General features: G+C 41.2%; 5 protein-coding genes across 5 annotated transcripts; 2 read left to right on the top strand and 3 right to left on the bottom strand.

Annotated features, from left to right (window-relative positions):
• Positions 1-26657: 26657 nt before the first annotated feature.
• On the top strand, positions 26658-54576 carry LOC139459822 (uncharacterized). Its single transcript, XM_071241518.1, has 6 exons — positions 26658-26747; positions 31466-31569; positions 34689-34803; positions 50777-50874; positions 52502-52610; positions 53555-54576. Exons 2-6 carry the CDS (start codon positions 31473-31475, stop codon positions 53781-53783), a joined length of 648 nt encoding a protein of 215 aa, XP_071097619.1. The 5' UTR covers positions 26658-26747; positions 31466-31472; the 3' UTR covers positions 53784-54576.
• Positions 54577-57726: 3150 nt separating this feature from the next.
• On the bottom strand, positions 57727-58404 carry LOC139458587 (SUMO-specific isopeptidase USPL1-like). Its single transcript, XM_071240015.1, has one exon. It carries the CDS (start codon positions 58402-58404, stop codon positions 57727-57729), a length of 678 nt encoding a protein of 225 aa, XP_071096116.1.
• A 12360-nt stretch (positions 58405-70764) lies between these two features.
• LOC139458586 (antho-RFamide neuropeptides type 2-like) lies at positions 70765-71211 on the bottom strand. The gene has a single exon (XM_071240014.1). The coding sequence runs from the start codon at positions 71209-71211 to the stop codon at positions 70765-70767; it is 447 nt and encodes a 148-aa protein (XP_071096115.1).
• Positions 71212-71287: 76 nt separating this feature from the next.
• On the bottom strand, positions 71288-71959 carry LOC139458585 (spidroin-1-like). Its single transcript, XM_071240013.1, has one exon. It carries the CDS (start codon positions 71957-71959, stop codon positions 71288-71290), a length of 672 nt encoding a protein of 223 aa, XP_071096114.1.
• Positions 71960-76169: 4210 nt separating this feature from the next.
• On the top strand, positions 76170-78885 carry LOC139458584 (homeobox protein prophet of Pit-1-like). The gene is made up of 4 exons (XM_071240012.1): positions 76170-76259; positions 76840-76941; positions 77667-77854; positions 78528-78885. Exons 1-4 carry the CDS (start codon positions 76170-76172, stop codon positions 78883-78885), a joined length of 738 nt encoding a protein of 245 aa, XP_071096113.1.
• The last annotated feature ends 23856 nt before the right edge of the window (positions 78886-102741 follow it).

Here is a 102741-nt window from a genome sequence, read left to right as displayed (position 1 = left end):
CATAAAAGATTTACAAAAGGTTCCTGAAGGCCATAATAAATACATTATTTCCGTTTCATACCCTCCGCCTCGGATCATTATATTGTACCTACTGCGAGAAACATCGCTAAATGGGTTGCCATCCTTCCTCACAAAATGAAAATATAATACGTCAACGCCAGAGAAAAACCAGTCTCGACTATCCGCCGAAACATTCCATTTGGCGTAAAAGTCAAAATAGTGATCAAAACGATGTCAACGGATCACTGAAATTCACAAACGAAGTCCTACCAAACATATTCGCTTCAGTTGAATTACATCCGTCAACTAGTTAATGTATACAGATGCCATGACTTTTTGTTTGTTTACTGTTTATTCCGCATACAGCATTATTCCGGCATTATGATGGCGGTCTGTAAATAATACATTTCAGACAATCCAGTGATTGACATCATGAGCATCAACCCACGCATTTGGAATATGATCAAAGGCACGTCAACGAGCCTTCACCTGATTTATTTAGTCGCCTCTCACGACAACATAGTTTGCCGCCGACCATTTCTCATCCGGAATGCTCACGGGACTTATTTACCAAATTAATTGATTTGTTAACCAAACATTCATTACATTTAATTGATTTGGTAATGTGTTGGTAAGAGATAAGATGGACATGAACTTCTTTGTTGTCTAGAATCAGTATTACAACTCACAAGTTGACCTTTGCCGGCATTATAACAGCACAACGCCATGCTAGTGCAACTTCTTATTTCTCTTAAAGGGGCATCTGCGTTAGGAACTACCGCACTCTAGTGGGCGGAGCTTATACGAGTGATCTGACAGGTCAATATGAGGTACTGATAACACACGCATTTCATTGGTTTATGCGTAAATGGGTGACGTCATATAAACACCCACTACGTCGTTTGACAACAAGTTTTAATGGTAATAAATATCCATCAAATGATTCCAAGGCTTTTCAACAAACACGTAGGTCTTTGGTTTCAACACCTACCTGCCATGTCGTCTTCAAATCTTCATAAAATGATACCATGGAATGTCTACGATTTATGCAACACAATCCCAAAAGCAAATTATAGTTCTGAGCTATTCTCTTGACAAGAAGGAAATACGTTAGTCATGATGAATAAGAGCAGTTTTATTGAACAAAAAACATAATATGTGTCACGGCACCAATCGTTATCCTGTGGTGTACGGTATATCTGCAGTTTATGAATGGCATTTCTCACAATATATACGGCAATCGGTGATTTCAACAGTGTTTTTCTTCGTTGTATTCGTCTTGCCTTCATCTGGAATCTTGATGACAACGATCGTGTAAAAAAAACAGGTAATGGTCAAGAATATTTTCAAGTGATGAAAGTAGTTTTTTTTGTTTTTTCCTTGACATGTTTTCATTGCCCAGTAGCTATGTGTTTTGGCAAAGTCACACTTTTCCGAAAGCTCCTCATGCCAACTCAATCCGTGAAACTTGGCGGGTCCCAGTGACCCAAAATCCCTGTTGACTGGCATGCCAAGTGTCATTTGCATAAGGCCATCCTCAACTAAGTAGAGAGCGAGCGGACGAAATAAAATATATTACTTATCAAAAAATATCTTTCAATAATTGTGTACGTTATTTTATGACATTAAAAAAAGGGTTTAAATACTTGGTACTAAAATCTAGTCTATGAATTAATTTATGATGTAGATCGATTCGCTTTGCTTCGGAAACGAATTTTTAATAAACAACCGAAGAAAAATAAAGTTGACCTGGTTCTTTAATGACGGTGCAATGGGAGTATTTCTTTTATTAGATCGGTGCGCAATTTCCTACAGCGGCAGCAAAATTGAGACACGAAAACTTTATATTATTTCACGTCGGGATGGAGATAGAAATATTAAAATACAGACGGCCTCACACACTTCGAAACGATGTTAAGATAAATATTTGTTCCCATTAATTCTGTCATTTGTGTGAAAATGGATTTCAACATTATTTTAATCAAGCTTATTCAGGTCACTGGCTACACAGATCATCCACTCTTGTAAAATAGTTCGGCATGACCACATGTTTTGTCTCGAATCTCTAAGCAACAATGTTTCTCTCAGATGCATTTTTTTCTCCATCCATGACGAGCATCTGTCATAATGTCAATGACTCGACAATCTTCCTGGTCAGTTGAATTCAACAATGTAATACACACGGCCTTATTCACGGCGTCATTGCAAAGATTCCTTCCAAATACCCACCATGTGATCAGGGTTACGACCTTGGGATGAATAATTAAATCAATTTGCATTTTAAGAAAAGTAATGTTATCGTGAAAACAATTATTAAAAAACATCCTGTACATGGTTCTTTTTGATTGCACTGCGAATTTCTTTTATTACTTTCTAAACCACGGCACATGAGCGCGCTTACAACTGTCAAGAACTTTGCAAGTTCGCTTGTCTTCAATATGAGCAACAAACATTTTCATGTGACGCTTAATTTGACGGAAAGTTGTTCAAAATGATCAGGGAGCATTTGGTCATTTAGATTATGACATTTGTGACTTTGTCGTGGAGAAATTCCAATTCAAGATGATGACATTCCGACCATAAACTCGAATCGACAAGATGGCGCCTCTCTTCCCGCCCTTGCTAGTGCAACAGAAACTTTGACAAATTCAGTGCCGATTCTTGGGATTAGTGAATCAGAGTAACAGCCAGATTTCATTGTGGAACCAGATGAAGCCGAATATGTATGTTCACACTTTTTTTGTCAACCATGCGTAACCAGCACAGGCAATTGCAGGGAATGGTGCGGCCGCCATGTTACAGTTTCAGTTTCAGTTTATTATTCGTTAAATTCGTTAAATTCAAAACAGTGCTACCAATACTTCTGGACTGAGCTAATTAGACGATGATTTGGGAGAGATCGTAGATACTTGGACTTGAAGAAACGGATTTAAACATTGCATCAGATGAAGGATTGGCGTGGACAAAACGGGAAAGGGATCCCTGATTGAATTTTGAAACTTATGCGCGAAGTGTATCCAAATCCCCCGAACAAAAAATTCATTGGACAAGGTGGATCTAATGATCAAACTCAGTCTTGTGTGTGAAACTTACGTGGAAGGAAAGGCAATCCATAATTAAAGTTGTCTTGGAATATGTGTATTGGTGTAACATAAGTAAAATATTATCTAGATAGGCCTAATGTAGGTAAAAACATCAAGTATGTTTCGTTACTTATTTATTAATTGCTAATGTGCATTGTTATGTTGATACACGTGACATATTCATATATTGTAGTCAAGCTAAGAAATATTGGCGCAACTTCTGGTGCTTCAAATTAGGCCCCCTTCCTTAACACTAGTTGAAAAATCTCTGTAATAATTTACGTTTTATGAATATAAACTGATTATTGTGTGGCACAAATCTAACTGTTGAATGCAAATGACCAAAACTAAACAAATATCTGTAATTTTCGGATTGAACTGAAAGAATCTTGTCGTCGATTTCGTATTTATGTATCGTTACTGTTACATTAACTGAAACTGTTCTTCTGCTGCTGTTCTGCCGTAAAAATATACAACACAATACAGTTTGACCACAAATGCATTGATTGTGTCACGCGTACACACGACCATGTGCTTTGTTATTTATAGCGTAACCGTAAATAAGCTCCGCCCACTGTGATTGATGCAGACGCCAAACACGATCGATTCGTTTTTTTATGATAAAACTACAGACAATATATTGACTTTGTCTCCATATGGAGCCATTTGGTGTATCCAGGGTTTGTCATTCAAATTGATACGAAGACTGACGGTCAATGGTGATCTTGTTTGCGTACGGTTTTCAAAAAAGCTTCTCCCGACACTCTGTTGTTTTTACATTGTCATTGTTCGAAACTGAAACACCGCCACCTTGCAGGCTATTTATAGTCAGGGTTGGGCTTTAACTTTAAATTCTATATAAGCAACCCCTAAAGCCCCCTCTTGGGTTGCACACACCACTTTTCGCCCCTTTCGGAAACACATTAAATGGCTTGGCCGGGCCCGTGTGCGAAATACGCATCAGTCGGAAAGCGCGCGTTAAATCTCCAAAGTAAGTAAGTAAGTTTAACTGGCTTTGTCCTTTTGTTTTGCGGGAACAGGAGCTAGGTGAGTCATTTGAGATGACATGCTATTTTGGGGCATTTGTGCTTCATTGGGCATGTGTCATAAACGTGATGACAAATGGTGAAAAATGAAAGGAAGTATACTGAGAAAATAATGTGCGAGATACTGGTAATATTTTCAACCAGCAATGTTCCGCAGACCATAAATGAAAAAATTGCATGTATTATGCATAATTTAAAAAGAACTTAATAAATGTTATCATAAACTACGGAGAAGTAGTTGCCTTTATTTTGAAAGGACGTTACACTATGTAATTTGACCAAGCTATACTTTTACGTGGACTAGCATCCTCCGTCATCGCATCTTTCACGAATTTCATCTTTTCCCAAACATCTGGTATCATAACTATTTGATAGTGATTCATAAACACAATGCAGTTACCAGGGATTGCTTGTGAATATGGAAAGTAAATTTTTGCATTTACGTCAGATGTAAAACCGTCTGGTTGAAGGTATGACTGCTTGAAGATGTGTGACGAATCAGGATTCTCAGTATGTTTTGTTATGGGAATGGGCCTGGTCACCGATTCCCTGATCCTGGTAGCAGAGATGGTTTGGCATAAGCGGAAACCCAATTACCTTATCCTGGTAGCAGAGATGGTTTGGCATAAGCGGAAACCCAAATCCCTGATCCTGGTAGCAGAGATTGTATGGCTTAGGCGGAAACCCAATTCCCTTATCCTGGTAGCAGAGATGGTTTGGCATAAGCGGACACCCAATTCCCTTATCCTGGTAGCAGAGATGGTTTGGCATAAGCGGAAACCCAATTTCCTGATCCTGGTAGCAGAGATGGTTTGGCATAAGCGGAAACCCAAATCGCTGATCCTGGTAGCAGAGATGGTTTGGCTTAGGCGGAAACCCAATTCCCTTATCCTGGTAGCAGAGATGGTTTGGCATAAGCGGACACCCAATTCCCTGATCCTGGTAGCAGAGATGGTTTGGCATAAGCGGAAACCCAAATCCTTGATCCTGGTAGCAGAGATGGTTTGGCATAAGCGGAAACCCAATTCCCTTATCCTGGTAGCAGAGATGGTTTGGCACAAGGGGAAATAGAAATAGATTCCCTGAATCCGGGAGGCAGAGGTGGTTTTGCAGAAAGTGAAACAGAAACTTATGACTTCCTTAAAGGTGTGTGACTAATCAGGATTCTCTGTATCTTCTTTGTTATGGGAATGGGCCTGGTCACCGATTCCCTGGTCCTAGTAGCAGAGATGGTTTGGCATAACCGGAAACCCAATTCCCTTATCCTGATAGCAGAGATGGTTTGATAGAAATAGATTGCCTCAGCCGTGTGGCAGAGATTGCGTCACACAAGGGGAAACAGAAATAGATCGCCTGAGCCGTGTGGCAGAGATTGTTTGACATACAAGGAAACAGAAATATATTTTCTGATCCTGGTAGCAGTGATTGTTTGACACCAGGGAAACAGAATTTATCTTGAATACTTTTTTTGTAAGCAGACATCTCCTTATCAACATTCACTGATGGTAGCGGGATACACAGTAACACCTATATTTCACAGTAATTCTTAGCAACACGAATAAATATGAATATGTGAAATGTTATAGATAGACTCACAATATCACCTTTCATATACGTGAAACAACAATCGATTATGTTCAAGGTTAGGCAAATATCAAGTTTAATATTCATTATTGATGAGGTAAATATGGCAATTCCAAATATGTGCCATTACACAACATTAATTGAAATCAATGCAAATTTCGGATTAGTAAATTGGTCATCAGTTTAGATTTAAGCAATTGAAATTGCACATGCAACTGGAATTGTTTATCTCCTTCTACAAAAGTGGCATCAAATTACACAGTTGACTTCATAAACATCTTAAGAGAGAACCGATATTGCACCATTACACTATCTCATTCCCTAGAATACTCATTAGCATCTTAATTTCATTATCAGTTATGTTAAACATTCTAAATGGATGATTTGACATACAGAATCCCACATGACACACAGGAACACCCACGTATGTACTGGTGAGTTAGGAACGTCCCTTCCCAAAGAATGTCAGTTGGTGCTTTGTGGGAACAATGTTAGGATGACGAGCGTCTACATGTGGACAGTTTGGGGTGTATATATCCTCGCATCGTGGTGGGTAATAGATGCTCAACATGCATGTGTGCTTACCAAGCCTGACTTGGCGGAGAACAGTACATGTAGATGTAACATTGAGGGTACACTTCTCGCACAGACATCTATCCTACACTGGACTGCGTCGTGTGTAGCTATGGCAAGACGGGACTGTATGGACCCAGAACGAATAATATGTCACATCAAGATCAAAGAAAATACTACCTCTGAAATCAGACTTAAACAGGTAAGGAGAGTTCTCAAAAACACGAAGGATTTGCTTGACTTTTTGCAATCTCAGAAAAGTTCCATTCTGTCAAAATATTTGATTTTTTAACTTCATACACCACTATCCCTCATGACAAACTTCAGGAAAAACTGCATTCCTTGATTACATGGGAATTTTGTTACAAAACGTGGTGACAACAGATACATTTACGTATCAATATTTAGAGGTTCAAGACAATTTGTAAAAATGAAAGCAAATGCCATCTGACTTTAGCTGAGAAAACATTATGTGAAATGCTGCACTTCCTCATTGATAACATCTACGTAAAATGTGGGAATAGACATTTAGGTGAGAAGTAGGCATCCCCATGGACGCCAATTGTCCTCCCCTTCTTGCGGATCTTTTTCTTTATGCATATGAATCGGAATCTCTGTTCGGATTGGCAAAGTCAAAACAAGGTAATTTGGCCAAGAAGTTTAACTTACGCTTCAGGTACATCGATAATCTGATATCGTTCAGTAACAATCAAATAGCCAATTCCCCTCCACTGATTTAGCCACCTGAACCAGTGAGACTGCCTCATATTTAAAGCTGTGCATAAAGATTCAGAGTGACAAAACACTCTCCGTAAGACTGTATGAGAAGGGGGGGGGGGGGGGGGGATGGGATGACTTCAACTTTCCCTTCATGTCGAGCAATATTCTAGCAGCTCCAACCTTTGATTTACATTTCACAACTGTTGAGATACAATCGAGCATGCTCTTTCTACCAAGATTACAATGAACGCCAAACGACTCTTGCTCAGAAGTTGTTTGATCAAGATTACAACATTCAAGTCCTCAGTAAAGCTTTCCAAAGGTAGACATGTAGAGGACAGTTCCTAATTTGACGCATCAGTGACAAAAATGATGTCCGATGCAATTACCTTTTTTGACTTGTACCATTTGTTCCCGTGTTTTTTTTTCAGGTGAACACCTTACTTGCCTTTGCATGTGTTTGTGACGGGTGCCACAAGTGGGTCAGGATACGCTCACCTTTTCACGAACACCTGGTTTCATTACTATTTGATATTGATTAATAAACACATGCTCATGATATAGTCGGAATCGTACAATCGACTCTTCTTTATGCGGAGATTTCTATTTGATATGGAAAGGGTTTTGTCGCTTTATATACAGTGCTTAGGTGATGAATTGCAATGAATTGATCTAAAAACGATGTTGTCACCAAGATATCAGATTAGGTTTTTTAAAATAGTTAGTCTTAAATTTAGCAATTCTCGGATTTATGTTAATATACCATTTGCATATTGTATGTTTCTAAGATCCCCTTCATATAACCGATGTAACACCTTAGACGATGTTACACTGAGCATTTTTAGTCGAAAACATTCCTTTGTTATTGTTTCCAAATAGACTGTGTTGACTTGCGTTGACTTGCCCCATTGGTATTGAATAGTGTTGTCTTGAGTTCGTACATGTTTATACTCAAATACAAAAGTAACTTCTTTGATAGGCATTTAGAAGTTTGAGTACTAAGTAAGGATAAGAATTTATGGATGAACAACTTCTTTATTACAATTAAGAGCGACGTTTCGGTGTAGGTTCTAACACCGTTATCAAGCAAGTTGTTCATCCATAAATTCTTATCCTTACTTACACAAGTAACTGCCATATGCATTTACTGAGGACTAAACCTAGAAATAAATCAATCATGACGATAGAGCATGACGTATAAAGAACAGGGCCTGCATGCACAAAGCAATCTTAGCGCAACGACTATTGTAAGCCTATGTTAAAGTATGGGAGTTATGATCATCTTAGCGCTAAGATCGCTTTGTGCAAGTGGACCCATGGAAACTCCACATCCCCTTTCACGTTTTAATTGCTGTACATCTTTCATTTGGGAATACTAATTTCACAGCAATGTAAAATAAATAAATAATTTTTATCTATTTGTTTAAACGCGCTGTGTGTACTCACGTGATGTCTGTCATGGACCGAGAGGTTGTGCGGCGTTGTCTTTGTAGACTGGCGTCTGCAATGAGCCGCAGTGATGGTATGTGTTGATGTGTAGGGGTGTTGATATGGTGATGTGTGTTATCATGACGTGTGGGTGTTCTGTGTGGTAGATTGGCGTCTGCAATGAGCCGCAGTGATGGTATGTGTTGATGTGTAGGGGTGTTGATATGGTGATGTGTGTTATCATGACGTGTCGGTGTTCTGTGTGGTAGACTGGCGTCTGCAATGAGCCGCAGTGATGGTATGTGTTGATGTGTTGGGGTGTTGATATGGTGATGTGTGTTATCATGACGTGTCGGTGTTCTGTGTGGTAGACTGGCGTCTGCAATGAGCCGCAGTGATGGTATGTGTTGATGTGTAGGGGTGTTGATATGGTGATGTGTGTTATCATGACAAGTCGGTGTTCTGTGTGGTAGACTGGCGTCTGCAATGAGCCGCAGTGATGGTATGTGTTGATGTCTTGGGGTGTTCATATGGTGATGTCTGTTATCATGACGTGTCGGTGTTCTGTGTGGTAGATTGGCGTCTGCAATGAGCCGCAGTGATGGTATGTGTTGATGTCTTGGGGTGTTCATATGGTGATGTCTGTTATCATGACGTGTCGGTGTTCTGTATGGTAGACTGGCGTCTGCAATGAGCCGCAGTGATGGTATGTGTTGATGTGTAGGGGTGTTGATATGGTGATGTGTGTTATCATGACGTGTGGGTGTTCTGTGTGGTAGACTGGCGTCTGCAATGAGCCGCAGTGATGGTATGTGTTGATGTGTAGGGGTGTTGATATGGTGATGTGTGTTATCATGACGTGTCGGTGTTCTGTGTGGTAGATTGGCGTCTGCAATGAGCCGCAGTGATGGTATGTGTTGATGTCTTGGGGTGTTCATATGGTGATGTCTGTTATCATGACGAGTCGGTGTTCTGTGTGGTAGACTGGCGTCTGCAATGAGCCGCAGTGATGGTATGTGTTGATGTGTAGGGGTGTTGATATGGTATTGTGTGTTATCATGACGTGTGGGTGTTCTGTGTGGTAGACTGGCGTCTGCAATGAGCCGCAGTGATGGTATGTGTTGATGTGTAGGGGTGTTGATATGGTGATGTGTGTTATCATGACAAGTCGGTGTTCTGTGTGGTAGACTGGCGTCTGCAATGAGCCGCAGTGATGGTATGTGTTGATGTGTAGGGGTGTTGATATGGTGATGTGTGTTATCATGACGTGTGCGTGTTCTGTGTGGTAGACTGGCGTCTGCAATGAGCCGCAGTGATGGTATGTGTTGATGTGTAGGGGTGTTGATATGGTGATGTGTGTTATCATGACGTGTGGGTGTTCTGTGTGGTAGACTGGCGTCTGCAATGAGCCGCAGTGATGGTATGTGTTGATGTGTAGGGGTGTTGATATGGTGATGTGTGTTATCATGACGTGTGGGTGTTCTGTGTGGTAGACTGGCGTCTGCAATGAGCCGCAGTGATGGTATGTGTTGATGTGTAGGGGTGTTGATATGGTGATGTGTGTTATCATGACGTGTGGGTGTTCTGTGTGGTAGACTGGCGTCTGCAATGAGCCGCAGTGATGGTATGTGTTGATGTGTAGGGGTGTTGATATGGTGATGTGTGTTATCATGACGTGTCGGTGTTCTGTATGGTAGACTGGCGTCTGCAATGAGCCGCAGTGATGGTATGGGTTGATGTGTTGGGGTGTTGATATGGTGATGTCTGTTATCATGACGTGTCGGTGTTCTGTGTGGTAGACTGGCGTCTGCAATGAGCCGCAGTGATGGTATGTGTTGATGTGTAGGGGTGTTGATATGGTGATGTCTGTTATCATGACGTGTCGGTGTTCTGTGTGGTAGATTGGCGTCTGTAATGAGCCACAGTGATGGTATGTGTTGATGTGTAGGGGTGTTCATATGGTGATGTGTGTTATCATGACGTGTCGGTGTTCTGTGTGGTAGACTGGCGTCTGCAATGAGCCGCAGTGATGGTATGTGTTGATGTGTAGGGGTGTTGATATGGTGATGTGTGTTATCATGACGTGTGGGTGTTCTGTGTGGTAGACTGGCGTCTGCAATGAGCCGCAGTGATGGTATGTGTTGATGTGTAGGGGTGTTGATATGGTGATGTGTGTTATCATGACGTGTCGGTGTTCTGTGTGGTAGATTGGCGTCTGCAATGAGCCGCAGTGATGGTATGTGTTGATGTGTTGGGGTGTTGATATGGTGATGTGTGTTATCATGACGAGTCGGTGTTCTGTGTGGTAGACTGGCGTCTGCAATGAGCCGCAGTGATGGTATGTGTTGATGTGTAGGGGTGTTGATATGGTGATGTGTGTTATCATGACGTGTCGGTGTTCTGTGTGGTAGATTGGCGTCTGCAATGAGCCGCAGTGATGGTATGTGTTGATGTCTTGGGGTGTTCATATGGTGATGTCTGTTATCATGACGTGTCGGTGTTCTGTGTGGTAGACTGGCGTCTGCAATGAGCCGCAGTGATGGTATGTGTTGATGTGTAGGGGTGTTGATATGGTGATGTGTGTTATCATGACGTGTCGGTGTTCTGTGTGGTAGACTGGCGTCTGCAATGAGCCGCAGTGATGGTATGTGTTGATGTGTAGGGGTGTTGATATGGTGATGTGTGTTATCATGACGTGTGGGTGTTCTGTGTGGTAGACTGGCGTCTGCAGTATGTAGTGGCAGTGATAGATGACTTATTTTTGCGGTGTTGATATGGTGATGTGTGTTATCATGACGTGTGGGTGTTCTGTGTGGTAGACTGGCGTCTGCAGAATGTAGTGGCAGTGATAGATGACTTATTTTTGCGGTGTTGATATGGTGATGTGTGTTATCATGACGTGTCGGTGTTCTGTGTGGTAGACTGGCGTCTGCAATGAGCCGCAGTGATGGTATGTGTTGATGTGTAGGGGTGTTGATATGGTGATGTGTGTTATCATGACGTGTGGGTGTTCTGTGTGGTAGACTGGCGTCTGCAGTATGTAGTGGCAGTGATAGATGACTTATTTTTGCGGTGTTGATATGGTGATGTGTGTTATCATGACGTGTGGGTGTTCTGTGTGGTAGACTGGCGTCTGCAGAATGTAGTGGCAGTGATAGATGACTTATTTTTGCGGTGTTGATATGGTGATGTGTGTTATCATGACGTGTCGGTGTTCTGTGTGGTAGACTGGCGTCTGCAATGAGCCGCAGTGATGGTATGTGTTGATGTGTAGGGGTGTTGATATGGTGATGTGTGTTATCATGACGTGTGGGTGTTCTGTGTGGTAGACTGGCGTCTGCAGTATGTAGTGGCAGTGATAGATGACTTATTTTTGCGGTGTTGATTCTACCGTAGTTGCCGAAAGATAGGGCCCATAAAAACAGAAAATAGGATCATTTTGAAAAAGGTGATTCAGTTCCCAACGCACGATGATATGCGTTGTATAATTAAAATATACACGGTGATGCAGCGATTTCATGATCACGCCATGAGATAATCTCTTTTTGTTGTGTCTTGCGCTTGTGTGTTGTGTGGCGTAGTGTGGTGTCTGTGTGTTGTGTGTTGTGTGTGTTGTCTGTGTGTTGTGTGTGGTAGTGTGTTGTCTGTGTATTGTGTGTGGTGGTGTGGCACCTGCGTCTTGTTTAGCAGTATGACACATGTTTGTTGTGTGTGGTAGTGCGGCATCTGTGTGATGTGTGTGGTGTTCGGCATCTGTATGTGGTGTGTAGTAGTCAGGTGTCTGTGTGTTATGTGTGGTAGTGTGGCCTCTATGTGTTGTGTGTGTCAGTGGGGCGTCTATGTGTAGTTGTGTGGCATGTGTGTGACACCTGGGATAATGTGGCGTCTGTGTGTTGTGTGTGTAGTGATGGCATGTGTTTATGTGGAGATGGTGTTGATGTGCTGTGTGTGAAGGCGCGGCATTTGTGTGTTGTGAGTGGCAGTGTTTTGTGTCGTCGATGATAGTGTGTCGTCTGAGTGTGGCCGTGTTGAGTATGTGTGTGATAGTGTGTCGTTTGTGTGTTGTGTAAGGTAGTGTGGTGTGTGATAGTGTGTCTTATATGTGTGTAAGGTAGTGTGTCGTCTGTGTATGGTAGTGTGGTGTGTGATAGTATGTCGTCAGTGTGTGATAGTTTGGTATTGTGTGTGGTGTACATGTATGTTTGTGGTGTGTGATTATGTGTTGTGTGTGGTGTATGTTTGTGGTGTGTGATTGTGTGTCGTCCATGTGTTGTGAGTGGCAGTGTTTTGTGTGGTCGATGATAGTGTGTCGTCTGAGTGTGGCCGTGTCGAGTATGTGTGTGATAGTGTGTCGTATGTGTGCTGTGTAAGGTAGTGTGGTGTGTGATACTGTGTCTTATATGTACGTAAGGTAGTGTGTCGTCTGTGTATGGTAGTGTGGTGTACGTGTGTGGTGTGTGATAGTATGTCGTCAGTGTGTGATAGTGTGGTATTGTGTGTGGTGTACATGTATGTTTGTGGTGTGTGATTATGTGATGTGTGTGGTGTATGTTTGTGGTGTGTGATTGTGTGTCGTCCATGTGTTGTGTGTGGTAGTGTGGTGTCGTGTGGGATATGTGTGTTGTGTGGGTTAGGGTGGTGTCAACATGTCTTTTTGTTTTGTTTAGTGGTGTGGCGTTTGCGTTGTATGTAGTTGTGTGGTGTATGTGTGTACTGATGGAATATTTTTAGATGGTGATGGCGTGGTCGTGTTGTGTGTGGTAGTGTGGTGTCTGTCTAGTGACGGCATGTGTTCTGTTTGCCTTGATACATGTATATTTAGTCTGGTTGTGTGGCGTAGGTGTATAGTGACATTTGTTTTATTAATGGGATATGTTATGTTGGTGGGATGTCTTCTGTGTGTAGTAATGGTAGTGTTGTGTGTAGAGGTGTATCGTCTGTGTGTGGTGATGGCATATGTTTTATTAATTGTGTGTGGTGGTGTGTCGTGTGTGTTGTGATGGCATGTTTTATTTACGGTATGTGTTGTGTGTGGTTGTGTGTCGTCTGTGTGTAATAATGAGATTTGTTTTATTATTGGTATGTGTGTGTGGTGGTGTGTCGTCTGTGTGTAATACTGACATGTGGTTTTTTAATGGTATGTGTTGGGTGTGGCGGTGTGTCGTTTGTGTGTGGTAATGTCATGTGTTTTATTAATGGTATATGTTGTGTGTAGTGGGTTTATTAATATGTTGAGGTGATGGTACATACAGGGGTGGCATGTGGTAGTGTGCAAGGTATGTGGAAGTGATGGTATATAGAGGGAAAGACATGTTGTGGACTATAACATGTAATGGTCTAGTGTAGATACGCCTTTAAAAGGCCTCAGGAAGAAACTGCATTCACGGGGATCGGCCAGGACATTGTCCTGATGAATGCAGGTTATTATTTCACTTTTATAAACTTTCTCTGTTTTCCTTTCAGGACCAACATGCCTGCCCAATATGTGTTCAAGCCTACGTGTGCGTATCTCCGGAAACCAGAAGAGGAAAGTGTGTAGCTCCGGGTAGGATTCACTATGACATCGTCGTAAATATTACATTGCTGTAGGCGTCTAAACAATAACCACATGTTTTTATAATCAAATTCAAAATACATTATTAAATTAAAGACTTAGATTAAAGAATTAAAGTTCAATAATATGCGCATGGCTTTGACTGATGAAGATGATGCCCATCAATGTGTTTCAACATGACAACTGTGATCAAACAGGAATTGTTCTATAATCGAATCGAGTTTTTGCTATAGTCTAGCCATCCACTTTCATAGTTGTTCAAAAGACATCAGCTGTGGGTATCAACCTCAACACAGATGTGGATCTCCAAAAGATCAAGACTGCACGTGAAGGTATTGCAATATTTTCGTCCGTAATAATGCAGCTGGCGAATGGTTAGCAAGTATTAATTAAGGATTGTTATGGGCGTATTTACATTGATATCAAGAGGTGAGGTGAAATGGGGTATAATATTGCGTCCAAGATGTGTGTGTGTGTGTGTGTGTGTGTGTGTGTGTGTGTGTGTAGGAACGGGGGGGGGGGGGGGGGGGGGGTTGCTGCTTGTACTAGTCCGGACTAACGCCGATTTATAGTGCTAGTCCACTGCGATACCATGCCGCAGTTTGACATAAATACCATATTTTAACGTGAACTCGGACATTCCGGGCGTTCTACCACTAGACGACGGAGGTGGTCTAAATGCCGAAAGGCAGTGAGAGTGGTATCATTATGACTACAGGGGACACACCTAACAGTATTTGGCATACAGGAGAACACTTGATCTATCATATTAACAGTTACATCTTGGTATCTACCACCCATTCTAGTGCTGAAAGATTGCTAAATATAGTCCCACATTCTTGTATCAGCAGAGGATGCCCCAGAGAAAATGGATCCTGCCGACCTAACAAAGAGCACTATCAATGAACAGAAACTGCTTAAAGGTATTGTGTTACTTGTCCTACATAGAGAAAAAGGTCCCTTAGCGTGCCGGAAAGCTATGGTTACGCATTCAAATGCCAGATTCGTCCTGATTATATTTCTATATTTATAAGGTCAAAATAGCGATAAAATGATATGCATTATTTACAGAAAATCAGTGATAACACCACGCGTTCGCGGAAAAATGTAAGCATGTCCTGTCCAACCGCTAGCTACCACAATAATTGACTTTAAAACATGTTTGTTTGTTGCCTGACGCGGCAGCGGCCTGTAAAAGATAGCCGTGATATCGTCTTTACTTTGTTGAAATTGAAAAGGATATGTTCATTTTGAATAATCGTACAAGTGCAGGAATTCGGCTGCTTATAAGTAAAGAAAAAGGTTTAAGAAATATGTTCGTTTTGAAACACAGTGGTAGGTGAGTTTGCTATCTGGGCCCAAACATTTCTTTAGTGATAACTCAGCATTATTAGTAACTTCTTCTGAGCATATGATGACACTCGGGGACATCAGCACAGTTCCAATAGATATAAAACGTCAACGTCAAAGAATAACAAGTCTCGATTTTGCACCGAAACTAATTCCATTGGAAAAGGCGCAATAGCGGTGATGACATCCGGTGTTCGCGAAAAGGTTAAGCATGTCCTGCTCTGACAGTACCAAAAAAATGTTTGTATGTTGCCTGAAGCTGCACAGCAATACCCTTCAGTTGTCATGCTACGTATACTGCGGTCTGTCGGGCGGTCGGGTAGCCTATTGGTTAAAGCGTTCACTCGTCACACCGAAGTCTCAGGTTCGATTCCCGCCATGGGTACAATGTATAAAGCCCATTTGTTGTAGGAATATTGCTAAAAGCGGCGTAAAACCATACACACTCACTACAGCGGTCTGTACACAAACCAGAAAATACAGTGCCACGATTTACTGATTTTGTTGAAACTAAAAGCTTTTGCTTTTGCAGTTGCCCCTGGATACTTGGCTAGCTGAATCGTGCATAATTTATTTTTTCAGCCTTCAAAACAGAATGGAAATCATTCGAGGTTCCTGTACGGTTCTTGAAATTCAAGTCGTTGACGTGGAGTCCATCAAATAAAAGCATCGTGCTGCTACTCGTGGACGCATATGATTCCTGGACTAGCAAAATTACCTATTTCGATCTGAAGCAAGCCGGTAACCACAAACTAAAGCCCTCTCAATGGACGATTAAACCTGATGAGAGTGCACGACTCATCGAATGGACCACCATTGACACGGGCAAGTGTATCAACGACAAGGAAGGAACATGCATTCTTCTGTTCGGAACGTTTCTAAAAAGAATAATTCTGTATTCACTGAGAGACCCTGTTGTCGGTCATTCTTTAGTTCGCGAAGGAAGGCTCGTTACGAGAGAGTGAGTATCGTAGTGTTTCTCAAATAACTGAAACTCTGGTTGTGTAATGCATATCCATAGTAGCATGTGTAAACATCTGTCTTGATTTAAAAAAAAACACGAAAGCTTTTTATGACAGGCGTCTCCCTGTGCAATCTCATTAAAATCAGATCTTAGTTCTCGCTATCGCTAAACAAAGATCTGAGGATATCCCATTAGGTGTCACGTCATAACGACCTTTCATCCATCCAATCAGAGCGTCGCTTACCAGATCAAGAAAATGACAGTCGGAATGTGTTTTATTACGTGTCACGTCAGAACGACCTTTCATCCACCCAATCAGAGCGTCGCTTACCAGATCAAGAAAGTGACAGTCGGGATGTGTTTTCTCATCATGCAACCTCGAAAACGTTAACACGGGGTATTCCGAACGACAGTTATGGGTTTTATGATTATATCCATACAATCTAGGCCATCTATAAACCATTCGGGAATGTTCTTTTTAACAGATTTAATTTTTTGTAATCGAGAATTCGTCAAAATTTGTCACGAAGCGAAGTCGTCAGTTTGAAACTAGTGTCGTAAAGCTCGAAAAAGCTGCCTTCTGATTGGCTAATGTCGATTTCTTGTCAGTCATTTTATTGGTCGGTCAACGTTCAAGAAAGGTCGTTCTGACGTGACCCGTAATGGGAAGTCCTCAGATCTTTGTTTAGCGGTAGCGAAAACTAAGATCTGATTTTAATGAGATTGCTCACTGTGGTCAATAGGCGTCGGAATAAGTACAGTGTCCCAATAACCGATTACAATTGGCATCAGGTAGGTTGGTTGGTTGGTTGGTTTGTTGTTTAACACCGCACTCAGCAATATTTCAGCTATATGAAGGCGGTCTGTAAATAATCGAGTCCGGACCAGACAATCCAGTGATTAATATCATGAGCATCGATCCACGCAATTGGGATCGACGACATGCATCAACCAAGTCAGCGAGCCTGACCACCCGATCCCGTTAGTCGCCTCTTACGACAAGCATAGTCGCCTGTTACGGCAAGCATGGGTTGCTGAAGACCTATTCTACCGCGGATCTTCACGGGTCTATTGGCAACAGGAGATCGGGAGTCGTGGATCATTGCTCATTCTATCAACGACTCGCTTATTTACACGCGACTGTGCTACATGTATGATAACGCTACTGTGTTTGTCGCAAAATGTTTGGTATGATGACATTGAACGAAGTGGCATGGATTCAGTTAAATGTGTTTGGCTGTTTGTACTAAAGTATTGACAAAAGTATTGACTCGTGAAGCGATACGATGTGTTACCACCGTATGGGCAAGTGTAACTATAGCATATGTTACGGATGGAAAGGGGTAACGACAAGATGGACTGGTGTCACGCACATATCATACATACCTTAAATGGCGGTCTCTGGTTTCTTCGTATGTGTTTTCTTGGAAACTGATTTTAATATGATTTGAATAGATGTTTTTGGCCTCTACAAGAAGGTGCCATGGCTGTAACAAAAATGTTTAACTCACGTTTAGGGAGAAGGAGGCAATAAGTGGTGCACTTGTCTTTTTGGACAAAAAAATATGTTCAATAATAACTCACGTGAACAGAAAGTTAGTTTCGGATGATTCAATAACAATTTATACGTCTCTTCCTCATTACTCGGGGCGGTGGGGTAGTGGTTAAAGCGTTCGCTCGTCACGCCGAAGACCCGGGTTCGATTACCGACATGGGTACAATGTGTGAAGCCCATTTCTTGTGTACCCCCGCCGTGATATTGCTGGAATATTGCTAAAAGCGGCGTAAAACCATACTCACTCACTCACTCACCTCATTTATGATAACTTCATTTATGATATCACTTTTGTGACTCTGAAATTTCGTCTGAGATTATCTTAGCCATTTTGTCAATTAATTTAATTGACTGCATGCAAGCAATTTATATCATAGCCGACATACGCCTTTGTAAGTCACCTAATAGTTCCCCCGAATCCACAACCGATACTAAAGATTGACAAACATGTTCTTACTTCTTTTTTCTATCAACGTTATTTTTATACCCCGCCACAAAGTCCGTCCGTCCTTTCTGTCCGTTCTCAACGGGTACACAATTGCTAAAAAACTATTTAAATTAGAGCAATGAAATTTTACACACTGATGTCACAAGTTTGAGTGTGAAAATTGATGTCGCAAATTATTTTTTTACAGAGTTACGTCCCTTGATGCAAGTCATTTTACTTCGTGCATTGTCTGTGCAATGGGGATAGGTTTTCTCAGAAACTACGGAAGTTACATAAATGAATGTTTGCTTATCCATGACTTCGAATATTGGTGCCGTAATTCATTTTTTACAGGTTTACGGCACTCAGAAACTACTGACGTTAGCTTATATTAGAGATACTTATCAAGACTGAGGTATTTTATCCAGAGCAGGGACCTTTTGTGTGTATCAGTTTCACATTTAATGGGTTTTTTTCTGATTACATAAAGCGGCCCAAATGCTCTTCTCTTCTGTAAGCTTTGTAGGGCTTTTTTATAGTTTATATTCACAACTCTATAAACAAACAAAATTCTAATGTGGGTGAGGGTACCTGCGACAGAGTGTCCCTGTCACTATCAAGATACTCTCTGAACATTCAGGGGCGGTCGGAGCCTAGTGGTTAAAGCGTTCGCTCGTCACGCCGAAGACCCGGGTTCGATTCCCGACATGGGTACAATGTGTGAAGCCCATTTCTGGTGTAACCCCGCTGTGATATTGCTGGAATAGTGCTAAAAGCGGCGTAAAACCATACTCACTCACTCACACACTCTGAACATTCATATTTGCATGACTAGATTCAATACAGTTGTTGCATGTAACTAATTTAATGTAATGTTGATTGCATTTGCAGGAGAGTCAATTGTTGGATGTGGTGTTATTTCTACAACAACATTATCGGAATGGCAGCATATTGGGGAGGCGTTGGGGGAGAAATGTATGAAAGTGTATTCATTGTAGCTGACAAAGAATACATCAACCTTGCAAAGAAAAAAATGTTTCTGCCAGTTAAAGATGGGCCTTTTGACATGAAATGGTGTAACGATGGTTCGTATGGTACAGTCGTTACCAGCAATAACTTGCATTTGGTCAAATACGAAGACAACAAAGCGCGTGTTGTGGGGAAAAGAAGAATACCCTACTTTCATACGAAGACAATGTGGACTCAATATATAGTCTTGGGGTGTTCATACCAAATTGGGGTTTTGAAATGCATAAAAACTGTTGTGGCTTAATTCATCTGTGGACAGTTAAGAGGTGAGGTGAAATTGGGTTTTACGTCGCGTCCAAGATTATTGCACTATAGCGACGTGCATGTACGTGTTTGTGTTTGTGTGGCTGATTGTAGTCCGGACTGATGCCGATTTATAGTGCTAGCACACTGAGATACCAAGCCACAGTTTAACATGAATGCCCCACTCAGACACAGTAGACTGACTCCGAGCCGACCAATCCTTGTTTTAGCCCTTTAATGCCGAGCGCCGGACAGTAACAACAAGTACCATCTTTAAACGTATTTTGGTATGACGCGGCCGGGGATCGAACCACGGACCTTCCCCTCTCCGGGCGGACCCTCTACCACTAGACCACGGAGGCGGTGGACAGTTAAGAAGATAAAGAAGTATAAAATGAAATATTGAAGAATCTTAGAAACGCAAACAACGAACAAGAAGAATAGAAATAGATCATATAAAATCAAAGGTTTAATCATGCAATCTCGCACAGAATGGAGAGAAATTGGCAAAAATCCAATTAAATATTCTTTATCCTTGGAAAAAAACCACTAGAAACAAAGAACTGACATATTATAACTGACACATAAATATTATCAACGAAACTCAAAGTTATTACCAACATTTGTACACTTAACAGACTTAAAAAAATACTAGAATCTCTACTTTACTAAGAAAGCGTTATCCCAAATATAACATTAGTTACATTTTACCACTTTCTAAATGGCATTGTGTATTCATAGCTTTCGGCCATGGGAGCCGTGCCAATTTACACTTGTCAGGGGGGTACTCAAAGTACGTGATCTAGACTACCAGTTGTCGGACTTCCATTTTTGTGGAAGCCTCGGTGGCTGAGTGAGTTAGATCGCTGACTTTGTGTGCTGGCGATTAGTTGCCTCACCCTGGTGAGGTGTGGGTACGAATCCCAGACGGGACTCAACCCAAAAAAGTACTAGAATCTGTACTTTACTAAGAAAGTGTTATCCCAAATATAACATTAGTTACATTTGACCACTTTCTAAATGGCATTGTGTATTCATACTCTAGATGCTATTGTTTAAGGTCCTTCATATTTCAAAACTAGGCATTCCACAGCAATAAGATGTTGAAGGTGTGTTACAACATGAGGGAGTTTTGGAGTTATTAAAAATTAAAAGAATTAGTCCTGGTCCTGGTCTTCATTTCTGACTACATCTTCTTAAATAGTTGATAATATCGTTGTATTCAAAAAAGGAGAATTATCAGCAAGCCGAAAGCTAGATCAAATAACATGCATTCAAAAACAGGGCAAACCAAAGCTTCAGACCAGTTTTTGTATTAAATGTTTCCTATTAAATAACATCTGCAACAAGAGCAAATAGAATTTGTTAACAAATCCTGCTTAAAGTAAACAACGTTGATCAAAGAGGGTTTATATCAACATTTGTGAATGCACTTGATGAATTTGCGATATCACTGATTACACTGGATGCATGGAAATCACGGGATTGTTATAATTACTTATAGACTTTGAAAGGGCGTTCGAGACAGAAGTTTGGGATTTCTTTTCAACAGCTTTGGCTTTTGTAACTTTGGACCTTCCTTTAAGCACTGGATGACAACATTCTATCACGATAAAAAAAAATAGCGGTTCAGGAAACGCCTTCGCATCATCTTTCCTTAAAGTAACAAGATGCTGTAGACAGGGTGATTCTCTATCCCCTTATATATTCTTGTTATGCACTGTAAGTTCCGCATTAATGCAACGTAATAATAAAACAATATAGGGAATAAGTATTGATGAGACGGAATATCTAATTCCCGATTCGCAAATGATATCTCTCTCTTATATTGGGCGAACTGAAGAATGTCTCAAAAACACATAGGTGCATGTTTTTGACATAGTAAAACAGACTCTACTTTTGGCAGAGATTTCTTTGGATAATGGAAAGGGTTTGGTCGCTTGATTGAGTATGATTGTATGAAATGGATCGTTTTGTATGTTTTGTATGTTGACGATAGATTAGCTGGGTCCCGTTCAATTATTTGTTACAAATATTTGTGAAATCAAGCCAATGTTGCTTCAGTATATACAAACATTTCAGTACAAATACTATTTTCGCTTTGCTTTATTGATAACCGTCATTTGATTCTACCAATGTAAATTACAAGTGCATATTGTGTGCACTCTCCGAATGTATTGGAGGAAATATTGAACGTTCATTCATATATGTTTTAAGACAGGTGTGATTTATTCAGTAACATGTTTTCAATGTATTTGACTTCTTTCCGATTGAACATGACAAATGTTTCGGTGTGCGTATGATGTAATACTTGCCTTGAAATATCAGTATATATCTGAATGGGATCTCCGTCAGATAGTAAAAAAAAATGTAATGTTGTTGGTGTGTTTGTAATATAGATTTCTTATGACCATGGAAATGTTTTCCTCGTTTTTATTGTCACAGGCTTAGTTTTTTAAACCTTATTTTACACACATACTTCAATAGGAAGATGATCTTGTGACGTCAACATTTAGGAAATGACTTTTAGTTCGTATTAACATCGGAGCTTGCGACGACATTCATACAATGTTTGGCTCACACTCTATAAAGTTTCATACTCCAATAAACTCACACAAAGTGAAAATCAATTCTTATAATTTTTCATATCACTATTTTATACCCCGACGCCGTATACCTCCGACTTCATGTTCATATATATGCGGGGCGGTCGGGTAGCCTAGTGGTTAAAGCGTTCGCTCGTCACGCCGAAGACCCGGGTTCGATTCCCGACATGGGTACAATGTGTGAAGCCCATTTCTGGTGTTCCCCGCCGTGATATTGCTGGAATATTGCTAAAAGCGGCGTAAAACTATACTCACTCACTCACACATTACTGTGACGTAACAAAGCCATTATACATTATACAGAATCACTAATCTACAAAACAAATCTACAGAAATAATATCAATTGTGTCAGAATTAACTATTGTATTAGTCCTTCAGAAGTTTAATGAGATGTTCCAGATTATGTAACTTCATAGCAACGTGTATATATGTGTGTGTGTGTGTTTTGCGTGAGTGCGTATGTGCATGTGATACTTGCGTGCGTGTGTGGTGTGCGTGCGTGTGCGTGTGTGCTAGTTCTTGTTCTAGTCGTGTTTTTAAAAGCCACTAAGATACCATGCGTGACGTGAGAGGTGACTGCGCACTTTGAAAAGTATTCCAGTTATATCACGGCGTGTCAGCGTAATGTTGGAGGAAAACCCGAGCACAGTTATGGTGCTGACAAACCTAGAAACATAATCGGAGCGAACCGGGATTCGAACCCACAATCATAGGTTTACGGTGTGCCCAAGGGACGCAACTCGTCACAGCGTATTGCGGTGCCTTAGACGACTGGGCCACCCGTGTCCCCCTAATTGCACAGAAAACATTACAGAAAGATACAAACTCAAGTATAGTTTGTTGTTAACATCGTTATGACATGTCATGTACTAGATATTGGGTCGATTCAGGAGTTTAATTCAGGAGTTTGGTATTATTATTACATATGGTCACAGACAAGTTACAATTTCATCTGCAACGTTGTACATATGCACGTGTTATCTGTAAACAGATTGTTCACCAACAAAGTCAACGATATACCAGCTGAAAAATATATGTGCATCATATAAAGTTCAATAAAAAATATATGCTTAGTGAAATGAAATAATGCATCTTTCACTACATATTCAAGCCATCTCCTCGGCGTTAATAAAACCAAAGATATATGAATATCATGTCTTCAGAATGGATGAAAATTAAACTGCTATTTTGCTCAAAGTTTCAAATTGAATTGTGTTGTTGATTAGTTTCAGACACATATTTTATTTGAATCAAATAGAACAGATAGAAGTCAGTATTTTTCAGTGTTCTGTGTGGACAAGGTGTGCTTCCTGCACGTCTTCTGACTGTCCACAACTACTGATGACCATACATTAAACAGAACATGTTTTCTTTTGCAGCTTGAATATATTGTTAGAAGTTAATGACACACACAAAACGTTTGTCACATTATTTCACATTCAGTTTGTTATTTATTGACATGGTTGAGACTTAGCTCTTGCACATATTCCAAAATGTATAAATCCAAACAATATTCCACTATGTATATATATTTGACGTCCGTATTAACATTAAAATCAATGTCATCGCCTTATAGGTGGCGCAGTTGTTGTTGATGCTGAAGCCTCTGTTAACTCAATGCAGTCGAACTCCGAGTCCGTTGCCGTAATTGTCTCCAACGAATCTACGGAGCGTTTCCGTCTCTGAAGTTTCCTTCAACATCTGATCGGACTCTAGGCGCCGTGCAAGTCAATAGCTTGACAGCAGCTATTCACCGTGGTGCACTGTTCCTCACTGGAATACCATTTGATAAAATAACTTTGATATATATCACTGACAATTTGATTAGTTTTGTTAGGTTTGTTATCTTATCTATTAAGGAACCTATTCCGCTCTCGTTATCACGATCAATTTTGTTTGATCTGTCAAATTGCCTCAGACCCGCATTTTTAATGCACATACACCTTTCTAAACTTGTCATGTCCAGATTATCGAGCAACTGACGGTACCACTCTTGAACAGGTCAGGGGCGGTCGGGTAGCCTAGTGGTTAAAGTGTTCGCTCGTCACGCCGAAGACCCGGGTTCGATTCCCGACATGGGTGCTATGTGTGAAGCCTATTTCTGGTGTCCCCCGCCGTGATGTTGCTGGAATATTGCTAAAAGCGGCGTAAAACCATACTCACTCACTCACTCACTTGAACATGTCGGTGGTGCCCAAATCGTCTAACATTTTTTTAATTCACAAAAAATGAGAGCGAGCATGATGACTGCGTGATAGAAGCCTTGTGTACAATGCTCGCTGTATGCAGAAATATGCATCTTTGTATCATAGGTATAAGTGGGGGAATCAAATTCGTTGCAACCTAAACCAACATTCTTTTGTAATCATGACAAGTATTTCAGCCAAGTATCGACCGCCTCCGTGGTCCTGTGGTAGAGCGTCCGCCCGGAGAGCGGAAGGTCCAGGGTTCGATCCCGGGCCGCGTCATACAAAAAGACGTTAAAAGATTGTACTTGTTGTTACCCTGTCTGGCGCTCGGCATTAAGGGGCTAAAACAAGGACTGGTCGGCTCGGAGTCAGTATACTGTGTCTGAGTGGGGTATTCATGTTAAACTGCGGCATGGTATCTCAGTGAGCTAGCACTATAAATCGGCATCAGCCCGGACTAGTACAAGCAGCCACACACACACATACACATGCATGCACGTCGCTATATAAGTGCAATAATCTTGGACGCGACGTTAAACCCAATTTCACCTCACCTCACCTCAGCCAAGTATCACGATTATGTAATAGCGTAAAGGCGGCTGTCACGTGTCATCCCAGCTGCAGACGTTTACCAGTATATATCCCTTCCTTAAGTAGATACATTAATGTGGTAATGATAGGGACAGGCATGTTCAATTGTGCTAAGCAGTCACATCGATTTAAGTGTATAGAATTGAAGCCCGTGTTATAGTTTATTAGGTTTCGACCTTGCCATGTCAAATGTTATGATGTGTAAAGGGCGGAATGTGAACAGCGAGCTCATCGATTTGGGCATGGCGCATTACTAACTGTACTTCCATTGAAAGATAGTTTATCACGCAATTCAGTTTACCGCTTAGACGCACATAACGTAGACAATGTAAACTGTTATAGGACAACATGAACGTGGAATTAATTCACTGTTAATACACCCGTGAAAATCCGTGAAGAGGCGACTATACTTGTCGTGAGAGACGACTAAAGGGATCGGGGGATCAGGCTCGCTGATTTGGTTGATGCAGGTCATCGTATCCCAATTGCGTTGTTTGTTGCTCATGATATCAATCACTGGGCTGCCTGGCCCAGACTCGATTATTTATTGTCCACCGTTCTGTAACGGTAATGAGTGCGGCGTTAAACAACAAGCAAACAAACAGGTAATGATATTCTGTTTGCGTTTTAGGGGGGCACGGGTGGCCCAGTCGTCTAAGGCGCCGCGATTCGCTGTGCAGAGTTGAAACCTATGATTGTGGGTTCGAATCCCGGTTCGCCCCGATTATGTCTCTATGTCTGTCAGCACCATACCCGTGCTCGAGGATTTCACAAAAGTGGTAAACGTCTAAGACCTACATCATTTCGGGCTTTCCTCCCACATTAAGCTAACACTGGAATACTGTTAAAAGCGGCGTTGAACCCAACTCACTCACTGTCTGCGTTTTACATGATATTAGTTTACTGATAGTGACATGTGATGTTTGGATCAGTTACTTGTATATTGGCTATAGAATAACATTGATGACTCTAAGTGTCTGAGAAACACACTGAACACATCCTTCACTATTTGTGTATTTGACCTTCAAACAATCCCGCTGAGATAAGGCAGTTCAGCATATACATTTTGTATACGTGTTTCTCATAAATGCCATGTTTCTTCTTCTTTGATAGGCATTTAGAAATGCCATGTTGATAAAAAGCGAAACAAATTTTAATTTATTTATCCAACATTCCTCCATCTACAACATAAAATCTACTCAATACCTATCCCTCGTGAACTTATGTTGAAACCCCTTTACACATGTTATCTCCAAGAACTCCCTAACAGCCTCGGATAAGGTTCAAACATTAAAAAGATTTCCTAATGATTGTTGTGAGCAATCTAAAAGTACAACGACAATGCCTAAGGCTACATGTGGGCAATAAGTGCTGTGAAAACCCGTTCGTCAGGTCGGTACCATCACTGTGAAATCCGGACACAAAGCGTCCGGATTAAAGAGGTTTCGCTGTACGTACACGCTTCATGTTTATATAAGATGCAGTGCTTGTTTCATGATATACTTCCATAAATACATAGGCTAACTGACCAACCCATTCTACGGATTGTGACTCAGGTTATTTACAACATGTTCAAAGACACTGTACAGAATGTTAGCGCCTTGTTCAATACATTGACAGCTTCTTACGGACAACCGTCAACTTTAATTACAATACAACAAAGCAGTTTCATTTCAGGTTGGGTAGTCACGTGATCCATCTAACATATACCTGAGAACAGCTGGTATCAAAAGTCGTGTATTTAAGTTTCGATCGCTTTATGAGGACACGCATTGTCCCGAGAACACCAGTGTAGCAGACTTGGGTAAGTAAGTGCTGTGGACTATAACACTACAATACACATATTACAGATATAGTCATTTCCCACCTTAGTTTGTGTTTGATCTGCAGTGTAAAGCAAATGTAAATGCGCTCATGTTCACTAGTTGTGAAATATCGTTTTTACTTATGGCATGCTGCAATGGTGACCGTTTGGTGACAATTTTTATTTTTATTTTTATTTTTATTCAAATCGTTAGTGACCATGTGGATTCTCAAAACCTGAAAGAATTTGCTTGAAATTTTGCAATTTTTCAGTCTCGTCGAAATATTTGTCAATTATATTTTTTTAAATAAACACCTTTATCCTCAATACACTGCAGCAAAAACGTTATTACTTCATCCAAGGGACATTTGTCGTCAACGGGGTGACCCTAGATATAGTTACATCACTATTTTCAAAGATTCAGGAACATTTGTTAGAAGATCCTTGCTGATCTGTTCCTATAAGTACGTGGATCGGAATGAGATTCAGGAACATTTGTTAGAAGATCCTTGCTGATCTGTTCCTATAAGTACGTGGATCGGAATGAGATTCAGGAACATTTGTTAGAAGATCCTTGCTGATCTGTTCCTATAAGTACGTGGATCGGAATGAGATTCAGGAACATTTGTTAGAAGATCCTTGCTGATCTGTTCCTATAAGTAAAAGATCCTTGCTGATCTGTTCCTATAAGTACGTGGATCGGAATGTCTGATAGAAGATAGATAGATAGATAGATAGATAGATAGATAGATAAAAAACAAAAGTCCAAAGACGAGCTGTATACTCAATCGGTTTCACGCATGTGATTTACAAGAGTACAGTTATACCGTATATATGTGTGTTTGTGTGTATATACCGTTATATATGTGTGTGTGTGGGGGGGGGGGGGGGGGGTTGTGTGTGTTCCCTATTTGACATTCATATGTGTTTGCAGTCGTTCATGCTTTTGCTTAATGTAACACTTGTATTTTGTAGCAAGTGCTTGGTGTAGCACATGTATTGTGTAGCGAGTGTGATGTAGCACAAATTGAGAAACGTGTATGCTGAAGCACGTGTATTTTGACTGGTATAGAAAATACCATGAATCGTTGTTTTATGCAGCACTCAGCAATATTCCAGCAAATAATCGAGTTTGGCCCAGACAATCCTGTGATTGACATCATGAGCATCGATCCACACAATTAGGAAACGAGGACATGCATCAACCAAGTCAGTGAGCCTGCCCACCCGATCCCGTTAGTCACCTCTTACGCTGTAGCATGTATATATTGGAGAACAGTTGCACGGTGCATAACAATGATGATTGACGGACGACTGCATGTGTGAATGATCTGACAAAGTATTAGTCGATACAATATGTACACTTGACTCCAATGAAAGAGAAAGTCAATAACTGCTACAAGTGCATGTATTGTGAGAGGTGTTCGCACGCGAGGACCCCGGAGGTGTGCATATTCGGCCATACCATTAACACAGCCATGCAATTCCAGTGTATCATAGATTTAACAATAACACTCATTCTACCATGGAGGTACCATCGTGAGATCAAAGGAGCCGACTATTATCTCCAAGTATGTTGGGGGGCACGGGTGGCCCAGTCGTCTAAGGCGCCGCGATTCGCTGTGCAGAGTTGCGTCCCTTGGGCACGCCAGAAACCTATGATTGTGGTTTCGAATCCCGATTCGCCCCCGATATTGTTTCTAAGTTTGTCAGCATCATACCCGTGCTCGTGGGTTTCACCGAAGTGGTAAACGTCTGAGACCTGCATCACTTTGGGCTTTCCTCCCACATTAAGCTGACACGCCGTGATATAACTGGAATAATGTTAAAAGCGGCGTTAAAACCTAACTCACTCACTCACTCCAAGTAGGTAGTACCATTGGCTGCCCGGTGATCACGACGCCCCTGCGGCTCCTTCACAACAGCTCATTTGCATACAAACAGAAGCTTTTAAGTTTACACACATAAAACATACAAATGATGCACAAAGAATTATGGCAGGATATTCTGTCAATTTGACAATGATGGCTGGATAATCGGTATAATCCAATCACATTCTTTGAGTAAAATGAGAATTTCACGTATGTGGATTTTCTTGACCATCAGGGGTGGTCGGGTAGCCTAGTGGTTAAAGCGTTCGCTCGTCACGCCGAAGATGGGGTTCGATTCACGACATGGGTACAATGTGTGAAGCCCATTTTTGGTGTCAAACGCCTTGATATTGCTGAAATATTGCTAAACACGGCGTAAAACCATACTCACTCACTCACTCACTCACTCTAGTTCATGTGGGTAAGGCAATTGGCTATTTGATTGTTTTCATTTGGCCCATGGCTTTGTCAGCATCCATAATGATTATAAAGTTGTGATCCCAATTGGTAGGAGGCGGCTCGTGATATTTTGGTCCCTATTTAAAAAACTGACGAAGGTTGTTTTTGTCAAGAATTGAGAAGTCACCTTTGATTATATGACCTACGAATTGGTAGCAGTATGATGAGTCTTGACAGCCACAAGTAGTGAAATGTTTAATCATGAGGTACCAAGTCAACGTTCTGCAACACGTTCCCATAATCAACCTGGATGAGATGGTGTTCGAAGAGGAAAATTAAATTGTTGGTGGTTCCTAATTTGAAATATTGTGGGAGACATTTTGGGAAACTGATTTTTCCCGATAGTGTTGCTTAAGGCATCAATTCCCTTCTTTCCAAATTCCAAATTCAAGAACATGTGGTATTTGTGTGATTTAGTAGAGGCTGTTTCTGGTTTTTGCAAAACGTCTTAAAGCAATGTCAAGAACTGTACTCTAGTCGCTACTGTAGGCTCTTACTGTTTGTAGACCAACCCAATAGCAAAAGTTGCTGAAATCGTTGAGTTCTTTCAATGACACAGTATAGTTTTGTTCTTAGTTTGTGCAGTTCCAATGGTTCCTGAAGGACAGGCAACAAATCGTCCAAATGAATGGTATCATTGTCTTTCGTCCTTTCTGCGTGAATGTCTTTGGGATGCCGAAAACAGCATCAATACATTGACGTTGGTAGTTCGTTTGTTAAAAAGACTGCCAACGTCTTTTATTTTGTCAATTCACCTATATGGAATTATTGTATACAACAGTCGATTCCAACGAGTTCATCTGGACATGAGATATGGTCGACTGCATTTAAGGCTATTTGATAGATGTTGTATTTTCTCTAATATTCGACTTTCATGCAAAGGATGGAGTGATTTTCAGAACTGAAATGGAAGACACAACTGGAACAGTTCTTACTGATGCCACATCTATGCTGGCTGAGTCGTGTCAATGATTTGTGTTGTGTCTCTCCAACATAAAACAGTCCACAAAGGGAACATTCAATGTCATATGTGACGTTTTTAGTTTGACATGATAGGCCTTCTATAGCTTTTGTGCTGTATGTTTCACCTGTAAAGTTAGATCTGAATTCAGGATCAGTCATCAAAATGTTTCGCATTACGTATTGTATTATTTGGTGCCACATGAAGACATACGGCATTGAGATGGGATTGAAAGAAAGAATTAATCCAACTCTACAGAACATAGTGTAATGATGTTTTTAATTTAAAATTGTAAAACAGCCTTAGCGCTCTCTATGTTAAGATATGGGAGATTCACAATAGAGCTAACATCGCTTTGAAGAATAGCACCCTGAAACTTTTCATGGCAAGGTAAATTTCAGCGGACTACGCATAGTTTGCCTTGTAAAGTAACATTTATATAGCCAAAGGTAACACCACGAGAACGATTGTATCACCCACAACAATCTTGTGAAGCTAGCCGCTCTCATGCTTCAACTCAATCCTTGAAAGTTGTCCCTAGTTTTAACGGGTTCTAAAGGTTTCAGAAACAGAACCATTCAATTGGAACAGTGTGGTCTTTTATGATGGATATATGTATTCAATACTCAATTTAAATGATTTTGTATTAATTTAAATTTAATTTTGTTCAGTATGCTCCTGACCTCAGTCAACCGTACTCAAAAATCTAGCTATATAAAGGAATCAGTCAAAGATTCCAAAATTCAGGATGTTTTTTTTCTGTATGCGTATTTCATATTTAAATAATTGACAATGGGCCTTCATTGGCCTATTAAAGGTGAATATTGACCTGTACCCCTCCCCCCAAAAATAAAACAAAAACAAAAACAAACAAACGAACAGTAAGAACATAAGAAGAGAAAGAGAGATATGCAATTGTTACCACCCAGTGAATGAATGCATGAATGCAATCATGAACACGTACGTTTGGCATCCATGAAGATACGCGCGTTGTTGTATTAAGTAGGTTTAATTAGAAAATATCCACTCTGTGAATAACTCCATCTACATTTACATTGTGTTGACTGTGAACAAATCTTCCTCAGCTGGCTGACACTATTGAGACAGCACGTGCGACACCTGTAGCGTGCAGACCATGCATTGACCCCCTGGTGGCAGGTGGCGCACGCATAAATCACACAACAGTCCCGCAGTTAGTTGCTATTGTACCAAGTAGACACACCCCTCATACGATCAGGCAATATTTGGCAGTATAAATGTCGTATATAGCCAAATTTACATTTGCTACGGAAACATTGTCTTAGGTAGGTACTTGCGCAGTGTCTGATGTCTGAGGTAACACGTGTCACAAAATGTGTATTTATTATACTGTACGACTTGTACGAATCACATCAGGAATCCTAATCATATACCTTTGGTAATTTCAGCATCACCATGAGAACCATTATTGTGACGCTCTCAGTGTTCCTGTTTATGACAGGGATCAACGCTGACTGCCCAGTGACAACAGCCATAGACATCTATCCTCCAGGTGAGACAATGGGCTGGATTATTGTTAATGTTTATGACACCACGGAGAGAAACCTCGGACAGGAAAACATATTCAATTCCATAACCATAAGAAATATCTTCTAAAAGCAGCGTCCATTGTACAATTCCGACTATATCACAAGCACATGTTTATGAATCACTGTGAAATAATGATGACACCAATCAGATCGAGAAAAAAATGAACGCACCCTGCTTCACAGGTGGCACCCATCACAAACACATGCAAATGCAAGTCAGTTGTTCACCTGAAAAAAACATAAAGGTACAAGTCAAGTCAAAATAGGGAGTTGCATCAGACTTCAGTTTGAGCACTGAAATTTGGAAATGTCCCCCAAAATGTCTGCTATATGCATTTTAAAGGTTTTGCTGAGGCGTTTAAGCAAGGGTCGTATGACGGTCTTTGAAGTCTTTCTTAGAAAGAGAATACAAACTTTCGAGACGTGGATTAAGATGTCTATGTGTTTATTTACGTTCATAATTATGTCATAGCGACCGTGTTATGACAATGTTTGTCTGATGGAACATTTCATTTCAATGGCTAATTAACATGTAACCATGATATTTACACTAGGGTTGATTGTTAAGTTCTTAACATCGAATAGAAGGAATAACGTAATAGTGAAACCGTTCATTGTGGACCTTTATTGATGGTATATACACAGAAACTTGAGTCACTTGAGCAAATCGTTTGCTGTTAAACGTCAGTACTATAAGCAGAGCTCTGTGGCCTTTGGAAAATGGACAAACCGGAAGAACGTGCAAGTATTTTCCAAAAACGGCTTTACACCAAAAGCCATCCATGAAGACATCAGAACAACACTAGTGACGAATGCCCATTCCTAAACGGAGGCAGCAGAGTTCAAGGGTGTCAGGAAGATCCTTGACGACGACCTCGTCCTGAAGGGCCTGTGACGTCAGCAACCCCAGTAATGATTCAGATAATCCACTATGGTGATCCACCGTCGATTGACTGAGCGTCATATTGCTAGTTCAAAAAGCATTTCCTAGGAGAGAGTACATTCCATTATCACAGAAACTTTGGCAATTAAGAAGTATCAGCTTGTTGGGTTCCAAAGCTTCTGTCATCTGATAAAAACAGCACCAGGCACACCATGTCTCGTAAAAATCTAGCTCTGTTTGAAGATGATCCAGAAACGTTCTTGCAACGATTTGTGATTATGGATGAAACCTAGGTTTACTACATCCAGCCTGAGTTCAACCAACAATCAAAACAACAGAAGCATAACATCATTACCACCAAATAAGGTAAAGACTTCCCAATCAGCTGAAATGATCATGAGCTCCATGCCGATTTGTCATCATAGTTGCCTATCTTCCAGATTGCCACACAATATACGGAGCATATCGTCCTGCACTTTTGAGGCAACTACGGGATGCAGTTAAGAGTAAGAGACCCGGAAAGCTGAGAAGCGGTGCTCTTCCATCAGGACATTGTGCGAGCGCACAAATCACTCCCTGACATGAGTACAGTTCACGCGTGTGACTGTCAACACCTTCAGCACCCATCTTATTCTTCTGATCTGACTCCGTGTGACTTCTATCTTTTCCCTAACATGAATAACGCTCTAGCCAGAACCCATTTCAGCTCGAACGAGGACGTTATAGCAATTAGGGACAATCGCGATATTGACTGTGGTCATATCAAATCCATACATGCTGAGTGACTTCAATCGCAACCATTTATACTTTGAATGATTCACTCAATTAAACATGTAACGGCAATTCTTGGACTTGTTAATGATACTTGTCATTTTTTAGATCATTCTCTTCACGCAGAGAATTTGGAAACTCTGCATCTTCATGCCAAGACTCAATATCATGCGAGACATAGAGCTATTGGTAGATTTAGTATGAATACCAGCATCAGTATTAAGGCATTTCAAAGTTGTCCAGAGCACAATTTCGAAACTTTGGGTACGATATTGGCAACCTGGCACCACGTGAGATCGTCCAAGATGGAGAACTCGCATCACCACCAGGGGAGATAAGCGCATCCGAATGAGCTACAGTTAACTACGGTTATAAAGACCTCAAAGGGACTACTACTTTTAGTTCGTTATAACCGTAGTTCGTTATAAGCACATATACAGCATAACTACAGCAAGTAGTCGGGACCATAAAAGTAAGTTCGTTATATCCGTCAGTTCGTTATAAGCGTGTTCGTTATTACCGTAGTTTACTGTATATACAATTGTGCAAATGTTGCTTACAAGTATATCGCGATGCATGTGGGGGTGGACATGTCATGGTGTGGGGAGCCCTCTCTCTTATAGGCATAGCGCTCTTATTCGTATCCAGGGCAACTTAACAAGCGTACATTTCCATGCTGAGACATTACTCTGAAAGCACCTGACGCCATTTTTCAACAATGCTCGTCCCCACAGAGTCTGTTCTGATTTCCAAAGAGCTGAAACCATAAATGTACTCCTTGGCCGAAAAGGTCATCGGAACCCATCCAAATTGAGCATCTGTCGGATGATCTAGACAGATATTTACGTCAACCTCAATCAGAGCTACAGAATATGCAGCAATGACACCAAGCTCTTCAGAAAGAAATGTCTGTCATCCGTAGGCTTCTTTGTTCAATGGTCAGAATATGTTGTACAGTCATTTAGGTCAGTGATGGTACAATGTACTCAGCTTTACGACTGCCGTGCTTGACATATTGACATAACTAGAACATGCACAGACTTCTGTGATCCGTTGACGTTTGATGAACTATGCTTCACTTTGCGTAGCGCTTTTAACGCTCTGTAGAAGCGTGCAGAATGAATCTTTTAAAATTTGACATCATATGCCCTTGTTTTGTTGCTCTCGAAGCTAGTGTATTTTCGCTGTCATTATAACTAGGGATTACCCCTGCGTATTTTATGTATTTTATATTTCATGCCTACAAACGCTACATTTGGAATAACTTCTTCTTGGTCAAGCCTGATATATAATTTGCTTCAGTTTATTTTGTTCGTCAGTGTAGTTTATGAAACCATTTCAATGATTATCCAGTTGATGTGACTATTTTCAATGTGCACCTGTATGGCATACAGAATGTTAGAATGACGATGTTGTCAATTTTTGCAGACAGTGACACAAGCAACTGTAAACTGGACGTCCAGACCATTACTAACAGGTCCTCCGTGACTACCAGCTGCGGCGTCGTGTGCGGCTGTGGCAAGAATGGACTACAATGTTGCAAGTAAGTACTCAGTATTTATAAACCATCCCCGGAGTTCAAGAGGGACTACCATGGTTTTATTATTAAGTCCTGGTGTATGTACCAACGAGTCATGTGTCCTATAAACCTCCATACTAGTGCAAGACGGACTGACATGGTTTTATTATCAAGTCATGTGTATATATAAACCAGCACTTGGTAGAATATGTTCAAGATGGCACGGGACAAAAGCGTGTTGTCATAAACTCGTTAGGGAGTTCAATAAAAGTATTAACATTTTGACAAGCTCGGTTGCTTTGCTTCTGGGGATAAAACGTTTAAATGTATATTCTGATGTATTTTACAGTTATACATATTTTTTTCGGGCTTGATCGTCGTTTGGTTATCATAACACAGAAAATATGTTTCATACTAAATTTAGCGTCTCTGACACTGACGAGCGTCGAAAATGTATGTCAGTTGTACAAGTACCATCAACTGTAGTTCCCACGTGTTGGCCCCGTGGTTAGATTTCCAGTTCCAAAGACTATATTGCTTGTATACTAACAGGCGACCTATATTTGGTGGTCATCGGGTGGTCATGCTCAGAGAGGTTTAGTATGTGTCATCGTACCTGGACGTTGTCTACTTACAGACCGCTGTGATATTGCTGGAATATTGCAAAAATAAAAAAAACGCGTTTGGCTACCTATGTCGATGGTCTTTATACACACGGTTGGATCTACTCTGATTATCTCGAAAGTTGTTTATCCCGAACTATTTTTATACCGAGGTTTATCAGCTTAGTGTATCGTCAATGCCTTCGAACGTATCATATTTTCGTACATGTCAAATGAGGTTAGGTGAGGTGAAATTGGGTTTAACGTCGCGTCCAAGATTATTGCACTTATATGGCGACGTGCATGCACGTGTGTGTGGCTGCTTGTACTAGTCCGGACTGATGCCGATTTATAGTGCTAAGCCACTGAGATACCATGCCACAGTGTAATATGAATACCCCACTCAGACACAGTATACTGACTCCGAGCCGACCAGTCCTTGTTTTAGCCCCTTAATGCCGAGCGACAGACAGGGTAACAACAAGTACCATCTTTTAACGTCTTTTGGTCTCTCCGGGCGGACGCTCTACTACTAGACCACGGAGAGCATGTCACATGAAGATTGTGGTCTAAGAGTTCAGTTACTCAGAAATATCTGAACGTTTGGATTTTCGTTGCCATTAAATTTTGGCAGCCGTGTTAATATTGCCTTCTGTTCCAGAGAACGCAAATGTACCATTGTGGATGGAGACTGTGAGATAATCCAACTGAACCTCGATGGAACGCCTGGCTGTGCATTAGTTTGACAACCTGGAACAACACACTCGACACTGCATTACACAGTGTTACTCTTCATTGCCGAGGGAAATCCTATTCATACCCTGTAGGAAATACACAAGAAACGACAATCCTAAATAGTGTCTGACCTATTATTACGTACATACCCTGGATTACCAGATGACGCCTCCCAGTGTCGAAAGCACATCGGATACTTAATGTTCCGTTTTAATATTTGATGTATGAAGCATTGAGGCAGGGCCCTAATTCAGATTACTTATTTCAATTTCTATAGTTTGAGCATATGCGGTTCTTAACGTATTCTTCGCTTAAGTGTTTAAGAGGTCGTCTCAGCGGTTTATCGTAAAACTACCCCCTGATACATGTTATCAGGTATGGAGTCTCTAGTAACACTGTCACTGTTTCACAATCTAAATATATATTGTATCCAGAAGTAGGTATTTTCTGAGTAATAAAGAAAATTATTGAAGGTGGATAAGGTATGTTTTTCACCAACATGGTGTTGAAAGCAGATATGTTAGAGGAGCATTCCTGGTTGACAATGCGTGTGTGTGGGGGGGGTGTGGGGGTGGGGGTGGGTGTGTGTGTGTGAGGGGGGGGTGCCCACTCAGATCACATGCCGCTGTTTAACATGTATACCTAACTCAGACGAGTCCTTGTTTTATACCCTAAATTACGAGTACCACCCCGCTCTTTTAACGTCTTTAGATATGACGCAGTTGGGAATCGAACCAGATTTTCTATCCACTAGACCACGGAGTCGGTCGGGGGGATATCATGAGCGACGCAGGCTGGATATGTTTATATCACACCTGCGGTATGCATATATGATTGTTACATTCCAAGGATCAGCAGGATTCTCGCACTTGATTTCCCAACCACCAGCATACTATCAACTAAGGGCCAAACAAATCCACAGAAATGTTGCGGTGTAAGACACGTATATATTCTGCGTGAGTGATATAAAAAATATCTCAGTTTATTTATTTCTTCGACATTTTGTCACACCATGGATCAGTCGCACGATGAGCGCATTTTGATACATTAAAAGGGGTGTAACTCTACACAGCCACGCCGTAAGCCACTGTGCGGCTGCGCCATCCCTGCCCATCCCTGCCCATCCCTCCACACCACGAACCACCACCCACACCGTGTTGAAGAATATTCCAAGATTGTATTGGAAAAATACTCAGATTTTATTTATACCAAAATTTACGTAACAGCGTCAGCACAAGGGCGTGTCTCTCGTCCGGGGCATCAGCTTCAGAACCAAGGATCGGCTGGACTTCACCTAGACCGATCTGTACAGGATACGCGGGTCATCACGCTTTTTCATACTGAAACATTTATACAATTGGAAGTGTTAAGGTAATACAACAGTAAATCATTTTCAACCTAAATACACGTAGTTAACACGACTACCAACCAAAATTTGTTTCGCGAATGATTTGCATTTAACAAGCATTGGTATGTTTCCTTGTGACCCTCGATATAAGACGTCAAAGCCAGAGAATAATCAGTCTAACAGATTTCACTGGTCTGTAAATAATCCAGTCTGGACCTGAAAATCTAATGACTGACATCATGAGCATCGATCTACGCAAATGGAATACGATGATATGCTTCAACCAAATCGATCGCCCAATCCCGTTAGTCATCTCTTACGACCAGCATGCTGAAGACCAATTCTCAAACGGAATCTTCACGGGTCCATAACACAGGAGACTTGTTTTGGTCAGAGGATTTCAATCATGATTTCGGTACTGAGGGTCTAGGATTCATTATCCTTTACGTAAACGATTATCATGTTTTACCTACATACAAATATTGCTGTCACATGGAATCAAAGTACATGTAACATAATTGACACTATTTTTTTTCTTTTTGTAATTAGCTGTTATTACACTTTCTGTTTTTAAGATAAACTGTGTAATCTTAAAATTAGTATAATTTGAATTAGCTTTATTGGTCCAATGATAACTTTACACACGTTTTACGCTGTTTTGGTCCAATGATAACTTTACACACGTTTTACGCTGTTTTGGTCCAATGATAACTTCACACACATTTTACGCTGTTTTGGTCCAATGATAACTTTACATAAGTTTTACGCTGTTTTGGTCCAATAACAACTTTAAACACCTCTTACGCTGTTTTGGCCCAATGATAACTTTACACACATTTTACGCTGTTTTGGCCAAATGATAATTTTACATAAGTTTTACGCTGTTTGGTCCAATAACAACTTTAAACACCTCTTACGCTGTTTTGTCCCAATGATAACTTTACACACATTTTACGCTGTTTTGGTCCAATGATAACTTTAAACACCTCTTACGCTGTTTTGGTCCAATGATAACTTTACACACATTTTACGCTGTTTTGGTCCAATGATACCTTTAAACATCTCTTACGGTGTTTTGGTCCAATGATAACTTTACACACCCTTTAAACATTATACACTCGAACATACGAAATTGCACTTAGTTTCACAACCTCTAATTTTGTCCCTATTAATATAATGTACTGTATTTGCCGAATCGATTTTATTCTTTGATGTATTTTATTCTGCATTTTAACCGACAATATAGCAATAAAATACCACTGATAGTCGATTCTGCTGTATATCGATATAGCACATACATGTTATTGTTGACGTGTTTGAGATCAAAGGACGTTCAGTTGTTCAGTCAATAGTTATTAAAATGACCACCAGTGGGTCCAGTGGCCAGCGAGAGAACATCAGTTTAATACGACATGGCGGTTTCAGAATAGTTGGGAATGGGTGGGTTATGTTTGTGGCGGGTGCCATTGGTGGAGCAGCACAAGCTTACACACTCCGACACACACACACACACACACACACACAGACACACACACACACACACAACCACACACACACAATCACACACACTAACACTCATACACACCAACACACCAACACACACACACAATCACACACACACTAACACACACACAATCACACACACACACACAATCACACACACTAACACACACACCAACACACACAATCACACACACACTTACATACACTAACACACATTCACCAACACACACACCAACACACACTAACATACACTAACACAAACACCAACACACACACACTAACATATACTAACACACATACATACTAAAACACAATAACACCACACTAAAACTCATACACACCAAAACACACTAACGCACATAAACACTAACACATATACACACTAACACACACACATCAACACACAATCACACACACACCAACACACATTCACTAACAAACACTCGCACCAACACACACACTAACATACACTAACACACATACACAATAACACACAATAACACCACACTAACACTCATACACACTAAGGCACATAAGCACTAACACATATACACACTAACGCACAAACACACTAAAACACACTAACACTAACATTAACACCAACACACACACACACACACACACTAACACACACACCAACACACACAATCACACACACACACACACACACACACACACTAACATACACTAACAAACACACACACCAACACACACACACACAATCACACACACACCAACACACACACACTAACATACACTAACACACACTAACATATACTAACACACATACACACTAACACACAATGACACCACACTAACACTCATACACATCAAAACACACTAACGCACATAAACACTAACACATATACACACTAACACACACACACCAACACACACAATCACACACGCACCAACACACATACACTAACAAACACACACACCAACACACACACTAACATACACTAACACACATACACACTAACACACAATAACACCACACTAACACTCATACACACTAAGGCACATAAGCACTAACACATATATACACTAACGCACATACACACTAACACTAACACACACACCAACACACACAATCACATGCACACTAACATACTCTAACACCTAACTAACACACATACACACTAACACACATAATACCAAATTAACACACATACACACTAAAACACACTAACAAACATAAACACTAACACACACTAACACTAACACATATACACACTGACACACATACACACTAACACATACATACACACACTAGCACCAGTTCTACTGCCATTTCTTCAACGTCACCCTCAAACATGTTTCCAGCAAGATTACACCATGCCTCATACAGCCCGCATTACCAGAGCATTTTTCAACGCCAGCAACGCGGATTTTCTTCCTTGGCCGACAGGATCTTCTGACATGTCTCCAATAGAACATATGTGGGACCAGCTGGGACGACAGATTAGGCAGCGTCAGCCACGTCCAAAGACAAGAGTGGCGTTAGCACAGGCATTGCAGGCAGAATGGCGTTTGATCCCTGTGCACGCTATTAGACGACTGACTTTCTCTGCTCGGCGCCGTGTCAGAGTCTGCATCGAAGCTGGGTGAGGACACACCCGATATTGACTGGATAGTTGCTTATTCTAACATTTTGAAAGTGGCGGCTCATTTTTATTGGCGATCGAATATTGGACAGTTAACCTTCTTCGAAAAAAAAATGAATGATTAAATGAATTTCTTCCCCTGGATCTGTCAGTGTTTATGCAAACATGCAAATTACAGTGTTTTAAAATACACCAATCACCGTTAAAAAATAAATGTTATTTTGTGGCTTTGAAAATAAACGAGGTGACGTTTGTTATGTCCTTTTGTTTATTTACGTATAGTTATAGTATTTTGGTGTTTTGACTCTTTTTTGCCTCCTATCTTTTTAAATAACAGGTGGTAATAACTGTGTTAATTAGTTATTTTCATGATTAGTGAAGAAAACTTTAAAACGCTGAAAATTAACAAAACAAACATGAATTAATTTCTATTTCTGTCTTTACTTTTAACAGTTCATGAATGAAAGATTTATATTTTGAACACATAATACCGGATTTCCCCGATATAGGCCCAGGGTTCAATGTTGTGCATAAGACAGAATCCACACATTTTTTCTGAACTGAACATTAGGGTGGGTAAATTATATTGAGTATGGCTGGGTATTGTATTAAATGTTAGGTTTCAACTTCTTATGTTTGTTACAAAAAGCTTGCTGACAACTGGACGAAGCATATCATGTCCAGTCAGTGTTGATAGCATGTATAGTTTCATTTTGGCGGTCGAAGTTCATTGCAGAAGTTCCAACAACTGCGAGGGAAGCGTTCGTAAAATATTTACATACTATGGCAACTACTTGGCCTCGTTCTCCTCAGTGCGGGCAGTGAAGAATAAGATTCTATTGTCTATGAAATGACCAGTTATGCATGTAGAGTTAGAGTCACCGCAACTGAGAAATGTTATAAACATAATGAATATATGCTATCGTCATTTATTTATCACAAAGCATGTGTACGAACCAGACCATACACAAGTTTGATTACAATGTGTATCCTTAAATATTTACCTAACACAATATCCACACTACCCTACACTGGGGTTTCTCACCCCAGACCCACACTGAACCTCATCACCTCATCATACACTGGGCCTCTGAACCAACTCCACAGTAAACTTCCCACCCACCCCAAACTGAATATCCACAATCAATGACGGACAGAGCTACTCCACCCTTAACTGAACCTCTCAACCACACTTCACACTGAACCTCTGCACCCAACCCCCCATTGAACCTCTCCACCCATCCCACACTGAACCTCTCTCCCCCAACCCTACACCGAACCTCTGCACCCCACTAAACACTGAACCTCTCCACCACCCAACACTGAACCTCTCCACCAACCCCACACTAAACCTCTCTACCCTAACCCTACACCGAACCTCTGCACCCCACTAAACACTGAACCTCTCCACCACCCAACACTGAACCTCTCCACCCACCCCACACTAAACCTCTCTACCCCAACCCCACACTCTCCACCAAACCCCACACTGAACCACTGCACTCCACTAAACACTGAACCACTCCACACAACCCCGCACTGAACCACTCCACACAACCCGCACTGAACCTATTCACCCCACCCAACACTGAACCTCTCCACCCCAACTCCGCGCTGAACCTCTCCATTCCACCCTGCACGGAACACTTCACCCCACCCCACACTGAACGTATCCACCTCTTCCCCACCCCAGTACCACAATATAATCCAAACTTCCCCACATCGACCCACACTGAACCTCTCCGCCCAGTTCAACACTGCGCGTCCACACCACACCACAAGTCAACCTCCCCACCCTCAGCCTTCACCCTACACCCTACTAACAAGTGTCCACATATGACATGAGTGAAGTTCAACTTCCCAGGGGTCAGCCTTCCCTTTAAATCGAGCAATATTCCACCCGTTCCAGTCTCACGTATTTAACATGCACCGAAGCATACGCAGTCACTGTGACCGACATAAGGCTTCTGTTACACGCCCGCAGGGCATGGCGTCAGAGGCGAAGGTTTTAATATTGAAAAACTTCGCCAACTGTTTCCGTATCATACTAACTATCTAAATTATCCAAAATCAATCAGACAATGGATTTCGATGACGAGGAATACGATAAAATATGGCAGATGTTTGTTTATACTTTGAAGAGGCAGTCTGTGTCCTCGGAATTAGGCACATATGACGTAATAACCTTTTTTTGTTTGGGGGCGGTCGGGTAGGGTTGTGGTATCACATCACCGGGAAATGGTAACTCTGTAAACACAAGTACAAGCCAGCCACATTCAATGAGCGAGAACTACAAAGATACCACTCATCTGATAACAAATATATTCTGCTTCTACTTCTTTTTCGAACACACGGTGTCATCACTGATATTGAGTGGTCCATTGATTTGATTTTCACTGCTGTTTTGCCCTTTGAGCCAGATGGAGTCTGTTTCGGCGGAAGACCGCCTCCGTGGCGTAGTGTCTTCGTGGTAGAGCGTCCGCCCGGAGACCGGTTTGATCCCCGACCGCGTCATACCACAAGACGTTTTCATCTTATGTGGTGATCTTGGTGTGACCGAGATTTTATCCTTGATGATGATGTGAAGTATTTACCAAAATGATCCACATTATGCTGGAGATATTTTTTGAGTTACAAGAAGTGTTCGTCACTACTAAACAAATCACCATGGAGGAGCTTAACTGGACTTGTGAAAATTTATCGGCAGACATATTGTAAATGACAGAGCCCAATTGGATATCCCGAGTAACGTCACTTTTGTGTCACATACAGGATGCAGTACTGTAGATTATTTCATAGTTTCCAGTGATCTTTTCCCAAACGTCATTGATATGTCAGTTATCCAGCGTACAGATTCAGATCATATGCCCGTCTAGTTTACAACAAAACATGTAATATACAATCAAGTAATGGAATCACCAGAAACCACAGATGGTATAGTGGAGATTGTTCCTAGATATATTCTATATGTCTACTTTGGGTCATATTTACAATGTCCTCGAAATACTACAAGTCAGATTATGTATGAACAATTCTCAGTGACATTAGATGAAAACACCAACTAAGCCGTTGACAAACGATCTGAAATTATTATTCACAGTGCCCTAAATGGAGGAGCTTTTGATACAGCATCTAAGCAAACTAGAGGATTACAACCTCCTTGGTTGGATGATGACTGTGTTCAATTCCAATCAGAGAAAAATAGACTACTATGTTAATATACTAGATAGATCATTCTGGCGTTGGCAATACTTTGAAAAATATCATACATTTTGATATCAGTACTTATAAGTTTATTATAGATACCACGCGATCTTTATTGGTAGTTTGAGATCTAGAAGAATACCATAATTATTTCACGTTAATGAATATTTAATTTATCAGAGAGATTATTCTGCCTTTGGGAATAGTTTGAATAACAGATGGAATTCATCATCATCATCATCATCATCATCATCAGAAGAAGAAGAAGAAGAAGAAGAAGAAGGAGAAAAAGATCACATATGTTGTTTAAGTTAATAACTTAAGTGAGGAGAAATATCATTCTGCCTCCAGCATTAGTTTCAGACAATGATTAGAAGTTCGCATGTATTGATTTTAGTTTAGAAGTTAGTGGAGATATCTTTGTCCTCCAGGGATGGTTTGATTTTAGTTGTGGTGTGTTGCATTGTGCTAGTTTGTAGTTTGAGTAGCACATGCAGGTAGATTGGTCGTCTTTTTTCCTTCTGTATTCGAGATAACTTTTATAAGACAGTACATGACTATGTGAGGATTTAGCAAAATAGTTATATATATATCATAATGACAAGATATACGTACATTGCAAGATTACTACAGTAAACTACGTTCATAACGAACATGCTTATAACGAACTGACGGATATAACGAAGTTATTTTTACTCCCGGCCATTAGCTGTATATATGCTGTGTATATGCATATAACGAACTACGGTTATAACGAACTAAAACTAGTGGTCCCTCTCAGTTCGTTATAACCGTAATTTACTGTAATTGTATACAGCTCAAAGAAAGACGTCAGATCATTACATTTACGAGATGGGTTAAAATAACATCTTTGACAAATATATGTTGTCCTAATGACGTTATAGGCAGTTTCAAAACAATGTGAAACTCATCTTTAACCGTGTTACAGTTACATAATTCACACTATCGCAGCTTTATTTTTGGTCAAATATATGTTCTTGTTTCTTTTTTAACTGGTGTGAACCCCATCTGAAACAAACCAGAGCTACATTACATTTTGAAACAGTTATAATTCTAAGGTACAATGCCGAGCAGTTTATAAAGGGTAAATACAAATTCTGAGACGAAAGGTTGAAGTGAGTGAGTGAGTATGGTGTTACGCCGCTTTCAGCAATATTACAGCAATATTCCAGCAATATCACGGCGAGGGACACCACAAAATGGCTTCACACATTGTACCCATGTCGGGAATCGAACCCGGGTTTTCGGAGTGACGAGTGAACGCTTTAACCACCCGACCGCCCCAGAGAGGTACACAGCGTTGCTCCCATAGATGGGAAATACAACCGAAAAGAGAATATTTTTGAAGCCCAATTAGTGTTACCATTTTCTGCTGCATGGAACGTCACATTATAACACTTTTACACAGATCTATTTTCGTAAAATACCTCACCAATACACTAAAACACGTTTGTGTGTATAAATAGAAGGCAGTTATAAATCTGAGGCGTGACAAGCATTTGTACGCAGAAACATGGACATTGTCCATGGTATTATGCATATCAACACCTCAAACTTCAGAGGAGAATTTGGCTGACTTTTACATCAAAGTTGTAAAAAGCATATGTATAATGTTTTCGAAAACTCTGAACGGAGAAACTGAGTATTCATGATGTTTATTTTACAGAATTTCTAATATAGAGAACTCACAGTTGTCCAATTCCCTGAAATCCGTAAAACATCTTGACGGAATGCGGATAAACAAAGGCCTATCTCACCGGAAAGCATGGTACTCGCTCCATACCCCAAGGGAGCAATACAATACTCACCACTAATGAGAAGAAACAATAAAGCGCTATTAAAATATCTTATTACCATATCTGACTGACTACCGTTACAATATGTAATTGCATAGGTTTTGTTGCATACATTGACTCAAAACTACAACAGACTACTTTTCTGTCTTGAATTAAAGCATTTACAATATGATTCGACCGTGTCAATGTCTTCGAAAAGAGATATTTGTAACATTGAACATTTCCAATTTTCGAACCTCTGAAATACAACTTTTCGTATTTAGATATTAAAGACCCCATTTTTAGAAGTCGCAATACAGTTAAATGATAATACAAAACTCTTCGGGTGTTTTAATACGTCTCTGTAAATCATATACAGTGTCAGAGATGGGTATCCTATAAGAATAGGAGATACATTTGGACTAAGTCAGGGTAAAGTTGTATACCATGTGAGAAAAGAGGATTCATCAGCATCAGATAATTAATTTATTTACATGGGAAAAAAACTTAAAGGAAATTCAGTTGTTCACATAATCGAAACTCTAGGAGTGGTTTGTTGTAGTAAGAGTGTGTTGCATTGCCTGTGCTGGTTTGTGGTTAGAGATGCATATTGTTCTGCCTGCATTGTTTGCACTATGGATGGTTTCACAACCCTCCAACCGTTAGCCATTATATCCCCAGGATATAGTCCATAGATTTCTACTCGCCTACCAATGGCAAGCCTCCATTGCCAACAGTCAGGATATTGAACAACATTTTTTTCTGTTGCCTACACCATTGAAAAATATTGACGAGGTCCTAATTGCGTATCGACCACGTGGTGACATGTAGACGTGTTGCCTTACCTATTTCCGAGATCAATGTATATGGAACTGGGGAAATGTATTAAGATTCAGCAATATATCTGTAACTCAACATCTCCTTCAGGCAGTTCAAAGTCACAAATGCAGACCTAACCTATAGCTTTTATGTTCTGGCAAATACCTGTATTGTGTTCAAAGCAAACATTAGAACTGATGCTGTATAGGTAAATCTCAATAAGCAAAGCCACTACAACCTCTTCAAACATCAATCATAATATTGGAACACTACAAAGGGACTTGATTATTGTGGGTGTTGACGTGTGCTGAGTGGGTTAGAATGGGAGCAGCTGGTAGACCTACGGGAGTATTTAAACATTGTCACGCTGGCGTTACAGTCATCACAGCCACAGGTAAAGGTAAGTGTGAACTGGTGTTTTCCCAATACATTATCATCACAACTCGTCATGACGGCGGGGCACGGGTGGCCCAGTCGTCTAAGGCGCCGCGATTCGCTATGCAGAGTCGCGTCTCTTGGACACGCCAGAAACCTATGATTGTGAGTTCGATTCCCGGTTCGCCCCGATTATGTTTCTAAGTTTGTCAGCACCATACCCGTGCTCGTGGGTTTCACCGAAGTGGTAAACGTCTGAGACCTGCATCACTTCGGGCTTTCCTCCCACATTAGGCTGACACGCCGCGATATAACTGTAATAATGTTAATGTTGCAGAGTTGCGTCCCTTAGTCGTTCCAGGATCCACTGGTCGTGGATTCGAATTCTATATTCAGCAGATTATGATCCTTAATGCGTTCGCTCCACATCATGGGCCGTGTCTATGGAGATACTGTTGGCATCGGCATTAAACACAACTCAATTGTTCATTTATTTTTCTGTTTACTCATTCGGCTGTTCACTCATTCTGGTGTTCACTCATTCTGTTGTTCACTCATTCTGCTGTTCACTCATTCTGCTGTTCAGTCATTCTGCTGTTCACTCATTCTGGTGTTCATTCATTCTGTTGTTCACTCATTCTGTTGTTCACTCATTCTGCTGTTCACTCATCCTGCTGTTCACTCATTCTGCTGTCGTATTATAATTAATTTACGTAAATCAGTTGTGTCACTTGTGTTAAATTGTATTCCCAGTGCTAAAATTGTACACAGGTCGCAACTCAACCCAGACAGTCAAAATAAACGACACAGGAATTATTAGGTTCTTTTTTATTGTTAAAAAATATAACTGTCGTGAGTATCTGACTAGGTGGATGCGAGTGACAACATGACTTAGTTTCACAAACTATTTCAATGTTGGGAATCGAACCCGGGTCTTGATAATGTTTAATCACATAAGCTAAGAAAAGGACACAACTGGGTTTACCATAATTGTCAGTATCATGCAAAAACATATTTCCAAATGACCTTATTTTCAATAGACGGAGAAAAAGTGTATAGTGTAAAATATGGTTTCTTTCTAGAACGACATAGTTGACAATTTTAACCAATGTCTTCATCAATCAGAGTGATTATTAGTTACAGTTCTGAAGAACAGCGTTTGTCTCATTTTGTTGCAAGGATATATTACATTAAATGCCAAACGATGAAATTACGTTTCAAACGACAATAAATGTGCTACTTTTTCATACCGTTCACTCCAAACCGATATTTCGACACGGAATGTCCCTTTGTTTCATAATGACAATAACTCGAAAATTGACCTTTTTATGGAACAATAGTAGTTGCAGATAGTCGTTTATAGTGTTATATATATTTAATCTCATCCCCTAGCAAAGTTCACATTTGAAATTATTTCCCTCATCATTGGCGATAAGAAAGTCAAAAAGACAAGTGTACAACTCCACAATATCTGGTCAGTGATGATCAAACACATTTAGCATTTTGACTAAAATAACAGGAAAAATATTTGAGCATATTTCAAACCGTCTTGTCCAATACTATGTTTATTTCCCACACTCATTTTGCTTACATCATATATTGAATTGATATCATCATTTTGCTTACATCATATATTGAATTGATATCACCATTTTGCTTACATCATATATTGAACTGATATCACCATTTTGCTTACATCATATATTGAATTGATATCACCATTTTGCTTACAAATGACTGTAATGACGTACTCAAACAATATATGCTGGACGCAAAATGGTTATATCAATTCAATAAAAGCTGTAAGCATTTGAGTGTAAGATATTAACATTGCATTGAGCAAGACGGTTTAAATATGCTGTAGATATATTTACGAAGAAAGAGAATACAGTAAAGTACGATCATAACGAAGTGGGGCGGTCGGGTAACCTAGTGGTTAAAGCGTTTGCTCGTCACGCCGAAAACCCGGGTTCGATTCCCGACACGGGTACAATGTGTGAAGCCCATTTCTGGTGTCCCCCGCCGTGATATTGCTGGAATATTGCTAAAAGCGGCGCAAAATCAAACTCACTCACTCACTCACTCATAACGAAGTCAAAGGGACTACTAATTTTAGTTCGTTATAAGCATATATACAGCATAACTACAGCAAATAGTCGGGACCAAAAAAGTAAGTTCGTTATATCCGTAAGTTCGTTATAAGCGTGTTCGTTATAACCGTAGTTTACTGTATATGGATGTCAACTTCTTTTTTATGAGGAACACAACGTTCATCACCTGATGAAGGAGAAAACATACGTTGGGTTGCTCATAATAATGAAGATGTCATTTATAAATTCTTTTCCTCATGTGTATCACTTCTAAATGCCTTTCAAAGACTTGAAAATATTTCCTATTATTTCAGTCGAAAGGATAATTTTTTTCTCTAAAACATACGCTGTATATCTCCCATTTCTACTCTGTGTGTACTTTCGCTTGGTTATTGACACCGTGCACTTGGTACATCGACAACCTCTGACTTGAAACTTGCTGTATCGCTGTGTAGAATAATTAGACAACAAACCTAGATGTCAATATGCACTTGTAGCATTGATCCTGTTGTGCGGAAACATCGATACCTGTACAAGTATTATGCCTCGAGTTAGTACCCCAAATTACTTTAGACGTTCTGTCTTCATAGAAATTGCACACTTGTGTTAGTTTGAATACACGATTGATTTAACCATATAATCCAGTAAAAAGCTTTCCCCTCACAGTGTACCATTTGTGAAACTACCGTAATAGTTTAGTCATTAAATATCATAATATATTGTGATACTCACATTTGTAGGTTATATTCACCGATAACATATGTTCTTGGTTTCAATATTCTAAGGGTTTGTGAACTAAAACTCAGTACGAAGCACACACATCATAAATGTGTATTAAAAACAAGAACAGCAATCATAATATCTCAAGCATTATTAAAGGGAAAGTCAATTAAAATTACTTTTGCCTCAAACAATGTTCCCTACGTTGTACTTTTATAAGGGATGGTGGCATAAAACGGCGGCGTAAAACCATACTCACTCACTCACACATAATTACTCTATTGATAGAACTAGAAAATTGGGAGGCGGCAATTGCAGGTGCAGTACTAGTTCATTCAGATGGCACATGATGATTAAATGCAACATGGTGCAATAAATTGTATCTCAGTCGCACAATATTAATGATAATAATGCAGTAGAAGTATCCGTTTCTTAATAAATTTAGTAATCATATCAGAATGGTGTTTATGAATACTATAGTAATGAAATTGCTGGGTAGGGCAACGAAAAACACTTGTCTGAACCGACCCCTCATTGATCCCACACTGACCTCACACTGATCCCACACAGACCTCATACTGACCTCACAATGCCACCTCATTGATCCTACGCTGACCCCACACTGATCCCATACTGACCTCACACTGATCCCACACAGACCTCATACTGACCTCACACTGACTTCCACACTGCCTTAACGCTGACTCCACACTGATCTCAAACTGACCTCACACTCACCTCAAGCTCACCCAACGCTGACTTTACACCCCAAAACAACACATTGTGTGTTTGGCCTAGTGGTAAAGGGTACACAAGACAAGAAATTGCTGGTTACGGCAATCCAAAACACTTCTCTGAACCCCGCATTGATCCCACACTGATCCCTTACTGACCTCACACTGATCCCATACTAACCTCACACTGATCCTACATTGACCCAAGGCCGACCGCTCGCTGACCTACTACTGGCCTCATACTGACCTCACGCTCACCCAACGCTGACCTCACACCCAAAGGCATCCCTCTTTATCCCATCACAATGTGTGTTTGGCCAAGTGGTAAAGGGTACGCAAGCCATGATGACGATCTGGGTTTTATGCCTCTTTTTGTCATAATGCGTGAAGTCAGTTCTTGGTGAAAATCCTGGAATATTGCCAAAAGCAGCGTACAATCATACTCACTCACTGTGTATTTTCAGCATCGCCATGGAAACCGTTATTGTGACGCTCACAGTCCTCCTGTTTATCACAGGGATCAGCGGGGATTGCACCGTGTCAACAGCAATAAATATATCAGGTGGGACATTGATGAACTTTTCTTTCTTTTTAAAAAAATCATTTTCATATGCAATAATCTTGATATTTAAGAATCACGTATTCCGGCAATATCTCGGCCGTACTAACGGCAACACAAGGTTGAGTTAGAAATCCGCAAGCTACAATGTGCAACCTGGCTGGTTGTGTTTTGTCAAGTACACGCGGAATGGATTATTGGTAAAGTCGTTGATGGCATTTAGAAGTGAAAAACATAAGGAAGAGAATTTATGGATGTCAACAACGTTTCGGAGTATATCCTTACCACTTCATCAGGTGAATGGATGTTATGAGACACAGAGCATATGTATGTACATGTAAGGACAACAAAATTAATAAAACAAAATATACACCAAGGTCTTGAATGCTCTGATCCTGATGGGCAAGGGTAAAAGGACGCTTTTTGAATTTTCGTAGAACAAGCATGCTCAGAACAGCTGGGTTGTAAAAAGTAAACATCTAAAGCTATAGCTCCTGGAATATTACTCAACATGAAGGAAATGTTCAAGTCCCCCACTTGTCATACAGTGTTGTGGATAGTTTTTGTTTATGAAACTGATGAGGTGGGTTCACTGATCTCTTTTATTTGTAGTTCAGGGGGTTAAATCATGGAAGGAAATTAGCTATTTGACCATTAATGAAGGATATCAAATAATCAATATAACTGAGACATAAGTTAAACGTCTTGGCCAAATTTCCATGTTTTGAGTTTGCCTTTCCGAGGATTATCCCTTAACCCAACCCCACTCTACAACCAGACCCTACAACCAACCCTACAGGCATGTTCAAGTGATGTTAAAAATCAAATTCAAAAAGACCATTACAAGCATATCATCGTTACAACTAAGTAAATTCAATTTTGCTTATTGTTTATGGGGAATAGTAAAATTGTTCTAAAATGTTATAACTGTATTAAATATGACAGAGCTTACTTGAAATGTTGCAATGATTTGATTGTTTACGTGGCTAATCATAAAAGTAAGTTCAAGAAACTCTTTCAAGCAAAACAATATTAAATAGAAAGACTAAATTTAAGGTTAGCAAACATGCTAAATTTTCGGCGAAAGTACACACCCTCATCTGAAACTCAATCCAGTTGGTATCGCATATACCAATAACCCACGGGTTGAGTTCATGACGTTAAGCTCGAGTTCATCATCGTGTGCGGATATATTGTGTGAACTCAATAACATTTAGTTTGCAAACTAGAAATAGATGTATCGACGTGTTCAACATTTTATTAGGGATTTTGAAGTGATCGATGAGCATAATAGTCCTCGCCAGCAAAGGAAATAACTGTACGAACTAAATCCCACCAGCAATATTAAACCACATTTCAAACTGCTTAAGTCTACGCACATTTTGACAGCGTTACAAAATGCTTCAAGATAATTTCAGTAAATACAATACAGAGAAACCTCGAAGGTCTAAATGGATTCGTAATCGGACGGGACGTAAAAATAGCAGGTTCTCCTTTTGACATATTTGCACTGCAGTTTATGAAGAGGGAGGCAGAAGGGAATATAAAATGAATGTATCGGTTGGGATGGCGTTAACGTAAACTGAGCAATATCAACTTCGTGGTTTGGTCATTCAGTTGTCATTTTCAGGAACTGGGGGAAGCTGCACCCTGAACCAGCAAACAATCACGAGCAATACTGAGGTGACAGGCTGCAGCGTCACCTTTAAATGCATAGGCCAAAGCTTGGAATGTTGCCTGTACGTACTTTTATATCATTAAAAAGTTCAATTCAGTAACTACTAAACGTTATCCTTTCTGGATATTCCTGACGTAAGATTAAGAATAGAACACGAGGTTTGTGTGTGTGAACATCACTTCACATACATCACTTCACATACATCACTTCACATTACTTCACAGACCAGTCAAACATGAACTTCGAAGGACACACTTGTATTAAACGACCAAACAACTATTGCAGGTCTATGTTAATGTATAGTAGTCTCACTAAGGTTACATGTCATGAATTAACTGACCACACAGACAGTCAGTGTGTCATGCGTGTGTGTCATGAATTGACTGGCTAAACAGACAGTCAGTGTGCCATGCATGTCATGAATTAACTGACCACACAGATGATCAGTGTGCCATGCATGTCATGAATTAACTGACCATACAGATGATCAGTGTGCCATGCATGTCATGAATTAACTGACCACACAGACTGTCAGTGTGCCATGCATGTCATGAGCGAACTGACCACGCAAATAGTCAGTGACAACCTGACCACATACATGAATACATCAGGTGATCATGCTATTGCCATCATATGGACAACAGATTATAGAACACATTTTGAATTTGGACGAAAGACACCGACTTAACGTATGCTGATTATAACATGTTGTGATATCTTAAAATGTTGGTCAGTGTGGCGTTAAACCCGACTTACTCACTATTGGTTCAGTAATATAATATAACAAACAGACACCTATTTCTATGCAATTTATTTTGGTTGGGACGCCATCGGCAATGCAGGACATGTTTACCCTTTTCGCGAACACCTGGTGTCATCACTATTTTCAGTTATCCATTCATATAATTTTAATCACTAGTCTGCCTTTTTCGGTCAATGGAATCCGCTTCGGCAGATAATCGAGTCTGGTTTTTTTCTGGCGTTGACTTTTGAATATACTTTCAGTGGAAGCGCCTGCACGCCTGTTGATGCCTCGTGTACAAGTATTCAAGTCAACAATGAGGCCATCTCCTGTGTACTCAACCGTAAACGTCGGGACGTCCTGAGTCAAGTCCTTAAACGTGCGAAGCGTTCCGAGGAAACGACGACAACGGAGGACAGGATAGTAGTAGACGGCACGACGTCCCCTCCGACTACAACAACCACGGCGGCAGCCCCGCCTGTTCGTGCATAACCAGCAACATTGCTGTGTTCACATCAACAAACTTATTATATTCTTGTAGGTAAAAAATACTGCTAACACACAGAATACTTCGAAACCTGTATAGAGCAGAATTCAATGTATGAAGTGTTCATCACACATAATATACAGTGAAACCCGGTTACTCCGAAAACCACACTTTCTGAAACTTCTGAAACTTCGACAGTTTGGTAAAGGGGGAAAACAATAAACCTAGGACTCGTTGATTTGTAATGGGAGATGATTTAACTGATTTAACTTCAACGTGCACAATAACGGGGTTTCTCTGTAAATTGTCTTTTTAGCATCCGAAATCGAGCTTAAAAGTCTAGACGCCATTTGTACGCCTAAGGTAATATAGGGTTCACTAACAAGGCATACACGAGATTCCAACCATGACCTGTGGGAGTATGTTCACGTTAATGTTCATATTCAGGTGTTTGTAACATGTTGTTTATAATATCAATATCGTTTTATCATTCGATAATGTTAATATTGTGTTACTTACGTAAAGAAATTAAGCAACACCATAGGAAACATCAATATCTCGCCCAAGGGAATCTGTTCCGGCAGATACTTGATATTTCCCTGGCGTTGGCGCTTCTTAATTATGTAGAAGACGCCATTGATTAAGTTCTAACGTTGAACATAACGAAACATAAACTGTTTCTTCTTATAAAATATTAATAATAATACAATACTACACCAACATACTTTTAGCAGCAACGGATCAGTTGATACTCGATATTGTACTGTAGTCGCAATAAAAATACCACGGATCATAAAATGTGTTTTTATTTTGATTTACTGTTTCGTAGATGGAGGTGGGATCTAGCTGGATTGCACTGCGTGGCATAGGACATTTTACCGTGCTTTCAGGAAATTGAATACAATACTTACGCAGAAGTTCATAGCAATTGCACAGATTTTAATGACTGTATTAAGCATCACCTGGCGCAGATCATTATTTCTATTTTTAGCATTACATTTCCCTTTATCCGGCTTTATTACATAACTACGCGATAAATCGCAAAGAAAAATGGAGAACGAGGCGTTGTTTATTTCACGACAAAACATTGTTCTGTCATGACGTCATTTCTCAAGATTCGAATATGCGCTTGCAACTTGATGACGTCGTAAATTGGACGACGTTATCTGTATATGAAAGTTGTTCCCCATAGATGTAGCGGGGCAAAGCAGATAAACGCTATGGCCGAACGGTCGCACCCAAAGTGGGAGATATATGTCATAAAGGGGACTTGTTCGACACAGCCGAGGTCGGGTTGTATTCAGGGAGTCATCATTATTTAAAAACGGGTAAATATGTTTAAAGGTTGTACATTGTATTAACATCCTTAAAGAGGCGGTACATAATGTTGACATCACATATAAGATATAAAAGACTCGTGGTCGTTGTTTATCCTACAATATTATTGAAAGATGAAAAATGACATCCCACTCGTTGTTAGTTTCTTAATTATCGGCTACATGAGGCTTGATGTTTCCATGTGCTGACTTGATGATGGTATGAAGCTCTACATGATGTTGTGATCATGTGTTGCATATCATGGTCTTTCTGAAGATATTGATGATTTAGCCATAAATTTGGAAAATACTCAATTTTGATTGGTCAATCAGACGTATCAAATCACGATAAACCCCGTCTGGTTGAAACAGCCGATTTGACGGCCGCATAACCGCGGTGGTAAATATTTTAATATCATGCACTTAGATGCTAGGTCGCAGTTTCACATGAATATCCTACTCAAGCACATTATATTGACAGTCCTTGTTTAGCTCCTTCATGCCGAGCGCCAGACAGGGTAACAACAAGTTCCATGTTATAACTTCGTTTGGTATGACGCATCGAACCCCCGATATTCCGCTCTCCGGGCGTATCTCTACCATTAGACCACGGAGGCGGTGAAACATTGTTTTGTGTAGACCTTGATCATGACATGATGAACATATTTAGCTTAACATGGCTCATGGTGCAGGCCCCTGTGCAGATAACGATAACTTTATGAAGCACAACGTGGCCCTTGTACAGATAGTGATGACTATATGAAGCACAGCGTGTCCCTTGTACAGATAGGGATGACTATATGAAGCACAACGTGGCCGTTGTACAGATAGTGATGACTATATGAAGCACAGCGTGTCCCTTGTACAGATAGGGACGACTATATGAAGCACAATGTGGCCCTTGTACAGATAGTGATGACTATATGAAACACAACGTGGCCCTTGTACAGATAGTGATGACTATATGAAGCACAATGTGGCCCTTGTGCAGATATCGATGACTATATGAAGCACAACGAGGCCGTTGTACAGATAGTGATGACTATTATGAAGCACAACGTGGCGCTTGTGCAGATACCGATGACTATATGAAGCACAACGAGGCCGTTGTACAGATAGTGATGACTATTATGAAGCACAACGTGGCGCTTGTACAGATAGGGACGACTATATGAAGTACAACGTGTCCCTTGTACAGATATCGATGACTTTATGAAGCACAGCGTAGCCCTTGTACAGATATGGATGACTATATGAAACACAATGTGGCCCTTGTACAGATATGGATGACTATATGAAACACAATGTGGCCCTTGTACAGATATCGATGACTATATGAAGCACAACGTGGCCCTTGTACAGATATCGATGACCTTATGCTTAATCATGCACTCTAGGCCCTGATACACTTCACAGTTTTGAATTCTGTATGAAATCCCCTGTTCTGTGATTTTAGGCCAACAGAATTACTGATAATGACCTCTGAAAATTAGGTACATCATAGATCACGCCATTTTTTACATATTACTTAATCATTCATGGCGTTATTTACAGTATGTTTAAAAATCTAAATATCGGATATTTACTGGAAGAAATGCATTTAAACAAATAGCATATTAGTGATCAACGGTATCTGTTTTTCATCAGAAAAGCCTAGAATCGTTTAGAATGTTTTAGAAATTACGCAAAACACAAGGCCCAAGTGGACTTTCCAACATCCATGTATTGGATAGTGTTCACGAAATGACGTTCCACGTATGCCGGTTATGAGACGCCTATTTTATCACGTATATTTCAAACTCAGCAGACATACATACATCCCTGAATTCCGCGTACATTTGAGAATCAAATGATAAATGGTCTTTGTCATCAAAACAAATTATCTCAATTAAATCAAGCAAAATAAATTAGGTGTGGAGTGCTGTGCTAGGAAACCCGTACTATTTTGAAATGTAAACAAAGCACAATTCAGATATCATTTACACTGTGTAGCATTTTCTCCAATTTTGAGAGCTCCATTCGTGCAACTGTTGCATACATTGACATACGTGTTTGAAAATATTCAGGGGAAGAGTATCGTAGCAAGAATTATGGAATAACCAATATATACATTACAATGATCAGGTAATGTCAACAGAAATCGTAAATGTTTCCCGTCCTGTGCGACGCCAGGACTGACGCAAAATCACACATAACGACGACGGTAGTTATTGGCATTTCTGACGAATTCTCTTGGTTACATTGAAAAATATAAAAACAAATAACAGTACTCAGATTGTAAGATTGTTTCTGATTACTTAAACGACATATTAATGTATATACGATTGCTTAATCATTGAACCTACACCGAAACGTCGCTCCTAATTGTAATAAAGAAGTTTCTTTTGCAAAAGTGATGGCACGTTGCAATATCGTCAAGGCTGCGTTTCTTTGACACCTCGAATAACAGGCTTTCAGTCGGACTCCCCCAAACCAATTGCTCGGTATTTTATAACAGTAGTTATTAAAAAAATAAGAAATAAAATTTACAAATATGTGCGACCATGAGATCCTGTGTTGACGGACACTCGCTTCACACATCTAGAACCACGGTGTGGGCGACCATGAGATCCCGTGTTGCTGGACTCTCGCTTCACACATCTAGAACAATGGTGTGTTCGACCATGAGATGCTGTGTTTCCGGTCTCTCTCTTCTCAGATCTAGAACCACGGTGTGGGCGACCATGAGATCCTCTGTTGATGGACTCTCGCTTCTCAGATCTAGAACCACGGTGTGGGCGACCATGAGATCTTGTGTTGCTGGTCTCTCGCTTCTCAGATCTAGAACCACGGTGTGGGCGACCATGAGATCCTCTGTTGCTGGACTCTCTCTTCTCAGATCTAGAACCACGGTGTGGGCGACCATGAGATCCTCTGTTGCTGGACTCTCTCTTCTCAGATCTAGAACCACAGTGTGGGCGACCATGAGATCCTGTGTTGCTGGTCTCTCGCTTCTCAGATCTAGAACCACGGTGTTGGCGACAATGAGATCCACTGTTGCTGGACTCTCTCTTCTCAGATCTAGAACAACGGTGTGGGCGACCATGAGATTCTGTGTTCCTGGACTCTCGCTTCTCAGATCTAGAACCACGGTGTTGGCGACAATGAGATCCTGTTTTGCTGGACTCTCGCTTAACAGATCTAGAACCACGGTGTGGGCGACCATGAGATCCTCTGTTGATGGACTCTCGCTGCTCAGATCTAGAACCACGGTGTGGGCGACCATGAGATCCTGTGTTGCTGGACTCTCGCTTCTCAGATCTAGAACCATTGTGTTTGCGACCACGATATCCTGTATTGAAGGACTCTCGCTTTTCATGATTTGGCCGTATGATTCTTGTTCTCGGCAATTCAGTACACCCTGGCTGCTAAGATATGTTCCGGCCCGCTTCACATGTTACCATGCCATTCTTCAACATCGCAAATTGCGTTTTTTTGTACAATCCTTGCACAGAACCAAAAGCAGAATATATCCCCAATGCCTTCTGTCTATAAACGCTGAATAGAATGGGTTTGTGTGATTCAGCTTGATTAATGACGTTTTTGGACGGTGTTTCGGGAATATAATGATTGAGTACGTGAGTAAAATTGCTTTTACGCCATTTTTAGCCCAATATAATGGTGTATCATCTTACTGTTGTTGGGAAAGTCAAATGTCTTCACTTTAAGCTGTATTGTGCTGATAATGCAGGAATGATGTCAGTATTCGAGCCACGACCAGGGGACGCAGCACAGTGAACTGACGTTCCAGCTTTAAATACGGATCAGGCCGCTACAGAGGGTGATCTGTACTATTCTACCTCTCAAAGCCAGAATTGAATTCAAAATTCTAACCTTTGCCTACAAATGCTACATGGAAACAGCCCCATTTTATCTCACCGAACTACTGCCTAAATACAAGCCTTCCAGATCTCTCCGTTCTCAGAATAACCACATGTTACAAGTCCGGGAAACTCATCTCAAAACCTTTGGTCAGAGATCTTTCCAGATCTGCGCTTCCTCGCTAAGGAACAAACTACCATCTGATCTTAAGCTGTCGCCATCGCTTTCATCCTTTAAGGCTCATCTGAAAACACACCTTTTCACACAACACTGTCAACTCTACTCCCCTTTCATTAGCATTACTTGCTAAAACTCTGTAGCGCCATGAGCATTAACTCGGTGAATGGAATCTGGCGCAGTATGAATGGACTTATTATTATTTTATAACACGAATGGTTAGAAAAAATGACAGAAATAACAGGAATGTGTGAGTGAGTGTGTGTGAGAGTGTGGTTTGAGACCGCTTTGAACAGTATTTCAGTTATATCATGGCGTGTCAGTTTCATGTTGGAGAAAACCAGGATAAAAATGCAGGTGAGACGTTTGCCACTTTGGTGGGAAACCCACGAGTAACGGCATGGAAGCATAATCATGGCGAATGTTGAATTCGAGCACACGGTGTGTCTTCTCAATCTATATATAAACATGAAAATATATTAATCACATGGTTTAAAAAGGTTAAGGCATTTATGTTAAGGAATACCACCGATTCACGCAATTATGTAAATATGCAAAGAGAATATCAGGTCTATATCCGCCAAAACAGATTCCATTTGGCGTGAAGGTGAGGTGAGGTGAAATGGGGTTTAACGTCGCGTCCAAGATTATTGCACTTATTTATATAGCGACGTGCATGTACGTGTGTGTGTTTGTGTGGCTGCTTGTACTAGTCCGGACTGATGCCGATTTATAGTGCTAGCTGACTGAAATACCATGCTGCAGTTTAACATGAATACCCCACTCAGACACAGTATACTGTCTCCGAGCCGACCAGTCCTTGTTTAATGCCGAGCGCCAGACAGGGTAACAACAAGTACCATCTTTTAACGTCTTTTGGTATGACGCGGCCGGGGATCGAACCCCCGACCTTCCGCTCTCTGGGCGGACGCTCTACCACTAGACCACGGAGGCGATCTGGCGTGAAGGGAAACATAGCGGTGAAAAGTATATGAATTGGGCTACTGAAAATCAGTGATGACAACAGGCGTTGGTGAAAAGAGTTAGCATGGCCTGCCCTACCGGTAGCACCCGCCATTCACACAATTTACACAAAAAAGTAAGTACATGTATGTATTGCCTGGCGCCACACATATGTACACTTGTGATGCGACGGCGGCCAAACCAGACAATCAAGCGATCGGTAATCTAAGAACATCCAGTGTCACGATAGTGCATTAACTGATTTTTTTAAACTAATAAAAAATGTATGTTAATTTTGAATTACGCGTACTGTGTACAAGTGCAGGGATTCTGCTCCTAATAAATAGAGACTAACGCTTAAGAAACATGTTCGTTTTTCAATACAGTGGGGAGCAGTTTTAATATCTCGGTCCAAACATTTCTTTTGTAGTTGATTCAGCGTATATAAATGCAACTGAGCTTTTGATGAAACTTGGGGAATTTAAATAAAATTATTGTTTGATTGAAAAACTGATATTTCTCAATCAATTGTATTTTCATGGACACTGGGCGTGAAGAGTATTACATGTGACATCACGCATTTGTGCACAATCGAAACAAAAATTCAAAGTCTAAATGTTGATTTGATTATGAAACGTTAAATGCTTGAGTGGCAGCACTGAAATCAACACTCAGTCAACCCCCGGACTTCATAGTATCGACCTGTACGTATAGAGTGTGTGTTATCAAAGGGCCGTGAAACGCAGGATAATCAATAACAGGTGTTACGGCGCTGTTGGGAGGCCTAAATGACGTTGATTAATATCATACTTATTTCTGAAACACACACACAAGTTCAGATGAAGGTTAATCTAGTTGTTTGAACGGAAACTTGCTCCCGTGGCCAGTACACTAAGTAGGCATGTGTTTTGTCATGGACTTGCACAGAAGGCCTAGATGTCTATAAATCCTTGAGACATGCATAGACTAGATATGTATAATCCATATTCATCATAGATTGTTTGTCAGCGATAAATCATAGATGACGTTTTGGCTGTTTGAAATAAGTACGTACTTGAGACAGAACTGCTGAGGTCTAATGTTATGGATATAACACGTGCCTCATAGTCAATTCATCCGAAAACGGAGTGACTGGTAAATCATTAAAGCCTTCAGCCGTCACACCGAAGGCCCAAGTTCGATCCCTCGCATTTGTACAGTTGGCACACAGTGCTTAAATCCCATTCATTTTTGTGTCCCCCGTCATTATATAGCTGGACGGTTTCTAAAGGCGACATGAAACCTCACAGTCTCACTCATCTGAAAGTAACATAGAGTGAGTGAGTTGGGTTTAACGCCGCTTTCAACAGTATTCCAGTTGCATTGCGGCGTGTCAGCTTAATGTGGGAGGGAAGCCCGAAGTGATGCAGGTCTCAGACGTTTACCACTTCGGTGAAACCCACGAGCACGGGTATGGTGCTGACAAACCTAGAAACATAATCGGGGCGCACCGGGACTCTAACCCACAATCGAAGGTTTCTGGCGTGCCCAAGGGACGCAACTCTGCACAGCGAATCGCGGCGCCTTAGACGACTGGGCCACCCGTGGCCCCAGTAACATAGAGAAATTAACATGAAGGGATTGCTACCAGACAAAGAACCTCTTTACCAACTGTAAGAACATCATGACATTGTCACTTGAAACCTAACCTGAGGATTCATGGTACAAGGTATATACAGTAAACTAAGTTTATAACGAACATGCGTATTACGAACTTACCGATATAACGAACTTAATTGTAGTCCCGGCCATTTGTTGTATATATACTGTATGTATGCTTATAACAAACTACAGTTATAACGAACTAAAATTACCGGTCCTATTGTGTTCGGTATAACCGTAGTTTACTGTAGATGTAAACTGACGGGAAAACGAAAACACGGAATTTGTTTTTTATGAATTAACAAAAAATAAAGAACTGTTGTTAAATCTGATTATGTCCAACAATCAGTGAGTAATATCTGGCTTGGTAGTTTTGTGTAACAAGGAATAGATTCAATGAATCCTGGAGTAAGCAAGGCATGTGCAGCCACGTGACCAGTACCACGTTTGAAAAAGTGCGACAAATGTCTGTATGTTCAGAGGTATGGTGTCTAAGATACCGTCAACAGTTGCGTATTTTGCAATATGTTTACATTTTCAACAACATGGCCCCCTACAGTACCACATCACGACATCTCAACATGACCAACTACCTACAATATCACGGCACTTCAACAACAACATGACTCTCTACGGGAGAACATCACGTCACGTCACTGTGGTACAACATGACTCTCTACGGTACAACATCACGTCACGTCACTGTGGTACAACATGACTCACTACGGTACAACATCACGTCACGTCACTGTGGTACAACATGACTCACTACGGTACAACATCACGTCACGTCACTGTGGTACAACATGACTCTCTATGGGAGAACATCACGTCACGTCACGTCACTGTGGTACAACATGACTCTCTACGGGAGAACATCACGTCACGTCACGTCACTGTGGTACAACATGACTCTCTACGGGAGAACATCACGTCACGTCACTGTGGTACAACATGACTCTCTACGGGAGAACATCACGTCACGTCACGTCACGTCACTGTGGTACAACATGACTCACTACGGTACAACGCCACGTCACGTCACTGTGGTACAACATGACTCACTACGGTACAACATCACGTCACGTCACTGTGGTACAACATGAGTCACTACGGTACAACATCACGTCACGTCACTGTGGTACAACATGACTCTCTACGGTACAACATCACGTCACGTCACTGTGGTACAACATGACTCTCTATGGGAGAACATCACGTCACGTCACGTCACTGTGGTACAACATGACTCTCTACGGGAGAACATCACGTCACGTCACGTCACTGTGGTACAACATGACTCTCTACGGGAGAACATCACGTCACGTCACTGTGGTACAACATGACTCTCTACGGTACAACATCACGTCACGTCACTGTGGTACAACATGACTCTCTATGGGAGAACATCACGTCACGTCACGTCACTGTGGTACAACATGACTCTCTACGGGAGAACATCACGTCACGTCACGTCACTGTGGTACAACATGACTCTCTACGGGAGAACATCACGTCACGTCACGTCACGTCACTGTGGTACAACATGACTCACTACGGTACAACGCCACGTCACGTCACTGTGGTACAACATGACTCACTACGGTACAACATCACGTCACGTCACTGTGGTACAACATGACTCTCTACGGTACAACATCACGTCACGTCACTGTGGTACAACATGACTCACTACGATACAACATCACGTCACGTCACTGTGGTACAACATGACTCACTACGGTACAACATCACGTCACGTCACTGTGGTACAACATGACTCACTACGATACAACATCACGTCACGTCACTGTGGTACAACATGACTCACTACGGTACAACATCACGTCACGTCACTGTGGTACAACATGACTCACTACGGGAGAATATTACGACACAGCAACTCCCATCAATGTTATCAATCACGGCAGGGTGACTCACGCTATGCAAGTCTTGAATTTATTGAGCAAATGTCTAATCACGTTACACATGGACTTGTGTACATCATGTAACATATGTCACCTAACACTTGTCGCCTGAACATTGTCGTCGTCATCAATACATTTGGGACACTTCACCTGCAGATAAATGAGGGAACATTTCATTTCTTTTCTGTTTTCCAGTGTACAACGAACTGATGGAAGACCCGATATAACCATATTCAATAACATGAGACAAATTTGCCTGCATCAATTCAAACATGTCTAGTAAAAATTAAAGCAATTATAAGTCGGAGTTTGAATGCATGACAGGAGGGATGCCTTCAATACTCAAATCCCCCATTATGTCGAGCAATATTCCAGCAGTTCCAGCCTATTGTGTCTACTTTTCACTACTTCGAATACTCTTTTTTCGAAGATTTCAAAAAGCGTCATACGACCTCTTGCTCAACCGTTGTTTTCTCCGAGTTACAACATTCCAGGTTTCAGTAAAGTTTCAAAAAGCTTTAAAAAGAGTCTTGTTGAGAACATTTCCAAATTGGATGCATCACTGACAACAGTTATTTTAGTTGCAATTACCTATTTCGACTTTTTCCATATCTTTCCGTGCTTTTTCAGGTGAATAATTGACTTGTTTCTGTACTTGTGATGGCTGCCACTGCTGAGGTAGGATACGCTCAACTGTTCGCCAGCACGAGTGATTTCAAATTGCAATGGATTTCTTGCAAATGATGACATTTCACCGTATAATTGTTGACTTTAATATCATATGAGAATGAACGTCTTTTGCGTCAAACTGGCAAACCGGTGACTGACAGCATGAGTATGGTGACAGCCTCCGTGGTCTAGTGGTAGAGCGTCCGCCCGGAGAGCGCAACGTCCGGGGTTCGATTCCCGTCTGCGTCATACCAAAAGACGTTAAAAGATGGCACTTGTTGTTACTCTGTCTGGCGCTCGGCGTTAAGGGGCTAAAACAAGGATTCAGTATACTGTGTCTGAGTGGGGTATTCATGTTAAACCGCGGCCTCACCTCACCTAAAGAAACTGCTTGTACATTAGTTAATTGGTACATAAATTTTAATTGCTATGGAAGAATTTGTTTTCAAACTATATGCACTAAATATATTGAAAGTATGTAAACTAATCTGTTCAATATGTAAACATAACATGATTTACTTCAGCTTTTGCGGTCCCGCCGATATTGAACCAGCTGTTGCAGAAAATTATAGAACACATAAACGCGAACAATCTGTTAGAGTGTTTGCATATATTTTAAATCAATATAATAATTATTTTCGTTGTTACATTTACCTTTTTAATATTTATCAATATATTGTTTTCTCAGTTTCACTAAGCGACCGTTTGAAATACCACTGTTTTATGAATGCGATTCTAACACACAGCACAAAGCAAACGTATTCTTTTCACAACAGAAAAAAACTCCGACTAGGGCTGCAAAGTACGCCTTGTCAAGTAACCGAGAATCATTAATGTCAATTGACATATTATATTGTTTTCGACATTATTTACTCAATGACATTGATCATTTGAGCCTTTAGAACATATACAAATATCAATGAGTTTGTGTAATGTCACTAACAATACAGCTGTTGGATGTCTTTTGTCTTCTTTCATAACGGCTCAAACAAAACAAAAATTAAACAAAGCAAACCATGAATTTTAACGGAGTCTTTCATATGAATATCAATATTATAAACCAATTCTTTTGTAAAATTCATTACATTTAAATCGCTTTCCAGGTGTTTTTGCCGTTGTGGTTTTCGAATCAACATATCAAGGGGAGATAACCGTCATTATTTCAAAGAGGGTTGGTGCTGCTTTGTATGTAATTTATACAATATTGTTTTCCGAAAAGCAGTGGGATCGATGAACAGGCAAAGCCTAGATGAAAATTATATATGATTTCAAAATTAATAACAGCCATATGTACATGGAATAATAAATGTAGATCACTGTACCTACTGTTTGCAAATATCACCGTGCACAGATATACAATATAAATAATACATGAATAATAAATAAATACACACATACATATACCGGCGCATCCATACACATATATACATATATGCATACATACATGCATACACACGCACGCAAGCACGCACGCACGCACGCACGCACGCACGCACGCACACACACACACAAACACACACACACACACACACACACACACATACCTACATACATACATACATACATACATACATACATACATACATACATACATACATACATACATACATACATACATACATACATGCATGCATACGCACGCACGCACGCACGCACGCACGCACACAAACACACACACACACACACACACACACACACACATACATACATACATACATACATACATACATACATACATACATACATACATACATACATACATACATTCATACATACATACATACATGCATGCATAATTTTGAATTTTGAATCGCACACATACAATCCCAGAAAAGAACCAGTTTCCATTCTGCCAACAGAATCATTTCTTGATACAAAAAGTGAGAAAAAAATATGTAAAACAATGGACTACATAAATATCATCTTCATGAAATGTGAGGATCAGACATTTAGACAGGAAGTAGGCATCTCCATGGAAACATATGCTCCTCCCCTCCTCGTTGCTCTGCGGGAATTTTGTCCAGACGTTTAACTGAAGTTAAAGGCATAAGAATATCGCTCAATAATTGTGAAATAGCCAATTCTATACCACTGACTTACCGACCTCAAGAAGAAACAGAAAGGATCAGTGAAGCCGCCGCATCTGTATCATATAGATCGATGGATGGATGGATGGATGGATGATGGATAGATGGGTGGATGGATGGATGGACTGATGGATAGATGGGTGGGTGGGTGGATGGATGGATGGATAATGGATGGATGAATGGATAGATGGATGGGTGGATGGGTGGATGGATGGATGGATAATGGATGGCTGGATGGATGATGGATGATGGATGGATGGATTGAGGATGATGGATGATGGATGGATGATGGATGATGGATGGATGATGGATGGATAATGGATGGATGATGGATGGATAATTGATGGATGGATGAATGGATAGATGGATGGATGAATGGATGGATGGATGGATGGATGGATGCATGATGGATGGATGGATGATGGATGGATTGATTGAGGATGATAGATAGATAGATAGATAGATAAATAGATAGATAGATAGATAGATAGATATCAAAATCTGTTTGTGGTGGTAATGTAGCTGTGTACAGATTCAATAACCTTAACATTACGACCATCTTGTAGATTAGTATTTCCAAACAACATATTATATATAACCATCATATTAAAGATCATGTGTAATATCACAAAATCGAAAATTGTCTTTGTTATCATGACCACAACTGCAAGTTGGCTCATCGTGAATATATCTGTAAAACCCGTGTTCGTTTACCCTTGCGTTCGTCGCTACAGCCCAGTCTCAATTTACAGTGAATAATTTGATTAAATCTATTACCTAATGATTTAAAAAATCTATGCACATTACATTTAGCAACATATTGTGATTTTCTAAATTCTGTGAAAGATTCGTACAAAGATATTGACTCTCCGAAATCAGCAGAAGGCAAAAATGATTTTGTTTAATAATTATTCAGTACGACAAAGCGTCGTATTCTGGAGTATGTTGGATGATCTAGTATCATATGGTAGATACATTCAGTGTAGTTAGGTCTTATAGATGTGACAAAACAGACACATGTTGTGATATTATCGACGATAACATAGATGTATAACCAGTTTCATCATATAATGTTGTATAAGTTTGAATGACTGACGCCTCTAACGGATGTTCAGCTATACCGAAGCGCATCAGGATGTAAATTTGCCAAAAGATATACAATATTTGAAGACCATCTCTTTGCCAGCGATACTTTGAACTTCGAAAACAAATAGTCATTGGGCTATCTTTAGAAAGCAATATCGTTGATATCCATTGTCTCTCGACAGCCACTCCGAATGGTTACCCCAAGATGTTTAAGTAAATAAAAAAAAAGCTAGTTTAATATTATTCAATAAAAGGTCAGGAAGTATAATCAAATATTTTTCTAGAAAATAGAATTGATAAGGGCCTACATTTTACGACGTTTAAGGTACAATAGAGCACGCTCTTTCAACGAAGATTTCAAATAAATTAAGCGACAAAGTCCTTTAGAAATCTCTGCATAAAGCAGAGTCGATTGTACAAAGTCATATGACTCTTGTGCAAACGCTGTTTGGTCATTGTTTCAACACTGAAGACTTGTATCATATGTTCCCGTGGGGTTTTTTTCAGGTAAGGACTTGACTTGCCTTTGCATGTGTTTGTGATGGTGTCACCAGTGGGACAGGACACGCTTACCATTTTGCGAACACATGTTGTCGCGGCTATTTGATAGTGACTCAAAAACACACGCTTGTGATACAGTCGGAATCGTACAATCGACTCTGCTTTCATTAGTGACATCTTTTGACAACGGAAAGGATTTTGTCGCATCTGTGTACAATATGTAAATGTATATGTCAGTGTACTGAGTGTGTCAATGTTTCTGCTCCGAACATTCAACATTGACGTCATCTCTCTGGACGCCACTTCATCTCAGTTCTCAAGAAATATTTCACTTTTTTCATAAATTATATTTCCACAGCTTGGAGGGGAGGTCGGGTAGTCTGGTGGTTAAAGTGTTCGCTCGTCACACCGAAGATCCGGATTCGATTCCCGACATGGGTACAATGTGTGAAGTATGGGTGTATGGTCTTTAACAGCTTGTTGGACTGGGGGTTGACTTTGGGTAACACAGCCAGCTGATAGACCAAAGGTCATAATTGGGGCGGCTCTGATATTCCCCAGCTCATTTTAAGCGGATCCTGTCGCGAAAAAGGGGTGCAAATCCGGTAGCGACATCATAGACCCCTCTGACAAACATATATTTCGACAAACAAGATGATGATGTGTGAAGCTATGGGATGTACTAGCTTGTCATTGGCTGTAGTATACAATGTACCTGGCTATCAGCCTTGTCACAGACGTCCAGGCGCTTTTTTCAAACATTTTTTGTAATTTTCGTCGATTTTGTACATATCGATACGACCTTACACGTCTATTTTAGATTCATTTCACAAGTGATACAGCGTGACACGTTCCAGCTGACGTTGAAATACACCTTCTCACAGAATGTTATCCTTGAATAATGGTTGCATATCAAATCGGAACTTTAAACATATTTTAGTCAATATGCCATTATCGAAATTAGTCAGTTTATCGTCAATGCTCACACAAGCGTGCATGGAGGATTTCTCTTTGTCTGATGTCAGGGTTATGTCAGAGTTTTGGTGGGAATGTATCAGGGCTGTGTCAGGGATATACACTTGCAAAGTACCTGTTAACTCTTCTTGACTGACACGTGTTATTCTGACGTCATTGTGCCGTAACAAGTGGTTAAACATTCCAACAACTTATTCGAAACATAAAGTGTAAATAGGTAATGTTGGAGCATATTGATCCCTAAACAATCATAGACACTGCATGCACTACTGAATTCCACACAATGCTCAGTTATTGAATGCTACTAGTACATTAGTTCAAAACTACGCGCAGGAAATACACAATGAAACACACACAGGCTCAGCTGAAGCGAATTAAACGTACATAAATTTAATCGACATGTATCAGACAGATCAGACTGCAAATGAAGGTATCATTTCTGTTTACCCGGTACGCTAATTATATTAGCAATGTTTTGCTTGTTTACATATACAGATTTCATTTATGAAATATAGATATGTTTAAACCAAATTCACAAAGGTGTGTTTATGGCTTCCACACATTGCAGGGGGTTCTAGTGTTAAACACATGCATGAAAACCCAAACTATATATTAAATGCATGGCGTTCCATTACTAAAATCCAAATATATAGTGCAAATCGCTTCAGTATTATTTTTTTTTAAATTACAAAGACGATTATGTTGTGTAAAAGTTATGTTTTACTAACTTAGTCCAATAGAATATGTACTAATTTACATATGTATGTTAAATACTTGAATGTCAATATCGAGTTGTTCTGAAAATTGTATCGATCATAAGTGTACTGGAGAGGTCTTCAGATAGGTATTATGCCTGTTCACCAATCCAGGGCCCGTTCCATAAAGCGATCTTAGGGATAAGATATGGAATACTGTAAGGGACATTCTCGCGATCTCGCATTCTCGTGTTTGGGGCATATTTACATCGTTTCCAAAGGTCGAGATCGCGAGAATGTCCCTTACAGTATTCCATAATAAGACGATCGTAACCCCCATACTTTAACATACACTTACGACAAGTGTAGCGCTGAGACCCCTTTGTGGAACGGGGCTCGGGTTTTCAAGGAAATAAAATATTGTTTTAACTAAACTTGTATATGAGTATTAGATCCCGTGGTGATATAATAGATTATATGGTCTCTGGTCACACCAACAGTCTTAATCAAATATGGTTACTCTAATTTGAAATATATGATTGACCAATCAGAAACGAGTATTTTCCAAATTCACAGTCGTTTCGCTGTTTAACTCCACACACTACACGGAACTCCACTACAGCGCTCCGCACACAGTATAGCGCATATAGCTATTTGAACGTGATGCTCAAATTTTGAACTCCCTTCACCGTTTTCTATTTCTCGAAAAGCTCCAATTCGAATCCCCACATGGGTGGAATGCGTGAAGTCCATTTCTGGTGTCCCCGTCTTGATATTGCTGGAATATTTCTAAAAGCAGTGTATAACCATACTCACTCGCGTGTTCTCTATAATGCAAGGTATATGGCCTCAAAGAGCGAATGTCAAACTATAAAGAACAGGATGAATTTTTTATTGTTTATTTCAAATAAAATTCACGAAACTGTTAGTGGAATATGTATGACATTACTCCACATTGCAATGATGCACACGGCGGTCGGGTAGTTCAACTTCCCAAGAGTCAGCCTTCCCTTCCCTTCCCTTCCCTTCCCTTCCCATCCCTTCCCTTCCCTTCCTTCCCTTCCCCTCCTTCCCTTCCCTTCCCTTCTTATCCCTTCCCTTCCCATCCCTTCCCTTCCCTTCCCTTCCCTTCCTTCCCTTCCCTTCCCTTCCCATCCCTTCCCTTCCCATCCCTTCCCTTCCCATCCCTTCTCTTCCCTTCCCTTCCCTTCCTTCCCTTCCCTTCCCATCCCTTCCCATCCCTTCCCTTCCTTCCCTTCCCTTCCTTCCCTTCCCATCCCTTCCCTTCCCATCCCTTCCCTTCCCACCCTTCCTTCCCTTCCCTTCCCATCCCTTCCCTTCCCATCCCTTCCCTTCCCTTCCCTTCCTTCCCTTCCCTTCCCTTCCTTCCCTTCCCTTCCCATCCCTTCCCATCCCTTCCCTTCCTTCCCTTCCCTTCCTTCCCTTCCCATCCCTTCCCTTCCCATCCCTTCCCCTCCCACCCTTCCTTCCCTTCCCTTCCCTTCCCTTCCCTTCCCATCCCTTCCCTTCCCATCCCTTCCCATCCCATCCCTTCCCTTCCCTTCCCTTCCCTTCCCTTCCCTTCCTTCCCTTCCCTTCCTTTCCCTTCCCTACCCATCCCATCCCTTCCCTTCCCTTCCCTTTCCTTCCTTTACCTTCTCTTCCCTTCCCATCCCTTCCCTTCCCATCCCTTCCCATCCCTTCCCTTCCCTTCCCTTCCTATCCCTTCCCTTCCCTTCCCTTTCGATCCCTTCCCATCCCATCCCATCCCATCCCATCCCTTCCCTTCCCTTCCCTTCCCATCCCTTCCCATCCCTTCCCTTCCCATCCCATCCCATCCCTTCCCTTCCCTTCCCATCCCATCCCTTCCCATCCCATCCCTTCCCATCCCTTCCCTTCCCTTCCCTTCCCTTCCCTTCCCTTCCCATCCCTTCCCTTCCCATCCCTTTCCATCCCTTCCCTTCCCTTTCCATCCCTTCCCTTCCCTTCCCTTGCCTTTCCATCCTATCCCTTCCCTTCCCATCCCATCCCTTCCCTTCCCTTTCGATCCCTTCCCATCCCATCCCATCCCATCCCATCCCATCCCATCCCATCCCTTCCCTTCCCATCCCTTCCTTCCCTTCCCATCCCTTCCCATCCCATCCAATCCCATCCCTTCCCTTCCCTTCCCTTCGCATCCCATCCCTTCCCATCCCTTCCCTTCCCATACCATCCCATCCCATCCCATCCCTTCCCATCCCATCCCATCCCATCCCATCCCTTCCCTTCCCATCCCATCCCATCCCATCCCATCCCATCCCATCCCTTCCCTTCCCTTCCCTTCCCTTCCCATCCCTTCCCTTCCCTTCCCTTCCCTTCCCTTCCCTTCCCTTCCCGACCCATCCCATCCCTTCCGTCACCTTCCCATCCTTCCCTTCCCTTCCCTTCCCTCGAGCAATATTCCACCCGTTCCAGTCTCACGTATTTAACACGCACTGAAGCATACGCAGTCACTTTGACCGACATGAGGCTTCTGTAACACGCCCGCAGGGCATGGCGTCAGAGGCGAAGGTTTTAATATTGAAAATCTTCGCCAACTGTTTCCGTATCATACTAACTATCTAAATTATCCAAAATCAATCAGACTATGGATTTCGATGACGAAGAATACGATTAAATATGGCAGATGTGTGTTTATATTTTTAAAGAGGCAGTCGGTGTCCTCGGAATTAGGCACATATGACGTAATCACCTTTTTTTGTTTGGGGCGGTCGGGTAGCCTTGTGGTTTAAGCGTTCGCTCGTCACGCCGAAGACCCGAGTTCGATTCCCGACATGGGTACAATATGTGAAGCCCATTTCTGGAGTCCCCCGCCGTGATATTGCTGGAATATTGCTAAAAGCGGCCTAAAACCATACTCACTCACCCATTGATGCGCACACTGCTGAACTAAAGAACCTGCAGGAAGCGCCACTCCATACAGTGAGTGAGTGAGTGAGTTGGGTTTAACGCCGATTTTAACAGTATCCCAGGTATATCGCGGTGTGTCAGCTTATAATGGGAGGAAATCCCGAAGTGATAATCGGTGCGAACCGGGATTCGAATCGAATCCGAATTGGGAATCTGCACAGCGAATCGCAGCGCCTTAGACGACTCAGCCACCCATTAACCCCGTCACTCCATACAGGGTATGATGCTCAAAGCTATATGCTTTGTAAATTGTATGAACTTCTGATGTTTGAGAAAGTGAGTGAGCATGGACATATTTGTGCAGATGGAATAGATCCTTATCATTCTGTCTAAGTGAGCATTGACATTGTGTATGTGCACACGTGATCTATGAGGATCTCCAAACTAGTGCGACATCGTCCCTTTTGGAAGCCATCGATAAACCCGTGTTAAAGATCAGAAGCATGTACCTGGTAGAATATGAAGTATGCACGGAAAAATTCTGTTCAAAGACCCCTTGAAGATTTGGGTTACAATTGGTTTTCGTCAGCCCATACTTGTTATCACTCCAGCTTGATAACGGTGTTAGAATCTACATCGAAACGTCCCCAAATGCAATAAACCATAAGTTGGTGTCAAAGGTGAGGTGAGGTGAAATGGGGTTTAACGTCGCGTCCAAGATTATTGCACTTATATAGCGACGTGCATGTACGTGTGTGTGTGTTTGTGTGGCTGCTTGTACTAGTCCGGACTGATGCCGATTTATAGTGCTAGCTCACTGAGATACCATGCCGCAGTTTAACATGAATACCCCACTCAGACACAGTATACTGACTCCGAGCCGACCAGTCCTTGTTTTAGCCCCTTAATGCCGAGCGCCAGACAGGGTAACAACAAGTACCATCTTTTAACGTCTGTTGGTATGACGCGGCCGGGGATCGAACCCCGGACCTTCCGCTCTCCGGGCGGACGCTCTACCATTAGACCACGGAGGCGGTTAGTTGGTGTCAAAACGTTGGATGATTTCTTATTGTTGTAAGAGGCGACGAGTTGATGCATGTGATAAAACATAAAGTGGAAGGATTGGCAAACAAGCAAATTTGGGTTATCTGAACGCCTCTCCCGAACACGATACACATGCAAATTACAATGTGTTGAACGTGACGTGAGAAATATCATACATTGTATAATTGACATTAAAAATAATTATTTTTCTGTAAGTGTTTTATCACTCGATTATCTTTCGTAACTACAGCTATGTTATTATTTACATCCAGCACAAAAACATCGCAGTATCATACAGCAAAGCCAACATTAAAAAAAGACTCAGTCAAAATGCATGTCATCGTATTCCAGTTGCATAGATCGATGCTCACGATGTCAATCACCTGATTGTCTGGTCCAGGATAGATTATTTACAGACCATCAATATATACTGGACTATTTACGTGTGCGACGTTATTCACCCTACAAACAAAGCAAATTTATTCAAACGAGCTGTTACGCCGTCACATTTACCAGATTTATATCCGACAGCCCGAGATAATGTTGTGGCTATCACACGGAAGATGCACTTCATTTCGTTCTTACGTGTCCCTTAAACAGTACATTAAGGCAACATATGTAATGGTAATTCACATTTAACGACTTTTACAAATCTTGAAATCAGTGCACAGTTTTATTCTACCTTCTTGGCGATTTAGAGATTTTGTCCGAGTCATCTTTTTTTAAAAGTTGGCTTTGCGATATGATACTACGATGTTGTTATGCTGGATGTAAATAATAACGTAGCTGTAGTTATGAAAGATAATAGCGTAATAAAACACTTACAGAACAACAATTATCTTTAATGTCATTTATACAACGTATGCTATTTCTCATGTCACTTTCAATACATTGTAATCGTGTTTGGGAGAGGCATTCAGATAAGCAAAATTTGCTTAATTTTACACATGAAATAAATAATGAAGATTATCTTCGTAATAATGACCACAACTACAGTTCGGATCATAAACAATAAAACTATCAAACTTGGGTTCATGCAGCAAAATTTGCTTCATTTTTTACATGAAATAAATAATGAAGATTATTTTCGTAATAAGGACCACAACCACAGTTAGGATCATAAACAATAAAACTATCAAACTTGGGTTCATTCAGGTCACTACAACAGCTTGTTATTCTCCAATGTATGGTTTGTTGTTTCTTGTTCCGTAACAGTGAAATAAAGTATTACATTGCTTACAATATACTTTTAGTTATTCTTTTTTTAAATTAATGGATGGATGGAATTTGTTTATAATGTATATAATATGGTACATGGTACATGTATAAGTGATACTTTAATTAAAAAAAATTATTATAATAAAAAAATGAAGTCTCTTATTACGCACAAGTGTTTTAACACACCACATCATCAACTGACCATGTATTGAGAGATCAAATATCAAATTATATTTTCATAGTTATTAAACAAAAACATAATCAAATTAGCTTTGTTGATAAATGATATTTGATGAAATAACGCTTTCAACGAACGTGAAACTACACACTTCTGTCAAAACAAAAGTAGGCTTCATGGTTTAGGACAACAATTGTCTTATGTTTGTTTACAAAACAATTACACCGTGGATATTACGGACGTGTCGGCGCTACAGAAGTAGGGGTCAGTTTTGATAGGCTTCGATGTGGCCTCCTTGACCAGGTAGGTCAGGCTACCGGTCCCACGCGCTACCTTGATTGGGCACTTTAGGTAAACAATGACTGCTTTTTTGGTAAATAAACATGGCTTGCATGTCTGATTCCTATGTAAACACTACCCAACTCCGTCCACCCATATGGCTGTTCAGAAAATACCAGTTGTTCATATTAGAAAACAAAGCTTCCGTGATTGATGTATAAACACTCCCGAGATCTTCAAACAGCGTCTTGCATAACGGAAACTTCAGAAGAAACCGAAACGTTTTATCGAGGTATATAAAGATGATGTGAAAATGCAGTATATCATTCGCCCTTAATCTTCGACCTGATACAGTTTACACTTGGAGTGACGACTTGTCTATTGCCCCATCAAATCGATACATTGACTGGTGACTTCGTTTGGATTATATTAATACAAGGTATGTACACTTGTGACGGGTCGCTTTTGACTTAAACGGTTGTTATAGCTCAATATTTAGTTCACACAAATTCATGTTATAACCATTTTTGGCAACACGGTGTTTCCATAAATGACACGAATTCAAAATTTACATGGAAAATTTGCAGCAGGGTTGTATGTCACAACTATATTAATACACTGTCGGTCAAAAGAAAGTTTACCGCCGTTTTTTTGTGGCTAAAATGAAGTTTGCAGTGTTTCGGCGATCCTTTTAAGCCGAGTAACGTTGTGATAACATTTGAAATTGATTGGTCAAATCCTTTTTTTAAGTGTCCGATTTAGTAAAAAATATTTAGATTCAACCTATATTAAGCATGTTACTTAATGCAAATATTTATGCAAAAGATTTAGATAACCTGGTCATTATTCAATTCAGTTTTTTCCAGTTTCAGAAACCCCGCATTATGAAGGTGAAGACCCCGGAGCCTAAGCCAAGCAAGTCCGACAACAAGCGTGTCCAGCCCCGTAACAGGATCAAGTACACTGCTGGCCAGGTGAGCTATATGCTAAACATCTGTTTGATGTGATTTTGTTATTGGTTCCAAAAGAATGCAAATGAGTATTTCCGTGACCGTAGCGAAGATCCGGATTAGAATTGGTCTTCAGAAACCCATGCTTGTCGTAAGTGGCGCTGACTTGATTGATGCATGTCATCGTATCCCATGTAGATCGATGTTCATGATGTCAATCACTGGATTGTCTGGCCCAGAGGGGCGGTCGGGTAGCCTAGTGGTTAAAGCGTTCGCTTGTCACGCCGAAGACCCGGGTTCGATTCCCGACATGGGTACAATGTGTGAAGCCCATTTCTGGTGTCCCCCGCCGTGATATTGCTGGAATATTGCTAAAAGCGGCGTAAAACCTCACTCACTCACTCACTCACTCTGGCCCAGATCGCCCTCATATAGCTTGAATATTGTTGAGTGTTAACAGACAAACAAACAAACCGAAGTATCTTCGCGGATTCGCAGATAGAAGGGATTGTAGGGCGCTTCCGGTGAATATATTTCGCACAACAAATGCACGTTATTCCGTCAGGTGAACAGTCTGCTTATGATTATTGTTTCTGTTGTAAAGCTTCGCCAGCTGGAGTGTGTGTTCATGTCCAGCCAGTACCCAGACAGCTGCACCCTGGAGGAGCTCTCAAACACCCTCAGCATCAACACGGAGCGGCTGTCGGTGAGTAAACACGCCCAGGAACAGATAGCATAGATAATGTTTGGTAATAGGAACATAAGTCGATTAAATCTGAATATTCTTCGTTATAATTGCCAGACCACGGTTGTGACTAGTAATATGACTTTCTAAAGCCCTGTTAGACTAACATCTAGTCTCTGAAATGAACATATCGTCCAGAAAAAAACAGTTGTTCAATTGTTTTAATAAAAATACAAAGGAGCCCAGAGACTGTTCATTTTCAGATCTAGTCTCTGAAATGAACATATCGTACAGAAAAAAACACTTGTTCTATTATCTTAATAAAAAATATAAAAAGGAGTCCAGAGACTTTCTTCATTTTCAGATACTGCAGTAATCTAGACTTGCCAAACATTATAGACTTGCATGGGCTGTATTTGATATATTTGTATCAGGTCTGTAAGACAGACTATATCACTGTATTTCGCTGTGTGCTAGAGCGTCAGTATGCCTTGTAAGCATCCGAATGGTGTGGGTTCGAAGATTTGCCCCAGATAATGCAGTTGGTCCGTATGAACCATATCCACTTTCGTGATCATACACACCACAAGCAGCCGTCACGTTGTGATCATGGTTGAAAACGACGTAAATAAGAAGAGAAATAATATATGTTAAGATGATTGCATAGAAAACATACAAAATGCTCCTGCTTATTCACGAGTTGATAGTTTAGCGTGTATTCAAGTTTTTCTATTTTTGTTTCACAGATCTGGTTCCAAAACCGACGCTCTAAGTTCAAGCGTCAGGCGAAGGGAAGTCACGTGAACTGGATGCGACAACAGTTGTACCACCAGGGGTCGCAGTCGTCACGTGATATAAACAACCAATCGGACAAGTGTCACGTGTTGTCTCCACCTGTCAACAACAACGCCGTGCCAGAGGCTCCCAAATCAAAGTAAGAAAAAGTCACTGGTCACGTGATATAGACAGAATGCTACGGCAAGTGTCTGATGGCATTTTTTGCGGTACAATTATGAATATCCAAATGCCTTCACTATGAAAACACAGAGCTGCGAATAATGTCGCAGCCATGTTGTGCAATTTTTTTCTTCTTCAAATGACCTCTCAGTTGGCTATTACCATGGAAGCATATGTTAATATCAAAACATTGCTAACAGCGACTAAAAAATACACCCACCCACCCACTATAAAAATGCATGGGTCGTAATTCCACTAGCTGTAAAAGCTGAGATACCACAAAATGTAGCGAAACCACAGTTTCTAGAACTTACAATAATGAAGTCTTTGACATTTATTTATTTATTTATTTATTTATTTATTTATTTATTTATTTATTTATTCATTCATTCATTCATTCATTCATTCATTCATTCATTCATTCATTCATTCATTCATTCATTTATTTATTTATTTATTTATTTATTTATTTATTTATTTATTTATTTATTTATTTAATGGACGCTACTGCATTAATTCCGGAACTCCTATTTGCCTGGAAACATCACCCTCGTGATTACAGGGATCCACTTTACCAATCTTGCTAATATCATCATGAGGATATTTACAAATGTCTGGTCTATGATATTCATATCTTTACTTTGTTTCAGTCTGAACTATTACGGGATGAACTACCCTGCGGCTGTGCCTGGCTGTGACCCCAGCTACTTCACGACGTCACCCATGTTCCATCAGATGACTACCTCCTACCCATCGTCCAGTGAGAGGATCAGTGCTTCAGATTATACCCACAGTCCTTTGCTACTTCCGCATATGAACGAGATCTCGTATCCCCAGATGGTATCTTTCCCCCAGCAGAACCCTTCATATCCACAGCAGAGCCCTTCTTATCCCCAGCAGAGCCCAACGTACACAAGTCCCTCAACCTCCCCAAGTGAACACGACCACAGTTACCTCCCCTCCTACACTTTCCCTGGGACCCAGCTCGCCTTTACCCCCATTGCATGAGTGAGAGGGTCACGTGTGCATGTGACCCGGAACTACAATTGTGACCTTTCTGGGTGAAATCACCCGCCATGGTGTCCGGATTAATGAATATGTATTCCGATTATTGTAGACGTTCCTAACAACATCCGTCCGGAATCATCAGTGTCCGGTCTAACGAGTTGTCGATGTTCAGAGGTTGAGTCGTCTATGTGGACTAGAACATCCATCATCATTTTATGAAGAAGGGGTTTGAAACCTAGCGCTCTAGTGCTTATTTTGTACATACGACTGACCAACAGTCAATGCCTTAATGTATATATTTATGTGACAATATATTTTATGTGAAATTCAATGTTTGTTTGTTTAACGCCAAATCAATGACCAATGCCGGTCGTATTGTGCTAGCCCACTAAGATACCATGCCACGGTTTAATATGGATACCCCTCTCAGACACAGTATACTGACTCCGAGCCGAACAGGCCTTAATTATTTTATCCCAGGCAGCGTAACAGCAAGTACCATCGTTTAACATCTTTGATATGACACAGCTAAGGATCGAACCACCGACCTTCCACTCTACGAGCGGACGCTCCATCAACTAGACCACGGATTTTCAAATGTCATTTTGGAAATATCAAATATCATTTTGGTAAAATAAAGCATACATCAACCCGAAGAGATGATAAACTTAATGTACATTTTAAGACCAAAAAACCGAACATGGCCACACATGGCCACTTCTCACAGACAAATACAAATATTCGAGATGTCAACCATATTTGTCTGGCGGCGCTCTAATTCGCTATGCAGAGTTACGTCCCTTAGACTTGGCAGGAACCTATGGCCGCTGTCCCTGATGATATTTCTTGATTTGTCAGCACCATACCCATTTGCATGATTTCACTAAAGAAGTAAACATCCAAGAAATTAAAAATTCGAACTTTTTTTTGTCCCAAATCAAACTGACACGCCATGAATGAAAACATGAAGCGGCGTAAAAGCACAACACACATTCCGTTAAAACGTATGTTATGCTTCCTTAATGTGATGACTTGGTTGTTTGACGGAGATATATTAAAATTTTAGATATGTAAAATCATTGATGGAACAGTCTCGGACAGTGAGTGGAGTGCCCGTCTCACAACTCCCAGTGTACAATGAATCCACGTTTGGGCGTGGAAGGGAAATTCCGAATACAGGATCTTTTTTATCAAATATTCTAGATTTAGATGTTGCAATTTTAAGCTTGCTGTTGAGACTGGCAGATATGAATATTTTTAATAATGAAAGATACTGAATGTCATGCAAGGCTATTTTGCCGTTGAAGACGAATTGTACATTTTCTCTTACTCTGAATTGCGAAACAAGTTTATTGTAAAATAGTTTCGTAAATATCCTACAATTAACAATTTAACTTCTATCATGCAGAGTAAGAACATAGAAGTTATCAGAATTGTCAGTCTATTCCTATACAGTAAACAACGTTTGTAACGAACACGCCTATAACGAACTTACCGATATAACGAGCTTATATTTTAGTCCCGACCATTTGTTGTATATATGCTGTATATGCTAGTGGCCCCTTTGAGTTCGGTATGACCGTAGTTTACTGTATCATGTACATATAAGGAAACATCCAATTGAAAAAGGGGTCATGGATGGCCCAGTCCTCTAAGGCGCCGCGATTCGCTGTGCAGAGTTGCGTCCCTTGGGCACGCCAGAAACCCACGATTGTGGGTTCGAATCCCGGTTCGCCCTAATGTTTCTAGGTTTGTCAGCACCATACCCGTGCCCGTGGGTTTCACCTAAGTGGTAAACGTCTGAGACCTGCATCACTTTCCTCCCACATTAAGCTGACACGCCGTGATATGACTGGAATACTGTTAAAAGCGGCGTTAAACTCAACTGAAACACTCAGTCCAATTGTAAATATCATATAAATATCATATGCTTTTGTATGTACATTGGGCCGGAAGCCATGTATTGAATTAAACTGACTGTCTGGTCTTTTTTACATGAAACCAAGTGCAATTTGCTGAATAAAGAAAATTGACAACATCTAAGAAAACGACGTATCATATAAAACAAGACAAAAAGAAATATACGTTGTATACCATATTGTCACATTTAAATACGACCCGTGAAGATCCGGGTTAGAATAGATCTTCAGCTGCCCATGCTTGCCATAAAAGATGGCTATATATGCTTGTAGTAAGTGGCGACTAACGTGATCGGGTGATCAGGCTCGCTGACTTGGTTTATGCATGTCATCATATACCATTTGCGTCGATTGATGCTCATGATGTCAATCACTGAATTGTCTTGTCCACACTCGATTATTTAAAGACCGCCGTCATAAAGCTGAATATTGCTGAGTGTGGCGTGAAACAACTTAACAAAACACACAAAAAACATCAAAATACATGTACTTCAACATTCTCACACAACATTATGAACTGACACCCTTCGTCAACACTCTCACATTCCTGCACGCAATGATATCTCATGTTCACGTGTATTGCAATACTCGCCAATAGTTGTGTCATAAATCAAGAAAGGCATAACAAACATCAACGCAGTTGACATGAATCATTCCAACGTTACTAAGATTTTATGAGATTTTCTAAACACATAAAGAAGTACTCAATTGAGGCATGATAAAGAGAGGCTATGTGATCCAGAGGAAAGAGACATATTTAACTCCACACTCTCAGAACACATTAAAACACATTAAAAATGAACTAGAAACGTTAGCAGAAGTGATAAAGATTTTTTTAATAGCCTATTTCCATGTGTGAAGTTAGGTTATTGCTGTACAGAACTGAGACAACAAGCACAACTGATGAAATCCCAGCAGATCACTGACGAATGAAACTTGTATACGATTACTCAGGTTGTACACTCCCCATGGAGCTGAAAATAAAAACCGAGAGCACAGTGATCAGCGCTTTGCGTCTAGCGTAGGCTACGTTCTCACATTATTTTACTGCATGATTGGTTAATCATTGTCTTCAACATGACACTACTCCAAGGCATTATCAGCCCAATAAATAAACGAGGAAGCACAGGTATCAGGAAACCTTTATTACCTCCAGCAACCCATGCTTGTCGTAAGAGGCGACTAACGGGATCGGGTGGTCAGGCTCGCTGACTTGGTTGATGCATGTCATCGTATACCAATTGCGTGGATCGATGCTCATGATATCAATGGTCCAGACTCGATTATTTACAGACCGTCGTCATATAGCTGGAATATTGCAGAGTGCGGCATTAGCTGTGCCATGCAAGGTCTCTGTGATATTCTGAATCAAAGAATAAATAAATGCTGGAGAATAACAACCTGGTAATGGATGAACCGAATGCTTCAGAAGACATCGCAGCTGTCTGTAACATATCTATACATATTATTCCGTTGTGAATTGCAGGAAAATGGTAAAACATGATAAAACTAAGTAAAGCTTTTGTGAATCGTGACTGTTTATGGTTTAAACTGATCATGAGAAGGCCCGGAACTTCTGGCAAAGTATCTTCAATGCCCAAGACTGTATGAGGATGTTCTGTGTTCAGTTAAAGTCAACAACCGCATGACCTCACCTTTCAAAATAAACACCGGTGTCACACAGAGATACCATATCTCGCCGACTATGTTTTCCTCATATTATATGATCGAGCAGATGACATTAACTTTCTCAACTGTGGTTTGTGGATAATACACTTCTATTGTTGGCAGATGCTATTGTACTCCTAGCGACACGTGAACAGTCATTACAAGCGGAGATTACAGATAAATGTGGACAAAACGAACATTGTGCATTTTAAGAATACAAACTATTCTCGTACAACTACAAAGTTCAGCTGTTGAGCACAGGAACTGGAGTCCACCGATGCGTATAAGTACCTTGGGTTTTTGGATATACTAAAACGTGGGACAGTTTACTACTAAAGAAATTGCGGAGGCAGCCGGCGGAGCTTGTTCGGGCAAAATGTATTGAGGCAGGACTTACAATGAAGTTTCACAAGACTTTATGAAGCACTTGTACAGCCTGAATGTGGATTTTACGGACGCTTCATACTCAACAAATATTCCTGATCTCAAAGAAATATGTTATGTGACCTACAACCAGATGGGGTTTGAAGATTTAAGGAAGGGTGGTAATTGGTTGGTTTGTTGATTTGTTGTTTAACGCCACACTCAGCAATATTCCAGCTATATGACGGCGGTCTGTAAATAATCGAGTCTGGACCAGACGATCCAGTTATTAATATCATGAGCCTCGATCCACGCAATTGGGATCGATGACATGCATCAACCAAGCCAGCAAGCCTGACCAACCGATCCCGTTAGTCGCCTCTTACGACACGCATAGTCGCCTTTTACGGCAAGCATGGGTTGCTGAAGACCTATTCTTGACCACATGGCACTAAACTCCGAACGTACAGAACTTTCAAGCGAGACGGAATGGCAGAGAAATATATACTGTGTACTTTGTCCAGACATACGGGTGACACAAAGTCAGATGTGACTCAATACCACTAGCAATAGAAACAGGTCATTGTACAAGGTCACTCTTTTAGATGTTCGACTTTGCTATGATTGTAATACCCTGGAAGATCAAACTCACTTTTAATAGACTGTCCTATGTATGACGATATTAGATATCAACAATTCAGACATCAGTGTATTCCGATTAAGTGCACAGGTCTCATCTCAATAAAAAAACTCAATATTATGCTGTGTGGTGGTATTCAAAATACTCAAACAGACACGATATTAACGATGTATGAACGCGGAAATAACCTAATAAACTGATTTAATAGAAACATGTATGTATGTATGTATGTATGTATGTATGTATGTATGTTATGTGTATATATCTATTTTTTCTATTTTTTTTGTTTAACGCCGCACTCAGCAATATTCCAGCTATTTGACGACGGTCTGTAAATAATCGAGTCTGGACCAGACAATCCAGTGATTGATATCGGGAGCATCGACGCAATTGGGATCGATGACATGCATCAACCAAGTCAGCGAGCCTGACCACCCGATCCGGTTAGTCGCCTCTTACAATAAGCATAGTCACCTTTTACGGCAAGCATGGGTTGCTGAAGACCTATTCTACCCCGGATCTTCACGGGTCTCCTTATACTGCGACCCACCTTACAGCACACGTGGAACAAATACATGGCGTTTGTTTGATGGATATTGATGTTGGTATTTATGTTTAATGAAGTTGAACATTTTGACACTTTCTGTGAGTTTATTGAAGTTTATTTAGGGTTTAAGGCCGACTGAAATGGAGGGGCGGTGAGTGGGTGGGTGGGTGAGTGAGTGAGTGGGTTGGTGGGTGTGTGGGTGACTTGATGGATGTGGTGGATGGTTAGCTGAGCGGAGGTGGGATGGTGGGAAATGGTCGAGGATGAATGGATGTTTGTTGTATGTTGGTGAATATATATATATTTCTGTGTGTGTGTGTGTGTGTGTGTCATCTATCATCTATATCTTGTGGGGAAAGGGCTGTTGGTGGAGTCCAAGAATTTTAGTCCAAGAAATTTGAACATTTTGACACTTTCTGTGAGTTTATTGAAGTTTATTTAGGGTTTAGGGCCGACTGAAATGGAGGGGCGGTGAGTGGGTGGGTGGGTGAGTGAGTGGGTTGGTGGGTGTGTGGGTGACTTGATGGATGTGGTGGATGGTTAGCTGTGCGGAGGTGGGATGGTGGGAAATGGTCGAGGATGAATGGATGTTCGTTTTATGTTGGTGAATATATATATATATTTCTGTGTGTGTGTGTGTGTGTGTCATCTATCATCTATATCTTGTGGGGAAAGGGCTGTTGGTGGAGTCCAAGAATTTAAGTGTGAGGGCGTGTCTATGAACATGTACGGTGTGGTAGTGTGTGTGGGTAGGGTAGGGTGGGATGGGGTAGGTCTGGGCAATAGGGGAGGTGTGTGGTGGGGGGGGGGGGGGGGGGGGAGGGGAGCAAATGTGGTGTGGCTGTGAAAGCATATGTTAGAGAGTATGCTTTGGGGTACGTGCACGAGGACGTGTGTGCGTCTGAACGTCTACGTTGGGGTAGTTTTTTGTTGTTGTTGTTGTTTTTTTTGGGGGGGGTGTCGGGGGTAGCGTTGGGTCGTGGTTGGGAGGAGCGTCTGGCGGTGTGTGAGTGTCGGGATAAGTAAGAGTGGGGGTGGATGTGATTGAATATAAGCAGAACATTGGTGCGGAACGTTCATTGCGAGTGTCCCGGGGCAGTGGGTAAGCCTATAGTGGTGGGCGGATATGATTGGATATAAGCGTGTGGGTGTTTTGGTATGGGATCGTCGCGCCGCTGGGGTTGGGGTATGGGTAAATATTGGCCTATTTGTGGGGGTGAGGAGGGGGTGGCGGTGGGGAGGTAGAAATATGAGTATGAGGTGGTGAGGAGGTGTTGTGAGTGGATGTGTGTCAGTAAAAGCGTAAATACATTTATGTGTATGTATGTCAGTATGAATGTGTAAATCATGATTTTATGGTCTCTTACAGCCGCCGGTGGCCTTTGTACACCATGTTATATGTATTTATGCATTAATCACTGACTGTAAGAGGGGTGTGATATATACACGGTCAGAGGCCTGCCAATCTCTTTGGCGTTGAACAACCACTGCCTTGGATGCCGAATCACTCGCTAGTTTGTAAAGAAGTGTTGCAAGGTGCAATCTCGCATCCTACTACTACTACCACGACTACTACTACAGATGCTGCTACACACACTACTACATATAGTACCACTACTACTACTACTTCTACTACTTCTACTGCTACTACAACTACTACTACTACTACTACTACTACTACCTCTACAACACTGCTAACACTGCTATCACTATAATCACAAGTGCAACTACCACCACTACATCTCGCTAGAGGGGCGGTCGGGTAGCCTAGTGGTTAAAGCGTTCGCTCGTCACGCCGAAGACCCGGGTTCGATTCCCGAAATGGGTACAATGTGTGAAGCCCATTTCTGGTGTGCCCCGCCGTGATATTGCTGGAATATTGCTAAAAGCGGCGTAAAACATACTCACTCACTCACTCTCGCTAGATATCATTGACCTGATAAACCGACCAGTGTGCCATCAAATTGAATCCTCTACTCCTTGGGGACAGCACAACCACTACCACCACCGACGTGTTGCTGGCATTAGACATAATAGGCTGTGACTGCGCACTGCAGACTCCGGATACACCTCCCATCACTACTTCTTCTAGGGTGGTGGGCCAGTGGGTATACCGTACGCCCAACGAACACTCAGTCTGGTTTCATTCCCAACATGGGTGCGGAACGTCCATTGTCACTATTCAACAGATTAGTGTTGATCCACAATCCTCCTCAACGACTCTAATACCTGTCCTGGGGCAGTAGGGTAGCCTAGTGGTTAAAATGTTCGCTCGTTACGTCCATGACTGGGGTTCGATTCCTCACATGGGTTCAATGGATGAAACCCATTACTGATGTGACCCGCTGTGATATTGCTGGAATATTGCTTAAAGCGGCGTAAAACCATTATGCTTACTCACTCACTCACTAGTGCCTGCCAGTGACATCCTTAATGTAACATTATCTGGGTATTTACTTATATTGGTTCATACACCTTACCGTATTTGAGACGTCAACAAGCATACGCTAATCCGGGGATTAGCTAGGTCTGTGGGCGGATTAACGGTGATGTTGTATTGCAGATGTTGTTATTTCCACCCACAGCGACATACAACAACGTGAACTCGGAAGTGAGAATGTATGGCCTTCACCTGTGGCTTACCCTGTGTCGGCTTTTCGTATTTATTTTAATATTAACACTGTGATGCATCAGCAGACTGAACACCCTATGCAGCAGAGTGAACATCGTGATTCAAACAACAGACTGATCACCGTGATGCAACTCACAGACTGAACACCGGGATGCAACTCACAGACTGAACACCGGGATGTAACTTACAGACTGAACACCGGGATGCAACTCACAGACTGAACACCATGATGTAACTTACAGACTCAACACCATGATGCAACTCACAGACTGAACACCGGGATGCAACTCACAGACTGAACACCATAATGCAACTCACACACTGAACACCGTGATGTAACTCAGAGACTGAACACCGTGATGCAACTCAGAGACTGAACACCGGGATGCAACTCACAAACTGAACACCGGGATGCAACTCACAAACTGAACACCGTTATGTAACTTACAGACTGAACACCATGATGCAACTCACAGACTGAACACCATGATGCAACTCACAGACTGAACACCAAGATGTAACTTACAGACTGAACACCATGATGCAACTCACAGACTGAACACCATGATGGAACTCACAGACTGAACACCGGGATGCAACTCGCAGACTGAACACCGTGATGCAAATCACAGACTGAACACCTTTATGCTTTATAATCTAGTCACGGAAACCACAGTTTTCGTATCCCTGGTGTAACTTCTGAAAACTACTGTAAAATTGACTGCAACTAACTCACTTTGAACGCACTGTGAGGGTTTGAAGTGTGGACCTTTGCAAATTTTCTTTGACTAGATTATATCAGTCTGAAGTTACCCACGTGCCCACTTGTATTCTAACCAGCCATCTCAGGCCCAGGGCTTGCTTCAGACACAGATCAAACAGCATGATTCAATAACTGTATAAGATTAGAGGAATGATTGAATTACAGTCTACCATTATCAAGACATGTGATACTGCCCGGAGGAGCGGGTCTTTGTGCTTCTTGTTGGAGAATTCAATGACTGTGTCGCAACCAGTGGGTAGTTGTGCCGTACATGACATCCGCTGGCATATTATATCTAGGACACGTGAAAGTATGGCTACTCTCATATACTGTTGCTTTAACAAAGCGATACTCTTGCAAGATGACACTGCAACGACGTGATATGATCACGAGGCGATACTTTAACGAGGCTGTGTTGTAACGAAGCCCTTCTATAGCGAGGTTATATTGTAACCTGGTCATACTCTAACGAAGTGCTGCTATTGCGAGGTGGTACAACAACGAAGTGACAATGTAATATATGTTTCTTTGTTTGCTGGTATGTGGCTTTATATCAACATACTTGGTGGTTACCGACAGAATACATACTACCACTGTGGCTTTATATCAACATACTTTGTGGTTACCGACAGAATACATACTACCACTATAGCTTTATGTCAACATACTTGGTGATTACCGATAGAATACATACTACCACTGTGGCTTCATATCGACATACTTAGTGGTTACCAACAGATTACACACTACCACTGTGGCTTTATATCGACATACTTCGTGGTTACCGACAGAATACATACTACCACAGTGGCTTTATGTCGACATACTTGGTGGTTACCGACAGAATACATACTACCACTGTGGCTCCATATCTACATACTTGTTGGTTACCGACAGATTACATACTACCAATGTGGCTTTATATCGATATACTTGGTGGTTACCGACAGATTACATACTACAAATGTGGCTTTATATCGACATACTTCGTGGTTACCGACAGATTACTTACTACCACTGTGGCTTTATATCGACAAACATGGTGGTTACCGACAGAATACATACTACCACTGTGGCTTCATATCTAAATACTTGGTGGTAAACAATACAATACATACTACCACTGTGACTTTATATCAACATATTTGGTGGTTACCGACAGAATACATACTACCACTGTGGCTTTATATCGACATATTTGGTGGTTACCGACAGAATACATACTACCACTGTGGCTTCATATCTACATATTTGGCGGTTACCGACAGAATACATACTACCATTGCGGCTTTATATCTACATACTTGGTGGTTACCGACAGAATAGATACCACCACTGTGGCTTTATATCTACATATTTGGTGGTTACCGACAGAATACATACCACCAATGTGGCTTTATATCTACATATTTGGTGGTTACCGACAGAATACATACTACCACTGTGGCTTCATATCTACATATTTGGTGGTTACCGACAGAATACATACTACCATTGCGGCTTTATATCTACATACTTGGTGGTTAACGACAGAATAGATACCACCACTGTGGCTTTATATCTACATATTTGGTGGTTACCGACAGAATACATACCACCATTGTGGCTTTATATCTACATATTTGGTGGTTACCGATAGAATACATACTACCACTGTGGATTTATATCGACATACTTGGTGGTTATTGACAGAATACATACTACCACTGTGGCTTTATATCAACATACTTGGTGGTTACAGACAGAATACATACTACCAATGTGGCTTGATATCAACATACTTGGTGGTTACCTACAGAATACATACTACCACTGTGGCTTTATATCAACACACTTGGTGGTTACCGATAGAATACATACTACAACTGTGGCTTTATATCCACATATTGGGTGGTTACCGACAGAATACATACTGCCATTGCGGCTTTATATCTACATACTTGGTGGTTACCGACAGAATAGATACCACCACTGTGGCTTTATATCTACATATTTGGTGGTTACCGACAGAATACATACCACCATTGTGGCTTTATATCTACATATTTGGTGGTTACCGATAGAATACATACTACCACTGTGGATTTATATCTACATACTTGGTGGTTATTGACAGAAAACATACTACCACTGTGGCTTTATATCTACATACTTGGTGGTTACCGACAGATTACATACTACCAATGTGGCTTGATATCAACATACTTGGTGGTTACCTACAGAATACATACTACCACTGTGGCTTTATATCAACACACTTGGTGGTTACCGATAGAATACATACTACAACTGTGGCTTTATATCCACATATTGGGTGGTTACCGACAGAATACATACTGCCATTGCGGCTTTATATCTACATATTTGGTGGTTACCGACAGAATACATACCACCATTGTGGCTTTATATCTACATATTTGGTGGTTACCGATAGAATACATACTACCACTGTGGATTTATATCTACATACTTGGTGGTTATTGACAGAAAACATACTACCACTGTGGCTTTATATCTACATACTTGGTGGTTACCGACAGATTACATACTACCAATGTGGCTTGATATCAACATACTTGGTGGTTACCTACAGAATACATACTACCACTGTGGCTTTATATCAACACACTTGGTGGTTACCGATAGAATACATACTACAACTGTGGCTTTATATCCACATACTTGGTGGTTACCGACAGAATACATACTACCACTTTGGCTTTATATCAACATACTTAGTGGTTACCGCCAGATTACTCACTACCACTGTTGCTATATATCTACATACTTGGTGGTTACCGAAAGAATACATACTACCATTGCGGCTTTATATCTACATACTTGGTGGTTACCGACAGAATAGATACCACCACTGTGGCTTTATATCTACATATTTGGTGGTTACCGACAGAATACATACCACCATTGTGGCTTTATATCTACATATTTGGTGGTTACCGATAGAATACATACTACCACTGTGGATTTATATCTACATACTTGGTGGTTATTGACAGAAAACATACTACCACTGTGGCTTTATATCCACATACTTGGTGGTTACCGACAGATTACATACTACCAATGTGGCTTGATATCAACATACTTGGTGGTTACCTACAGAATACATACTACCAATGTGGCTTTATATCAACACACTTGGTGGTTACCGATAGAATACATACTACAACTGTGGCTTTATATCCACATACTTGGTGGTTACCGACAGAATACATACTACCACTTTGGCTTTATATCAACATACTTAGTGGTTACCGCCAGATTACTCACTACCACTGTTGCTATATATCTACATACTTGGTGGTTACCGAAAGAATACATACTACCATTGCAGCTTTATATCTACATACTTGGTGGTTACCGACAGAATATATACCACCATTGTGGCTTTATATCTACATATTTGGTGGTTACCGATAGAATACATACTACCACTGTGGATTTATATCTACATATTTGGTGGTTACCGACAGATTACATACTACCAGTGTGGCTTTATATCGACATACTTAGTGATTACCGACAGAATACATACTACCAATGTGGCTTTATGTCGACATACTTAGTGGTTACCGACAGAATACATACTACCACTGTGGCTCCATATCCACATACTTGGTGGTTACCGACAGATTACATACTACCAATGTGGCTTTATATCGATATACTTGGTGATTACCGACAGATTACATACTACCACTGTGGCTTTATATCGACATACTTGGTGGTTACCGACAGATTACATACTACCACTGTGGCTTTATATCGACAAACATGGTGGTTACCAACAGAATAGATACCACCACTGTGGCTTTATATCTACATATTTGGTGGTTACCGACAGAATACATACCCCCATTGTGGCTTTATATCTACATATTTGGTGGTTACCGATAGAATACATAATGGATTTATATCGACATACTTGGTGGTTATTGACAGAATACATACTACCACTGTGGCTTTATATCAACATACTTGGTTGTTACCGACAGATTACATACTACCAATGTGGCTTGATATCAACATACTTGGTGGTTACCTACAGAATACATACTACCACTGTGGCTTTATATCAACACACTTGGTGGTTACCGATAGAATACATACTACAACTGTGGCTTTATATCCACATACTTGGTGGTTACCGACAGAATACATACTACCACTGTGGCTTTATATCAACATACTTAGTGGTTACCGCCAGATTACTCACTACCACTGTGGCTATATATCTACATACTTGGTGGTTACCGATGGAATACATACTACCACTGTGGCTCTATATCGACACACTTAGTGGTTACCGACAGATTAAATACTACCACTGTGGCTTCATATCGACATACTTGGTGGTTAACAACGGAATAAATACTACCACTGTGGCTTTATATCGACATACTTGGTGGTTACCGGCAGATTACATACTACGACTGTGGCTTTATATCAATATATTTGGTGGTTACCGACAGATTACATACTACCACTGTGGCTTTATATCAACATACTTAGTGGTTACCGACAGAATACATACTACCAATGTGGCTTTATGTCGACATACTTGGTGGTTACCGACAGAATACATACTACCACTGTGGCTCCATATCCACATACTTGGTGGTTACCGACAGATTACATACTACCAATGTGGCTTTATATCGATATACTTGGTGGTTACCGACAGATTACATACTACCACTGTGGCTTTATATCGACAAACATGGTGGTTACCGACAGAATACATACTACCACTGTGGCTTCATATCTAAATACTTGGTGGTTACCGACAGAATACATACTACCACTGTGGCTTTATATCTACATATTTGGTGGTTACCGACAGAATACATACTACCACTGCGGCTTTATATCTACATACTTGGTGGCTAAGGACGGAATATATACTACCACTGTGGCTTTATATCGACATACTTGATGGTTACCGAGAGAATACATACTACCACTGTGGCTTATATCAACACACTTGGTGGTTACAGACAGAATACATACTACCACTGTGGCTTTATATCGACATACTTAGTGGTTACCGACGGAATACATACTACCACTGTGGCTTTATATTGACATACTTGGTGGTTACCGACAGAATAAATACTACCACTGTGGCTTTAAATCGACATACTTGTGGTTACCGACAGAATACATACTACCACTGAGGCTTGATATCGACATACTTTGTGGTTACCGACAGAATACATACTACCACATAACAAATCAATATTTTACTCTAGTGAGCTGACGTGATATCTCGTAGAATAAATCATTTCGATAGAACTCAAACAACATTGTTGTTCTTCGTTGGTCCAAACAGAGTGGATATTTTCATAAGGAGTTACGTGATATTCCCACTGAAGAAAGACTTCGATTTCTTCTCCCAAGAAAGTATTTATTTCGATCACTTAAACATGCCATTGGCGAAAGATAATCAAAATATTGATCGATATATTTGTATATATGTTCAAACAGTTTGTTCATTTCAGCCACAGAAACATGTTTTCAGGGCACAGCTGTAAACCATCAGCTTTATTGACGAGTGACCTGGCGGGAGTCCAGTGGGAGGTCAACGCTAGTTGTGGCAACATATACAAACAAATAATTCCTGTGTTGACCTTAACAACGTATTACTGTCAACCGGGCGACGGTATAGCATAGTGGTAGAAGCGTTCGCTCGTCACGCCGAATACCCTGGTTCGATTCCCCTCTTTGGTACAATGTGTGAAATCCATTTCTGTTTTCTCCGCCTTGACAATGGTGGAATATTGATCAAAGCGGCGTAAAATAACTCTGACTCACTCACTATCACTTCAAACACTGGGTTCAAGAGATTTAAGACCTAAGGTAAAAGGGGATTTTTTTCAAATAATGTACGTGCAGTTTATGCCATAGGCCGGAAACCTGTTTCACCATTTTTTGTCACCTCACGAGCGCCGTCAAAGGTGGCGCGTTCGTGTGAGGTGTTTTTGGTACCTGTTCCTGGGCAGTCATATTCCCAGTACCCACTTTCCACTAGTTATCGCTGTTTTTAGGATAATTACAAATTGCCAACCTATACTTTCTTTTGCTGCTTAGTTTACACTCGGCTTACTCAAGAAACTACAAAATCGCTTAAGGTACAATAACATTGCAAATCGACAATGTCTGCGTTTTAACGCACCGTTTGTCGAATATCAGGCCACCAACATTTTCCAATAACATATATCCAATTTATAAACCGGATTTTTGTGTCGTCAGGTTAAATGAACTACATACTGTCTGTGCGTTTCTTTATTTTTTTTAAGAGTGTGGCATCCGGAAAGCCCCACAAACGGACGAATGGGTTTCTGTACAATTTCACCCGGAACGATACGTCCCGGATACATGGAACTTGGTTGTAGATACTCACCTCAATGTAGTACCCGCAAGTTTCTACCCGGCTGTTGTAATAGGGTTATGAAAGATATATCCAACTAATGTTAGTAAGTCAGTGAGTTAGGTTTTCTTTTATTTTGTTTTGTTTATTTGTTGTTTAACACTCTGTCCGTAAATAATCGAGTCAGGACCAGACAGTCCAGTGATTGACATCACGAGCATCGATCTACACAACTGGGACACGATGACATGCATCAGCCGAGTCAGGGAGCCTGACGACCCGATCCCGTTAGTTGTGTCCTACGACAAGCATAGTCGCCTCTAACGATAAGCATGGGTTGCTGAAGATCAATTCAAACCCGGATCTTCTCGGGTTGAGTTGGGTTTAACGCCGTTTTTTATACAGTGTTTCAGTTATATCAAGGTGTTTCTACTTAATGTTGGGAAAAACCCAAAGTGAGGCAAATCTCAGACGTTTACCACTATGTTAAAATCCATGGGTATGGTGCTGACAAACCTGGAAACACAATCGGGATTCGAAGATACAATCGTAGGTTCCTGGCGTACTCAAGGGACGCAACTCTGCTCATCGAATTACGCGCCTTACTCGACTTGGCCTGTTATAATCTACGGTCAAATGAAAGAGCCATCTTCCAATTAATTATCGTTAGAAGCTTAAGTCAATTAGAAGAGAGGGCTATCTCATACCACAGTACACACAGCTGACCAAAGACTAGTGAATCCGACAAGCACCACTGGTGTAAATTCCTAAGTCCAGATTGCCAAGGTTCCACAGTAACCAGGCTACCTGGCGTTGACAAAAGGAATTTATGTCTGTGTGACCGAAGCGTGTTTGAATCCAGATTGTACACTTTCCAATGTAGTCAGATTGGTGTGGAGTCCCCATTCCAAGAGGCCACAGTCACAGAAGCACTAATTATGTATCAGTCGTGATTGACAAGGTTCCACTTAAGCCAGGTTGATGATGCGAGAGGCCCCGGTGACAGTAGGATTTATCTCGATGGGGATGAAGGAGCATGGAGTTGTGGGGATCATCCATATTATCTCGTGAAGACCCACTGTCACATGAACTACCGTATAGCTTCATGAAAAGTGCAGCGAGAAATTGTTGAGGTGATTTCGACGAGTGAGTGAGTTGGGTTTAACGCCGCTTTTATGTCAGCTTAATGTGGGAGGAAAGCCCGAAGTGATGCAGGTCTCAGACGTTTATCACTTCGGTGAAACACACGAGCACGGGTATGGTACTGACAAACCTAGAAACATAATCGGGGCCAACCGGGATTCAAACCCACAATCATAAGTTTCTGGCGTGCCCAAGGGACGCAACTCTGCACAGCGAATCGCGGCGCCTTAGATGACTGGGCCACCATTGCCCCCCGAGGTGAGGTGAAATAGGCTTTAACGTTGCGTTCTGTTGAGCGATATGAATGCACATATGCGTTCGTTTGTGCTTGCGGTAGTGCGTGCATGCATGTGTTTGTTTTGATTTAAGACCACGATAACTAAAACACGATATCGAAAATGGTACTTATTGATACCCTGCCTGGAGCTCGGAGTTTGTGCACTGTGTCTGAGAGGGGTACCCATGTGTTAAACTGTGGTATGGTGTTTCAGTGGGCTAGCTAGTACGGGGATTAAATCGGGAATGTTTTCGTTATCTGTTCGACTAGGTCGTCACCTGTGATAGTCGCCATCTTTATGAAGCTATACGAGATAAGAACAGCGATCTGATCGGATATCCCGTTTTCGTTTACAAGGGGTACAACTCGTGATCTGCGCGAGGTGGCGCCAGGGTCGAGCTAGGAAAAGTGGCCTTGATGTGGCAAGGGTAGAAACTAGGCTTTGATATATTCTATGGGCACGCTTGCTTGGGGTGTTGCGACATGGTCACTTACGCTTTCATCCGACTTTAAGCTGACATGCCGTGGCGCTACACCATGGAACACATGTTTGTGTTTGTGATTCACCGCCTCTGACGTGGTCTCGATGTGCACATGACATGTAAGTGATGTGAGAGGACGTCACGTTTTTTTCATCAATACAATGCTGACTCAGCATGGAGGTCATACTTACTCAAGCTGTTATAGTGAGTGAGTTTAACGCCGCTTTGAACAGTATTTCGGGGCGGTTGGGGTAGCCTAGTGGTTAAAGCGTTCGCTCGTCACGCCGAAGACCCGGGTTCAAAACCCATTTCTGGTGTCCCCCCCCCCCCCCCCCCCCCCCCCCCCCCCCCCGCCTTGATATTGCTGTAATATTGCTAAAAGCGGCGTAAAACCATACTCACTCACTGACTTATTGAACAGTATTCCAGTTATATCATGGCGTGTCAGCTTGATGTGGCAGGAAAGCCCGAATTGATGCAGGTCTTAGACGTTTACCACTTCGGTGAGACTCTCGAGCACGGGTTTGCTGACAAACCTAGAAACATAACGAATCGGGACTCGAACCCGCAATCATAGGTTTCTTGCGTGCCGGAGTGACGGGATCCTATTTGTGAACGGGCGTGATGGGGAGGTGACATGGGTTCAACGATTTGTTCAAGAATATTGCACTTATATGGCCACACGCGTGCGTGCGTGCGTGCGTGTGTTTGTGTGTGTGTGTGTGTGTGCGTGCGTGCGTGTGTGTGTGTGTAAGTGTATGTGTGTAAGTGTGTTTAAGTGTGTGTGTGTCTGTGTTTGTTGTTGTTGTTGTTGGGGGAGGGGCTGGTGGTTACAGCTGAAAAAGATATATGTCAACTAAGCCCGGAATCGGTAAATACCAATATTTACCAGTCGTGGGTGTTGATTTTGTGAAACGTTCTCTGATTTAACTATCCAAAAAGCGATTTAGCACAGGAAAGTTGGCTTGATGTGGCAAGGGTGGAAACAAGACTTTGATAATGACGTGGGCGCTCTTGCCCAAGGAAGATGTAACACCCACGAGTACGGTGCTTCAAAACAAAGGATCACAATGCATCAATCATCAGCGGATTCTGGCAGATAAGGGACACAACTCTCCAAACGAGAAGCTTCGTGACCTGTGACCCGACATGTGATCTTGAGTAGGTTAGGTCTAATGGGAGAGTGTCCCGGGTATTGTCACGTGGGTGGAGGTTTAGGCGTGCATTGTGGGAATTCGATTTACTTCGGGTGTTTGTTTGTTTGTTTGTTTGTTTGTTTGCTTGTTTATTGTTTAACGCCGCCGTATTCCAGCTATATGACGGCGGTCTGTAAATAATCGAGTCTGGACCAAACAACCCAGTGATTGATATCACGAGCATCGATTCACGCAAGTGGGATACGATGACATGTATTAACCAAGTCAGCGAGCCTGACCGCCCGATCCCGTTAGTCGCCTCTTACGACAAGCATAGTCGCCTTTCACGGCAAACATGGGTTGCGGAAGACCTATTCAACCCCGGTTATGAGAGGTGAGATTATTCTTCTCTCCCGACTTCACCAGCTGATGCCCGTCTTCCCTGCGGCGATCGGTGACGTCATCTCCGTAAGAAATCGGATTACCAGAGAGTCGCGACCTTGGAGATCCGCTAAATTTAAGCTGCGTGTTTGAATTCACACAGACTGTATAGTTTTAATACTGCGCTGAATGAGACTACATACCGCTGATTGCTAAATACCTGTGAACGTCAGTTACGAAACATTAAGGCGATATATGACTTTTGTTTGTTCTTCTTCTGTACAGTACATTTAGAAATGCTTAATGAAGTCCATTACGACTATTGAATTGAATGCTTAAATTCTCATGCGAAATACAATGACTAGGGGTTTAGGTAAACCTCTCGACCTGATACTTAAAACGCCATGTAATTATCTAATAGTATTAAAATATATTAGCATCAGCTTCGCAGGGATAGAGAGACTAAATGATCTGGTTGTTAGGCCGGGGCGGTCAACACACAAACCAACACAGAAGGCGCCTACGCCAAATTCGCTAGTCTGTCTTCCAGAGCCAAGAGAAAAAAAATAAAAATGAGTACAACTTAAGTCTTGAATTATTGGACAAGTCAAGATTGCCTGATATTAAGGATTGGGTTGGGCCCCATTTGGATTCCATTATTTTTATTTTGTAGATTTATATTTTAAGTAAAATAACTTTATTTCTGGGAATAAATGTCCGTGTACAAATTCGCGAGCGAAAGCATCACCCACACCCTCACCACACCCACAACAACACCCACACCCACACCCACACCCACACCCACACCCACACCCACACTCACACCCACACCCACACCCACACCCACATCCACAACCACAACACCCACAACACCCACACGCACATCCCCACCGATACCAACACTCCCACACCCACCACATCCACACACCCACAACAACACCAACACCCTTACCCACACCCACACAACACCTTCTCAAAGCCTTACGCAAACGTCGAAATGAAGGCGTAAACGATGATGGACAAGTGTGTTGACGACCTGTTGGAGAACCCGCCAGACATACTGCCTACGAATATTTCTGGGAATAAATGTCCGTGTACAAATTCGCGAGCGAAAGCATCACCCCCACCCTCACCACACCCACAATAACACCTACACCCACACCCACACCCACATCCACAACCACAACACCCACACGCACACCCCCCACCGATACCAACACTCCCACACCCACCACATCCACACACCCACAACAACACCCACACCCTTACCCACACCCACACAACACCTTCTCAAAGCCTTACGCAAACGTCGAAATGAAGGCGTAAACGATGATGGACAAGTGTGTTGACGACCTGTTGGAGAACGCGCCAGACATACTGCCTACAAATATGTGGAATATCACTGGGTAACGAACATCTTTGTCTCGAGTATGAAAAGACAAAGAAAAAGTATCTCAGTTAGAGCTACGAAATCGACTCTGGCGCACACACACCGTGTCTGGTAGAGACTTATATGGAAGGCTAATCGATCCATGGACGAAATTGTGATAAGCCAGTCTTAGTCTGGCATATGATAACAATAACTGTTCTTGACAAACTGTCTCCCTCCACGTGTAATCTAGTTATTTCAAGACTAGCAGAGACACTGTAATTGTTCAATTCCGCCTCAGCCAGGCCATCGGAGCCGGCAGTCAAAATCATCATTAATGACGTCGGGGTCTGTGATAGAACGTCCAGTACACAAGCCGGAGATATTGTTTTTGTGATTGGAGAGTGGCTACCCCCAGCTGACCAGGGGGCAGTGAGTGCCGCATGGCGATCCATCACGGTGAACGCCCGTCTCCTAGGGGTGATCTATTGGGGATGCGGCAAGACATGGATGAGGTTTATGATTTGCAATCATACAGACACCTACTCAAGCTCGGATGAAGTTGATCTGAAGATGTCCAGGGACCTTTACCATTGGTGCCAAAAAAATGGATTATGAAAATATGTTTAGACAAATACAGTGTAACACCTTTAACTGCCGGGTTTAGAGTGATTAAAAGGGATAGAGTTGGGTTTTTTCTTCTTGCTAAGGGTTGGCCTACAATTCGAGTCTGTGCGTTGTTATGGCAACGGTTGGTCTGTCGGACACTGTGGATTGATTCGGAAGCTGTCGCGAATGGAATTCATGTAGAAACGTGTAGAGAGACTCACGTACTCCAACCACCAATTTACACACTGGAAATACTCACTCAGCCACCGCACGTAGGACCGCTCACACATACTAACACACTAATACTAACACACACACACACACACACACACACACACACACACACACACACACACACACACACACACACACACACAAACAAACACACACACACACACAAACACACACACACAGAGAAATATATATATATATATATATATATATATATATATATATATATATATATATATTCACCAGCATACAAGGAACATCCATTCATCCACGACCATTTCCCACCATCCCACCTCCGCACAGCTAACCATCCACCACATCCATCAAGTCACCCACCCACCCACCAACCCACCCACTCATTCAAACATGGTAGGGGTCCATTGCCTGCAAATTCATTTTTTACCCTAGTCTACACTGTGCCAATTTATTTTTTATACGAAATTACCCAACCACAGACAAACGTTTTACAAACTGTTGCACGAATGATCGATGGTTAAATGGGCATAATCAAATTTAACAACAGTTCTTTCTATTTTCAGTTACATATAAAACAAAATCGGTATACTTCTTTTGCCCCTCAGATTATACACTTGAAAATTGGATTTGACCAAAAAATTACAAACGTTATCCAAACGTTGCTAGGCTGAAAACAGTCACCGACACACAGCAAAGTGAAAGTCAAAAACAAATGCGATACCCGTATTAAATACCCCACCATCCAATTACCATTTTTTGTTTGTGTCATTTAGCCACCGTCAAACATGGGTGCGTGTGTACTTTCTTTGTCCGGCAGTGTATTCCCTCATTAACGTCGCAGTGGGCTGATCCAGCTTAGACTGGTCCTTTACTTTATTTGCACACCTGTCTTAAATCCCATCTACCACTCACGACTAGGTCAGGTGGAACATGTATACACAAGTATTCGTGAAACTGAAGATTTAATCTGTGAAGGTTATGATAAGTAAAATCATATTAATATCAATACCAGATACGTAAGGGTTTAGCTAGGGAAGCCCATTAGTGCCATGCCATTTTTTTACTGCCTTGAAAATTCAAGATACTTAGTTGAAAATTTAAAAACTAAGTTGAAAGTTCAAGTTGCTATCTAAAGCATTCAAGTTTGTGTTTGTTTATTGATTTGTTTAACGCCGCACTCAGTAATATTCCAACTGTATGACGGCAGTCTGTGAATAATTGTGTCATGACCAAACAATCCAGTCTGACATCATGAGCATCGATCCACGCAATTGGGATACGATGGCATGCATCAACAAAGTCAGAGTCAGACTACCCGATCCCGTTAGTCGCCTCTTGCGACAAGCCTAGTCGTCTTTTACGGCAAGCATGGGTTGCTGAAGACCAATTCTACCCCGGATCTTGAGGCGACAATGCTTGTCGTAAAAGGCGACTAACGGGATCGGGTGGTCAGGCTCGCTGTCTTGGTTGATACATGTCATCGATCCCAATTGCGTGGATCGTTGCTCATAATGTCAATCACTGGATTGTCTAGTCCAGACTCAAATATTTACAGACCACCGTCATATAGCTGGAATATTGCGGAGTGCGGCGTTAAACAACAAACCAACCAACCCCGGATGTTCAATTCAAGTTATTAATTTGCAAAAAATATGTCATAGTATCTTGAAAAAATATTCAAGTACACAAGCTGAAAATTCCAGAAACAATGTTGAAAAGCTAAGACAAATGAAACAACAAATGAACGAGGACGTTGTTGCCAGATAAGAACTTCAATTTTCAAGAAAAAAAATAGTGGCCCTTATTGGCTTTCGTAGATGGCTGTAAAAGAAAAAGAACATTAGAGTTTGTATTGCGCAATGATAACATGTCCACTCATATCACCACGTGTCTACGTGCAGATTCGCAGGGCGACTGAACCTCGTGTCCTCACTAACCTAAAACATGCAATACACTTCCCCGTGTCTGTGTGAATACACTTCACTTGTGTGCGCGGGCACATCACTGTCGGGCCTTATCATCTCGCCTCTCATCTCAGTTTACATCCGGGTTGCTGGATGTCAGAAAACATCAAAAACTTTGTAATTACTGAAACAAAATTTTATTCTGCTAGCTCCACTCGTTTCTCGTCCTGACACGTGACACATTAAACGTGCGGTGGTAGTAGTAGCGAATGAATAAAACTTTTGAAATTTAAAATTAAAGACTATAACGTTTAACAAACCGCCACACCCAAACAAGCCTATAACCTCATGGAGGTGAAGGACGGAGAGGTGAAATATATTATATATTTGTCACAATTCGAATATTGGCTTTTTTATTACTTCTAAGTATTGATATATTACTGAAACATTTACAAAACGTTGCCATTTTTTTCTAATCAACTTAAGGCTTTTTCAACACAGCCATGAAAAGGGACCCCTCTCGCCAATCCGACAACAAACGAAACGGGAAGGATTAAATCTCCATTATCTGCCTTGGTGACTGATAACACCATCAAGCCTTCTTTTGTCCTCAAATAAATTCATCAACCACAGCATCAGTGTTGGTCCAGCAGCTATTATATGCGACACAATGATCTTGCATGTGCCCGCTGAGAGGTTTTTCAACAGGTGCACAATGTAATCCCATTGTGAGAATGTATTCCGACTATACCCGCCCCCTGGTGGGACGTGATTACCCCGATTGTACTGCATAGTCCACACTATAGCGAGGACCCAGCGGCGACAGTTTCCTCACGCCACGTGACATGATGGGATGTGTTGAAGCAAGGCGATAATTGGGGTAGAAGAAGCGAATCTTCAGAGCCACTTTTAGATATCGAGGCCAACTTGAATCTTTCATTAACTCATATTTTATAACTGTACAGATATATTATGTGTCGAAACACTATATTATTTTAATTAATATGTAAATGAAGAACGTAAACCAACCGGCTGAAATTCGGTGGCCAAAGAGCGAGTGAGTGAGTATGGTTTTACGCCGCTTTTAGCAACGTCACGGCAGGGAACACCAGAAATGGGCTTCACACAGTGTACCCATGTGGGGAATCGAACCGTGCGTGAGTATGGTTTTACGCCGTTTCAGCAATATTCCAGCAATGTCACGGCAGGGAACACCAGAAATAGGCTTCACACAGCGTACCCATGTGGGGTATCGAACCTGAATCTTCAGCGTGACAACCAAATGCATCAACCGCTCGGCTACCGCACGGCCCTTACAATGAATAGATTAAATAACGGGCTGCAACATTAGACGACAGAGTTGTCTCCCTTCGATAATTTCGTTCTTTGAGTAAGTTATATTTCAAGCAAATTAGTAATTTAATA

This window comes from Haliotis cracherodii, unplaced genomic scaffold (assembly GCF_022045235.1).
Source record: "Haliotis cracherodii isolate W230 unplaced genomic scaffold, xgHalCrac1.p SCAF_13, whole genome shotgun sequence".
NCBI classification, from domain to species: Eukaryota; Metazoa; Mollusca; class Gastropoda; order Lepetellida; family Haliotidae; genus Haliotis; species Haliotis cracherodii.
The sequence above is the reverse complement of the archived record's forward strand: the minus strand, read 5'-3'. Positions and strand labels throughout refer to the sequence as shown.

Coding starts and splice junctions, on each gene's coding strand:
- LOC139459822 (XM_071241518.1), top strand. CDS start 31,473: ATGAGAACCATTATTGTGACGCTCTCAGTGTTCCTGTTTATGACAGGG. Junction 34,804..50,776: donor AATGGACTACAATGTTGCAA/GTAAGTACTCAG, acceptor GTGTATTTTCAG/CATCGCCATGGAAACCGTTA. Junction 50,875..52,501: donor AACAGCAATAAATATATCAG/GTGGGACATTGA, acceptor TGTCATTTTCAG/GAACTGGGGGAAGCTGCACC.
- LOC139458587 (XM_071240015.1), bottom strand. CDS start 58,404: ATGGTTCTAGATCTGAGAAGCGAGAGTCCAGCAACACAGGATCTCATG.
- LOC139458586 (XM_071240014.1), bottom strand. CDS start 71,211: ATGGGAAGGGAAGGGATGGGAAGGGAAGGGAAGGGAAGGGAAGGGAAG.
- LOC139458585 (XM_071240013.1), bottom strand. CDS start 71,959: ATGGGATGGGATGGGAAGGGAAGGGATGGGATGGGATGGGATGGGATG.
- LOC139458584 (XM_071240012.1), top strand. CDS start 76,170: ATGAAGGTGAAGACCCCGGAGCCTAAGCCAAGCAAGTCCGACAACAAG. Junction 76,942..77,666: donor TCAACACGGAGCGGCTGTCG/GTGAGTAAACAC, acceptor TTTGTTTCACAG/ATCTGGTTCCAAAACCGACG. Junction 77,855..78,527: donor CCAGAGGCTCCCAAATCAAA/GTAAGAAAAAGT, acceptor ACTTTGTTTCAG/TCTGAACTATTACGGGATGA.